At 44.1% G+C, this 144179-nt stretch overlaps 8 protein-coding genes and 1 pseudogene across 13 annotated transcripts in view; all 9 read right to left on the bottom strand.

Moving 5' to 3' along the window:
• The window catches only part of LOC135563945 (ETS domain-containing transcription factor ERF-like), a 62838-nt gene extending 54732 nt beyond the window's left edge, over nt 1–8106 (bottom strand). The window contains 1 exon segment of the mRNA XM_065007935.1: nt 7804–8106. Coding sequence (XP_064864007.1) covers nt 7804–7823 — 20 coding nt within the window. The 5' untranslated portion in view covers nt 7824–8106.
• A 39213-nt stretch (nt 8107–47319) lies between these two features.
• On the bottom strand, nt 47320–51519 carry LOC115140793 (gastrula zinc finger protein XlCGF57.1-like). 2 transcript variants are annotated; one of them, XM_065007932.1, is made up of 4 exons: nt 51287–51519; nt 50143–50502; nt 49995–50064; nt 47320–49588 (listed from the first exon to the last, which is right to left on the bottom strand). In XM_065007932.1, the coding sequence occupies exons 2-4, from the start codon at nt 50446–50448 to the stop codon at nt 48165–48167; spliced, it is 1800 nt and encodes a 599-aa protein (XP_064864004.1). In that variant the 5' UTR covers nt 50449–50502; nt 51287–51519; the 3' UTR covers nt 47320–48164. The 2 variants fall into 2 exon arrangements, with proteins under 2 accessions (XP_064864004.1, XP_029534999.2); XM_029679139.2 differs by having other exon boundaries at nt 49995–50502; nt 51287–51517.
• Nucleotides 51520–54214: 2695 nt separating this feature from the next.
• Nucleotides 54215–68499, bottom strand: LOC115140792 (zinc finger MYM-type protein 1-like). The gene is made up of 3 exons (XM_029679138.2): nt 68235–68499; nt 54913–57575; nt 54215–54774 (listed from the first exon to the last, which is right to left on the bottom strand). The coding sequence occupies exons 2-3, from the start codon at nt 57487–57489 to the stop codon at nt 54772–54774; spliced, it is 2580 nt and encodes an 859-aa protein (XP_029534998.2). The 5' UTR covers nt 57490–57575; nt 68235–68499; the 3' UTR covers nt 54215–54771.
• Nucleotides 68500–69875: 1376 nt separating this feature from the next.
• On the bottom strand, nt 69876–72820 carry LOC115140791 (zinc finger protein 614-like). The gene is made up of 4 exons (XM_029679137.2): nt 72693–72820; nt 71054–71433; nt 70871–70946; nt 69876–70668 (listed from the first exon to the last, which is right to left on the bottom strand). Exons 2-4 carry the CDS (start codon nt 71399–71401, stop codon nt 69965–69967), a joined length of 1128 nt encoding a protein of 375 aa, XP_029534997.2. The 5' UTR covers nt 71402–71433; nt 72693–72820; the 3' UTR covers nt 69876–69964.
• A 6241-nt stretch (nt 72821–79061) lies between these two features.
• Nucleotides 79062–83188, bottom strand: LOC115140790 (gastrula zinc finger protein XlCGF57.1-like). 2 transcript variants are annotated; one of them, XM_029679134.2, is made up of 4 exons: nt 83108–83188; nt 81034–81408; nt 80851–80926; nt 79062–80596 (listed from the first exon to the last, which is right to left on the bottom strand). In XM_029679134.2, exons 1-4 carry the CDS (start codon nt 83135–83137, stop codon nt 79212–79214), a joined length of 1866 nt encoding a protein of 621 aa, XP_029534994.2. In that variant the 5' UTR covers nt 83138–83188; the 3' UTR covers nt 79062–79211. The 2 variants fall into 2 exon arrangements, with proteins under 2 accessions (XP_029534994.2, XP_029534995.2); XM_029679135.2 differs by lacking the exon at nt 83108–83188 and adding an exon at nt 82990–83101.
• Nucleotides 83189–84116: 928 nt separating this feature from the next.
• LOC115142015 (gastrula zinc finger protein XlCGF57.1-like) lies at nt 84117–89039 on the bottom strand. Of its 3 annotated transcripts, none has more exons than XM_029681484.2 (4): nt 88892–89039; nt 88140–88446; nt 87952–88036; nt 84117–86912 (listed from the first exon to the last, which is right to left on the bottom strand). In XM_029681484.2, the coding sequence occupies exons 2-4, from the start codon at nt 88431–88433 to the stop codon at nt 85480–85482; spliced, it is 1812 nt and encodes a 603-aa protein (XP_029537344.1). In that variant the 5' UTR covers nt 88434–88446; nt 88892–89039; the 3' UTR covers nt 84117–85479. The 3 variants fall into 3 exon arrangements, with proteins under 3 accessions (XP_029537344.1, XP_029537343.1, XP_029537345.1); XM_029681483.2 differs by having other exon boundaries at nt 88881–89038; XM_029681485.2 differs by lacking the exon at nt 88892–89039 and adding an exon at nt 88605–88872.
• Nucleotides 89040–91899: 2860 nt separating this feature from the next.
• On the bottom strand, nt 91900–95636 carry LOC115140789 (zinc finger protein 425-like; the record flags this gene model as incomplete). The annotated part of the gene is given in 4 exon segments (XM_065006553.1): nt 91900–94656; nt 94658–95057; nt 95243–95330; nt 95430–95636. Coding segments are annotated over 4 exon segments (1002 nt in total), but the record flags the coding sequence as incomplete, so codon positions are not given.
• A 3038-nt stretch (nt 95637–98674) lies between these two features.
• LOC115140788 (multiple epidermal growth factor-like domains protein 8) lies at nt 98675–130308 on the bottom strand. Of its 2 annotated transcripts, none has more exons than XM_029679132.2 (43): nt 129779–130308; nt 128444–128695; nt 128129–128292; nt 127653–127862; nt 127119–127299; nt 126602–126690; nt 125245–125458; nt 122330–122513; nt 121904–122049; nt 121589–121699; nt 121323–121486; nt 120783–120884; nt 120491–120638; nt 119678–119841; nt 118450–118653; nt 118122–118325; nt 117721–117966; nt 117488–117606; nt 117235–117366; nt 116883–117080; nt 116405–116644; nt 116055–116239; nt 113672–113885; nt 113176–113419; nt 112926–113058; nt 112548–112798; nt 112272–112382; nt 111037–111155; nt 110605–110842; nt 110256–110427; nt 109898–110061; nt 109535–109670; nt 109208–109439; nt 108903–109029; nt 108608–108824; nt 108268–108482; nt 107921–108116; nt 107463–107631; nt 106223–106415; nt 105845–106015; nt 105368–105498; nt 101533–101665; nt 98675–101340 (listed from the first exon to the last, which is right to left on the bottom strand). In XM_029679132.2, the coding sequence occupies exons 2-43, from the start codon at nt 128616–128618 to the stop codon at nt 99844–99846; spliced, it is 8643 nt and encodes a 2880-aa protein (XP_029534992.2). In that variant the 5' UTR covers nt 128619–128695; nt 129779–130308; the 3' UTR covers nt 98675–99843. The 2 variants fall into 2 exon arrangements, with proteins under 2 accessions (XP_029534992.2, XP_029534993.2); XM_029679133.2 differs by having other exon boundaries at nt 121335–121486.
• A 3940-nt stretch (nt 130309–134248) lies between these two features.
• On the bottom strand, nt 134249–141440 carry LOC115142014 (E3 ubiquitin-protein ligase TRIM39-like; annotated as a pseudogene).
• Nucleotides 141441–144179: the final 2739 nt, after the last annotated feature.

Here is a 144179-nt window from a genome sequence, read left to right as displayed (position 1 = left end):
GGGAGAGAAGGGGGGACGGACAGACAGACACGGAAATCCTCATAGACACTGACAGAGTCTGTGTGTGTGTGTGAGGGGGGAAGAGTCAGGTAGGAAAAAGAAAGAAAGAGGGGGATAGATAGCGGGAGGTGACACAAGCAGGACAGACAGGAAGACAGAAAGAAGAAGGTGGGAAATGGAGAGAAAAGGGGGGGAGCAAGCAAGAGCTGCACTGCCTAGTCTTAATCTGAGCTGTTCTAATCAATAGCCCATTTCCCATTGTTGCCAGAGCCCTTCGATCGCTACACCAGGGAATTAACACACCCACTTTAATCTAGAGGGGGGAGACAGGTCTGGGGGAGTGGGGCAGGGGGGGGGTTAAGGGGGTGAGAAGGGAGCAGCTGTGGAGGCATTCTCAAATGAAATCAAATCTAATTGTTATCAGTGTAGGGTCTGACGTTATTACTACCAGTGTTACAATTATCCCCAGCATATAGCTCTTCTTTTCCCCATTAGTCTGTGTGTTAGGGTGCAAACTGGATGAAAATAATCTGAATGAGGGTTTATTTGTTTCATTTTTCTGGTTTTAGATTGAGTTATGGATGGGGTGGGGTGGAGTGGGGGGGGGCTGCTCTTCCTTAGACTGACAAATACTGAGCTGTGTTGTGTTGAGCTAATGACTGCTTCATGATGCCTACAGTCCCCTACTATAGCCCACTTCATGACACAATGCAAAGCAAGACATCATGTAAATCTGTTTGGATCTCCATAGATTCCATAAGTCTACCCATGACTCAAGGTAACTGTCTATAGCTTCACCTGCAGCGGGCTACTGATAGTCTGTGTGTCTGTGGGAGTATCTACCCTACTGCTCAAGTCAGTCTGCCTCGTCTTTAGCCTGCTATTGGTTAGCCTCATTAATGCAGAATCAAACAAGTATCCAGAATAATTTTACTAAATCAAATCAAAGTTTATTGGTTGCGTACACAGATCTGCAGATGTTATCGCAGGTGCAGCAAAATGCTTGTGTTTCTAGATCCAACAGTGCAGTAACACCTAGTGATCAAAAAACTATACAGACATAATCCAGAAAAAATATAAAATGACTTGTAAAAAATGATCCATGACTAGAATACAGTATACTATACTGCGAGGAGCCGACAGAGATGGCCGCCTCACTTCGCGTTCCGAGGAAACTATGCAGTATTTTGTTTTTTTACGTGTTATTTTTTACATTGGTACCCCAGGTAATCTTAGGTTTCATTACATACAGTCAGGAGGCACTACTGGATATAAGAGCAACATCAACTCACCATCATTACAACCAGGAATACGACTTTCCCGAAGCGGATCCTGTGTTTTGCCCACCACCCAGGACAATGGATCGGATCCCAGCCGGCGAACCAAAACAACGTCGCAGTAAAAGGGGCGGTCTTCTGGTCAGGCTCCGGAGATGGGCACATCGTGCACCACTCCCTAGCATACTACTCGCCAATGTCCAGTCTCTTGACAACAAGGTTGATGAAATCCGAGCAAGGGTAGCATTCCAGAGAGACATAAGAGACTAACATTGTTTGCTTCACGGAAACATGGCTCACTCGAGACAAGCTATCGGAGTCGGTAAAGCCAGCTGGTTTCTTCATGCATCGCGCCGACAGAAACAAGCATATTTCTGGTAAGAAGAGGGGCGGGGAGGTATGCCTTATGATTAACGAGACGTGGTGTGATCATAACAACATACAGGAACTCAAGTCCTTCTGTTCACCTGACTTAGAATTCCTCACAATCAAATGTCGACCTCATTATCTACCAAGAGAATTCTCTTCGATTATAATCACAGGCGCATATACTCCACCCCAAGCAGACACAGACGGCCCTGAACTACCTTTATTTGACTCTATGTAAACTGGAAACCACATATCCTGAGGCTGCATTCATTGTAGCTGGGGATTTTAATAAGGCTAATCTGAAAACAAGACTCCCTAAATTCTATCAGCATATCGATTGTGCAACTAGGGCTGGTAAAACCCTGGATCATTGTTATTCTATCTTCCGCAACGAATATAAGGCCCTCCCCCGCCCTCCTTTTGGAAAAGCTGACCCCGACTCCATTTTGTTGCTACCAGCCTATAGGCAGAGACTAAAAGAGGATGGCATGGCAATCAAACAAGCTAAGCGTCAGTATAGAGACAAAGTAGAATCACAATTCAACGGCTCAGACACAAGAGGTGTGTGGCAGGGTCTACAGTCAATCACAGATTACAAGAAGAAAACCAGCCCCGTCGTGGACCAGGATGTCTTGCTCCCAGACAGACTAAACAACTTCTTTGCTCGCTTTGAGGACAATACAGTGCCACTGACACGGCCCGCTACCAAAACCTGTGGACTCTCCTTCACTGCAGCCGACGTGAGTAAAACATTTAAACGTGTTAACCCTCGCAAGGCTGCAGGCCCAGACAGCATCCCCAGCCGCATCCTTAGAGCATGCGCAGACCAGCTGGCTGGTGTATTTATGGACATATTAAATCTATCCTTATCCCAGTCTGCTGTTCCCACATGCTTCAAGAGGGCCACCATTGTTCCTGTTCCCAAGAAAGCTAAGGTACCTGAGCTAAACGACTACCGCCCCGTAGCACTCACTTCCGTCATCATGAAGTGCTTTGAGAGACTAGTCAAGGACCATATCACTTCCACCCTACCTGACACCCTAGACCCACTCCAATTTGCTTACCGCCCCAATAGGTCCACAGATGACGCAATCGCAACCACACTGCCCTAACCCATCTGGACAAGAGGAATACCTATATGAGAATGCTGTTCATCGACTACAGCTCAGCATTTAACACCATAGTACCCTCCAAACTCTGAGACCCTGGGTCTCGACCCCACCCTGTGCAACTGGGTACTGGACTTCCTGACGGGCCTCCTCCAGGTGGTGAGGGTAGGTAACAACATCTCCACCCCGCTGATCCTCAACACTGGGGCCCCACAAGGGTGCGTTCTGAGCCCTCTCCTATACTCCCTGTTCACCCACGACTGCGTGGGCCATGCACGCCTCCAACTCAATCATCAAGTATACAGACGACACTACAGTGGTAGGCTTGATTACCACTCGGAGTGTGGTGTCAGGAAAATAACCTCACACTCAACGTCAACAAAACTAAGGAGATGATCGTGAACTTCAGGAAACAGCAGAGGGAGCATCCCCCTATCCACATCGACGGGACAGTAGTGGAGAGGGTAGTAAGTTTTAAGTTCTTCGGCGTACACATCACGGACAAACTGAATTGGTCCACCCACACAGACAGGAGGCTGAAGAAATTTGGCTTGTCACCAAAAGCACTCAAACTTTTACAGATGCACAATCGAGAGCATCCTGTCGAGCTGTATCACCGCCTGGTACGGAAACTGCTCCGCCCACAACCGTAAGGCTCTCCAGAGAGTAGTGAGGTCTGCACAACGCATCACCGGGGGCAAACTACCTGCCCTCCAGGACACCTACACCACCCGATGTCACAGGAAGGCTATAAAGATCATCAAGGACAACAACCACCCGAGCTACTGCCTGTTCACCAGAAGGCGAGGTCAGTACAGGTGCATCAAAGCAGGGACCGAGAGACAGAAAAACAGCTTCTATCTCAAGGCCATCAGACTGTTAAACAGCCACCACTAACATTGAGTGACTGCTGCCAACATACTGACTCAACTCCAGCCACTTTAATAATGGACAAATTGATGTAAAAATGTATCACTAGCCACTTTATACAATGCCACTTAATATAATGTTTACATACCCAAAAATTACTCATCTCATATGTATATACTGTATTCTACACCATCAACTGCATCTTGCCTATGCTGTTCTGTACCATCACTCAGTCATATATTTTTATGTACATATTCTTCATCCCTTTACACTTGTGTATAAGGTAGTTGTTGTGGAATTGTTAGGTTGGATTACTCGTTGGTTATTATTGCATTGTCGAAACTAGAAGCACAAGCATCTGCTAACCATGTGTGTGACAAATAAAATTTGATTTGATTATACCTACATTCTAGCTTTTCTGTGGGGTCCAGCATCAAAGAAGTCCCCCTACATCAGTCTGCTACTTGCCTGTACTATCCCTAGCCTCACCATCAGTTTTCAGGGGCGGCAGGGTAGCCTAGTGGTTAGAGCGTTGGACTAGTAACCGAAAGGTTGCAAGTTCGAATCCCCGAGCTGACAAGGTACAAATCTGTCGTTCTGCCCCTGAACAGGCAGTTAACCCACTGTTCCTAGGCCGTCATTGAAAATAAGAATTTGTTCTTAACTGACTTGCCTAGTAAAATAAAGGTAAAAAAATTTAAAAATTCATTAGCTAGGGCGGTAGATTGGTTCAATTGAAGAACCTATATTGGACTCAATATAAAATTGTAGAGCAAACCTCAAATGACAGCTTTTTCACAGTATAGTAATTTTGGTCAGAGCCACATACTGCATACTGTACACAGGACTTATACTATCTGGGGAATAGGGTGTCATTTTGGACACACTTTTAGTGTCTACAGCCCCGGGTGTGGCCTATAGGGCTTTGCACATCCAGCCGAAGGAAACATCCTTGGGGGTAAAAGGAAAGACTGCATGACAACTCTCCTCTTCCCTCCCAGTCTCCCCCAAGGCTAGCGCCCAACTTTTCCTTGAATCCATTCCACTTCCTCCAGTCCCCTTTTGAAGTCATTTCATAACAGAGCAATTTTCTCGTTAGCGTTGGTCTTTAATTGTGGGTAATTAAGCGTGGTGGTGTGGTGGAGGGAGCGCTGCTTGGCCGACTACGGGGAAATTAGCCGCAGTTCAGCTGTGAAATATAGGGTTAAGTGAGAGAAGGGGGGGATAACAGTAAGGACAGAGGAAAGGGGAAGGATAACAGTAAGGACAGAGGAAAGGGGAAGGATAACAGTAAGGACAGAGGAAAGGGGAAGGATAACAGTAAGGACAGAGGAAGGATAACAGTAAGGACAGAGGAAGGTAAAACAGTAAGGACAGAGGAAGGATAACAGTAAGGACAGAGAAAAAGGGAAGGATAACAGTAAGGACAGAGGAAAGGGGAAGGATAACAGTAAGGACAGAGGAAAGGGGAAGGATAACAGTAAGGATGGAGGAAGAGGGAAGGATAACAGTAAGGACAGAGGAAGAGGGAAGGATAACAGTAAGGACAGAGAAAAAGAATGAAGGCAATTCACAGGCACTGATAAGAGGGAATATAAAGCAAGACTGCATAAGCAAGGAACAATGTTTTTCCATCTATTTTACTGTCAGTTGGTTGAATAAATAAACAGATAACACATCTAGTATAATGATCTCTTTATGTAGTGCAGTCATCTAATAAGATTACCTATAGACAAACATCCATGCAACAGTCCTCTGCCATGTCTCAGCCAAACTCTGAAGCGGATCTAGCTGACATGGAGTGGATTACTGACTTTACGAACTGGGAGTGACCCTTGATTAAATGTAGTACCCAGCTGAATAAAGCCCCCGTGCCCTTCACATCCGTTAATGCGTTTATGTAAGCCCGCCTAACGGCTATAAACGTCGGAAGAGCCATAAAGCAGATGAGGAATGATTGGAGCCATTGACTGTACTGTCGTCTCAGTGCTGGAGGACTGACTCTGGACCTGCCTTTATGACTGTTTTAGCTCTCATGGAACCATTCAACCTGACAATAATCAACCTGTTAAAGTCAACATAAATATCACCTCAGTCGACCAACGTACAAGACAAATAACTGAACCACTGTGTTTCTGAGAGGTGTGGATGTTAATGTAGGCGACCTAATCATTTGATGAGGCTCAAAGCCACTGATCAACCAGCCAGGTTGTTCAAGATTGACGTTGAAATTGGACGTCTTTCCATGTCCTGAGAACATTTGGAAATGCCTTAAACCGGCCACTAGGGGCAACAGTGAGCGCTATTGCCATCAAGTAGTATTTGGTTTTGATGGGGTGTTGTGGACAGGGTGCTGGCATGTGCATAATCCCAGGACTCTGAGTCAGAAGGTTGTGTGTTCAATACAAGTCGTGGACACCGTTTATTTATTTTTGGTTTTAACCCTATCACAAACCATAACCCTTACCTTAACCATTCAGAACGAGTGACTAAACTTGACCTTTAACTACGACATTTGACCTTCGGGAAAATGGAACAATAGAGAGCAGCAGGAGCATCAAAATGTGATGTTTGGAGAACATGGATGAACGTCTAATTCTGCAGTGAGACAGAGCTTGTTGCTTTTCCAGCCAGGCATACTGAATAACAAAAATATACCTGTGATTGATATCATTGAAAAACAATCCTATCCTTACTTGGCCTTTACCTCTGGCCCAGCCAGTGTTTCATGCCTAATGCTTTAACCTGACTGATCACACTGTGGCCCATCTAGATACAGCACTGACACTGCTACAGAGATACACCTCACAGGGGCTTGACTGAATGGTGTCACACTTTTTCTCCATCCCTAGCAAACACAGCTGATTAATGAAATTGCATTCTAAACTGAAGATCATGATTAGGTGATTGGAGTCAGGTGTGTTTTCTGGGGCAAAATTGTGACACCAATCCGGCCCTCGAGGACTGGAATTGTCCACCCCTGCTCTACAGGTAACTTCCACCCTCAAATATACACCATTTTAAACCTACTTACATGTATAAGTGCTGCAAGCATTAACTAAGGCCAGCCACACACTGTATGAGTTTGAGGCTTACCTTGCACATTCATGCACACAAGCACATGAACACGCGTGCTCACACACACATTCTGTACCTACAACTTCCGTTCAGCTGTGCGAACATAATTGCAAAAGGGTTTTCTAATGATCAATTAGCCTTTTAAAATTATAAACTTGGATTAGCTAACACAATGTGCCATTGGAATACAGGAGTGATGGTTGCTGATAATGGGCCTCTGTACGCCTATGTAGATATTTCATTAAAAATCATCCGTTTTGAGCTTCAATAGTCATTTACAACATTAACAATGTCTACGCTGTATTTCTGACCAATTTGACGTTATTTTAATGGACAATAAAATGTTTTTCTTTCAAAAACAAGGACATTTCTATGTGACCCCATGCTTTTGAATGGCAGTGTACAAAACATTGAGGACACCTTCCTTATATTGAGTTTCACCCCCAGAACAGCCTCAATTAGTCTGGTGCCCGAAAGCGTTCCACAGGGATGCTGGCCCATGTTGACTCCAATGCTTCCTAAAGTTGGCTGGATGTCATTTGGGTGATGGACCCTTCTTGATACACAAGGGAAACTTTTGAGCGTGAAAACCCCAGCAGCATTGCATTTCTTGACACAAACCAGTGCGCCTGGTACCTACTAACATACCCCATTCAAAGGCACTTACATATTTTGTCTTGCACATTCACCCTCTGAATGGCACACATACACAATCCATGTCTCAAAGCTTAAATATCCTTATTTAACCTGTCTCCTGTCATTGAAAGAGCAGGTGTTCTTGATGTTTTGTACACTGAGTGTAGGCCTACATTACAAATGCAACCCAACACGTTCTCATCAAAGAAGCAACTCAATTTCTCGTCAGAGAAGCATCGCAATAGCAAAGGAACCGGCGTAGATCTATTTGTAGACGCATTGAGCGCAGTACAATACTCCCGTGCGCATTCTGTAGATCAATCAATTTCTGAAGGAGCCACGTGTTTTTCCCCCTCAATCTCTTGAGCTCTCTGTTTCCAGAGCACTCCGACGTCTTCTTTTAGTATTCCTCTCACTTAGTCTAATGTGTCTATCCAGAGGCAATGGGAAGAGAGCATGCTTACCTTCTCCGATGCGCTCTCATCGACTTGGCAGTAGGTCCCACTTGAGTTTCCGGGGTCCGGTCGACGTAACTGACATAGACAGAGCTTTCTGACGACTGGGAATCAACTCATGAGCACTTTTCACTGCCCATCCTCCACATGTGCAAAATAGTAGGCTAAAACAACTCAAATAAATATAAATAGGCTAATAAATAGGGTAGGCTATAGCTATAAAAGTTATTGATAAACAGAAAATAATCGGAATATTGAGTATTAGGTTAAAGAAAAACGGACCTAGTATGAGTAGACTAGTGTACACAACCAGGCTGGTAAAGAAAACAAACACAACTCTGTTGAAATGTCCTGCCTGAAAACAAATAGGCTAGTTTGCTAAAAGAAAAGAGGACAAATGCAAAAAAAAGTTGTCCGCTCTAAACGTTTCCTATGTCACTTCCATCTGCGTCCGCGGTGCGTAAGAGATGGGACAGGAAGAAGCTGCGAACCAGATGGAGACATGACGAGAAACAATGCTATATGAGAGGGCGAGGCAGGTTGACAGTGCTTGCTAGGGGGAGAGCAAGCGAGCATGACAGAGAGGTCCAGGACGCGGGGAAAGAGCAGAGCAGAGAGGGGTGGAGAGAAAGAGATTGAGAAGCTCATATGGGTCTAGCCCTCTACACCCAAGCTGGCTGCACTTAAGTTTTTCTATCTGCTCTGTAAAATATGTTCTGCGCGTGTTCCTGTGTGTCCACGAGACAAAAAATTGACCAGCCAACTGAAAGCAAAGTGGAAGACCGCCACTGAAAATATATGTACACGGTGGCCAGATAGAGGATCGATCAGGTTATAATTTTTCCAAAAGTCGGGGAAAATAAAGTTCTTGGAGGAATGAAATTTGAAAACAGATGGCGAATCTCGTCGCCTTAAATAAGATTCGATCTCTTGGAATGGAGTGTAGATAATATTTGGTTGGACGTTTGATGAAAATGACAGATTTTTCATTTTGGACAGGTGGGGGTAGAGAGGGGTGATGGAGGACAGGGGGAAGGGGTCCAGGGGCGGGTGACAGTGGGAGTGAGACTACGTGCAGGTGGTAGAGGGTGTGTCTAGGGACAGAAACTAAACTTGGGAGAAGAAAACGGTGTATTTCTTCCCTTAGAGCTTATCCCATCCTCATCCCTCTATTTCTACCCCCACGGCGTGGTAACTGCCCCTCCCTTCTAACCCCGCACACCCTCGGCGTTCCACAAAGAGAGAGAGGGGGGGAGAGAGAGAGAGAACAAGAATACCAAATAAATGAGAAATTTTCGTACAGGCCCCGCTTCCGTGCGTTTCATGCTAGCAATAACAATTAAATATCGACCGCTTTCCCGGCCGGAGAGAACCTGAGATACCCTGAGACTGCCAAGTACCGAGACCCCCGCGCGCACCCCCTCCCCTCTATTTCTCCATCTTGCTCATATGCACTCACTCTCCTCCTTTTCTAGTCATCCCTCTCTCCTTCTTCTAATCCAACTCCGTCAACTCAATCTCTTCTAATTTTGTGTAACTCATTTGTCTTGATGCTTTCCATCCCTCCTCCCACCATTTGTCATCAGCTGCAGCACTCTTATCATCGTTTTTTTTGTGGTAGCCCTTGGCCCAACCTCTGCTTTTCTCTCAACACAAGAAAATATGCCTGTGACTTTATTCAAATCATATATAATGAATTGATATATGTTGCCAGCAGAGTAGTGGTTATATTTTGTCATATGAATAGTAGAACCTAGGGGACCATCTTCAGCTCAGCATCTCCCTCTCTAAGTTGGCCTAAACTGCTTGTAGTATGTCTACATTTGGATTATTTTGATTTGAGTCATTTAGCAGACGCTCTTATCCAGAGCGACTTACAATAGTGAGTGCATGCATATATTTTCATATTTGTTCATACTGGTCCCCCGTGGGAATCGAACCCATAACCCTGGCGTTGCAAGTGCCATGCTCTATCAACGTAGCCACATGGGACCATATTTACTATATAGTCCCCTTTTAGAAAGGGATCTATGGGTCTAACTAAAACAATGCCTTTTATTTGCAAAAACATTTATGGTTTCACACTGTAGCCTTCTATAGCATGCCTACTGTGTTGTATATATAGGAAGGGAAACAGGTATATCTAGGACATGGGGGGCCAATGCAGGGGCCAGAGGACCTAAAGAGCCAATGCAGGGGCCAGTAAAAGGGCGGCAAAAAAACAGGTAGACTCCATTCCCTTCCAACAGCGTTCTTTAGTTGATTGACGTGTCCCCTAGATTCATGGAACTCGTGACAAGAATGTGAGAGTGGTGGCATTATGTTGGACTGAATTCTTGAGCGCGAGCAATACCAACTTTCCAAACGAATTGCACAGCTATCAAAAGTTTCTCCATCAATGTCGTTGTGTCTTCTCGCTGCTCTTTATATTTTTTTTCCGCCTCAGAACTTCTTTCTCTTCGCACCCAAGTCATTCGATTTCTATTTATTCATCCACCCCTCCACCCCAACCTCCCCTCTCAGCACTCCACCTTTGCTCTCTCCTCATCCGATCTGGACGTTTTCACACCTCTCCGCATCTTCGTCCCCCTATTAAAACCAATTTCTCCCCATTGTCGCCCTATTTCTCTCTTTTGCCATCCCACTCCGTTCTTCCCTCCACCTCGTTATCTCACCGTTAGGATTTAATTAGTTAATGCATTAATTATCTACGCCCCAATACCTGCACCATTAACATACATTCCCCCCAGCCCTCTCACCGCCCAGGCCTCCAGGCTAGCTGTGGGTCCGTGCACAAAAAAATCCCCGTTTTTCCCTTTTACCCCATGCCTCTTTTTCACTCTATTTCTCGGTCTTCCACTCTTTGCCCCCTACCTATTTCCCCCCAGTCATCTCTCTCCGTCTATCTTTCGTCTGCCCCCCCCCCTCCCCCCTTACACTCTCCCCTTTTCTCTCAGAGCCTAGCAGTCGCCTGCGCCGGCTAGTCTCTCTCCCCGGCGTTGGAATTATGAAAAATGCGCCCATCGACAGAGCGCCTCAGCTTCGATTAGCCGAGATGGGACATGACAGGCCGCGATCAATACTTATACCGTCCTATAACGTGTCAACTAATGAATCAATCTCGGCTAAATTTTCCATTTTTCAAAAGCCGACGCGAGAGACTGGAATATCCTCTTTTGTAAAGATATTATTATCGATTTCGTCGGCAATTTGACATCGGGGGTAGTTAATTCCACTCTAGAATAAAATTGAAAACACTTGAGATTGAAGTGAGAGAGGGAGGGAGGCAAGGGCAGGCAGGAGGGGAGGGGGAGATGGTTGTTGACTTGATAAAAGAGGATGGGAAGATGGAAGGAAGGGGAAAACGTGTAGGAAGAAGAGATACCACTATAGTCCTATAGAGAAAATCTATCTTCAAACATAACAATTCAAAAATAAAATACATCGTTTGAGAGGGACAGTAATAAATAAATAGGGTTAATAAATTAATGGTGGTCAGTGAATTTTTAAGCAGTATACTGCCCTACCAAGCAAGAATACAGTATACTGCCCTACCAAGCAAGAATACAGTATACTGCCCTACCAAGCAAGAATACAGTATACTGCCCTACCAAGCAAGAATACAGTATACTGCCCTACCAAGCAAGAATACAGTATACTGCCCTACCAAGCAAGAATACAGTATACTGCCCTACCAAGCAAGAATACAGTATACTGCCCTACCAAGCAAGAATACAGTATACTGCCCTACCAAGCAAGAATACAGTATACTGCCCTACCAAGCAAGAATACAGTATACTGCCCTACCAAGCAAGAATACAGTATACTGCCCTACCAAGCAAGAATACAGTATACTGCCCTACCAAGCAAGAATATAGTATACTGCCCTACCAAGCAAGAATACAGTATACTGCTCATTTGGTCGAAAATGAGCTAATATAATTTTGCTATATTAAAAATGCATTCTTAATTATGCAGTCAAGTATCCTGCCTCTATTGTGTTTTGGAGAACATGGGGGTCATGTTAGCAGTAACTGCATAAAGTTACTGTGAAACCAAGGTAAAGAAAAGCCTTTTTTTCAGTTCCGTGCTATGAGCAGTTACTGCTTTTTTGGTTGGTAGGGCAGTATAGGTCTATAGGGATGACGTATTTAGCCCACTGTCATGTTAGCATTTGCTATACAGTATGTGAGGTTGTGTGTGAGAGTGTATATGTTTCAATGTGTACAGTATGTGAGGTTGTGTGTGAGTGTATATGTATATGTATCAGTGTGTACAGTATGCGAGGTTGTGTGTGAGTGTATATGTATCAGTGTGTACAGTATGTGAGGTTGTGTGTAGTAGAGAGAGGGAGTCAGCATGCGTGTCAGAGTGAAATATAGATGGAGGCCAGCGTGTGTGAGGGTCAGCGAGGTGCAGTGTAACTGTCCACAATCACAGCCTTATTTACCTGTCAAAAACACTATCATCCCACACAGCCCCAGCCAAGCAATTTCTGCTGTCTCTCCCTCCCTCCTCTTTCTCTCTTTCTCTGCCTCCAATTACAATCTAGAGGGCTATTTCTCTCCAGGACAAAAACACTACCCGTAAACCCTCCCTCTCTCTTCCGATCACCCTCTCTCCTGCTCTCCTTTTCTCTATCCCTCTCTCTTTCCTGCTCTCTCTCCCTCACTCTTTTCTCAGCTGAGAGTTGCAGAGTGGAAATGAACAAGCTCTAAACACACACCACTTATCGGGAGTGTGTGCTATTGTGTGTTTGTGGGGGTAGTGTTGGCTATAGGAATAGGTGGACGGTTAGGGTATAGGGAGCCATACACACACAGACAGACAGAGACAGACAGACCACAGGTACACAAACTGACTTTAATATGATTGACAGTTGTGAAGAGCTTGGCCTTCTTTAGGGAAAACCAACATCTTGATGAGGACCCAGTCTACTCTGTAGGTTAACATTGTGACCAGGACCCAGTCTACTCTGTAGGTTAACATCTTGACCAGGACCCAGTCTACTCTGTAGGTTAACATCTTGACCAGGACCCAGTCTACTCTGTAGGTTAACATTGTGACCAGGACCCAGTCTACTCTGTAGGTTAACATTGTGACCAGGACCCAGTCTACTCTGTAGGTTAACATTGTGACCAGGACCCAGTCTACTCTGTAGGTTAACATTGTGACCAGGACCCAGTCTACTCTGTAGGTTAACATCTTGACCAGGACCCAGTCTACTCTGTAGGTTAACATCTTGACCAGGACCCAGTCTACTCTGTAGGTTAACATCTTGACCAGGACCCAGTCTACCCAGTCTAATCTACTCTATCAGCGCTATTTGCTTGTTCGTTTACATTACTATTCATGTGAAACCATGGGGATAACCTAAAAAAAGGTCTGGACAAAGAGTCATATTTTCAACATGGATGTGAGGGTGCAACCCTATCATTTGAACTCTGCTAGCTAGAGACTTCAATGACAGCTTGATGCCTCTTGATGCCAGCTCCAGCCTCTCTGACTGACTGACAGACAGTGAGAGATGGGGCTGCCCGCTGTAATGCCAGACTGAACAAACTTTATTTGACTCTATGTAAACTGGAAACCACACATCCTGAGGCTGCACTCATTGTAGCTGGGGATTTTAACAAGGCTAATCTGAAAAAAAGACTCCCTAAATTCTATCAGCATATCGATTTTGCAACCAGGGCTGGTAAAACCCTGGATCATTGTTATTCTAACTTCTGCGACGCATATAAGGCCCTCCCCCGCTCTCCTTTCGGAAAAGCTGACCACGACTCCATTTTGTTGCTTCCAGCCTGCAGACAGAAACTAAAACAAGAAGCTCCCGAGCTAAGGTCTGTTCAACGCTGGTCCGACCAATCTGATTCCACGCTTTAAGACTGCTCCGATTATGTGGATTGGGATATGTTCCGCATTGCGTCCAACAACAACATTAACGAATACTCTGATTCGGTGAGCAAGTTCATCAGAAAGTGCATTGGAGATGTCGTACCCACAGCAACTATTAAAACATTCCCAAACCATTGATGGCTTGATGGCAGCATTCGCGCGAAACTGAAAGCGTGAACCACTGCTTTTAACCAGGGCAAGGTGACCGGAAACATGACTGAATACAAACAGTGTAGCTATTCCCTCCGCAAGGCAATCAAACAAGCTAAGTATAGAGACAAAGTAGAGTTACAATTCAACGGCTCAGACACAAGAGGCGTGTGGCAGGGTCTACAGTCAAAAAGAAAACCATCCCCGTCACGGACCAGGATGTCTTGCTCCCAGACAGACTAAACAACTTATTTGCTCGCTTTGAGGACAATACAGTGCCACTGACACGGCCCGCTACCAAAACCTGTGGACTCTCCTTCACTGCAGCCGACGTGAGTAAAACATTTAAACGTGTTAACCCTCGCAAGGCTGCAGGCCCAGACAGCATCCCCAGCCGCGTCCTCAGAGCATGCGCAGACCAGCTGGCTGGTGTGTTTACGGACATATTCAATCAATCCTTATCCCAGTCTGCTGTTCCCACATGCTTCAAAAGGGCCACCATTGTTCCTGTTCCCAAGAAAGCTAAGGTAACTGAGCTAAACATATACCGCCCCGTAGCACTCACTTCCGTCATCATGAAGTGCTTTGAGAGTACAGGTGCATCAAAGCAGGGACCGAGAGACTGAAAAACAGCTTCTATCTCAAGGCCATCAGGCTGTTAAACAGCCACCACTAACATTGAGTGGCTGCTGCCAACATACTGACTCAACTCCAGCTCACTTTAATAATGAAAATAGATGGAAATTGATGTAAAAAATGTATCACTAGCCACTTTAAACTATGCCACTTTTATGTTTACATACCCTACATTGCTCATCTCATATGTATATACTGTACTCGATACCATCTACTGCATCTTGCCTATGCCATTCTGTACCATCACTCATTCATTTATCTTTATGTACATATTCTTTATCCCTTTACACTTGTGTGTATAAGGTAGTAGTTGTGGAATTGTTAGATTACTCGTTGGTTATTACTGCATTGTCGGAACTAGAAGCACAAGCATTTCGCTACACTTGCATTAACATCTGCTAACCATGTGTATGTGACCAATAACATTTGATTTGGGAGAGTTTTGGCTGATACATGACTCAGGCGGATACTTGGATGGCCTTTTATTTCCCCCTCTGAGATTGACACTGGTGAATGAGACAAACACACACACACACAGAGAGAGAGAGAGAAAGAGAGAGACTGATAGCATTCTCCTGCCTGTCGTAGTGACTGTCTGTGAAAGAGTGTTTGACAAACCAATTAGGGAGACGGCAGTGTAATACCTTGGTATGTGTGTCTGTAGTGACTGGTACAGGAAGACTTATAGTCGCTGCAATGACTGACTCACCACATCTGACTGACATGTGACTGAGACTGTCTGTGCTGAAAAGAGACACTGAGACACTGACACCAAGAGAGAAGCCCTCAGACACATAGAGATACAGAGACAAGAGGACACACAGTGACTCCACGTGATGGTCTGGGATGGTTCCTCTCCCGATATCTCTGTCTTGTGTCAGTAAGGGGAGCAGTGGCAAATTTGAAATTTGGCTGACTTTCTTCAACATATGTGGTTTCTACTGACAATTGAGATGTACAAACTATGGCATAAGGGGATGACAAGTGGATAAGAGGCAATCTGTAATTTCGATTAAGACATTAATGAGCGAGCTAGGATGGACGTAGTCAATATAACTATTTGTTTAGCACTTTTGAAATGTACAGAGACAGAATTCAGAACATGGGCCATTCTTACAGTGTTCTCCCTGTACACCAAGTCAGAACTGTAGGATAAATAAAGTGGGAATATAAGCAGACAATGAAAGCTCTTACAATATTGTCACTTTCGTCGTATGAATGAGACCAAGGCGCAGCGTGTGTAGAGTTCCACATATTTTAATAAACTGAAACTCACTAAACAAAACAATAAAGAACAACCGAAACGTGAAGCTATACAAAATAGTGCTGACAGGCAACATCACATAGTCAAGATCCCACACCAGAAAGTGGGGAAAAAAGGCCAGCCTAAATATGATCCCCAATCAGAGACAACGATAAACAGCTGTCTCTGATTGTGAACCATATCAGGCCAACATAGATATTCAAAACCCCCTAGACCTACAAAAACCCTAGACATACAACAACCCTAGACATACAAAAACTAGAGTACCCACCCTAGTCACACCCTGACCTAACCAAAATATATAGAAAACAGAGATATCTAAGGTCAGGGCGTGACACATATTCAATGATTACATTTCTCAAAAACAGAATATAGGCTACATGTGCACCACCAAGTCAGAACAGTAGGTGAAATTAAGAGGTGAAAATAGACAATCATTAGGGTGAGGTCCATGGGCTACTAACAGCTTACTACACAACATACACTTAGTATTACTTTCTAGGCTACAGTATACATATCTCCCTGGCATATTACATAATTTATGCAGAAGCATACAAATCATTTTTGGGCTGAACTTGTTGTGCTGTGCTCACTTGAACGAAGATGGAAGATGGCGTAGTGGTCATTTGTGGAATTATGGTGCTTTCAAGACAACTCAGAGAAAAAAAGGTTGAATCGTGATGACGTCAGTGATCTTCAGGTCGTAGCTCTAAAAAGAGGCCCGAGTTCCTGATTTATAATTCAGAGTTGGATGAAAGTTCAAAACATATTTTCCCAGTCGTAGCTCGTTTTTCACGAGTTCCCAGTTGTTTTGAACTCACTAAAGTCAGATTTTGTAGTTCCAAGTTAACAGTTATTTTGAGCGCAGCACAAATCATGCTTCATTGACAGCATAGCCAATGTTGAATGTTTATAATTTTAAACTAGGATAAGAGACCCTTAATCTTAAATTTAGGACCACACAGCCACTCCACCGAATAGCAGGCTAATGATTGCTTTGCAACACTTGCAGTTAGCCACTGATTCCTTCCAAACCACTCATTGTTGAAATTGCAATTTCCAACTTGTTGTGTAATGTTTATGTCCAGCACCGATACATTTAAAATATATATATATATTTTTAAACTTTTTTCTCCACAATTTTGTGATATCCAGTTGGTAGTTCAAGTCTTGTCTCATCGCTGCAACTCCTGTATGGACACGGGAGAGCCGAAGGTCGAGAGCCGTGTGTCCTCCGAAACACAACCCAGCCAAGCCGCACTGCTTCTTGACACAATGCCCACTTAACCCGGAAGCCAGCCGCACCAATGTATCGTCGGAAACACCGTACACCTGGCGACCTTGTCAGCTGGTATTGCGCCCAGACCGCCACAGGAGTCGCTAGAGCGCAATGGGACAAGGACAACCCTGCCAGCCAAACCCTCCCCTAACCTGGACGACATAGGCCAATTGTGCACCGCCCCATGGGTCTCCCGGTCGTGGCCGGCTGCGACAGAGCAGCTAGTTGCACAGCTAGCACTGCGATGCAGCGCCTTAGACCACTGTGCCACTCGGGAGATAACCAATACATTTCATCTATAATTTCTCTCCATTATTTCTCTTCATATAACAAGGATTAAAAATGATTTGCCAGTAGATTGTTGACTTGATTCATGATGATGACTGCTAGCTAAGATTTTGAAAGTAGTCCAATCAAAGCTACTGTATATATATTGTGATTTGACGTCATTTTATCTGTGGACAATGACCATGAGCCTTCTTGGATGGGCACTTCTAATGTAACTCTGGCTCACCCCACCACCACAGAAAGCACTAAACTAGGCTGAAACACCTGCATTTTGGAGCTGACTTACTCAAGAAAACAAAAAAGTTTTGTTTGTATTCAGCTTTATTAACTCAATGATATATATATATTTTTACATTGTTTGCATCGTATTAATGCCAAAATAACATGCAAAACAGGCAAGTCTTTTTTTGTCTCTGCCCAACCTGCCCAGAATGACGGGTCACCACTGAAGGGGAGACACAGATATAGAAATATATGGAAGATACCAGAGGACAGCCACTGGTGTGTCCACATTTACAGAAGAGTGTGACTAAATCTAGGTGTCAGACTTGTTACACAGTGTTGTTGGGGTCAAATGTCTATGATAGATGAGGTAGAACAGAGAAATAGAAGAGAGCCAGAGAGGGAGACAGTGGTAGAACGGGACAGAGCAGGGAGAGTGAGATACAGAGGAGAGAGACAGAGACAAAGTGTGAGACCAAGAGAAAAGAGTGATGGTGAATTGAGGGTGTGTGTGTGGATTAGTGTGTGTGGCGGGCAGCAGGCAGCTGAGCAGAACCAGCCAGCCCTCACAAACCAATCAGGCCTTCATTAGGCCGGGCGGGAGGGATCGATGGGCAGCCTGCATCAATTAAACAGGACCCACACCACACACACCTAGGTTACACAACGCTTAACACACCCACACACCTACACCACACAACTCAAGACACATGCCTTCCTTACACAATGCAACAAACAACTACGCTACGCAACACTACAGACACCTTCAGGCTATACACACACCTTCGCTACACAAACTACACAATTCTACAAACATTAAACAACAGTACAGACACAACATACATGCTACACACAACTACAACACAATATACACACGATACTAAGCATATTATATATACAGTTGAAGTCGGAAGTTAACATACACTTATGTTGCTGTCATTAAAACTCGTTTTTCAACCACTCCACACATTTCTTGTAAACAAACTATAGTTTTGGCAAGTTGGTTAGGACATCTACTTTGTGCATGACACAAGTCATTTTTCAAACAATTGTTTACAGACAGATTATTTCACTTATAATTCACTGTATCATAATTTCAGTGGTTTACATACAATAAGTTGACTGTGCCTTTAAACAGCTTGGAAAATTCCAGAAAATGATGTCATAGCTTTAGAAGCTTCTGATAGGCTAATTGACATAATTTGAGCCAATTGGAGGTGTACCTGTGAATCTATTTCAAGGCCTACCTTCAAGCTCAGTGCCTCTTTGCTTGACATCATGGGAAAATCAAAAGAAATCAGCCAAGACCTCAGAATTTTTTTTGCAGACCTCCACAAGTCTGGTTCATTCTTGGGAGCAATTTACAAATGCCTGAAGGTACCACGTTCATCTGTACAAACAATAGTACGCAAGTATAAACACCATGAGACCATGCAACCATCATACCGCTCAGGAAGGAGACGCATTCTGTCTCCTAGAGATGAACGTACTTTGGTGCAAATCAATCCCAGAACAACAGCAAAGGACCTTGTGAAGATGCTTGAGGAAACAGGTACAAAATTATCTATATCCACAGTAAAACGAGTCCTATATCGACATAACCAGAAAGGCCGCTCAGCAATGAAGAAGCCACTGCTCCAAAACCACCATAAAAAAGCCAGACTATGGTTTGCAACTGCACATGGGGACAAAGATTGTACTTTTTGGAGAAATGTCTTCTGGTCTGATGAAACAAAAATATAACTTTTTGGCCATAATGACCATTGTTATGTTTGGAGAAAAAAGGGGGAGCCTTGCAAGCCGAAGAACACCATCCCAACCGTGAAGCACGGGGGTGGCAGCGCCATGTTGTGGGGGTGCTTTGCTGCAGGAGGGGCTGTGGATATATTGAAGCAACATCTCAAGACATCAGTTAAAGCTTGGTCGCAAATGGGTCTTCCAAATGGACAATGACCCCAAGCATACTTCCAAAGTTGTGGCAAAATGGCTTAAGGACAACAAAGTGAAGGTTTTGGAGTGGCCATCATAAAGCCCTGACATCAATCCTATAGAAATGTGTGGAGAGAACTGAAAAAGAGTGTGCGAGCAAGGAGGCCCACAAACCTGACTCAGTTACACCATCTCTGTCAGGAGGAATGGGCCAAAACTGAGTTTAAATGTATTTGGCTAAGGTGTATGTAAACTTCCGACTTCAACTATGTGTGTATATATATATATATGTGTGTGTGTGTATGCTCACAGACCACAAGCAACTACACTACATACTAGTATTAAACACTAGACACTATAGAACATCTGAATACATACACCACTATAATACACCATACATCCAGAGAAATACAGTACATTAATATAGGACACCACACACATAGGATATAGACCAGCTGCAGTAATATGAAATGGTACATGTTAAATGAGAATGGCAATTCAGTCTTACAGACTGTGGCTTTAAGGTTTTAAAACCCACAATCATCTGTACATGTTTTTTAAAGTATTCTTTATCCTTGTATGATTGACGACAAGAAATAAAAACACTACAAGCACTATAAGGATTTCAGTAAATCCAGGCAATTTACAGACAGCGATACACAAACAAAACGGACCATCTTTTAGGGGGAATGTCTGAATCCTGATAACAAACAAGGAGAACTTTCCAGAGCATTACCTCACAACGAGGCCTCCACTCAACCCGTGATCTGTCCAAACACACTTTGAGACTCACACAAACACTCACAGCATCGATAACACCCAATTACACACACGCTCGCACATGGTGGGTCCTGAACACACAATTACACGCGCTCCGGACAAACCTTTATTAACACTCAATTACACACGCGCATAAATCACCAGCCAAGCGCGCACTCAGCGCGAACACACACACAGGCATGAGCATTTCACTCGCTGTACCTCGCACAAACCATAGACTGAAATAAATTCTACAAACAACAACCCACCCTGAAATAAACGTGTCTGTTTTCGACGATTACCGGGCCACGCTTCCTGAGCCCTATGCGTCACCTGCGCAACGCGGCATTGACACGTCAGTCTCCCGCGGCTAACGCAATGTGACAGTGTTTAGATTATAATATCTGGCCCATATTACTGAGCATTAACGCCATTACTGCTCCCCGCCCTCAACAAAGACGCTCAGGTGGGCCACTCGGGCTGAGAGAGAGAAAGATGAGGAAATTGAGAAAATGCATTGAGGAAAGAGGGAGGAGGAAAAAAAAAAAAAAAAAACGAAAACAGAAATTGTCAAATCAGTTTAGTTCCCTATTAGAATAGTATTTTGGTGATTCTGGAAGAGAATGTCAACATTTGACAATTAACTGGGAAAGAGTTTTGGTTGATTTTATGGTTTTCAGAGGGGTTACTGTTTGAAGGGGCCTGGACTGTAGGCCCTTGTACTGTAGGCCCTAGTACTGTAGGCCCTTGTACTGTAGGCCCTAGTGCTGTAGACCCCTAGTACTGTAGGTCCTTGTACTGTAGGCCCTAGTACTGTAGGCCCTAGTACTGTAGGCCCTTGTACTGTAGGCCCTAGTGCTGTAGGCCCTAGTGCTGTAGGCCCTTGTACTGTAGGCCCTTGTACTGTAGGCCCTAGTACTGTAGGCCCTTGTACTGTAGGCCCTAGTGCTGTAGGCCCTAGTACTGTAGGCCCTAGTACTGTGGGCCCTAGTACTGTAGGCCCTAGTACTGTAGGCCCTTGTACTGTAGGCCCTAGTACTGTAGGCCCTAGTACTGTAGGCCCTAGTATTGTAGGCCCTAGTGCTGTAGGCCCTAGTACTGTAGGCCCTAGTATTGTAGGCCCTAGTATTGTAGGCCCTAGTACTGTAGGCCCTTGTACTGTAGTACCTAGTACTGTAGGCCCTATTATTGTAGGCCCTAGTACTGTAGGCCCTAGTGCTGTAGGCCCTAGTACTGTAGGCCCTAGTATTGTAGGCCCAAAGTGCTGTAGGCCCTAGTACTGTAGGCCCTAGTATTGTCGGTCCTAGTGCTGTAGGCCCTAGTATTGTAGGCCCTAGTATTGTAGGCCCTATTATTGTAGGCCCTAGTATTGTAGGCCCTAGTATTGAAGGCCCTAGTACTGTGGGCCCTTGTACTGTAGGCCCTTGTACTGTAGGCCCTAGTATTGTAGGCTCTATTACTGTAGGCCCTAGTACTGTAGGCCCTTGTACTGTAGGCCCTAGTACTGTAGGCCCTATTATTGTAGGCCCTAGTACTGTAGGCCCTAGTGCTGTAGGCCCTAGTACTGTAGGCCCTAGTATTGTAGGCCCTAGTGCTGTAGGCCCTAGTACTGTAGGCCCTAGTATTGTTGGCCCTAGTGCTGTAGGCCCTAGTACTGTATGCCCTAGTACTGTAGGCCCGATTATTGTAGGCCCTAGTATTGTAGGCCCTAGTGCTGTAGGCCCTAGTATTGTAGGCCCTAGTACTGTGGGCCCTAGTACTGTAGGCCCTAGTACTGTGGGCCCTTTACTGTAGGCCCTAGTACTGTAGGCCCTAGTATTGTAGGCCCTAGTGCTGTAGGCCCTAGTACTGTAGGCCCTAGTACTGTAGGCCCTATTACTGTAGGCCCTAGTACTGTGGGCCCTTGTACTGTGGGCCCTTGTACTGTAGGCCCTAGTACTGTAGGCCCTAGTGTTGTAGGCCCTAGTGCTGTAGGCCCTATTACTGTAGGCCCTAGTACTGTAGGCCCTAGTACTGTGGGCCCTTGTACTGTAGGCCCTAGTACTGTAGGCCCTAGTATTGTAGGCCCTAGTGCTGTAGGCCCTATTACTGTAGGCCCTAGTACTGTAGGCCCTAGTACTGTGGGCCCTTGTACTGTAGGCCCTAGTACTGTAGGCCCTAGTATTGTAGGCCCTAGTGCTGCAGGCCCTAGTACTGTAGGCCCTAGTACTGTAGGCCCTATTACTGTAGGCCCTAGTACTGTAGGCCCTAGTATTGTAGGCCCTATTACTGTAGGCCCTAGTATTGTAGGCCCTAGTACTGTAGGCCCTGTTTTCTTTACTTTAGTGTGGCGGGGGTGGTTTTAAATGGGGAGGGGGGACCCAACCCAACCCAATGGATATAAAGCCATTTTAATAATGAACAGCTGAACAAGAACCATCACTTTGTATGATTTAGTGTTTACACTGAGCCACGTTCTGCTTCATATTGCTTTTCTCAGCCTTCATTTGTTTCTCACAAAGAAAACACTTATTATCTCAGCCTTGTTGTTTTAATTAGGGAAATTAATACATACGAAAAAATGAATATGGCCTGCACCCTCCAGACAGTAGCACCCACCCAGGCCTAGCTACGCCCATGCCTCCCTGCCTGGGATGTATTTGCGCACTGTAATTAACAGTTAATAAGTAAGTGATTCATTATGATTAGTGTGTGGATTCGCTGTAATGGCCTCTCTCTGTGCTTAGCAATCAACCTCACCCTGTTTACCCGTTCGTGGATCTCTCTATCTGTCTCTGTCTTCACACACGCTCATCTCCTCCCCAATCTGCATATCCGCCACTGTTCTTCGTGCCCCTCCATCCCTCTGTTGGTGACGGAGAGCCATTGGCTGTGTCTCGCTCCATCCATCTGAGCGTCATTAGCCAAGCAGAGACGGATGCAGGCTGGGGAGGAACCAGAGCCGTCATCACACTGAGGGATCACTCACTAGGTGGTCCAGGTATGACATGACATGGCACAAGTGTGTATAGAATAAAGCCTTAAATGCTGAAGAAATCACTTATTGTCACTCATCAAGTGGGGGATGTGTTATGGGGTTGCACACAGGCGCCATGCGAGGAGAGGATCATACAGGTTTGGGGCACTAATAGGAGACACCATCTTGTGATGAGGGGATCATTTTGGGACTCCTTACTGGCAGAGAGAGGGATGGATGGAATCATCAATCGTCAAGGAACTGGGGGAAGAGGGGTTTGTTGGTGATGTCAATAATCAAAGGCCTATGCCAAAGGGCTTTGGTAGTGCTGACATTAAGAAGAACAAGAGAGAACATACAACTATGCACACTTCAGGGAGGTGAGAGAGAGGTGCATGGACCATCTACAACTCTATGTTCTAAACCCAAACAATCCGGTTGAAGATCCATGAGCTATTCTTGACAGCAGTTTGCCTGGGTCATTATGTACAGTCAAAGAAAGTGTTGTTTTTTTTCTCCCGTTCCATGCTCCTTCCCTCCCAATAGAATGTTCCTCGCCGCAAAAAAATGATTTATTGGTCATTTTAGCCCCTTTGGGAGCATGCGGCAATCAATTCTCTCTTCTCTTCATGATGGTCTTAGAGCTTGGCCACAGGAGTTTGATCTTCGCTAAAAGATCTATCCATTTATCTGTCCATCCTGCTACCTACCTATCCATTTATCTGTCCATCCTGCTACCTACCTATCCATTTATCTGTCCATACTGCTACCTACCTATGCATGTATCTGTCCATCCTGCTACCTACCTATCCATTTATCTGTCCATCCTGCTACTTACCTATACATTTATGTGTCCATCCTGCTACCTACCTATCCATTTATCTGTCCATCCTGCTACCGACCTATCCATTTATCTGTCCATCCTGCTACCTACCTATCCATTTATCTGTCCATCCTGCTACCTACCTATCCATTTATCTGTCCATCCTGCTACCTACCTATCCATTTATCTGTCCATCCTGCTACCTACCTATCCATTTATCTGTCCATCCTGCTACCTACCTATCCATTTATCTGTCCATCCTGCTACCTACCTATCCATTTATCTGTCCATCCTGCTACCTACCTATCCATTTATCTGTCCATCCTGTCCATCCTGCTACCTACCTATCCATTTATTTATCTACCTACCTATCCATTTATCTGTCCATCCTGCTACCTACCTATCCATTTATCTGTCCATCCTGCTACCTACCTATCCATTTATCTGTCCATCCTGCTACCTACCTATCCATTTATCTGTCCATCCTGCTCCCTACCTATCCATTTATCTGTCCATCCTCCATCCATTTATCTGTCCATCCTGCTCCCTACCTATCCATTTATCTGTCCATCCTGCTCCCTACCTATCCATTTATCTGTCCATCCTGCTACCTACCTATCCATTTATCTGTCCATCCTGCTACCTACCTATCCATTTATCTGTCCATCCTGCTACCGACCTATACATTTATCTGTCCATCCTGCTACTTACCTATCCATTTATCTGTCCATCCTACTACCTACCTATCCATTTATGTGTCCATCCTGCTCCCTACCTATCCATTTATCTGTCCATCCTGCTACCTACCTATCCATTTATCTGTCCATCCTGCTGCTCCCTACCTACCTACCTATCCATTTATCTGTCCATCCTGCTACCTACCTATACATTTATCTGTCCATCCCTGCATTTATCTGTCCACTGCTATCCATTTATCTGTCCATCCTACTACCTACCTATCCATTTATGTGTCCATCCTGCTCCCTACCTATACATTTATCTGTCCATCCTGCTACCTACCTATACATGTTTTCATATTGCTTCTGGGTTTCTGGCGCCTGTTGACGATAAAGACTTGTGTTCATCAAGCCATTATCTCTGTCTGTTTGTGCAATTATATGCCCTGGTCCTAAAGGGGGGGGGGGGCAAAATCAGCCGGGGAAGAAAATGACAGGTCATTGTTGAGAATATGCACTTGAGACAGAGGGAAATATATTGTGAGGGTTGTGATGGTGGGATAAAGGAAAGAGCAAGGTCAGGCTGAGGGTAAATTACATATCACATTACCTAGAGAGGGTCACCCAATTCCTCCCAATCGTTCACCATCCTCACCACAGTAACAGCTCTTTCTGTCTTGTTCCGTCCATCTGTCAGTCCGTCTATGCATCTGTCTGTTAACAGTATTGTAAACATTAAAGCTAATGTCCGGGACTCCTAGCAGCAGCAAATATTTCAGGACCTTGGACAGCAACCCCGGCAGACACTGTCAGACTATAGCCACGTTTAAGCACTTGACAGCAACCACTCATTAGTAAAATGACTGTTTTCTAGTATGAGAGGACCATTTATTGGCAGGCATTACAATTGTTACTCTCAGTATTCATATTCAATCTCAACAAATTTATATTAATAACAAGTTTGAAGATCTTGCCTTTCTGATTTTGCTATCATACCTAGAATCACCTTTATAGACATGTCATATGGTCAGACATGCTCAAGTGTAAACAACAGTACAAATAGATAGACAGACAGACTCTGTCGTCTCCATGTTGGTTTCACAGAGAATGGCTGACTGGGGTTGGGCTTCTTTCTGAGAGAGGTCACAACATGAGGAAGTATAACCTAGTTAGGCTATAATAAAAACTAAGAAGTCAGACATGGTAGTGAACATAATAACACGTTGAGAAGCATGGTAGGACAAGCCTACTGGAGGATGGAGGGGTAATCTGAACTAATGTTAGAACATAGAGATCATATTCAATGTTCTCATTCTTAATTCTGTGTTAAAAGACATCATTATGGAAAGGAGGGTCCTTTTAATGACATGAGGAGAGGGGACTTCAAATCCAGGCCCTGCGGTCCAGAATACTGCTGGTTTTCTTTACTCCCTGGTAGTTAATTGATTGATTAATGTCATCGATTACCCTCCTTTTCCCTATCACTGTAATGGTAAGTTTGTTCTTATTTACACTTACATGGATAACCGTACAAAACCTTCACCTCAATACCTCCCGTTAGGCCCATTCTCTCTCTCTCTCTCTCTCTCTCTCTCTCTCTCTCTCTCTCTCTCTCTCTCTCTCTCTCTCTCTCTCCCTCCCTCTTCCCCCTCTTCCCCCCTCTCTCTCTCTCTCTCCCATCCCTCTCTTTTTGTCTTCATAACTTTGACTCTCTCTAACCCTTTCATTCTCCCCCCTCCACCCACCCAAGGCCTTTCCATTCTCATCCATCCCTCCCTCTCCCACCCCCGTCCTCTCTTTCCTCTCGTTCACAGCCCCTTTCTGTCCCTTCCAATCTCCCTCTTCTTCTCTCTCTCCCTCTTCTCTGGCTCACAGGGCAGTATTATATATTCCAGTCCCATGCTTTGCATGATTTGGGCAATAGATGAAGCCATATCCCTCTCTCCTCCTCCGTCTCTCCCCTCCCTCTCTCTCGCCTTGTTGTTTAATGTTTCAATTTGAAGGAAGCAAACATTCAATCAGACAGATTAACTGTTTAATGCATGTCATCAGTCAAACTGTCTAGGAGAGGGGGCCCCTCGGCCTAACGCTTTCTCCTCTCTCCCCCCTCCACCCGCGCTACGTCCTTCTCACTCCCCTACTCTCCACGCACCCACTGTCTACTCTCATTCAGGCTGGCCCATCCAGCACCAAGCCTAGACACAGCAGTGTACACACACACACACACACACACACGGTTCACGCTGATATACATATAAATATATAGCTTAGGCAAAGTGTCAAATGTGCTCAGACACACCCATACAGATGGAATAGAGATCAACACATACTGTGTGTGTGTGTGTGTGTGTGTGTGTGTGTGTGTGTGTGTGTGTGTGTGTGTGTGTGTGTGTGTGTGTGTGTGTGTGTGTGTGTGTGTGTGTGTGTGTGTGTGTGTGTGTGTGTGTGTGTGTGTGTGTTTCAGCAGTACATTCAAACATTCAGTGGGATTCCGATGCCACATATCTTGATGTGCTAAAGGACACGTGGTGATTCACTTAGGATGGCAAAACTGCTTTGCACAATTAAGTCACACTCTCTTAACAGACGATAGTCACACACACATACCGCGGGCCAGTGGACAGGGAAATCAAAGTGACACGGATGTAGAGCAAGAGAGTGAAAGATTAGAGGAAATGAAAAGAGTAAACAGGAAAGAGGGAGAGAAGGAAAGGGTTGCAGAGCGTGGTGGAGGTGGAGTAGACTGGAAAATAGGGCCAATAGAGACGTGCACTTTAGGAATAACATGAAACACACTCTAGATGGAACATCCAGTTCTACTGTAGATGCAGCCAGAGTTATGAAGTGTATTGTAATAAAAACATTTTCAACTTTTAATTTCTGTTAATTGTATGTTTTTTATGAATGAGTATGAATGTCTGCTTACAGATGTCATTGCAACAGCTATATCATTTTCACTCCTTTTATAAACATGTCGATCTTCATCACTTTTACTGCCCCATCTCTCTTTTTCTCCCTCCCCCTCTCTCGCTCCTCCTTCGTCCTCTTCATCTCCTGATGCTCCAGTGCGTCTGGTCCCCCCCCCACACACACACTCTCTGACCACAGCGCTGAGGGAGGGTGTCTAAACCAGGTAAGTATTGACAGGGAGCTCCAGAGACACGAGGAGAGACAGTCAATTCCCAGGCACACAGGTCAGGGGTCAATGACAAAAGGTACAGTTGAAGTTGGACGTTTACATACAGTTAGGTTGGCAACCACTCCACACATTTCTTGTTAAAAAACTATGGTTTTGGCAAGTCGGTTAGGACATCTACTTTGTGCATGATAAAGTAATTTTTCCAACAATTGTTGATAGACAGATTATTTAACTTATAATTCACTGTATCATAATTCCAGTGGGTCAGAAGTTTACATACACTATTACTACTGTGCCTTTAAACAGCTTGGAAAATTCCAGAAAAGGATGTCATGGCTTTAGAAGCTTCTGATAGGCTAATTGACACCATTTGAGTCAATTGGAGGTGTACCTGTGGATGAATTTCAAGGCCTACCTTCAAACTCAATGCCTCTTTGCTTGACATCATGGGAAAATCAAAAGAAATCAGCCAAGACCTCAGAAAAAAACATTGTAGACCTCCACAAGTCTGGTTCATTCTTGGGAACAATTGTCAAACAACACAAGGTACCACGTTCATCTGTACAAACAATAGTACGCAAGTATAAATACCATGGGACCACGCAGCCGTCATACTGCTCAGGAAGGAGATGCGTTCTGTCTCCTAGAGATGAACGTACTTTGGTGAGCAAATGGAAAGGAATGAAGAGAGAGAAAGAGAGAGAGAGAGTGTGTGTATGGTTGAAAAGCAATGGACAACAAAATACACAGAACAAGTACTGACATGTCAATATGAGCCTCAGAGGAATAAGACAATCCGTTTCTGACACCTATACAAATCAGTGGATTAGAGGTCCTCATTATATATAGAACTTTCACACTATCAAATAATATGAATTGTAATCTCAAATTGAGAGGAAGCATTGAGAAAGATGGACTGAGACAAAGCGAATGAGAGAGATTGACTGAAATGTAGCGAGGAGTGGACAAGTGTGGGTATGCCACTGGACTAGGATGCACACACACACACACACAATCACAGACACACACACACACACACACACACACACAATCACACACACACACACAGTATGTGTTGACACAGAGGGAGAGTGTCAGTGTGTATTGAACGGCAACGGTAAGCAAGCCCTCCCCTCCCTCCATCTCTCCCTCTCTATCGGATATCAGTCCCTCCTTCTCTAATCATTTCCTTCCTTCTGGCCCTCTCTTCTTTCTAATGCAATTATCCATCATTCATCTCTTCCTCTTTCCTTCTCTTTACCTCTTGTTTTATGGTTACTTCATCCCTCTATCATTTGTACTCTTTGCTTGGATGGCAATGGCCTTTTGCTGCATCTTTAGTTTCCGTCTCAAATAACTGACTCCTCTTCTTCCTTTATCTAAAGCTTCTCTTGTTGTTTCTTCTTTTGTTGGTTCTCACCTTCTGCTCTTTTGTTCTGATCAATTTACACCCTCAAAGAGTGAAACAAAATATCACTCATCCATGTATGTCAATCTCCAAATCCTAAAGGAACTTTGCTATGGTAAATATAAATGTCTATGACGTTTAACCTTTATGAACAGAATTCAATTATCATTTTCAAGCAAATGCACAGTGGAGCATCCACCTGCTCTATAGCCTCTCTGGATCTGGCCCAAATCTTTGGACGCTGTTGGAGTCAACAACAGATCAGATCTAAGATCAGCTCTCCCTCCCTTAGCTTTGATCTTAACCTTTATGAGCAGAACAAGATGACAGGCCTGGGACCAGCTATTTAGCTGACCATAAGATGTAGTTAGACATACAATAACAACCACCAGTCAGAAACAGAAAACCCTCTAATATGTGGTCCTCAACCTGTGGGCTGAAATGTAGCAAACCAATTTTGGGACCTATACTGTAAACAAAACCAACGCCACAGGCTAGTACAGTCTTAAGATACACCCCAGAAGGAATCAGCTGTGTGCGTCCCTCCAGTGCCCACAGTTGGGAAGCACTCCACTCCTCTAATCTATGCACTGTATATAATCACATGTACTGTATAAGCCATTGACTGCCTTGGGCACTTCCCCTCGAAGAGGTGCTTTGTCTCTCTGCCAGTTCACCTTGATAACACACACGCACAACTTGTTCTGCGCCAGACGTTCTCTTAATGAACAGAATGGGAACAGTGTTCATTTGTTGACAACCTTCAACCCACCTGTACTTTCCCTGGTCTCTCCTCCTTCCATCTTGCTCAATCTTCCTCTATCCATCTCTCTGTTTCTCTCGCTCTCTCTGTCTCTCTCACTCTCTGTCGCTCTCTCTCTCTCTCTCTGTCTCTCTAATGTGCAAGTTTTTTGATCTCTTCTGAAATGAAAGAATACACATAGCTCAGATTCTGTTTATGAGAAGTACGCTTACAGTATATACATTTAATGCAATGTAACTCGATAAAATTAAGTAATGTAAGATAGGTAATAGGTTAGTGATATAGGAATAAGCCTGTGACGCAAGTGTTTGGTCACATTCATATGAACCCTATATGAACTCAGTATGTTGAGGATATCCTTTGAATTACGATTTTCAGCCTAAAAGAAGACCGTTAATCTGATGGGAGGATGTGGGTGTTTATAGACTGGGCTAGTGTGTGGCGGTAGGAAGGAGGTTTGTTTATTTCTGGTTCTGCCAAGGAAAAAAAGGAAAAGGAAGATAGCATGTATTTTCTTACCTCCTGTTAGGTCTTTAGAAAAGTTGAGTGGAGAGAGAAGATAAATCAAACGGAGCATTTTCACAGTAACAGGCGTATTGGCAGACAACCACCTTTCCCCGTAAATTTGCGAACTCCGCTTCCTACCCTGCGCTCAGAGATCTTCCGGAAACAGATGGTTGCCGGAATGTCCTCGAGCAAAGTTCTACACAACTTGCTAGCCAAGAGGCGCGTGACAAGGGGTGCGCGCATCTCTGACAACTTCTGCTATTTTCTATCGTCGTCCTCTTGGCATGAAAAACTGATAACAGTCGTTAAAATATATCTTGAAGTGTAAGTGCAAAACAGACAAATGAGACGGAAGAAAAAGTAGGCCTATTCGGTGCTAAAGGCTATTTATCTCTACGATGGAATATACGTGGCCCACATATGTCATAGGAAAATGTTAGAATGACAAGAACTGCCTACAAAGTTCAAAAAGTGATGCAGAGTCTTGAGTATTTTAGGAATCTGCAACGTGAACTCGATCTGGCGCTGACCAAAAGCAAGGACCTGACCTGACGCTGTCCATGGTGCTGAAATAGCTAACGCCTGGCACGGTCATTCCGCGTTCAATGAAACTCATATATAGCAACATTGGCTATAGGCCCAATATGAATAGGATATTGTAGGCTGCACATTTTGAATCCTATAGGCCTACGCTATGACTATATGAGAACCGTATCCAACAGTTTCGATTTGGCCTATGAGGGAGTAGTGGGACGACAGAGGCCTAAACGAGAAGCAGAATGTTGGAACCACCTCTTTTAATGGACTTACAGACTCATTTCCAATTAGCCCGTTGTAATCCACAGCTCATCCCTGTTTTACGCCCCGCTTGTCCCAACACCCGATACTTTGATCTGGACTTAGCGGGCCTGACGCTCCGGCCCTTTGTTAAAGACTTCGCCGGGACTAATCTCAGTGACCCGGTGGAACCTTGACCACCCACTCCCCGGCCTTGGGTTTGGTTCGTCACCGCCCCGGACACACAACGTTTCCCGGTGAAAGCCCTTGATCGTTTCATCAAACAGTGTGCGCGGTCGACTTCTCTCTCATTCTAACATGGAGGAGGGGGCACCACCATCAAGCAAATTATCTATAAACAGCGCAGGCCAATAGTCAAATGGGTAATGAGATACTTTATTTAAACTTCAGAAGCATGCGCTGAAAACTAAAATAGACTAAATAAGTGGGAGAGGATTTTGCATATGGCTATTGTTGATTTATGGATGGATGTATGGAAAGTTTTTTCTCTCCCTCTGAAGACAGATGTGATAAGGGAATGGGGTAGGCTATAATGTCTCAGCAGCTAACAATGATCTTAATGGGAGTCTACGTTTGTCATCATTGTATCATTAATAACGGCACGCCAATTTAACAACACTTCAACCAAAGAGAATGGGGAGAGTTAATACGGAGGCGTATACATCAATCGTTTTGCATATATTTAGTCGGAAGGGTACAGAAAATGATACGCACAGACGAGTAAACTCAATCGGATGAAGATAAAACGGTGTCACTGGCTCTTATTGCAAAGCAATATACAACACAAGACACTCTCACAAGCACTCAAACTCAAACAGAGAGAAGGATAAGGAGAGAGAAGGGGGAGAGAGAGTGAGAGACCCACACAGTGGCACCTCTCACCCCCACCCCTCCATCCTTCCTCTATCTCTCGCTCTCTCTCTCCTCTCTTTCCCTGTAAAAAAACGGCAAGCAGCCGCGACTCGCAGGGCCGCACATAGCTGATCAATATTCGATTTAGTTGCTAATTTAGGGCCTTTCTATACCTGTCATCCCGTGATGTATGAGTCCTAACCCGAGGTCGCCGCGGAAAAGAAGAAGGAAAAATAAGAAGAAGAAAAAATCAAACACCAGTCAACTTTTCACTTAACAATAGAGCGACTTGAATATTATTTATGGGCGAAAGGCTCACTTTCTGGGTGAATTGCTCCTATAGCTGGCGGAATGATGAAGCGCCTTGTAAGTACATGCCACACAGGCATTGACACAGGCGTAAACAGACACACAAGGGACAAAACATGTAAACATGTGAAAACATGCTGTTTTGTATAACGCGTGCAAAGAGGGGAAGCATTGGCATCAGCACACATCAATTGAGTATCGATACACGCGATAACTAACTACATATGAGGTCACAGCTTTTGTTTTTTTATGTAAAGGGGATTTAGCGAGTACAACATCAGTGATGACATTTGGCCATTGTAAGTAAGTACATTATAACGTACTATAACATATGGATTGAAAACAAGCCTCATGGACTTTTACTGTTAGAGAGTTACATCCAGAGATAGATGATGTGCTTTCCTGAGAAGACACACACACACACACACACACACACACACACACACACACACACACACACACACACACACACACACACACACACATCACAATCCCTGCTTTATTTTGATCAGTTAATGTCTTACCGATCGATCACTGTTCTAAGGATGTTATCAATAATTTCAAAGCTTGATTAACTTCAACGTTTCCACAACAATTCTCTACGTTTATACTCTCTCGAATGTTTAATTAACGCTTGCTTAATTAGTTCGAGATCGTTTAGGAGTAAGACGCTTTATTTTAGGGGGAGGGGTGAAAATGAACATAGAAATCTCGGCTGATAAATTGATATATTATCAGGAAATGTTGTAGGAATTTCTTGGCGGAACGAATCATAAACAGACATCCATCAAAATAAGGCAGCTAGAGATAAAAGATTATTCTTTAGCAATATTATTTAATTATTTCATGCCTTTACAACCGTTTAAATGTTTTAGACTGGAATAATGAGGATACAGTCATAATGTAGTTTAGTACCGCCTCTTCACAAATGCCAATTAAATTGCCTATTGCTAAATATTCTATCAAAAGGGCACAATAAACAAAGACAGGCCAACAGAACACTATTTATCTCCCGAAGCCAAACAAATCATTTCAAACATCAGTAGGTCTGTTATTGGGCAAGTATAGAGCACCTTTGATATGAAAGTACTGACTTTGTCTGTGGTGCAGTAGAGTCCCATTCCTCCCGCTCATTGGATCTGTAAAGATAATCAAACATGATGCATCGACAATTTTAGATACAATTGCCACTTCCGTTGTTTTAGGGTCAGTGGAATGAGTCAAAGGTCACAGGGGTCAAGGTCTGGGCGATGTGCTGAAGGTAACCTATATTCCAGACAAAGAGGAAAGCTCTAACTCTGTATTAGTTTGGCATCAGACCTAAGATCTAATGGTGAATAAATTAATGCATGTTCTAATGCAATGCTAGTTCATAGAAGGCATCTCATTAGTATAATCACTTGAAGGATCAATGAGCTGGCATTAGCAACACTACTGTTGGCCAACCATCTCCTAAGAGATCTGTGGTGACTTTGTCACCTGCAGAATACCTCATGTTAACATTTCAGAACCATGGACAGCTATTATAGCTGTGTTCAGTTTCCAACCTTCAGCACTACAGGGCAATGGACTGGGACCATCAGCCATATTAGAATTTTTTCCCTTTAGAATTGTAAATAGTCGACACCACCTAAGGGCTCTCTGAGACTTCTGGACAGACCACTGGAGAAATAACACACTATGATTAAACATGAGGTGAATAAAGTATACTAATTTATGTCAGTTGTTGTAGGTCCCTTATTAGAAGCCTAGGAAGCATTGACCGTGAGTCACTGGCTTTAGACTGCGATTTCAAATTATTCACACACATTCAATCATACAACACAAATGTGATTCTCTTTTACAGTATAGAAACAAACCATGATAGTGGATGGAGAATGGATCAACTTGACCTGTTTATAGCTCCCTCAGATCAGTCCTATAGGATCCAGTTGTTTGGTGGAAGTGCAAGTGTGATTTCCCCAGACCCTGCTCTCCAGAGACGCCCCGCTCCCCTGCCATCTCTCTGAGCCCGGCTGGTTAAATGGACAGGTCATTCATTCCCTGCTGCCTTTCAATCTCCCCTCCCTAGATGGGCCCTCACTGCCTTAAAGGCCACATTTCCCTGCCCATTATCTACAAGTCACAGGGAATATCTCAGCGCACTGCAGAATGATAACCCAATCAACACCATTGTAATCATCATAACCCAATCAACACAGTCGGAATCATCATAACCCAATCAGCATCTCTATACCAACACCAGTGAGCTACAGATGTAGGATCTTAATTTGAGCCAGTTTGCTACTGCAGGAAAATAATCCTGCACCAACAGGAAATGTGAATTATTATGTGGATTAGAATTAATGGACATTTGACATAATTTTCATGAGGGGAAATCAAGTATGAAATTTCTAAGTGAAATTTACAAACTTCAGAAGCCTTTTTGAACCTCAAATAAATTACAAGTTTTAAATGTCCTGCAACAGGGTGATCAAATTAAGATCCTACATCTGTAGAGGCATCATCTAAGTGAGTCAAATGAAATGGGTGCCACCTCCAAGAGCCTACATGACAGGCCATAGAGCTGTGTGCTGGGAATGAGAGATGATCAGAGTGTGCATTAAGACTTGTCTGTGTTGATGACGGTGGTCCTGACTGGGCCGGTTAACAGTGTTATTAATAATCCTATGATCTATGAGCTTGTCTGATGTCAGTCAGCCATTAGAGACTTGCCTCTATGTTCTCCACACCTCGTTTCCTTTACGTCGGTGTCGGCAACGGCCAAGAGGCCCGTTCACATAATTGTGCGTTAATAGGCAAAGAGTGGTGGGGGTGAGGAGAGGGGGAGGAGGGGGAGAGAGGGAAAGAAGGGTTTAAAAGGCAGGGTCATTATTTACAGGGATGATTAGGTGCCTTGACTGACCCATGCCATGCAGCTCACTCACCGGAGTCAAATGATGGACAGATAGACGGACCAGAGATAAAGAGATAGAGCGAGAGCTGGAGGAATTAGAGACTTAGTAAGAGAACAAGCTTGTGAAACAGGGAGACTGCAGACAGATAGGGAGGCCAAAAGAGAACAGAAGAAAATATGAAGAGAGTAGACAGAAACAAAAAGAGTGAGAGGAAAATAGAACAAGGTAGGGGTGCTCTGACAGGATGTCTAGTGGGCAGAGCAGTAGCCTACAGGGTAGGGGTGCTATGTCTAGGAGGATGTCTAGGAGGCAGAGCGGTAGCCTACAGACAGAGTCAAGTGAAGAGGACATTTTAAAGGGCCTAATCGGAGCGGAATGAGCCATGAGAGGAGGGAGGAACTAACGAACACTGACTAGCAGGTCTCCCCTGACCTCTCTCTAACTCCCTCTCTCCCACCTCTACTTTCCCCCCTTCATTTCCTCACTTCCTTCCTCCCCGTCCGTCCTCCACTCTTTCCCTTCCATCTACAAACAAAGTTGCCCAGTGTTGACTGGACTCTGGAGGCTTCAACAGGACGGTGGGGGAGAGGGAAAGAAGGGGAGAGAGAGAAAGAGAATGAGAGAAAGAGGGGGAGGAGATTGAAGCAATTCTAATTTAAATAAACCCTTCGGCAGACTGAAACTGGCAGCAAGCTTCCCCTCCACGCGCCAGTGAAAGAAAGAGGAAAATGGAAAAGAGGGAGGGCAAAAGGAAAGGAGAGATAGATAGACGGATATAGAGATGTCTCCATGTTGGTTTGGTTATCCGCATGGGAGAGCTAGGGGCGGGGGACGGGGGTCGAAGGGAATAGGCTAAAGTGGAAAAAGATAGGAAGGTATATAGAGGGGAAAGAGGTGGGACAGGTAGAAATAATGGGTCCCAAAGAGAAAGGAAAATGGAGAAGATACAGGAAGTAAAGAGGTGGGGGGAAGAGAAGAGGAGAGAGCTGGGAAAAGTTAGGCGTTAAGGAAAGAACTCACTGTGTGTGCATGTGTGCGTGAGAGAGATTGGGAAATAAGGGACAACGACATGAGGTCATCCATTGGGAGACCTCCAATCCTGCTCCCTGTTTCAACCACACACACATTCAAACAGGGTCTCTCAGTGGTGGGCCGATCAGTCTAATTTCATCAAAAGTGGGCTTCAGTTTTTTGGCTTGTTGCCAGGACATAATGCTAGTCAGTCAGATTGTCTCCCCCTGCCCCAGCACAGCAGTGGCCCTACCTCTCTATCTCTCACTGGGCCACAGATCAACCACCTGGAAGGATGGTTCAGTACAGCAACTAGGCTGAACTATCATTAAAGTCTCACTTTTGAATGCCTGAGAGTAAGGACTGTTGGACAGTGATATCCTAAGGATTTATTTGTTCATGAAAAGTTTGTGGTTCGGGAAAAAACAGTCTGTTCAGTCATAAACAGTAATAAAAGAAAAACAGATGGAAAGAAGGCAAATGCCTTACAGCCTCACAGACATACAGTATATATTAAAACTATGAATGTAGTCTGTAGAAACCCAGAACCAAAGCATCCTGTTACCCTGTATTACATGAAGTATAGACTATCACCTAGCTCCATAAGAGGCACCAATCGAAGAAACAGGTCCTACGACATGCATGTAGACAAAAATGACAAGATACGATTACACAGTCCCGGAATAAAGGAGCATGTGCACATAGCGAGACACGCGAGTCTGTTAGTGTATATGCAAGGTATGTGGAGAGAGAGATCACCCCCTCCTTTCTTCAAACACACACACACCGAGAACTGGCTCTGGCTTCGGCGGCGCTGGAGTGGAGCGGAGACGAGGGGAGAACCATAAATCTTCATATAGCGGCTGTTTTGATTAATGCAGCCGAGTCGAGCTAGGGGGCTGGACCTATCCCATTACGGCCTAATGGAAGATGGAGCGGCGCTGTCTCCACCACTAGGCCCCTGTCATTTGTTCCACTTTGCAGTCCATTTGGCCGAGAGACTACAAGCCACTCCATCAAAAATATTTTCAGAGTTAATTTCCGCCCGCTTAATTCGCCTTGATTCGGATTGCGTATCGAATGGCAGGATCGATTTTCGCCTCGCGTCTAAATTAAATAAAAGAGGGGGGTATACTTTAAGTCTGCGTTTTCTTGCTTTTCTCTTTTCCATTTCATTCTTCCACCCATTTTTCCAACCATCCTTTACTGTTGGTTCCCCTCATTCTTTCCCCCTCATGCATCTCATTTCCCACCTCTCTCTTAGATTTTGATATGTTTGGGGAGGAGGAGGAGAAGGAGGGAGAGTGGGCACAGATCCTTGGGTGTAGTTACAGATGAAGGCAGACCTATTGAAAGACAAGTAGTTTAGGTTGATAGATTTATGGATTTGTCATAAATTATAAACGGACACAAATAAAGACACTCGTTTTGGGTAGCCAATGGGGTTAGTAGCATGATCCCACACTGAGAGTAGCATCATGAAATGGGTTGATCTTCGGTTAAATGTAGGCAGGTAGCTTATTATTAATAATACATAATAGCCTAATGCAAAAAATAAAAATACAAACAGATGCAATTTTAGGCAAATGATAGGCGAATAGTAGCCTAACCAAGACAAAAACAAAGTGGGAAATGTGTAAAGAGAATGGATGGAACAGGATGGTGGGGTATATTAGGGGCATCGGGGTGTTGAAGCGGCGAAAATAATAGGGGGAAAAGTACAAAAAAATAAATGAAAAAAGGTAAAGAGCGCAGTGACAAATTGGTCGAGTGTGTCGCGAATTCCCTTTCAGATTTAAAGCTGCGTGTAGCCTATCGTCATATCTTTCCAGAGTAATTTATTTTCTCATTTCTCCTTCAGTCTCTCTCCCTCAGTCTCTCTCTCAGCCCCCACACAGGCTCCAGTCACGTGCGATTGAGGAGGGGGAAAAGTCAATACAAGTCTCCAGCGACAACTGTTTCCCCCCCATCGGCCTCTAGCGTATCTAGCACTCTCTTCCCGGCTTCGCCTTTTATTTGTTTATTCGTAAAAGTTTATCTTTGTTTCTCCTTGTTTCCTTCCCGTCCTCTTTCTCTCTTCTGTCTCTCAACCTTTCCCTTTCCATCACATTGCTTGATTTATTCTCCTCAGCAGTCAACATTTAGATATTGATTTGATTCTTCCTCCTTCTCAACTGTTCACACTGAAATGAATGATTAGCCTAAATCCCTCTCGAGTCCAGAGGGGAAGTTCTTTAGAAATATGAACACAGGCATAGACATACATGGGGGTCACAGTTGATAAGGCCTCTGCTTAGCCCACCCTGAGGGGGTAAGACATGTCCGGATAGGAGGACTGATGACCAATGTCTCTACTAGTGATATGACCAGTGCACTCAACCCATCCTGATATCTGTGTCTCTATTTCAGACCCCACATCTGTTATTGTATGATCTTTAAGAAAAACTGCCTGAGCACAGAATAATGAAATCAAAACACAACACACACAGTCAACAACCCTCTGGTAAGAAACACACCGTGTCAATATTAATCATACTGACAGAAAGTCGAAATATGGCATCTGCCACACGCCATCTTCCCTCTCTCCTGTCTTTCTTTGTGGAGGAAGGAGAGATGGAGGGAAAGGCAGAGAGGGGGAGGTTTGGGGTGAGAGAGGAACGGGAAGGTGCTTTCAATGGAGGAGTTGGAGGGTCAGTGGAGAAGAGGGGAATTTGAAAGTGAAGGTATATGAGGTATAGGCCTAATGATGTATAAATGGTCTAGTTGCCTTGGTAATGTTTAATGTGCTAGTTTGAGTTACAGTGGGGAGAACAAGTATTTGATACACTGCTGATTTTGCAGGCTTTCCTACTTACAAAGCATGTAGAGGTCTGTAATTTTTATCATAGGTACACTTCAACTGTGAGAGACGGAATCTAAAACAAAAATCCAGTTTATCACATTGTATGATTTTTAAGTAATTAATTTGCATTTTATTGCATGACATAAGTATTTGATCACCTACCAACCAGTAAGAATTCCAGCTCTCACAGACCTGTTAGTTTTTCTTTAAGAAGCCCTCCTGTTCTCCACTCATTACCTGTATTAACTGCACCTGTTTGAACTCGTTACTTGTATAAAAGACACCTGTCCACACACTCAATCAAACAGACTCCAACCTCTCCACAATGGCCAGGACCAGAGAGGTGTGTAAGGACATCAGGGATAAAATTGTAGACCTGCACAAGGCTGGGATGGGCTACAGGACAATAGGCAAGCAGCTTGGTGAGAAGGCAACAACTGTTGATGCAATTATTAGAAAATGGAAGAAGTTCAAGATGACGGTCAATCACCCCTGGTCTGGGGCTCCATGCAAGATCTCACCTCGTGGGGCATCAATGATCATGAGGTAGGTAAGGGATCAGCCCAGAACTACATGGCAGGACCTGGTCAATGACCTGAAGAGAGCTGGGACCACAGTCTCAAAGAAAACCATTAGTAACCCACTACGCCGTCATGAATTAAAATCCTGCAGCGCACGCAAGGTCCCCCTGCTCAAGCCAGCGCATGTCCAGGCCCGTCTGAAGTTTGCCAATGACCATCTGGATGATCCAGAGGAGGAATGGGAGAAGGTCATGTGGTCTGATGAGACAAAAATTGAGCCTTTTGGTCTAAACTCCAGTCGCCGTGTTTGGAGGAAGAAGAACCCCAAGAACACCATCCCAACCGTGAAGCATGGAGGTGGAAACATCATTATTTGGGGATGCTTTTCTGCAAAGGGGACAGGACGACTGCACTATATTAAGGGGAGGATGGATGGGGCCATGTATCGCGAGATCTTGGCCAACAACCTCCTTCCCTCAGTAAGAGAATTGAAGATGGGTCGTGACTGGGTCTTCCAGCATGACTACGACCCGAAACACACAGCCAGGGCAACTAAGGAGTGGCTCTGTAAGAAGCATCTCAAGGTGCTGGAGTGGCCTAGCCAGTCTCCAGACCTGAACCCAATAGAAAATCTTTGGAGGGAGCTGTAAGTCGGTATTGCCCAGCGACAGCCCCGAAACCTGAAGGATCTGGAGAAGGTTTGTATGGAGGAGTGGGTCAAAATCCCTGCTGCAGTGTGTGCAAACCTGGTCAAGAACTACAGGAAACGTATGATCTCTGTAATTGCAAACAAAGGTTTCTGTACCAAATATTAAGTTCTGCTTTTCTGATGTATCAAATACTTATGTCATGCAATAAAGTGCTAATTTAATGACTTAAAAATCATACAATGTGATTTTCTGAATTTTTGAAAACCTGCAAAATCGGCAGTGTATCAAATACTTGTTCTCCCCACTGTAATTCAGTAGGAAAGGCCTCAACATAATGCTAATGGCATCCAAACTAGGGTTAATAGTGTAAAAAGCATAGAAGGAAAATAACCACAACGCAGTAAATACATGTTTTGTTTGGTTGATGTGGAAATCCCTTACAAGACACTTCCCTTTAAGAAATGAAGTGATTGAAGGCCAAGGTCTGAGGTTCAACAAGTCTCTAAAATTGAGATCCGAAGCCTGTCTGTCTTCAGAGTTAGAATGACATCAGGATCTACACATTGTCAGGAATTACACTTGTCAGAGCTCAAACAATATAGAACACATTCTCTGTCCCTCTACATTTCATCAGTCTTCCTGTTTCCCATGCTGCCCCAAATACATCCACTATCCTCTATTTATCCCTCAATCCTCTCGTCCTCTCCCATCTGCCTCCTCCAACTTCCCCTCTCCCTCTTTCTCCCTTCTTCTTTGGCTATACGGTGGCCACTTCTGTTGCCGCTCCTCCTTGCTCCTTTCCTCTACCCTCCTTTCTGCCCCTCTCTGTCCCCCTCCTCCCTCTCTCCCTTTCCCCTGTGATGAATGAGTCTGTCTGCTGGGTGCAGTTCATATTTACTGAGCAGGGGAGCGCACACTGTCAGTCTCTCTCACCATCCACATTTCTATCCCTCCCTACACAGACAGAGGGAGCAAAAGGTTACATGGGGATGGAAGAGGAGGGAGGCCACGGTCAGAGAGCCCGACAGCAGCGGCCGCGACAGATGCTAGCTGGATGGTACAGCTGGACAAGCCCATAATCAAGCAAAGATAAAGTGGTTAGCAGTTCCTGTTAGCGATAGCCCTGGAAGTCCTCACTACATACAATACATGTCCTGACTAGGAAAACCTCTGGAACCATATAGGCTATATAACTAAGGCCCTGAGTTTTTCTAGGTCAGATCTTCAAAACACAGGCCCTATCTATAGGCCTACATGCCAGTGTGTGAAACAAATAATTGGCAGAAATTGTCTAGGACAGAGGTTGTTATACTTTTTCAGCCTGCCCAGCAAACCAAAACTGTTTCTGTGAAAGTTCCCAGAACATTTGTTAGGTCGTGGCAAATGTTCTTATAACATAGAAACTGTCCAGTCGTGCTGATGACTATAGAATGTTTGTATAAAACATTCACCTGATGTTGCAAAAATATTCCTAGAACACATTTAATCTGTTCTTTAAAAGGTTCCCAGAATGTTTCATTAGGTCTATAGAAACAGTCTGGTGAGAACATTATGGGGATATCACAAAATATATGTTCTCAAAATACAGTTGTGTGGTTGATTCTACCAGTTGTGTGGTTGATTCTACCAGTTGTGTGGGTGATTCTACCAGTTGTGTGGGTGATTCTACCAGTTGTGTGGGTGATTCTACCAGTTGTGTGGTTGATTCTACCAGTTGTGTGGGTGATTCTACCAGTTGTGTGGTTGATTCTACCAGTTGTGTGGGTGATTCTACCAGTTGTGTGGTTGATTCTATCAGTTGTGTGGGTGATTCTACCAGTTGTGTGGGTGATTCTACCAGTTGTGTGGGTGATTCTACCAGTTGTGTGGTTGATTCTATCAGTTGTGTGTTTGAATCTTTTATGGTGCAAAAAACATTCACCTGATGTTACCAGAATATTCCCAGAACACATTACATCTGTTCTTTAAAAGTTCCCATAATAATGTTTTGGGTAATTAAAAAAAAACAAAAAACATTTTGTTATCATCTTAACATTAGATAAAACCATAACTTGAACTTGATGGGAATGTTCTGGGACCTAAATGAGAAATTCAGTGTTTTCCATGGGCCCAAGCTCATAAAAACATGCCCCCTTAAAAACCCCCTTTATGGGAACTTTTATGCAATTTTATAACAATTTTCAGCAATTCTACTAATTTTGCCATGGGATGGAGTGAAATCTTTTCAGTTTTAAAGGTAGACTCAGAGATATGACGTAGATGCAGAAGGTAAACAGCATTGTGGGTCTGTGTGCCCTCCATGCCCAGATGGTATTCAGCCTTGATTACTTCAACTTTAGATAAACTGGCTAGATTAATTTACCATGTAAAAATTGTTCGATGACATGACTAATTGAGTGACTGTCAGTGATTGACATAACAAGACGAAAACTGCTGAGGCACAACCAAATTTCAAAATTAAACCTTGTGTACTATTCTAACTCTCAACAGTAAGTTGAGAGCCCAGAGGGAGTTCCTAATAAATGTAAAAATATATAGGCTATATATATATATATTTTTTACTCTGACATGTCGCGATCCACCATTAACATATCAGTGGCCCACTTTGGGTCGCGACCCCACTTACATACCCACGTTGTTCACCAGCCTCCTCATAGCACTCTTTACCAAACAATTGAGTTGTTTTTTTCCTTCTTCTTTTGTGTAAACCAATAGTTTTAGGCGTCTTTGGACTTGTGAGAGAGTGAAGCGAAATAACTATTACCAGCTGCAGCCTATACCAAAGCCCCCCCAAAATACCCAGTTTCATCTACGCCTACACACCAGCGCGTCTCTCCAGAGTCTAACGGGATGTTTTGACCCGTATTCTGACCCCTTCATGAATGAGAGGAGTGGATGCGGGCCTGGTGGTGCCCAAAGGGACGGGCCGAGAGCGGCTCCAAAGCCCCCATAGAGCCACCCTCTCTTCCCACACACTGACCTCCAGGGCCAATGAGAGCCAAAACCACCGTACCACGACGACACCGGTGACATCGAAGCACCAACACGTACAATGTGTTCCTCTGCCAAATTGACAAAAATATAGACAGTAAATACGAGGAAAATTGGATACCTCAAATTACATCACCGAAAGAAAATCCCCCCAACTGGACTTTTATAGGATCCAATATGAGGTAATTCAATTTTCAGACTGCAACCTAAAAGACTACCAACTGTCTGTCAGGGGGACAGATTTAAAATGCTTTTGCCGTTTGTCTTTGGGATGTCGAAGGCTAAATAAATGTTTGGTTTCATGTTTCGATTTGTTGATGATTTGCAGTAGTATCCGCAATACTACCATCTATATTGTACTGATGAAATATAATGTCATTGCAGAGTCAGACATTCATAGAGTATACTGGAGCACCATAAATACAATGTATTTGAGGCTGGGGAAAGATAATGGATGGAAAATAAGAGCCATAGAGAGAAAAAATATATTATTGAAGGGAGGGAAGAGATGCATCATGCCATAATTATGTGAATATTATAGAAAATAGGACAGAATGTAGGAGAGAGAGGTTTGTCATTGGACACAATGACTGGTTCCAAAATAGGAAACACAAAAGCATTGGCTGTGTTGTCTCTCTCTACAGGTTCTAAAAGTAGTTTTAGACGAAAAAAACTGTGCTAAATAAAAGGGATGTATTCCACTTGTGGCATGTAACACTGATCAACATTATAGATACAAGAATACATGTAACACTGATCAACACTATAGATACAAGAATACATGTAACACTGATCAACATTATAGATACAAGAATAATAACATGATCAACATTATAATACAAGAACTGATCAACATTATAGATACAATAATACATGTAACACTGATCAACACTATAGATACAAGAATACATGTAACACTGATCAACATTATAGATACAAGAATACATGTAACACTGATCAACATTATAGATACAAGAATACATGTAACACTGATCAACATAGATACAAGAATACATGTAACACTGATCAACATTATAGACACAAGAATACATGTAACACTGATCAACATTATAGATACAAGAATACATGTAACACTGATCAACATTATAGATACAAGAATACATGTAACACTGATCAACATTATAGATACAAGAATACATGTAACACTGATCAACATTATAGATACAAGAATACATGTAACACTGATCAACATAGACACAAGAATACATGTAACACTGATCAACATTATAGATACAAGAATACATGTAACACTGATCAACATTATAGATACAAGAATACATGTAACACTGATCAACATTATAGATACAAGAATACATGTAACACTGATCAACATTATAGATACAAGAATACATGTAACACTGATCAACATTATAGATACAAGAATACATGTAACACTGATCAACATTATAGATACAAGAATACATGTAACACTGATCAACATTATAGATACAAGAATACATGTAACACTGATCAACATTATAGATACAAGAATACATGTAACACTGATCAACATAGATACAAGAAAACATGTAACACTGATCAACATTATAGACACAAGAATACATGTAACACTGATCAACATTATAGATACAAGAATACATGTAACACTGATCAACATTATAGATACAAGAATACATGTAACACTGATCAACATAGATACAAGAATACATGTAACACTGATCAACATTATAGATACAAGAATACATGTAACACTGATCAACATTATAGATACAAGAATACATGTAACACTGATCAACACTATAGATACAAGAATACATGTAACACTGATCAACATTATAGATACAAGAATACATGTAACACTGATCAACATAGATACAAGAATACATGTAACACTGATCAACATTATAGATACAAGAATACATGTAACACTGATCAACATAGATACAAGAATACATGTAACACTGATCAACATTATAGATACAAGAATACATGTAACACTGATCAACATAGATACAAGAATACATGTAACACTGATCAACACTATAGATACAAGAATACATGTAACACTGATCAACATTATAGATAAAATAATACATTATCAAATGGAATAGAGACCTTCTGATTCGGACATTCTGTGCTTATCTCTAGCTTGTGCCATTTAACAGCACTCAAGCTCTTCCTCCTGCCTGCCCCTAACTCAGAGACGGAAAGATTTCCTCCTGTATTCCCTGGCTGAAGCATCCATCGACAGCTAGCGGTTTCCCCCTGCTGCCCCGAGAAAGGAACTGCTTGTCAATTAGGACCCTTCAGTAACAATTCACGGGTGAACTCATCTGCATTAAGGCAGTTCTGGATTTCAAACTATGACACATCCGGCCATTACAGTACTAACCATAACAGAGACACACACTCACTCAACATATCTTCACACTAACACCTTTATCTGTGAGGCAGGATGCATTCTCTGCTGCTGCCCTGTGTGTGTACTCTGTTTTATTCCCCCACCACAACCCCTGATCATATTTGTCCATCTTCCTGCCAAACCAATGGAACATTCTAAATGTGTCTGCTGCACAATCCATCTCAATTTTCTAAATCTATTAACTTTCTTTGTGTGGCCTGCCTCCCCTAACGCCCGATCTTTAAAAACCGTGGTTGTTCAACAATTATGATAACTGCAACAGGGGAATTAGAAGATCCAGCCCATTTATCTCCCGGCTCCTCCTCTGCACAGACATGACGCGGCTAAATGAAAAATGGACACGGTTTAAAACATATTGATTCCAGCTTTAAACAAAGGTACACTCAATATTATTTAGCTCTAAATACATCTATGCCCGAGTGGTAGTTACAGCTACGTCCTCGTAATCACAGACGTAAAAATAATAGAGCAATTCCCTTTGAATTGACCCAGACAAGCTTGTTTGGGACCCTAGTCCAAGTGATGCATATTCAGGCTGTAAATTAATGTGTGAGTAAGGTTCCCAGGTGATGACGGTCTGGCTTACTTTAGGATACTATTAGGGACAAAAGTGTTTGTGGTCCTCAATGACCTGAGGAGTGGATTTAACACAAGTTCAAACGATGCAAGTGATTTCAAGAATGCACAGCAGCAAATAGCTTAGTGCCTTTGAACGGGGTATGGTAGTAGGTGCCAGGCGCACAGATTTGTGTCAACAACTACAACGCTGCTGTGATTTTCTCACTCAACAGTTTCCTGTATGTATCAATAATGGTCCACCACCCAAAGGACATCCAGCCTACAACAGTGGGAAGCATTGGAATCAACATGGGCCAGCATCTCTGTGGAACGCTTTCGACACCTTGTAGAGTCCATGCCCTGACGAGTTGAGGCTGTTCTGAGGGCAAAAGGGGGTGCAACTCAATATTAGTGTATATCAGCAGAAAGGAAGAGGTGAAGCGAGAGGGTTCACTCTCACAAAAATCTGTCCAAAATAAGCCAATGCATTTCTATGGGCTTAAGCTACCGTCCCGTGGGCTACCTTCCCGCCTTTGGGAAACTACTCCGGGCTGAGACATGAGCATCTCATCATTATATACAGATCTTTCACTTAAATCTATGGTTGTCTAGCAATGACCAACAACCAATTTGACAGAGCTGAGGCAAATGTTGCACAATCACAGGCGTGGAAAGCTCTTAGAGACTTACCCAGAAAGGGTGTGAATACTTATGTAAATGAGATATTCCTGTATTTAATTTTCAATACGTTTGCAAAAAGTTCTAAAATCATATTTCACTTTGTCACTATGGGGTATTGTGTGTACATGAGTGAGATTTTTAAAATATTTTTTAAATCAATGTTGAATTCAGGCAACAAAATGTGGAATAAGTCAAGGGGTATGAATACTTTCTGAAGGCTATATTCATTCCTAGCATCTATTAGGCTTACATTGTACAGAAATGTTAAGCTTCAAAACAAAACACATCTACATAATAAAATAATATATCAATATACCATTTTTTGAAATAATTTATTGCATTGTGCAAGGTTTGGTTAAACAGCCTTAACATTGTTCATATGTATTAGTCAATGTAATGACTTAGTAGATATCAAGTCATTGACACTTTCTTATAATAACAGTTTCCTAATCATTTAGAATAAATACAATGTAATTAATCAGTTATAACACTATTTATCAGACAGCAAGATAACACTACTATTTATCACACACACCAAGACAACACTATCAGTTAAAGTAGGTTATAGGTTCAGTACATAGGCTGTATAAAGAGTATTTGTTTCATGTATGTACTGCAGAGACCCAATCTGCTCACCTTCATAAGAAAAAAATTGTCATCATACATTCAGTAAAATAGTGTCAAGACTTTAGATATAGTACAGAACAGAGATAATTCACTCAAAATAGTAACTGACGTCTACCTTACTTTATTGCGCTATAATCACATCTTGACGTTTTGATGAATCATCTACATCTAACGCCATGGTAATTGGGAAAGTATATACATTTGTATTTTGTCGTGAACTATCCCTTAAATGTCCAGAAAACAAATCTGAAACTGCATGCAAACTAAACTCTGCCCAACATCTAGCTGTATCTAGTGGAGTGTCAATGTCTGGAGCTCTTGGACCTTTGAATTGATGCTTCCTACAGCTTGTTTGTCCGCTGCATTAGTCAGCCAAATACCCCCCTCCCCCCACCACCTCAGTGTTCTGGTGAAATATGGCTGATCCCCCAGGTAAGGGCTACACATTGGGAGTAGTGGAAAGGGTGAGTTACCCCCATAAAGCAATGAGTTTGAGAAATGCACGACAGTCAGGCAAATCATTATCATCAATCAGCGACACTGAGCCAGGTGAACAGAGAGGTGGTGGGTGCGAGCGAAGGTCCGGAGGCAGCGGGGGCAGGAGTACGGTCTCTCCCCAGTGTGGGTCCTCATGTGAGTTTTAAGGTGGCCGACCAAGCGGAAACTCTTGTCACACTGCTGGCAGGGAAAGGGACGTGAGCCATTGTGGATCCTCATGTGTTTGCCCAGATCCCCTGAAGAGGTATAACAGCCGTGGCAGACAGAACATTCATACGGCTTCTCTCCAGTGTGGGTGCGTATGTGTTTTGTGAGATCTCCAGACTGAGCAAAGCTTTTGCTGCACTCCGAACAGACGTATGGTCTCTCACCTGTGTGAGTGCGCTGGTGGTTCTTCAGATGTTCCAGTCGAATGAACTGCTTGCTGCACACTGTGCAGTGGTAAGGCCTCTCGCCGGTGTGTGAGCGCATGTGTGTCTTCAACGCCCCAATGTCTATCACCTTCAGGCCACACTCCCCACACTGGTGGCCTTTCTCATTGTTGTGGATCTTTAGGTGAAGCCTCAGGTTTCTCTTGATGGAGAAGTCTTTACCACACTCTGTGCAGTGAAAGGGTTTCTCCCCTGTGTGAGAGCGTAGGTGAATGGTCAGACTAGACTTGTATCCAAACTGCCGGTCACAGTGGGAGCAGGAGTACTGCTTTTTGCCAGAATGAGTGGTCATGTGACTCCTGAGACCCTTCATACGGGCAAAATCCTTCCCGCATTCCTGGCATTTGAATGCCTTAACTCCAGAGTGTATCAGCAGGTGTTTGCGTAAACTGCCGCTCTCAGAAAATCTTTTGCCACACTCCTTGCAGGCATAAGGCTTCTCTCCGGTGTGAATGCGCATGTGAATGTTCAGGCTCTGAGGACTACAGAGGATCTTGCCACACTCTGAGCAATGGAAGCCGACATCCAGACAAACCACAGGCTTAATGTCCTGAGGTTCAGTGCCCTCTGGTTCGTGACACTGGTGAGGTCCCAGTCCCCAACAATTCTTGAAGCTCTTCCCACAATCGGCACAACTGAGGTGTCCATTGGTGCTGACAACAGCCATTTTGTGTGAAAGCTCACAGTGGTTTTGCAGACTGCCCAGGTACCTGAATCTGCGGGCACACTGTGGGCAGGTGTAGAGTTTCACCGAAACCCTGTGGGGACGGGCAGGTTTCCGGGGAGTGGCAGAAGGGTGGATCTGGAGGGTGTGGATGCTAAGCAGCCGTGGGGTTTGGAACATGAGGCTACAGTGGAGGCAGCTGTGTGTTGGGACCGTCTCTGTTCCACTGCTCTTTGAAAAACTGTTTCTCAACATGGCCAGATACTCCTTCTGGTGGTTCCACTTGATGTGCTTCTCCAGGAAGGAATGGTCGGTGAAGGAGATGGTGCAGTATGTGCAAGGAAAGAACTGAGGAGAAGAGACTGAGGGAGAGTGGTAGAAGCAAGGGTTGAAAAAGACAAAGGGAGAATACTAGATGGTTATAATAAGAGTATTTTTGACCTGACTCGTTTTATTGTTATTATTGCTATTGACTGATGCACTGCATAGTTGAGGGCGCTAGCGCATTTCACTGCACCTTTTATACCTGCTGTAAACTGTGTATGTGACGAATAAAATGTGATTTGATTTACAGAAGAGAGACATGAAAACTAAAATAAGAAAGAATATAATTTCAAAAGTAAAAGAGAGTAGTCCTATATTTTCATGATGAATCTTAAATTCAAAGTCGATATCAAATAGCCATTTAGCCTAGTCAGTCAATATCAAATATTCAAGCAAATTTTAAGATTGCACAGATTTTAAAGATGGGTGTGTGTGTATGCGTACCTCTGTTGCTGTCAGTATCCCTCCTGTCTTCGGTGTCCTCATCTGTGTTTTCTTCACCCACATTCTCCTCCTTCATGAAACACACTTGAGTTTCTCTCTTAACCACCACCTTATGTATTTCAGAATCAGAATCATACTCCGCTTTTACCTCTACTGTTCCTTGGCTAATGTAAACGGAATCTGTTTCAGTCTTGGTTATGACGGTTCCAGAATCCTTGTGGAGTGCTCTAGAATCGAGGGAATGACTCTGTACTTCAAAGTCTGCTGGTTCCTCTTTAATTTGGATGGAGTTGGAAGTTACCCCTTTAGTGTTGGGAGAGGGAGCTTGGCTAATGTCTGGTTCTTCTCTTTTGCAGTTAACATCATCTGACTGTGTTTCACACTCCGTTTTGATGGGGTCTCGATGGTGTTTAGACCTGATTTTGTGTTGTTTTTTCGCAGATTTGTTCTTCATCTTGTTGACTAGTGTGTCTCTGCTAAGGTCAACACCTTCCCATTACCTTACATTCTGTGGAGAAAAGACCAGGTTTGATTGAACATCACCCTTATTATTATTATTTGCCTACCTCCTCATGCCTTTTGCACACAATGTATATAGACTCACTTTTTTTTCATTTTTCTACTGTGTTATTGACTTGTTAATTGTTTACTCCATGTGTAACTCTGTGTTGTTGTCTGTTCACACTGCTATGCTTTATCTTGGCCAGGTCGCAGTTGCAAATGAGAACTTGTTCTCAACTAGCCTACCTGGTTAAATAAAGGTGAAATAAAATAAAATTACAGAGAGCTACCAGGTATCATAATAACCCATCCAACATGTAAAAAGTAAGAAACCCAAATTCTGCATTAGCTATGCTGAAGTCTGGTTTAGTAACACTCTCAATAGCCTACTACTTCATAGCCCTTCATTGGGGCGGCAGGGTAGCCTAGTGGTTAGAACGTTGGACTAGTAACCGGAAGGTTGCAAGTTTAAACCCCCGAGCTGACAAGGTACAAAGCTGTCGTTCTGCCCCTGAACAGACAGTTAACCCACTGTTCATAGGCCGTCATTGAAAATAAGAATTTGTTCTTAACTGACTTGCCTGGTTAAATAAAAAATTACACCGCATTATCATCATTACCACGGTCAAATTGATAGCATGCAGTGTAACTTTTGGTTACAACCGAACTAGCTATATTTTTACGCCGTCGTTGGGTAACCTTTATACGCTTGCATAGTTGTAGCAAGATAGCCTAGCGTGTCTTTTAGCTAACGTTACCAGGAAATGCTACTTTGTAAGATTGTCACCCACCAAATGTAGTTATCTTGATTATGAAGACAACCACGAGAGGAAAAAGTTGTGTTTCTCGTATAAATGCTCACGGGAAAAAAAAGCAAGCTAGCAAAGTTTTGAAAATAGCTTTGCTAGCTACCTTATTTCTGATTGTTGTCATCTGAAACAGAGACGGAAGAGGAAGCGAGACATCCCACTCCCTAATTGTTCTGGTTCATCTACAGTCAATGAACCAAGCAGACCAGACCAAACTGCTAATGCATTGGAGAGCCACCACGTTAAGCAGACCGGAACTGAACATTTTATTTCAATGATCACCGGCCTGAGTGGGACATCTTTATTTATCCACCATCTTTGACCGGAAAGACGCTGCATTTCCTGGATTGTTAATGTCACGAAACCTGACCAATCAGGCAAAGGTCCCTGGGTCATGTGCAAAGATGAAGCGACTGATTCATTCTCGCCAAAAAGTATCTGCCATAGAGAACGATAGAAGCCTCTAGTGGCCAACAGGATGAATTAGCATGGCCAGCACAATTGAGGGATTCCACCATTTTAATGTAGCCAACTGGGTGGGATTTACAACTTCATTGGCTGATCACTCCTAGAGACCCTGTTGCAGTCATGTCCAACCAGGCCATCAGGAGGGATCAGCCAATTGTGAAGAAGAAAATTGACCACCTCAAAATGGAGATTACCGCAATGTCGCTGCCCATGCTGTCACAGACACTATAATCACAGATAGAGCAATGAGACAGATATTTTACTGGATGTGAAGCATCCGGTTGGCGTTTCTACGCACTACAAAATATGGTGAAGAGATGAAGACCAGTGGCCAGCAGTAGGAGAAGATGGAGCGAGATGGATATTGTCCAACATTCTGCAAATGTTCTAATCAATGAAACATTTTATCTCCATACAGTTTTCTGTTTCCAAAACTAGAATCCGTAACAGTGGACTGCATTTTGTAGACTTGACCCTTTGCCAAAGTTTTACAAAAATTGTGTTGTTTAGGAGTGCAAGGGCAAATTGAGTTATTACACACGCACACTTCACAAGGTAGGCGTTCCCTAATGGAAATATGCAAATAAATGCTAGAACGTGCCAATAGAATCTCACTAGCTCGCGCTTAGCTCTGCCCACCTCCTTGCTTGTTCTGCCCACTACGATGAATTTGCTCCCATTGGAAACGACAGGCTCTGGTCTATCTTGGATTAGTTATAAAAAAACATTTGCTGTAATAGCACATATACAAAGATGAGTCTTCTATCTATCTCTATGTTATCAGCACAGAAATGAAACAGTTAAAAGTACACTACATGACCAAAAGTATGTGGACATCTGCTCATCAAACATCTCATTCCAAAATCATGGGCATTAATATGGAGTTGGTTCCCCTTTTGCTGCTATAAGAGCAACATCTAGTGGAATGCCTTCCCACTCTTCTGGTGCCTTCCCACTCACTAGATGTTGAAACATTGCTGCAGGGACTTGCTTCCATTCAGCCACAAGAGCATTAGTGAGGTCGGCACTGATGTTGGGCGATTAGGCCTGGCTCACAGTTGGCGTTCCAATTCATCCCAAAGGTCTTCAATGGGGTTGAGGTCAGGACTCTGTGCAGGCAAGTCAAGTTCTTCCACACCGATCTCAACAAATAATTTCTGTTTGGACCTCGCTTTGTGCACGGGGGCATTTTCATGCTAAAAAAGGAAAGGGCCTTCCCCAAACTGTTGCCACGAAGTTGGAAGCACACAATCGTCTAGAATGTCATTGTATGCAGTAGCATTAAGCTTTCCCTTCACTGGAACTAGAGGGCCTAGCACAAACAATGAAAAACAGCCCTAGGCCATTATTCCTCCTCCACCAAACCTTAAAGTTGGCACTATGCATTCGGGCAGGTAGCGTTCTCTTGGCATCCACCAAAACCAGATTCGTTGATCGGACTGCCAGCGTGATTCATCACTCCAGTGAACGCATATCCACTGCTTCAGAGTCCAATGGCGGCGAGCTTTACACCACTCCAGGCTGTTAGGCTATGGAAACCCATTTCATGAAGCTCCCGACAGTTATTGTGCAGAGGTTGCTTCCAGAGGCAGTTTGTAACTCTGTAATGAGTGTTGCAACAGAGGATAGGCGATTTTTACGCACTACGTGCTTCAGCACTCATGTTCTGTGAGCTTGTGTGGCCTACCACTTTGCGGTTGCTCCTAGACATTTCCACTTCACAATAACAGCACTTAGTTGACTGGGGCAACTCTAGCAGGAGAGAAATTTGACGAACTGACTTTTTGGAAAGGTGACATTCTATGATGGTGCCACATTGAAAGTCACTGAGCTCTTCAGTTTGGGCCATTGTACTACCAATGTTTCCCTATGGAGATTACATGGCTGTGTGCTCGATATTTATACACCTGTCAGCAACGGGTGTGGCTGAAATAGTCAAATCCACTAATTTGAAGGGGTGACCACATACTTTTGGTGTATCTTTTGGTATCAGTTGCACCCTTCTCATTTTATAGCTTTATCAAAGCAGTACTTACTGTAATAGTGTTGTCAAATATTAAATGTGTCCATTGAATTAGCAAGATGACGGTTATTGTAACCAATATCTAAACTACAACGGAGGCTGGTGGGAGGAGCTATTGGAGGACGTGCTCATTGTAATGGCTGGACTGGAGAAAATAGCATAGGAACCCTAATCTAATTGGTAGAGACCATCACTGTCAAGATGTGGGAATGACAATGTGGCCTTCATGCTTGGCCCAATCATCTTCAATAGAATGAATGTGTTTGATTATTAGCAACTGAGACATGGTGCAATATCAAAACCAGTGCAGGCCATTGATGGCATATGGATTGACACAAATCAGTTATGACAGGCTGTTTAAGTGATTACTGTATAATTGATTTTAAAGTCATGTCTAATGTGCAATTACCAAACGTGTCCTCTTTCACATACTTTATTCACAGCAATCATTGTCACTTTTGTCATCCCCTGGCAGTAAGTCAGGCATATACAACCATCATCTGTGCATCACTTTTCCCTTGTTAATCAACTACAAAAATGTTATAACTGCCTTAATTTTGCTGGACTCCAGGAAGAGTAGCTAATGGTGATCCATAATAACTATAAAATACAACACAAAATCAAGAACCATGCTCAACTCAACAGTTCAAATAAGTCTTTGGGTGCAGGGTCCAAAAGGCATATAAACTAGAAAAGGAAAATAGGCATTCAGCAAAATAGTTTACGTTTGAATGTTCTTTAGTAGCAGCAGCAGCGGTCAGTTTGTTTGATATCTTTCGATGACACTGACAGCTTTAGTCAACGCTGACTGCAGTGCATGAGAAGGGTTGAGGTCTCCAGAGGAAGAATGAGAGGATGTGGACATGTGCACATGCTTACAAACAGGAGCTACACACTGCTTTTAATACATTACTGGCATCATGGGACCTTTTACTCCCTCTCAGTAGTTCAGGGAGTTTCCACCATCCGGTCTCAATCACTGTTGGAAGCAAACCAATTCAAAACACAGTTGGGCCGAAAAAAAACCCAAACTATTTACAGAAATATACAATCTATTACACATATGGATGCAATAAAAAAAGAGCACAATTTAAAAACATGTTTAAATTAATGTTACCTTGAATATAAAGTCCATTCTTCTCATAGTCTGGTTGGCAAACTGGTCAATGACCCTCTCATACCAGTGAGGATTCTTCTGCAATGATTTAAGAATTCTCCTTTCTATGGATAGGATTGCCAGGTTCTTGAGTCGCTCTTGTCCCATAGTGTTCTTTGTGTAGCTTTTCAGCCTCTTCAGACGAGAGAATCTGCTCTCCACGCCCGCTGACGTTGCCCCTATAGTTGCAACTAGGCACATGAGCCGGTACACCTCAGGCATCACTTCATTCAATCCACACCCCTTGAAATGCAAGATTCTGTCACACAGTTTCCGACTGTTCCCTTGAAGCTCCTCACCACAGTAGAACACTTGAAGCTCATTTTTCAGTTTTTCCATGTTAAAAAAACATCCATAGCTCTGGGACAGGCTTTCCATTGCATTTGCAGGGAATTCACTCCGGAATGACTCAAATTTCTCATCATCTAACAACTCCATGTATCTCCTGCTGTCCAGGCTTTGGAACCTCTGTGCTATTTGTGTCTTGATGTTGTCATGGATTGAATCATACAGTGATTTGTACGTCCGCAGTACATCCTGAGTGCCCTGCCTCCGCTTCCTTCTGTGCATCAACTCTGGATCATCTGTCATGTTCGAAGCCTTCTGATATATAGCACTAAATTCTTCTTCAGATTTGTGCTCCTCTATCTTGAGTAAAAGATTCTCAATCCTCCTCTTACAAAATTCTACATCCATGGCATTCTGTTGCACACTGTCAAAAACCACATCTGTGCAAGCAAATATATATTCAAAGGTGAGAAGTAAAAAAATAAAATGAAAATCTTCCAGCTGTGTCTTGAACCCATTTGCATCGAAAATCGTGTCATCATCCATGTTAGGATGCTCTGTGATACTTGTGAATGTGTCCAACAGATGCTCAAAGTTTTTTGCCACCGTGTTAACGGCTCTGGATGTGAAATTCCAATGTGTTGGTGCATTTTTTGGCAAACTTGCACAAGCGGCCTTTTCTAGCAGCATTCTATTGGTGGACTTACAAAAAAAAGTTGCGAAGCCACCCAGTGTGGCAAAGAAAACCTTAGTCTTGGGCATAGACTTCACGCTCTGGCTTAATACGGAGTTGAGGGGATGTGCATAGCAATGCACAAAGGTGGCGCTCGGCGCTACAGCTCTTACTTTTGCTTGCAGACCATTTAAATCAGAAGCCATTACAGCAGCGCCATCATATGTTTGAGCGACTAGTTTCTCCACAAAGTTAAACTCTGACATCTCCGAATTCACTAGATCAAACACAGACTGTGCATCTCGCCCAGCTGACACATCAAAGTAGCCCAAGAAACGCTCCTGGACACACCCCCGATCATCCACATACCTGACAATGACAGACAACTGCGAATGGTCTGTAGTTTCATCCATCTGCCATGAGAAAAATGGAGCAGCGTCAACCTCGCTTTTAATCTCACTTCTAATTGATGATGCGATAGCAGTTATCAAGTCATTCTGAATAGTTCTTGACATTCCAGTGAACACAGTTGAAGATTCCATATGCTGAGCAAGTAAAGCATCATACCGCGCGATTACCTCTGCCAATTCCCTGAAGTTGCCTTTGTTAGCGGAACTTTCCGTCTCATCGTGCCCCCTAAAAGCCAACTCTTGCATGCCTAAGAATGCAATGCTATCAATGAGGCGTTTGAGAACATCCCTGTTTCTTCGGACCTTTTCGTTGTGTTGCGCAGCTTGAATACGCAGGCCTTCATTGAGTGAGTGATTGGTACAATGACTCGGCTGTCCCAAAAGCTTGAGTTTCGCGTAGGAGTTGAGATGCTCCCGGCTTTCGTCATGCCGTTTAGCTGAACGGTCAATGTTCTTCAGGTCACTGAACCCCCCTTTAGCCCAAGGCTCAAACGTTCCAAAGAGCAGACAAGGCCAGCAATACAAGCGGCTTGATGAAAGACTACCTGTTAGCCATTGATACTTTTTATACCAGTTGGTATTGAACGCCCTCCTCACTTTGTCATCCTTCCTTATGTACTTGATTTCAGGCAGAGGTCGACCCTCTGTTTTAATTCGCACCTTTTCTGTGGACTCCAAAGAATGAAACGGGGTCTTCAACAAAAAATCCACAATGTTGTCAGAATTCGCAACCTGGCAGGTGTGGACAAGTAGCTGCTGTGGTGTGTGGAACATGCAACTGCAGTGGGGGCAGCTGTGTGAGGGAGAGTACACTAGAGTTTCTGTCTTAACCACTCTGATTTCAGAATCATGCTCAGTCTTCATTTCTGTCGTTCCCTGGCTAATGTAAACAGAATCTGTTTCAGTCTTGGTTTTGATGGTTCCAGAATCCTGGTGGAGTGCTCTAGAATCCAAGTGGCAATTTGATCTGATTCCGTTATGTTCCTCACTTGTTTCATGCACGTCAAAGTCTGTTTCCTCCTCTTTGATTTGGATGATGTTGAAAGTAAACCCATTACTGCTGAGAGAGTGGGCTTGGCCAATGTCTGAATCTTCTCTACTGGACTCAACATCATCTGACTGTGTTTCACAATCCGTTTTGATGTGGTCACGATGACTTCTAGTCATCTTGGTTTTATTGCGTTGCTTTTTCCCAGGTTTGATCTTAATCTTGTCGATTGGTTATTGTCTACACCTTCCTCTTCATTTGCATTCTGTGGAAAAAAAGACTTGATTTGAATAAACATCACCCTTGCAGAGACACCAGGTCAGGAATCAGCATGACAATCATCTTATCCAACACCACAAAGTAAAACAAACAGGCTGGTACATACTAAGGAGAGCATTTGGTTACAACATGCATTTTTACATAGCTAATCCATGGGTGAATAAATAGCAACGTTACTCTTTAGTCGATGGACCTTGTTTAAAGGGTGAATTGGCTCTGGAATTCAAAACAGTCAAATACTCATAAATGTGAATTGATTCTTAAATTGCAGTACGGTTCTAGAAACATAAATCCCTCTACTTTCATCTCACATCAAAATAATTTCACAAATGCAAAATATACACTTACTGTAAGCTAATTAGCACAGGTAGTCGACTGTCTTTCGTAAACAAGCGCTGTAACATGGAAATAAGGCCGTGTGGGGAACCCTAACCCTATAAAAAGGTGTGTATCAATTTAACCTGTTTTTTAAAAAATTATTTATGAAAGATATGAAAGATAAGGTCCTTATGCTTCCAAAACCGTACCGCAAGTGATGCGTGTCAAAATGTTCAGGCCGAGCGTCACTGCTCTTAACAAAAACTACCCACTACAGAAGACACTTTAGTCAAATGACTATTTTTGTGTAATGCAGAGTCATACACAGTGCATTCAGAAAGTACTCACACTCCTTTACCGATGCCACATTTTGTTGTGTTACAGACTACATTTTTTATTGATTCAATTGAGATGTGTCAATCTACACACACTACCCCATAATGTCAAAGTGGATTTTGTTTTGTATATTTAAATTATTAATTAAAAAAAAAGCTGAAATGTCTTGAGTCAATAAATATTCAACCCCTTTTGTTATTGCAAGCCTAAATAAGTTTAAGAGTGAAAATATGCTTAACAAATCACATAAGTTGCATGGACTCATTCCGTGTTCAATAATAGTAGTTAACATGATTTTTGAATAACTACTCCATCTCTGTACCCCACACATACAGTTGCCTGTAAGGTCCCTCAATCGAGTAATGAATTTCAAGCACAGATTCAACCACAACGACCAGCAAGGTTTTCCAATGCCTCGCAAAGAAGGGCACCAATTGGTAGGTGTAAAAAATGAAATAAATAAAAAAGCAGATGCTGAATATCCCTTTGAGCATGGTGAAGTTATTCATTAGGCTTTGGAAGGTGTATCAATACAAAGATTCAGGCGTCCTTTCAAACTCAGTTGCCAGAGAGGAAGGAAGCTGCTCAGGGATTTCACCATGAGGCCAATGACTTTAAAACAGCTGCTGAGTTTAATGGATGGATCAACAACATTGTGGTTACTCCACAATACTAACCTAAATGACAGAGTGAAAGGAATGAAGCCTGTACAGATTAAAAATATTCCAAAACATGCACCCTGTTTGCAAGTAATACTTAAGTAATACTGCAAAAAATATGACAAAGAAATATACTTTTTGTCCTGAATAGAAAGCATTATAAACTCAGCAAAAAAAGAAACATCCCCTTTTCAGGACCCTGTCTTTCAAAGATAATTCGTAAAAATCCAAATAAATTCACAGATCTTCATTGTAAAGGGTTCAAACACTGATTCCCATGCTTTTTCAATTAACCATAAACAATTAATGAACATGCACCTGTGGAACGGTCGTTAAGACACTAACAGCTTACAGACCGTAGGCAATTAAGGTCACAGTTATGAAAACTTGGGACACTAGAGGCCTTTCTACTCACTCTGATAAACACCAAAAAAAAGATGCGCAGGGTCCCTGCTCATCTGCGTGAACGTGCCTTAGGCATTCTGCAAGGAGGCATGAGGACTGCAGATGTTGCCAGGGCAATAAAATTGCCATGTCCGTACTGTGAGACGCCCAAGACAGCGCAACAGGACGGGCAGCTGAACGTCCTCGCAGTGGCAGACCACGTATAACAACACCTGCACAGGATCCGTACATCCGAACAGCACACCTGGGGGACAGATACAGGATGGCAACAACAACTGCCCGAGTTACACCAGGAACACACAATCCCTCCATCAGTGCTCAGATTGTCCGCAATAGCCTGAGAGAGGCTGGACTGAGGGCTTGTAGGCCTGTTGTAAGGCAGGTCCTCACCAGACATCACCGGCAACAATGTTGACGATGGGCACAAACCCACCGTCACTGGACCAGACAGGACTGGAAAAATGTGCTCTTCACTGACGAGTCACGGTTTTGTCTCACCAGGGGTGATGGTCAGATTTGCATTTATCGTCAAAGGAATGAGCGTTACACTGAGGCCTGTACTCTGGAGCGGGATCGATTTGGAGGTGGAGGGTCCGTCATGGTGTGTCACAGCATGAGCTTGTTGTCATTGCAGGCAATCTCAATGCTGTGCGTTACAGGGAAGAAATCCTCCTCCCTCATGTGGTACCCTTCCCGCAGGCTCATCCTAATTTGACCCTCCAGCATGACAATGCCACCAGCCACACTGCTCGTTCTGTGTGTGATTTCCTGCAAGACATGAATGTCAGCGTTCTGCCATGGCCAGCGAAGAGCCCGGATCTCAATCCCATTGAGCACTTCTGGGACCTGTTGGATTGGAGAGTGAGGCCTAGGGCCATTCCCCCCAGAAATGTCAGGGAACTTGCAGGTGCCTTGGTGGAAGAGTGGGGTAACATCTCACAGCAAGAACTGGCAAATTTGGTGCAGTCCATGAGGAGATGCACTGCAGTACTTAATGCAGTTGGTGTCCACACCAGATACTGACTTACTTTTGATTTTGACCCGCCACTTTGTTCAGGGACACATTATTCCATTTCTGTTAGTCACATGTCTGTGGCACATGTTCAGTTTATGTCTCAGTTGTTGAATCTTATGTTCATACAAATATTTACACATGTTAAGTTCGCTGAAATAAACACAGTTGACAGTGAGAGGACTTTTTTTTCTCCTGAGTTAATGTTTGGGACATATCCAACATCGCTGAGTACCACTCCTCATATTTTCAAGCATGGTGGTGGCTGCTCATTTTATGGGCATGCGTGTCATCTGCAAGGAGTAGGGAGTTTTTGGGGGATTATAAACATAATACAGCTATAAGCACAGGCAAAATCCTAGAGGAGAACCTGGTTCAGACTGCTTTCTAACAGACATTAGGAGCCAAATGTATCTTTCAGCGGGACAATAACCTAAAACACAAGGCCTAATCTACACTGGAGTTTCCTACCAAGACGACATTGAATGTTCCGGAGTGGCCTAGTTAGTTTTGAAAATCTATGGCAAGGCTTGAAAATGGCTGTCTAACAATGATAACCAATCAACATGACAGAGTTTGAAAACCTTTAAGAATAATGGCAAAATATTGTACAATCCAGGTATGCAAAGCTCTCAGAGACTTACCAAAAATGACTCTGTAATCACAGCCAAAGGTGCTTCTACAAACTATTTACTCAGGGAAGTGAATATTTATGTAAATTATATTTCTGTTGTTAATTTCCAAAACATTTAGAAAAACACTTTCACTTTGTCATTCTAAGGTATTGTGTGTAGACGGGTTAGGGAAAAAACATATTTAATCCATTTTGAATTCAGGCTGTAACACAATAAATGTGGAATAAGTTAAGGGGTATGAATACTTTCTGAAGGCACTCTGTGTGTGTGTGTGTGATATATATATATATATATATATATATATATATATAGCTCAGATGGAATGGAACTGAACTGAGAGTCATGGTCAAGGGCTAGCAAGATACAGTTGAAGTCGGAAGTTTACATACACTTAGGTTGGAGTCATTAAATCTTGTTTTTCAACCACTCCACAAATTTCTTGTGGCAAACTATAGTTTTGGCAAGTCGGTAAGGACATCTACTTTGTGCATGACTCAAGTAATTTTTCAAACAATTGTTTAGACAGATTATTTCACTTATAATTCACTGTATCACAATTCCAGTGGGTCAGAAGTTTACATACACTGAGTTGACTGTGCCTTTAAACAACTTGGAAAATTCCAGAAAATTATGTCATGGCTTTAGAAGCTCCTGAAAGGTTCATTGACATCATTTGAGTATTTCATTTGATGTATTTCAAGGCCTACCTTCAAACTCAGTGCCTCTTTGCTTGACATCATGGGAAAATCAAAAGAAATCAGCCAAGACCTCAGAAAAAAATGGTGGACCTCCACAAGTCTGGTTCATCCTTGGGAGCAATTTCCAAACGCCTGAAGGCACTACGTTCATCTGAACAAACAATAGTACGCAAGTATAAACACCATGGGACCACGCAGTTGTCACACCGCTCAGGAAGGAGACGCGTTCTGTCAAAAACTGTAATATCCTATGTTTGTAAATAACAGCTGGTGCACAAAATCTAAGGAAGTATCTAGATTTTTCTCACCTGAAGTAGAGTATATTGTGATAAATTGCAGGCCACACTAGTTGCCTAGAGAGTTTTCAGCTCTACTCTTCGTGGCTGTTTATTTACCACCACAGACGGATGCTGGCACTAAGACCGCACTCAGTCAGCTGTATAAGGAAATAAGCAAACATGAAACTGCTCACCCAGAGGCGGTGCTCCTGGTGGCTGGGGACTTTAATGCAGGGAAACAAATCAGTTCTACCAAATTTCTATCATATTAAAGGTGCATCCAGAGGGGAAATAATTCTAGATCACCTGTACGCCACACACAGAGAAGCGTACAAAGCTCTCCCTCGCCCTCCATTTGGTAAATCCGACCACAACTCTATCCTCCTAATTCCTGTTTACAAGCAGAAATTAAAGCAGGAAGCACCAGTGACTTGGTCTATTAAAAAATGGTCAGATGAAGCAGATGCTAAACTACAGGACTGTTTTGCTATCACAGAATGGAACATGTTCCGGGATTCTTCCAATGGCATTGAGGAGTACACCACATCAGTCACTGGCTTTATCAATAAGTGCATCGAGGACGTCGTCCCCACAGTGACTGTACGTACAGTGAAGGAAAAAAGTATTTGATCCCCTGCTGATTTTGTACGTTTGCCCACTGACAAAGAAATGATCAGTCTATAATTTTAATGGTAGGTTTATTTGAACAGTGAGAGACAGAATAACAAAAAAATCCAGAAAAACGCATGTCAAAAATTGATTTGCATTTTAATGAGGGAAATAAGTACAGTGTGGCAAAAAAGTATTTAGTCAGTCACCAATTGTGCAAGTTCTCCCACTTAAAGATGAGAGAGGCCTGTAATTTTCATCATAGGTACACTTCAACTATGACAGACAAAATGAGAGCCAGAAATCTTGCTTGTTTGTAGATGACCATATACTTATTTTCCACCATAATTTGCAAATAAATTCATTAAAAATCATACAATGTGATTTTCTGGATTTTTTCTCATTTTGTCTGTCATGAAGTGTACCTATGATGAAAATTGCAGGCCTCTCATCTTTTTAAGTGGGAGAACTTGCACAATTGGTGGCTGACTAAATACTTTTTTGCCCCACTGTATTTGACCCCTCTGCAGAACATGACTTAGTACTTGGAGGCAAAACCCTTGTTGGCAATCGCAGAAGTCAGACGTTTCTTTTAGTTGGCCACCAGGTTTGCACACATCTCAGGAGGGATCTTCTCCAAGTCATTAAGGTTTTGAGGCTGACGTTTGGCAACTCGAACCTTCAGCTCCCTCCACAGATTTTCTATGGGATTAAGGTCTGGACCTTAATGTGCTTCTTCTTGAGCCACTCCTTTGTTGCCATGGCCATGTGTTTTGGGTCATTGTCATGCTGGAATACCCATCCACGACCCATTTTCAATGCTCTGGCTGAGGGAAGGAGGTTCTCACCCAAGATTTGACAGTACATGGCCCCGTCCATCATCCCTTTGATGCGGTGAAGTTGTCCTGTTCCTTTAGCAGAAAAACACCCCCAAATCATAATGTTTCCACCTCCATGTTTGACGGTGGGGATGGTGTTCTTGGGGTCATAGGCAGCATTCCACCTCCTCCAAACACAGAGAGTTGAGGCCAAAGAGCTCCATTTTGGTCTCATCTGACCACAACACTTTCACCCAGTTGTCTTCTGAATCATGCAGATGTTAATTGGCAAACTTCAGACAGGCCTGTATATGTGCTTTCTTGAGCAGGGTGACCTTGGGGGCTTTGCAGGATTTCAGTCCTTCACGGCGTAGTGTGTTACCAATTGTTTTCTTGGTGACTATGGTCCCAGCTGCCTCCCGTGTAGTTCTGGGCTGATTCCTTACCATTCTCATGATCATTGCAACTCCACGGGGTGAGATCTTGCATATGGAGCCCCAGGCCGAGTGAGATTGACAGTTCTTTTGTTTCTTCCATTTGCGAACAATCGCACCAACTGTTGTCACCTTCTCACCAAGCTGCTTGGCGATGGTCTTGTAGCCCATTCCAGCCTTGTGTAGGTCTACAATCTTGTCCCTGACATCATTGGAGAGCGCTTTGGTCTTGACCATGGTGGAGAGTTTGGAATCTGATTGATTGATTGCTTCTGTGGACAGGTGTCAGTGGGCAAACGTACAAAATCAGCAGGGGATCAAATACTTTCGCCCCCCTCACTGTACATACCCCAACCAGAAGCCATGGATAACAGGCAACATTCGCACTGAGCTAAAGGGTAGAGCTGCCGCTTTCAAGGTGTGGGACTCTAACCTGGAAGCTTACAAGAAATCCTACTATGCCCTGCGACAAACCATCAAACAGGCAAAGCATCAATACAGGGCTAAGATTGAATCAAACTACACCGGCTCCGACGCTCATCTTGTGTGGCAGGGCTTGCAAACTATTACATACTACAAAAGGGAAGTACAAACGCGAGCTGCCCAGTGACACGAGCCTACCAGACGAGCTAAATCACTTCTATGCTTGTTTCAAGGCAAGCAACACTGAGGCATGCATGAGAGCATCAGCTGTTCCTGACGACTGTGTGACCACGCTCTCCGTAGCCGACGACAGTAAGACCTTTAAACAGGTCAACATACACAAGGCTGCGGGGCCAGACGGATTACCAGGACGTGTGCTCCGTGCATGTGCTGACCAACTGGCAGGTGTCTTCACTTACATTTTCAACATGTTCCTGATTGAGTCTGTAATACCAACATGTTTCAAGCAGACCACCATAGTCCATGTGCCCAAGAACACAAAGGCAACCTGCCTAAATGACTACAAACCTGTAGCACTCACATCCGTAGCCATGGAGTGCTTTGAAAGGTTGGTAATGGCTCACATGAACACCATTATCCCAGAAACCCTAGACCCACTCCAATTTGCATACCGCCCAAACAGATCCACAGATGATGCTCTCTATTGCACTCCACACTGCCCTTTCCCACCAGGACAAAAGGAACACTTATGTGAGAATGCTATTCATTGACTACAGCTCAGCATTCAACACCATAGTACCCTCAAAGCTCATCACTAAGCTAAGGATCCTGGGACTAAACACATCCCTCTGCAGCTGGATCCTGGACTTCCTGACGGGCCACCCCCAGGTGGTGAGGGTAGGTAGCAACACATCTGCCATGCTGATCCTCAAAACTGGAGCTCCCCAGGGGTGCGTGCTCAGTCCCCTCCGGTACTCCCTGTTCACCCACGACTGCGTGGCCAGGCATGACTCCAACACCATCATAAAGTTTGCAGATGACACAACAGTAGTAGGCCTGATCACAGACAACGACGAGACAGCCTATAGGGAGGAGGTCAGAGACCTGGCTGGGTGGTGCCAGAATAACAACCTATCCCTCAACGTAACCAAGACTAAGGAGACGATTGTGGACTACAGGAAGAGGAGGACCGAGCACGCCCCCATTCTCATCGACGGGGCTGTAGTGGAGCAGGTTGAGAGCTTCAAGTTCCTTGGTGTCCACATCAACAACAAACTAGAATGGTCCAAACACACCAAGACAGTCGTGAAGTCGTGCAACTCTCAATGTTGCAGCTGTAGAACCTTTTGAGGATCTCAGGACCCATGCCAAATATTTGTAGTTTCCTGAGGGGGAATAGACAGGAAACTACAAATATTTGGCATGGGTCCTGAGATCCTCAAAAGGTTCTACAGCTGCAACATTGAGAGTTGATTCACTGCCTGGTACGGCAATTGCTCGGTCTCTGACAGCAAGGCACTACAGAGGGTAGTGCGTACGGCCCAGTACATCACTGGGGCTAAGCTGCCTGCCATCTAGGACCTCTACACCAGGGGGTGTCAGAGGAAGGCCCTAGAAATTGTCAAAGACCCCAGTCATATACAGTCTGTTCTCTCTACTACTACATGGCAAGCGGTACTGGAGTACCAAGTCTAGGACAAAAGGAATTCTCAAATGTTTTTACCCCCAAGCCATAAGACTCCTGAACAGTTAATCAAATGGCTACCCGGACTACTTGCATTGTGTGCCCCCCAACCCCTCTTTTACACTGCTGCTACTCTCTGTTTATCATATATGCAGTCACTTTAACTATACATTCATGTACATACTACCTCAATTGGGCTGACCAACCAGTGCTCCCGCACATTGGCTAACCGGGCTATCTGCATTGTTTCCCACCCTCCAACCCCTATTTTACGCTACTGCTACTCTGTTCATCATATATGCATAGTCACTTTAACCATATCTATATACTACCTCAATCAGCCTGACTAACCAGTGTCTGTATATACCCTCGCTACTGTATATAGCCTGTATTTTTACTGTTGTTTTCTTTCTTTACTTACCCATTGTTCACCTAATACCTTTTTTGCACTGTTGGTTAGAGCCTGTAAGTAAGCATTTCACTGTAAGGTCTAACACCTGTTGTATTCGGTGCACATGACAAATAAACTTTGATTTGAAGATGCTGGAGGAAACAGGTACAAAAGTATCTATATCCACAGTAAAATGAGTCCAATATCGACATAACCTGAAAGGCCGCTCAGCAAGGAAGAAGCCAATGCTCCAAAACCGCCATAAAAAAAAGACAGACTACGGATTGCAACTGCACATGGGGACAAAGATTTCTCCAGAAAGTACAATGTCCTCTGGTCTGATGTAACAAAAATAGAACTGTTTGGCAATAATGGGGGTGCTTTGCTGCAGTAGGAACTAGTGCACTTCACAAAAGAGATGGCATCATGAGGGAGGAAAATTGTGTGGATATATTGAAGCAACATCTCAAGACATCAGTCAGGAAGTTAAAGCTTGGTCGCAAATGGGTCTTCCAAATGGACAATGACCCCAAGCATACTTCCAAAGTTGTGGCAAAATGGCTTAAGGACAACAAAGTCAAGGTATTGGAGTGGCCATCACAAAGCCCTGACCTCAATCCTATAGAAAATGTGTGGGCAGAAGTGAAAAAGTGTGTGCGAGCAAAGAGGCCTACAAACCTGACTCAGTTACACCAGCTCTGTCAGGAGGAATGGGCCAAAATTCACCCAACTTATTGTGGGAAGCTTGTGGAAGGCTACCCAAAAAGTTTGACCAAAGTTAAACAATGTAAAGGCAATGCTACCAAATAGTAACTGAGTGTATATAAACTTCTGACCCACTGGGAATGTGATGAAAGAAAAGAAAGCTGAAAGAAATAATTGACTCTACTATTATTCTGACATTTCACATTCTTAAAATAAAGTGGTGATCCTAACTGACCTATGACAGGGAATTTTTACTAGGATTAAATGTCAGGAATTGTGAAAAACTGAGTTTAAATGTATTTGGCTTACAAGGTGTATGTAAACTTCTGACTTCAACTGTAGATACTACAGAGTAAACAAAATACTAGGCTGGTGGAAACACAATTCTGCCTTAGTAAACAGACTTATGGTTTTGTTTTCGACATACCTTAAATTGCACAACATTATCATCACAGTGCGAGTCATAATACCCATAAAACCTAGCAGTCAAACAAGGAAATGGTTCCAATTGTTTTTCCACCATACATTTTTCCCCATTGGGGATTTTAGAAAATTCATTATATAGGCTTTGTTTCGTGTAGGTTAACCCTGGCGTGACGTTTTGATAACCATGTGAATCTCTCTTGGACAAGGTGACTTTTACCAATATATTCACCTATATTTACCCCCTCCAAAATTAAATGTGTAGTCTTGCATATCTACTTGGACACTAATTAGCCATTTTTGGATCTGATAGTAAATAGAGCTGAATATATTGATAAAGGTCACCTTGTCCAAAAGAGATTTACATGGTTATCAAAACGTCATGCCAGGGTAAGCTTCCACGAAACACAGCCCTTATTTTAAGTGTTTCTTCAATTCCCTATGGGAAAAAATGTATGGTGGAAAAACGATTTGAACCATTTCCCAGTTTGACCGCTAGGTTCTATTGGTGTTAGGACACCTTGACATACTACTATCAAAGACAGTAGCACCGAGTTTCTGTACCGTCGCAAATCATAGGTTTAACATGCAGAGGAGAGCATTTGAAAACATCATACATTTTTACCATATAATTGGGAGGTTAGTTAAGTTAGCTAGGTTGCATATCTTTCTGGGTCAGACATGGACTCTCTTCGCCTGGCTAACGTTAGCTAACGTTAGCTAGCAAGATTAGCTCGATTGTAGATAATGTAAGCGACTTTACTACTCTTGACGACTAAATATCACCCACCAAATACTGATTGTAAAGATATTAACCATGAGAGGAACAAGTTTGTTTCTCGTAAAAAATACTCACGAATAGAAAATAAAGTTTCGCTACTCCGGAAGAAGTATGCGTTTCCTTACAGAGAAAGAGGCGAAGCGAGAGGCTTTACTCTCATTAAAATCTATCCGCGAGATAAATGTTTTGTTGTATGGAGTTCTATGAGTGTCGAATTCCGTGATGCCTTTTTTAATCAAATATAAGTTTCGTTATGTTTAGGTTGTTACAAATGTACGGATGTAAGTGGTTGCACGTGGCATTGCGGCAGCTAGGAGAAAAACGACTTAGTACTGCCTGTTGTGACCAAGTTTATCTGCCCCCTGATTGGCTAGAATGGTCCCGCCTGTCTTCCTTCATTGAGGGAGGACATGTATTTCCATTGCTTGAGCGGTCACTTGACTATCTTGTCAACATAATAGACAAGCTTTGCTTTTCTGCAGTTAAAACGTCACGGTACCTGACCAATCAAACAATGGCCCCTCGATTATATGCAAAAACAAAGAGGCTGTTGATTGGTGTGTATTCTTAAATAAATATTCATTTTCGCCAAAAGTATCAGTTTTGTATCAGCAATTTTTTGTCGCTATGCCAGTTCTGGACTCTAATCTTATTAATCAAGGACGAATTGTGGTCATTGTAATAACAAGAAGATAGTTATTGTAAGGCTAAAGCACCTGTTGTAAAGAAGATGGAGCGTACCCTTTTATTTACTGTCCTGATTCTCCATAGGCAGACAGGTTGACTCCCACACTAACAATGTTGCCCTAGGTCTGGGATTTCAGAAACAAATAGACTAAATTGGTGAATCAATCCTCTTCAAAAGCTTTCAAATTGTAATATGAAATGTACAACTTACTGTAATATCAAAACCGGCCACTGCAGGCCAATGATGGTTTACCAATAGAAAACTGGGAGACTGAAATGTATGTGATATGACTCTTATTTCAGCTCAAAGAAAACATACAAGAAAACCAGAACCACACAACAGGCATGGCATCTTTCACAGATTATAGCGGCCTTTATTGACATTACCATTTATTGTTATTAACACAACAAAGTCGGGCACAAAACCATCTTCTGTACATCACTGTTCTTTATTAAATAACTACAAGAGTAAAAGAGTTGACTGTATATAAATAATCTAATCATTCAGCAACATCTAAGCAGGTGACCAGAGAGGTGGTGGGCGCGAGCAAAAGTACGATGGCAGTGGGGGCAGGAGTATGGTCTCTCACCAGTGTGGGTCCTCATGTGAGTTTTAAGGTGACCGACCATGCGGAAGTTTTTGTCACACTCCTGGCAGTGATATGGCCGTGAGTTATTGTGGATCCTCATGTGTTTGCCCAGATCCCCTGAAGAGGTATAGCAGCCTTGGCAGACAGAACATTCATACGGCTTCTCTCCAGTGTGGGTGCGTATGTGTTTTGTGAGATCTCCAGACTGAGTGAAGCTTTTGCTGCACTCAGTACAGGTGTATGGTTTCTCACCTGTGTGAGTGCGCTGGTGGTTCTTCAGGTGTGCGTGTCGGAAAAATGTCTTGTCACACACTGTGTAATGGAAAGGCCTCTCCCCAGTGTGCGTGCGCTGGTGGGTTTTCAACGCAGCACTGTTTATGAACTTCAACCCACAAACCCCACAATGGTAGTTCCTTTCAGTGTTGTGGATCTTCAGATGCGTCTTCAGATAACCGTTGTCCGCAAAGTCTTTACCACACACAGTACATTTGAAAGGTCTCTCCCCTGAGTGTGTGCGCAGGTGAAGCTTCAAAGAATAACTGTATGCAAACCGCCTGTCACATTTGGGGCAGGATAAAGGCTTCTCGCATCCGGGCAAAATCCTTTCCGCAGTCTTGGCATTTGTTTGCAATGACTGCTGGCTTCTGAGAAGCTCTTGCCACACTCCTTGCAGACGTAGGGCTTCTCGCCGGTGTGTGTGCGCATGTGAATGCGCAGATTCTGAGGACTAGAGCAGCTTTTGCCACATTCTGAGCATGGCATGCCGATGTTCAGACAGACAGGGCCATCCTTAGGCTTAGAGTCCTCAGGTTTGTGACACTGATGAGGCCCAAGTCCCCAGCAATTCCTGAAGCTCTTTCCACAGTCAGCGCAACTGAGGTATCCATCGATGAAAGTAACAGACATTTTGTGCCAAACCTTGCAGTGAGTATGCAATCTGGCTATGTACTGGAAGCTGCGTTCACAATAGGGGCAGGGGTGGAGTTTCCTTAGCGGGGCAGAGGGGTGGGCCTGACAGATGTGGACGTGTAGCTGTCGTGGGGTATGGAACATGCAGCTACAGTGGGGACAGCTGTGTGTTGGGGCATACACAGTTTTACTTGTTGAGACATAGCTTTTGAACAAAGCCAGGTACTGCTTCTGGTGTTTGGTCTTTATGTGGTTCTCCAGGAAGTAACAGTCAGTGAAGGAGATGGTGCAGTGTGGACAAGGAAAAAATTGAGGAGAAGAGACTGAGGGAGAGGGACAGAGCAGTGGAAAGAAGGTAGAAAGAGAAAGATGAGAGGGAACAGAACATAGTTATGATTTCCTACATTTCCTCATTCAACAAAAAAATGCTTGAGTAAATGAATGTTCAAATGATGTTCAAGTAATCCCATCATCCATTTCAAATGCAGCGTTGAGGATGGACTGGATGTATGAACTATGCCCTACCTCCAACTGTCTCGTCTGGGTTTTCCTCCTTCACCAAACACACTTTAGTGTCTCGCAGAAGAGTCTTAACCACCACCTTGTGGATTAGAAAGACGAAGAAACCACAGTATGCATGAAGCAAAAGTCTAAATACTATTGTCTAGTTACTGTCACATGTTGGGAAAGACCACTAACTCTTCTTACATTAGACAATCTTGTTAGCGTCACCACAGGACTCCATGATATCTTGTTACATCCGGTCATTGGATTGGATGTATTTTGATGTTTGATGTGCTTCTTCTGGAAGGAAGGAACAGAACGGTTTGGTTCCTCTCCCATTCCCTGCTGCTCAAAGTCTGTTGGTTCCTCTTTGATTAGGATGGAGCTGTTACAAACCCCTTTAGTAATGTAGGGTGATTGGCTAATGTCTGGTTCTTCTCTATTGCAGTCAACATCATCTGACTGTGTTCCACACTCTGTTTTGATGGGGTCTGGATGGTGTTTAGTCCGTTTGGTTTTATTGTGTTGCTTTTCCCCAGGTGTGCTCTTCATCTTGTTGACTAGAGTGCTTCTTCGTTTGAATTCTGTGGGGAAAAGAGCAGGTTTTATTGAGCATCACCCTTAGAGCTATACCAAGCAGTGATCATATTAATAAACCATGCAACATTATAAGCCACAGGAAGGCCAAAAAGATCATCAAGGACAAGAACCACCCGAGCCACTGCCTGTTCACCCCGCTATCATCCAGAAGGCGAGGTCAGTACAGGTGTATCAAAGCTGGGATCGAGACTGAAAAACAGCTTCCATCTCAAGGCCATCAGACTGTTAAACAGCCATCACTAGCACAGAGAGGCTGCTGCCTATATACAGACTTGAAATCATTGGCCACTTTAATAAATGGAACACTAGTCACTTTAATAATGCCACTTTAACAATGTTTACATATCTTGCATTACTCATCTCACATCTATTGCATCTTAGCCTATGCCGATCTGACATTGCTCATCCATATTTGTATACATTCTTATTCCATTCCTTTAGTTAGATGTGTGGGTATTAGGCTTTTGTTTTGTAATTGTTAGATATTACTTGTTAGATTTCGCTGCACTCGCAATAACATATGCTAATCATGTGTATATGACCAATCCAATTTGATTTGACCAATCATCGGGTAATTGAAGAAACCACAGGTCTGCATGAACAATAAATGTAACTGCATACGTTTCTAACAGTCAACCTACCAGTAATAATTGGCCTATAGACGGGTTGGTTGTTTAGCAACAAAACCGACGCGCACACAACTAGGGCAAAACAAACCGGGGTGTCTTAAATTGTTGATAAAATGTAAACTATATTTCGTCTCCAATGTCTATTGAATACATAAATACATTTGCTGCAAAATGAGAACCTGTCTCTCAAATACATCGTTACAGTTGTTGGTTAGCTAGCTAGCTGAATTTAGCCATTATAGCATAGATGACGTGGCAACAGTTAAAACACCTCAAAAAACGACATTCTATCAAGAAACGAATAAAACGATATGAAACTATTCCCCACACGGCAGCTTCTAGTCATTGTTAGCTAGTTGGACATCCAGAATCAAAACAAGCGGAATTCTGCCCCATTGAAGCATCGTTTTCGTGGCGTTGTCAGCTAACCCTTCAATATGACATTAGCATTCATGTTGCTCCCAACCCGCTCAAGACATAAGCATAGCTCGTTATGGGATTATATTACAGGCAGCAAACTCTACTTATTGTTGCAACCAACTAGCTAGCTACTGTTTTGAGCTGCTAGTAGCCTAGTCTTTGTAAATGAGAACAACATAGCAAAGGCCAATTACTTTGTATCTTGAAATTCTCAATGATAGAATGGCACACAGCTTCGCTTCCTTTGCTGACGTCATAAAACGCTGCACTTTCTGGTCTATGTCCGCAACGTTCCACCACAGATAGAACAAGGTCGTCACTAGTTACAACAGCCACAAAGTCATAAACCCGCCTCTTTTGTACATTCTACCTCATTTAGCAGACACTCATATACCGTAGTGAATGCATTCATTTTTGTACCGTTCCCCCGTGGGAATCGAATGCACGTTACAAGCGCCATGCTCTACCAACTGAGCCACACGGAACCTATTTCTACAATTTCTCAAAAATGTGGGTTTAAACCTTAACCACACTGCTAACCTTATGTCGAAACCAATTTTGATTTTGTGGCTTTGGTAACTAGTGGAAATCATTTGAACAAGGTACCAGATGTTTTACCGGATGTATAAATCTGAAGCATCCGGTAGGAATTCCCACTTCACAACGTATATGATGAGAAGAAGCCCAGTGGTCTAGCCTGGCCACTGAAGTATAATAAGAATGAGCCTGATGACTTGCACTAAATTCTTCCGCTGCTCTGTCGTTTGCTACATACTTTAGTCCGAGACTCCCATAATTGAGGGGGTTTGTTGTGAAGAGGGGCACGAGTATCAAAGACAACAACATATTTTCAAACCACCGCTTTACCCAGGGAGAAAGCCTGCCACCTCTCATTGAAGCATAGACAGCGTTAAAATCACTAGATGGCGATAGCGCTGACGTCATCCACCTATTCCTATGGAAAACTCCCAATGTCGAATTTGAAGATGTAGTGAGATGGATTTTGGAACATTATGCTAATGTTCTCATTGACGAAACGTTTGATCTCAATACAGTTTTCTGTTCCCAAAACTAAAATCTGTTACCAACAGAGTGGACAAATTTTAGTTGATTTGACCCTTTCCCAAAGTAAAAAAAAAAAAAAGAAGTCGTTTAGAAGGAGTGGAAGGGCGAATTGGGTTGCTGGAGTGTTTACAGACATGTTCAATCTCTCCCTATCGTAGCCTGCTGTCCCCACTTGCTTCAATATGTTCACCATTGTTCCTGCACCCAAGAAAGCAAAGGTAACTGAACTAAATGACTATCACCCGTAGAACTCACTTCTGTCATCATGAAGTGCTTTGAGAGGCTAGTTAAGGATCATATCACCTCTACCTTACCTGACATCCTAGACCGACTTCAATTTGCTTACTGCCTCAATAGAGCCACAGAGGATGCAATTGCCATCGCACTGAATACTGCCCTATCCCATTTGGACAAGATGAATACCTACGGCAGAATGCTGTTCATTGTCTATAGCTCAGCCTTCAACACAATGGTACCGTCCAAGCTCATCATTAACGCTTGGGGCCCTGGGTCTGAACACCGCCCTGTGCAAATGAGTTTTGGAACTTCCTGACAGGCCAGGTGGTGAATGTAGGAAACAACACCTCCACTTCGCTGATCACCAACACAGGGGTCCCACAAGGGTGCGTGCTCAGCCCCCTCCTGTACTCCCTGTTCACCTATGACTGCGTGGCTACGCACGCCTCCAACTCAATCATCAAGTTTGCATACGACACAAACGTAGTAGGCCTGATTACGAACAATGACGAGACAGCCTACAGGGAGGAGGCGAGGGTCCTGGTGGAGTGGTTCCAGGAAAATAACCTCTCCCTCAAAGGAGAGGAAACAGCAGAGGGAGTGTAACAGTATAACTTTAGACCGTCCCCTCGCCCATACCCGGGAGCGAACCAGGGACCCTCTGCACACATTAACAACAGTCACCCACGAAGCATCGTTACCCATCGCTCCACAAAAGCCACGGCCCTTGCAGAGCAAGGGGAACCACTACTTCAAGGTCTCAGAGCAAGTGACATCACCGATTGAAACGCTATTTAGTGAGCACCACCACTAACCGTTTCACTCACCCCCCTTTTGACCTCCTCCTTTTCCGCAGCAACCAGTGATCCGGGTCAACAGCATCAATGTAGGAGTATAACTTTAAACCGTACCCTCACCCATACCCGGGCGCGAACCAGGGACCCTCTGCACACATCAACAAGTCACCCTCGAAGCATCGTTACCCATCGCTCCACAAAAGCCATGGCCCTTGCAGAGCAAGGGGAACCACTACTTCAAGGTCTCAGAGCAAGTGACGTCACCGATTGAAACGCTATTTAGCGAGCACAACCGCTAACTAAGCTAGCCGTTTCACATCCGTTACAGGAGCACACCCCTATCCACATCGACTAGACTGCAGTGGAGGTGGAAAGCTTCAAGTTCCTCGGTGTAGACATCACTGACAATCTGAAATGGTCCACCAATGCAGACAGTGTGATGAAGAAGGTGCAACAGTGCCTCTTCAAACTCAGGAGGCTAAAGAAATTTGGCTTGGCCCCTAAGACCCTTAGAAACTTTTACAGATGTACAATTGAGAGCATCCTGTCAGGCTGTATCACCGCCTGGTGCGGCACCTGCACCGCCCAAATCCGCAGGGCTATCCAGAGGGTGGTGCAGTCTGCCCTCCAGGACACCTACAACACCCGATGTCACAGGAAGGCCAAAAAGATCAAATGACATCAACCACCTGAGCCACGGCCTGTTCACCCCACTATCATCCAGAAGGAGAAGTTAGTACAGGTGTACCAAAGCTAGGGCAGAGAGGCTGAAAAACAGCTTCTATCTCAAGGCCATCCGACTGTTAAAAAGCCATCACTAGCCAGCTACCACCCAGCTACTCAACCCTGCACCTTCGAGGCTGCAGCCCTATATACATAGACATGGAATCACTGGCCACTTTAATAATAGAACACTAATTTAAATCAAATTTTATTAGTCGCATGCACCGAATATAACATGTGTAGGTAGACCTGTAGACCTTACAGTGAAATGCTTAATAGTCACTTTAATAATGTTTACTCATCTCATCTGTTTACTCATGTACATACTGTATTCTATTCTACTATATTTTGTATTTTTGCCACTCCGACATTGCTTGTGTTAAATATTTATATATTTTTGAATTCCATTCTTTTACTTTTAGATTTGTGTATTGTTGTGAATTGTTAGATGTTACTGCACTGTTGGAGCTAGGAACACAAGTATTTCGCTACAATAACATCTGTTAAATATATGTTTGTATGCACACCCGCACACAGTAGGCGGTCCCTAACGGAAAAAATGCAAATACTTACTAGAACGGCCAATAGGATCTCACTAGCTTGTGCTTGGCTATGCCCACGTCCTTGCTTGTTCTGCCCACTATGACTTATTTGTTCCCATTGAAAATGACAGGCTGTGGTCTATCTTGGGTAAGTTATAAAAATCTTCGATATTGCTAAAGATCCATACTATCCGGGTTCATTGGGACATCCCAACTCTGACTTTACCCCATTGAAGTTGAAATGTAAAATGGTTAATTAAGGAAAGGGTTAGGTAAGGGTTATGGTTAAGGTAGGGGAAGGGTAGGGTAGGGGTTAAGGTTACAGTTAGCGTTAGCGTTAGCGTTAGGGCAGGGACGTCCCAAGGATCACAAGTAGAACTACCCATTTCTGAACGGGGCAGAATCAAGATCGCCACGGAGATGCACCGTTTCGACTGCTCCTAGAGATTAGTTTCGGTACTACAGTTTAACTGACGCTCGGCCCAGAAATAACATTTCGAAACATGACCACATCGAGTCAGATTTGAAAATTCCTAATAAGACACTTTAGTCATAGCCTTTGTGCACAAAACATACATTTAATTATTCAAATAATTGTTGAGGCCGATTATTTTTTAATCACTCACAGACGAAATATTTACATTTTATATTCATCCAATGTCTGCCATGTTTAGGGATGACGTGTGATGTCGTCACTGCTCCCTGTGCACACTGAATGCTAGTGCGCTATGTGATGTTGGTCCATATAAACCAGATATAGACGGTCCATGAATCAGCGTATGCGAATGTGAGTAGATTACCTTGAAAACATCAGGCGGAAATCTTGGACACAGTCTCCAGTTATTATTATACCCAAAGATTATAGATATACTGACAAGATACATATCTCTTCGCCCGAACAATGGGAGTCGATGTCCACAAATCAGCACAGCGGGCTGTCTAGCTCCCGCCTATACTTTCTTTTGAATGGTGAATGCGTCTCATAATTGTAATCCTTTTTGAATATTCGACGAGGGTTTTGTTTAGTCAACCACCCGTATTTAACTGAGAGATGCTACGCTACAAGCCTCATAACAAGAATATGCATAGCCATCTTTTTACCATGATGTCAGGTGTCCTACTTATATCAGTACACTTCTAAACACTTCAGCATTACACGACTTCTATTCGATCAAATAAATATCACGTAGCAAATAAGCCATTAATTTTTATGTTGACCAATTTCTACACTCTCATTGACCTCCATACAAAAACTCAGTTTTACGAGGGTATGTTTGGCGGGGTGAGTGAAGGAGGCTTTGTTGCGAAATAGGAAGCCGATTCTAGATTTAATTTTGGATTGGAGATGTTTAATGTGAGTCTGGAAGGAGATTTTACAGTCTAGCCAGACACCTAGGTATTTGTGGTTGCCCACATATTCTAAGTCAGAACCCTCCAGAGTAGTGATGCTAGTCGGGCGGGCGGGTGTGGGCAGCGAACGGTTGCAAAGCATGCATTTGGTTTTACTAGCATTTAAGAGCAGTTGGAGGTCATGGAAGGAGTGTTCTATGGCATTGCAGCTCGTTTGGAGGTTAGTTAACACAGTGTCCAAAGAAGGGCCAGATACATACAGAATGGTGTCATCTGCGTAGAGGTGGATCAGGGAATCACCCGCAGCAAGACGGACATCGTGGATATATACAGAGAAAATAGTCGGCCCGAGAATTGAACCCTGTGGTACCCCATAGAGACTGCCAGAGGTCCAGACAACAGGCCCTCCAATTTGACACGCTGAACTCTGTCTGAGAAGTAGTTGGTGAACCAGGCGAGGCAGTCATTTGAGAAACCAGGGCTGTTGAGACTGCTGATAAGAATACGGTGATTGACAGAGCTGAAAGCCTTGGCCAGGTCAATGAGACGGCTGCACAGTACTGTCATTTATCGATGGCGCATTATGATATCGTTTAGTACCTTGAGCATGGCTGAGGTGCACCTGTGACCAGCTCGAAAACCGGATTGCACAGCAGAGAAGGTGGAATTCAAAATGGTCAGTGATTTGTTTATTAACTTGGCTTTCGAAAACTTTAGAAGGGCAGGATGGATATAGGTCTATAACAGTTTGGGTCTAGAGTGTCACCCCCTTTGAAGAGGGGGATGACTGTGGCAGCTTTCCAATCTTTAGGGATCTCGGGAGATACGAGAGGTTGAACTGACTGGTAATAGGGGTTGCAACAATGGCGGTGGATAATTTTAGAAAGAGAGGGTCCAGATTGTCTAGCCCAGCTGATTTGTACGGGTCCAGGATTTGCAGCTCTTTCAGAACATCTGCTATCTGGATTTGGGTGAAGGAGAAGCTGGGAAGGCTTGGGAAAGTAGCTGGGGGGGTGTAGAGCTGTTGGCTTAGCCAGGAGGAAAGTGTGGCCAACCGTAGAGAAATGCTTATTGAAATTCTCGATTATCGTGGATTTATCGGAGGTGACCGTGTTACCTAGCCTCTGTGCAATGGGCAGCTGGGAGGAGGGGCTCTTATTCTCCATGGACTTTAGTGTCCCAAAACTTTTTGGAGTTAGAGCTACAGGATGCAAATTTCCTTGATCACCTTTGACCTTTTTCAAAAGGAGGCAAGGAGAGGATGGAAGAGTTAGCTAACCAATTGAGAATGCCCCTATGTCCTCATTTGACTATCAAAATATGGGAATGATAGTGTAGCTAAAAACCAATTTATGCTTGATCTGCATATGTGGTCGGAGGCTTTGTATGGCGGGTGTGAGCCTCCAGAGGCATGCAGGGGCCAAATCAAGCTCCGTACCACATCGCTGTGCTCCTCTCACATTTTGTAACAATGTGGAGGGCTCTTTATAGCTCAGCATTGACATGATTGGTTGACGGTAGGTGGGGGCAGAAGGTCCTGTATAAACACAAACCTACTTACTTAAAGTTTGTTTCCTCTGACTACTGCGGCGGCTGCATCTCAGTAAATGCTATACTGCCACTGCAGATGGCGGATTGACCATGCAGACTTTAAGAGCTTGAATCAATCCTCTTCAATAGCTTGCATATTGTAATATGCAGAGTCAGACATGCTGCAATATCAAAACCAGCCAGTGCAGTCCAATGAATACTGGGAGACTGAAATGTATGTTGTATGACTCTCTTATTGGCTACGCACGCCTCCAACTCAATCAAGTTGGCATACACAAAAACACCAGAAACTACACAACAGAATATAGAGGCCTTTATTGTCATTAACATTTATTAGCATTACCAGGTCAGAGTCGGGCACAAAATCATCTTCTGTACCCCACTGTTCCCTTATTAAATAACCACAATAAGAGTAAAAAAGTTGATTTATATAGTCTAATTTCATCATTCAGCGACATCTAGGCAGGTGACCGGTGAGGTGGTGGGTGCGAGAAAAGGTGCGATGGCAGCGGGGGCAGGAGTATGGTCTCTCCCCAGTGTGGGTCCTCATGTGAATTTTAAGGTGGTTGGCCAAGCGGAATCTCTTGTCACACTCTTGGCAGGGATATGGCCGTGAGTTATTGTGGATCCTCATGTGTCTGGTCAGATCAGCAGAACAGATAAACCGTCGGTGGCATTCAGAACATTCAAATGGCCTCTCCCCAGTGTGGATGCGCTTGTGTTTAGCCAGATCTCCTGACTGAGTGAAGCTTTTACCGCACTCGGTACAGGTGTATGGTTTCTCACCTGTGTGAGTGCGCTGGTGGTTCTTCAGGTGTTCATGTCGAAAAAATGTCTTGTCACACACTGTGCAATGGAAAGGCCTCTCCCCAGTGTGTGTGCGCTGGTGGGTTTTCAATGCTGCACTGTTTATGAACTTCAGCCCACAAACCCCACAATGGTAGTTCCTTTCATTGTTGTGGATCTTCAGATGCAACTTCAGATAATTTCTGTAAGCAAAGTCTTTACCACACACAGTACATTTGAAAGGTCTCTCCCCTGAGTGTGTGCGCAGGTGAAGATTCAGACAGTCCTTGTATGCAAACCGCTTGTCACATTTGGAGCAGGAGAAAGACTTCTCGCCAGAGTGAATAGTCATGTGAACTCGGAGTCGCCCCATCCGGGCAAAACCCTTTCCACAATCCTGGCATTTGAATGGCTTGACCCCCGAGTGTATCATCATGTGTTTGCGGTAACTGCTGTCTTCTGAGAAGCTCTTGCCACACTCCTTACAGATGTAAGGCTTCTCGCCGGTGTGTGTGCGCATGTGAATGCGCAGATTCCGAGGACTAGAGCAGTTTTTGCCACACTCTGAGCATGGCATGCCAATGTTCATATAGACAGGGCCATCCTCAGGCTTAGTGTCCTCAGGTTTGTGACACTGGTGAGGCCCCAGTCCCCAGGAATTCTTGAAGCTCTTTCCACAGTCAGCGCAACTGAGGTACCCATCGATGAAAGCGACAGCCATTTTATGCCAAACCTTGCAGTGAGTATGCAGTCTGGCTATGTACTGGAAGCTCCGGGCACAATAAGGGCAGGGGTGGAGTTTCCTTAGCGGGGCAGAGGGGTGGGCCTGACGGGTGTGGACGTGTAGCTGCCGTGGGGTATGGAACATGCAGCTACAGTGGGGACAGCTGTGTGTGGGGGCATACACGGTTTTACTCTTTGAGACGTGGCTTTTCAGCATGGCCAGGTACTGCTTCTGGTGTTTGGTCTTTATGTGATTCTCCAGGAAGTAACAGTCAGTGAAGGAGATGGTGCAGTGTGGACAAGGAAAGAACTGAGAAGTAGAGACTGAGGGAGAGGGACAGAGCAGTGGAAGGATGGTAGAAAGAGTGAGAAGAGAGCGATGGGAGGAGAGAGGAAACAGAACATAGTTGTGATTTCCTACATTTCCTCAATCAACAATAAAATGCTTGAGTAAATATCTTTGCTGAAAATTAATTTCAAAGTTTGGTAAATTAATGTTCAAATGATGTTCAAGTAATCCCATCATCCATTTCAAATGCAGCGTTGAGGATGGACTGGATGTATGAACTATGCCCTACCTCCATCTGTCTCGTCTGGGTTTTCCTCCTTCACCAAACACACTTTAGTGTCTCGCAGAAGAGTCTTAACCACCACCTTATGGATTAGAAAGACGAAGAAACCACAGTATGCATGAAGCAAAAGTCTAAATAGTATTGTCTAGTTACTGTCACATGTTGGGAAAGACCACTAACTCTTCTTACATTAGACAATCTTGTTAGCGTCACCACAGGACTCCTTGATATCTGGCTACACCCGGTCATTGGATTGGATGTATTTTGATGTTTGATGTGCTTCTTCTGGAAGGAAGGAACAGAACGGTTTGGTTCCTCTCCAATTCCCTGCTGCTCAAAGTCTGTTGGTTCCTCTTTGATTAGGATGGAGCTGTTACAAACCCCTTTAGTAATGTAGGGTGATTGGCTAATGTCTATTTCTTCTCTATTGCAGTCAACATCATCTGACTGTGTTCCACACTCTGTTTTGATGGGGTCTTGATGGTGTTTAGACATCTTAGTTTTGTTGTGTTGTTTTACCCAGGTTTGCTCTTCATCTTGCTGGAGTGCTTCTTCATTTGAATTCTGTGGGGAAAAGACCAGGTTTTATTGAGCATCATCCCTTAGACAGCAATATCAGGCAGGGATCATACTAATATATCGAACCAGGGTCTGTAGTAACGCCTCTAGCTCTGAGATGCAGTACCTTAGTTTAGGGATCTCAAATGGTGCAGCAGTCTAACTAGCTAATGTCTTGAGCTGCTAGTATTAGTATTTTATTAGGATCCCCATTAGCTACTGCTAAAGCAGCAGCTACTCCTACATAACATTAATAGATAGGTACAGAACAACATACATTTTAAATTAGAATACACACTTTTATACAATTATGCCTTGGCATTCCATGCATAATGTAGTCACTACAACGGCAATACTGCGGCAATTAATTTCCCATATAGTGCCATCCTTTGCTCTACCGTTAAAAAAAAAGAAGCCGATTAATGCATGATCCGAAAATGTGGTCAGAGGCTCTATATGGATGGTGTAAAGCAATCCCGGAGCCTCTGGTGGCATGCAGAGGCCAAAGTGAGCTCCATACAGCACCGCCGTGCGCCTCCCAAATGTTGTAACAATGTGGAGGGCTCCATATAGCTCCTTCGCATTGACAGGGTTGGGTGACGGTAGGTGGGGATGGGAGGTCCTGTATAAACACAAACTCATTCCTTGACAACTTCCTTTACAACAGATCTGCGCTGCTCCGCAAAGCGCAATAAGTATACATGCCCTGACTTCTGCAGAGGCTTATCGTCGTAAATGCTGAACGGCCAATGCAAACATCAGATTGACCACGTAACGCCTTTAAACAGGTCCTGATATGCTAATCTAGCAGCATCCTCATGATATAATAATCTCACAGTAGAAGTGGTTTTGTAAACACCAGAGAGAATCTCAGAACATCATGGGTGTAATCATGTCCAACCACGAGTTTCTATTGGACAAATTCAGATAAGTCCCTCCCCGTTTCGTTCCTTTTGCTTCCGTTAAAGAAACGTTTTGCAACAGCATCAGAGTAATAAATAGCCCCTGGAACCGTCCTGTCCTTGATTCTCCCGTTTACGTCTATTCTATGTAATCCATAGATGCTACTGAATGCAAGTGCAACCAGATAGGGAGAGGCAAAACGAGAGCGTGTCTCTGCCCAAAATCTCTCCACGTTAAGCAGATAATTATTTATGTGAGGAGTTTTTGTATGGGGTCGGGGCAATGAGTGTCGAATTTAGTCAAGATAAAAAGGAAATTATATTTTTATACGTGTGGCTTATTTGATATAATATAAGTTCGGTAATGCTTAGGTTGTTACGAGTATACTGATATAAGTGTGATGCACTGACATCCAGGCAGGTTTAAGAAAAAACACTTTATACAAGAGTTGTCCCTGTTGAAATTCGAGACTGTTTTACAGGCGGCGGACGTCAACACCCCTCATAGAATATTCAAAAAACGAGACGTAATCCACCTATCTAAAGAAAGGAATAGGGGGGAGCCCGCCGTTATGCTCTGTAGACAACGAATCCCCATTGTTAGGGTAGAGACAAGCATCTCGTATATCCAGTATCTTTGGTGCAACACACGAACACGAAAATGAATAATCATATGGAGTTTCACCTTAGTCGTTAACGTGTAGTCTCGTTTTTGTTGATAAGAATAATACAGCAAAGGCTAACGTATTATTGTATATCTCGTAAATGCTCAATGATAGAAGGGCCAACACAGCCTCGCCTACCTTTGTCGACGCCATAAAAACGCTGCACATCCTAGTTTATGTCCTTAAAGTGCCTACTACACGTGGCCTTGACCAATCAGGTAATGGCTCCTCGATATGCAACGATTTGGAGGCGGTTTATTGGTGTGGATTCTTAAAGAAATATTCCTCAAAATAAATTATATTGGAAATGTGTTATGTTTATGATAATAAAAAGTTATTTTATTGCAATAATAACAGGCCTCTTCTGTCAAAATGTGGGAACGATACTGTACCACCAACTAAATGTTGCTTTGCCTGGAGTACCCTTGAAGTATACCATAATGTACATTTTACCAGTAGGCCTATAGTCTCATGAGTCTTCTCAAGTACCCCCAGAGGTCCTAGGCTTGTACCCTTAGTTGGGAACCAATACTGTACAGGACAAAGGAATATCAACACCACTACAAGCCAATGATGGTTCTTAGCTTATGGACTGGTCCAAATCAATTAATGACAGGATGGGTGGTTCTCTGTTCAAGTGGTAACCCTGTTAACCCAACTTAACTGAATTGACATTACTCTGGGAGTGATGTGGATTTACGTTAAAGGTAGACTCAACGATATGACGTACATGCACAAAGTAAACAACATAGCAGGTCAATTTCCACAAGAACTAAGTGCATTGAAGTGCGAGGCTAAATCTCTCTGCGGTTTTGGTCCTGGTGCTATCACGCTGTAATAGTATGAAGTGACCCATGCACATAGAGTAGATCAGAGGAGGCTGGTGGGAGGAGCCATTGGAGGCCAGAATCATTGTAATGGCTGGAATGGAACAGTATAAAACAAAAACATGGAAACCACATTTGACTCTGTTCCATTCCAGACATTCCAACGAGCCTATCCTCCTATAGCTCCTCCCACCAGCCTCCACTGGCACAGATACCACGTGAGAGCAGTCTTGCATCTCCCTCATCGCATTATCTGTGGTGCTGCTCGTGGCAGCTTCATTTTACTGAGTCTACCTTTAAGCACAAAACAGACGTGACAGTTTGTGAAATATGGCATCTTTATTGTCAGTCATCACCAGGAGTCGGCATACAAATCTCGTGTATATCATTTAAAAAGCGAAGAAATGAAGAAAAAAATACAGAAAAAGTACAAAACATAGTTCATTAAACAATGTAACTATAACCTAATGACGATCCATTATAACGTTAGAATTTCACAGTGGCAGAGTCATCTCCAAGTGATACCTATTTTTTATATTACCTTTATTTAACTAGGCAAGTTAGTTAAGAACAAATTCTTATTTTCAATGACAGCCTAGGAACAGTGGGTTAACTGCCTGTTGAGGGGCAGAACGACAGATTTGTACCTTGTCAGCTCAGCTCGGGGGTTACTAGTCCAACACTCTAACCACTAGGCTACCCTGCCACCCCTATGAATACAATGCGTTTCATTATATATGGTGTTAAATCAAAAAGGCAAATCATGATCATTTACAACATTAGGCAGGTGTTTCAAGAGATTTGGTTTGTGAGTGAAGCTGGAGAAGCAAGGGGGAAGGGGTATGATCTCTCACCCATGTGTCCTCATGTGGCATCTAAAGTGTTTCAGGTCATAGAAGCTTTTCCCACATTCTTGGCAGAAGTATGGCCTCAAGTTTAGGACTGCAATATTACAACCAGTGCAGGCCAATGATGGCTTATGGACTGAAACAAATCATGTGTTCAAACTGTTCAAGTGGTCTTTATGTAATTACATTTCATTTTTATTTTATTTAACTAGGCAAGTCAGTTAAGAACAAGTTTTTTATTTACACTGATGGCCTACACCGGCCTATCCCAGACAACGCTGGGCCAATTGTGCGCCGCCCTATGGGACTCCCGATCACAGCCGGTTGTGATACAGCCTAGATTCGAACCAGGTGTCTATAGTGACGCCTCCAGCACTGAGATGCAGTGCCTTAGACCGCTGCGTCACTCGGGAGCCCCATGAATCTAATATCATGTTTATAACAATACTAGGGGTGTGACCGTTACATAAATGCTCCTCTTCTTCCAAATCTAGGTATACACCACAAACACAAAGGAAAATAAACATCCCATCATCTTTTCAAAACATCATCAAATACTAATCACTAGGACAATCAGTCAAACAATCTTCTGTACATCACTGTCCCTTCAGTACATATTTAAAAAATATAAAATACAGGTTAAAAACAGACAAAAACGTAACTAACAATTTAATGTATATGAACATATTGGAGTATTGCTAAAGACATTGTGGTATCATAGGTCGATTCTGTGATATGGAGTTACCATACACAGTAGGGGTACAGTTCGGATCTGTTGTCCAGCATCGATCACTGAAGGGAACGAACCCCCCCCCCCCATATTCATAGGTTTAACTCATTTAAGTTGAGGACATCTAGACAGGTGATTGGAAAGGTTGCTCTTGCGAGCAAAGCAAACAAAGCAGTGGGGGCAGGAATACGGTTTCCCATTGTGGATTTTCATGTGGACTTTTACATGACTCTGTTCATAAAAGCTCTTCCCACACTCTTGGCAGGAGAATGGCTTTACATCACGGTGAGTGTGGGTCCTCATGTGCAGGGTCAGAGAACCTGAACAGATAAAACGGCTGTGGCATTCAGAACATTCAAATGGCCTCTCCCCAGTGTGGTGGCGCTTGTGTTTAGCCAGATCTCCAGACTGAGTGAAGCTTTTACCGCACTCTGTACAGGTATATGGTTTCTCACCTGTGTGAGTGAGATGATGGTTCTTCAGGTGTGAGAGTCTAAAAAACTTCTTGTCGCACACTGTGCAGTGGTAGGGCCTCTCCCCGGTGTGTGAGCGCATGTGTAACTTCAACAACCCAAGCCTTATGAACTTCCGCCCACAAACCCCACAATGGTAGTTTTTCTGGTTGTTGTGGATATTCAGGTGTGTTTTCAGATAACATTTGTCAGCAAAGTCTTTACCACACACAGTACATTTGAAAGGTCTCTCCCCTGAGTGTGTGCGCAGGTGAAGCTCCAGACTACCCCTGTATGCATACCGCTTGTCGCAATGGGAGCAGGAGAACTTTCTCTCACCAGAGTGAACAGTCATGTGATTCCTGAGAAGATTTGCCTGGGCGAAAGCCTTCCCACAATCCTGGCATTTGAATTCTTTGAACCCCTTGTGTATCAGCAGGTGTTTGCCTAAACTGCTGCTATTCGAGAATCTTTTGCCGCACTCCTTGCATTCATAAGGCTTCTCTCCAGTGTGGATGCGCATGTGAGTGTTCAGGCTTGTAGGAGTAGTGAGGATCTTGCCACACTCGGAACAATGGAAGCCGACTTCCAGACATATCACAGGCTTAGTGTCCTTAGGTTTAGTGCCCTCTGGTTCGTGACACCGGTGAGGCCCCAGTCCCCAACAATTCTCAAAGCTCTTCCCACACTCCGCGCAACTGAGGTGTCCATCGATGCGAACAACGGCCATTTTGTGCAAATTCTTGCAGTGCTTCAGCAGGGTGCCCAGGTAAGGGAATCTGCGGGCACACTGCGGGCAGGGGTGGAGTTTCCCCGGAACCCTGCGGGGATGGGCAGGTTTCTGGGGACGGGCAGAGGGGTGGGCCTGGCGGGTATGAATGTCTAGCTGTCGTGGTGTATGGAACATGCAGCTACAGTGGGGACAGCTGTGTGTGGGGCCATACACTCTTTTACTCTTTGAGACTTGGCTTTTCAACATGGCCAGGTACTGCTTCTGGTGTTTGTTCTTGATGTGGTTCTCCAGGAAGTAACAGTCAGTAAAGGAGATGGTGCAGTGTGGACAAGGAAAGAACTGAGGAGACAAGACTGAGGGAGTACAGAGATGGGTGGAAGGAAGGAAGGTAAAGAAGAAGGGTATGATAAGAGGAGAGAAAGGGGACAGAAATGTTATTTTCTGAAATCCTTGCTGACATTTAATTCACCCATTTAATCCTGTGAGACCCAATGATTTTTGCAACACTTGTTTTCTACAATAATCACTACATATTAGAGACTATAGAACACAACAAATGCTTCATCCAGATACATCTGGGTAGTGCTGAGCGATTAACTGAAATGTTGGTTATTTAATAAATAAAAAAACTAAATTACCGACGTCGGTTCAATTATTAAAATTCAATTTATTTTTATGCGAGCTCAATGCACAGTTTCTCTAGAGATTAATCAGATCAAGCCCGAACTCTGCAATGTAGTATGGAGTTGTAGTTTCCAAATAGTTTTGCAAAGAAAACATAGTAATTCACTACAATGACCATAATCAATTGCGTGCCTACTTGTCCGGTCCTTTTACGCCTGCTATGTAAAAGAGACATTCGAATGCACGATCGAGAGCAGTTGCTTCAAGAGGTATCTTTCCCTGAAAATACATGATCTAAGTGATTGATAGTTGGTAATCATTCAGTCATAAAAGTATGCCTTATTTACATTGAACTACTAAAACAGTGATTTTGTCAGAAAATAGACAGCAGCTCTATAGAGAGGAAATGATGACTTGGAATGTAATAATAAAGTCATAAGTGTAATACACAAATATTTTAAGTAAAGTAATGGGAATAAACTATGGTTAATAAGTGATAAGCAGTAATGGGCATCAAATTAACTTCATTAATTGTTATATTCCATGTTACAGCATTCAACCCACATAATGCATGGTGCATTTAAGGTTTTAAAACTGATCCAAACTGAAAACCATGAACCTCTTATTATTTTTAATTGAAACCGAACAAACCTCAAAAAGCACTAATCACTCAGCACTATATCTGGGTCACAGGAGATGAACTATGTAGTATTTGAGGGTTAAACTGCAGTATTGGGAGTAGACTGATGTATGAACACTATATCCTACCTCCCTTGTCTTCATCCCTCCTGGCATCTGTCTCTTCCTTCACCAAACACACTTTAGTATCTCTCCGAAGAGTCTTAACCACCACCTTATGGATTATATTGATGAGAAAACAGCACGCATTAACCAACAATCTAAATACTCGACTAGTTATTAACTGTCACATGTTTGGAAAGACTAACTCTTCTGACCTTAGACAATCTTGTTAACAGCACTAGAGGACTCCATGATATCTGACTACCAATGGTCGTTTGGTTGGATGTAGTTTGTTGTTGCTTGACATGCTTCTTCAGCAAGGAAAGTTTGGAACGGTCACCGTCCCCAATTTCCTTCTGCTCAAAGTTTCTTGGTTCCCGTTTTACTTGTATGGAGTTCAAAGTAACCCCATTCGTTTTGGAATGTTTAGTCCTCTTGGTTATGTTAACTTTCTCCAGGTTTGTTCTCCATCTAGTTGATTTGAGTACCTCAGCCTGGTTAACATTCATCTTTCTTTGAATTCTGTGGGCAAAAGACCAAGCTGATTTAACTCGAGAGCTAGACCAGGCCATCACACATCCAACACAAAAATGTAACATTAGGCTACATTATCAAATGTTCGGAACTAGCTAACAGGACTACTTATAAACAAACCAACAGCGGCGATCTATTGACATTACCATAATGTTGCGGGTTGCTACCATGTCAGAACGTGCATTTTATGGTATTTTATGGCACTAGCCTCTTTGCTAATGATATAGCAAGTTAGCTACTAGTCTGCACCGTAGACCTGTGTCTGCACTAAATTGACTTGTGCTAGCGCTAGGTAGCTAGCTAATAATGATCTTTGTTGATGAGAACAGAGCGAGCTAAAATAGCAAACCACCACCTGCAATTCAACGCTATCAACTGGCAAGCAAGAACGCTAACGTTAGATAACTTTTAACCCGTCTCACCCAAAAATTACCAAATTCACCAGGAACAGTTTTTATTTCTCGTTAATCTTCACGGATAAAACAGCATGGGTTTCGTACTGGCCGAGATTAAAACCAGAAAACAATTTACTTTAGCGGGGACAACTGGCCAATCAGGTAATAGCCAAAGATTAAGAGGCTGATGATTGGGTGTGTATCCTTAAAGGAATATTCCCGTGGAATCATGTACATAATAAATGGTAGTCAAAATGTAGGAATGATACTACCATAGATATACAATATAGATAGATATAGAGTTTATATACATACTCACTGGACAGTTATCTCCATCTATTCATTCAAAGACTTAATCATGGACACCTTACTGACAGTTGTGGCTGATTCGCGTGATGTATTACCTTCTTTTTTTATATATATATATATTTATTTCACCTTTATTTAACCAGGTAGGCCAGTTGAGAACAAGTTCTCATTTACAACTGTGACCTGGCCAAGATAAAGCAAAGCAGGGCGACATAAACAACACAGAGTTACACATTGGTTGAACAAAGAGACAGTCAATAACACATTTACATTTAAGTCATTTAGCAGACGCTCTTATCCAGAAAAATCTATATACAGTGTGTTCTTTCCCTTTGTGCTGTTGTCTGTGCCCAATAATATTTATATCATGTTTTGTGCTGCTACCATGTTGTTGTCATGTTGCTACCATGCTATGTTGTTGTTTTAGGCCACTCATTATGTGGTGTTGTCTCTCTTGTCCCGATATGTGTTTTGTCCTATATTTGAATCCCAGCCCCCATCCCAGCAGGAGGCCTTTTGGTAGGCCATCATTATAAATAGACGAGCTAGCTATTTACAAACAAACCACCAGTAATATCAGTGATTTATTCCCAACATGATCATAATGTTGCGGGTTGCTACCATGTCAGAAAGCGCCTTTTATGGCACTGGCCTCTTTGTTAATGCTGTAACAAACTATCTACTAGTCTGCACCGTAGACCTATGTCTGCACTATATTGCTCCTGAGTGGCGCAGCGGTCTAAGGCACTGCACCTCAGTGCTAGATGTGTCACTACAGACATCCTGGTTTGAATCCAGGCTGTATCACAACCGGCCGTGATGGGGAGTTTCATAGGGCGGCGCACAATTGGCACAGCGTGGTCTGGGTTTGGCTTGTGTAGGCCTTCATTGTAAATAATAATTTGTTCTTAACTTGCCAAGTTAAATAAAAAAAACACAATATATACAGTGCATTCGTAAACTATTCAGGCCGGTTTCCACATTTTATGTTTACAGTCCTATTCTAAAATGTATTGAATCGTTTCCCCCCCTCAATCTACACACAATACCCCATAATGACAAAGCGTAAACAGGTTTTTAGACATTTTTGTAAATGTATTACAAATAAAAAACTGAAATATCACATTTACACTAGTATTAGTATTCAGACCCTTTGCTACGAGACTCAAAATTGAGCTTAGGTGCATTGATCGTCCTTGAGATGTTTCTGCAACTTAATTGGAGTTCACCTGTGGCAAACTCAACTGATTGAACATGATTTGGAAAGGTCAGTACAGGTGCGTCAAAGCTGGGACTGAAAGACTGAAAAATAGCTTATACCTTAAGGCCATCAGACTGTTAAACAGCCATCACTAACACAGAGACGCTGCTGCCTACATACAGACTTGAAATCATTGGCCAATCGAACAAATGGACCACTAGTCACTATAATAATGCCACTTTAATAATGTTTACATATCTTTCACTACTCATCCCAGATGTATATACTGTATTTTATACTATCTATTGCATCTCGTCTATGCCGGTCGGTCATGGCCCATCCATATATTTATATGTACATATTCTTATTCCATCCCTTTACTTAGATGTGTGTGTATTAGGTAGTTGTTGTGGAATTGTTAGATCACTTGTTAAATATTTTTGTCAGAGCAAAATCCAAGCCATGATGTTAAAGGAATTGTCCGTAGAGCTCTAAAACAGGATTTGGTCAAGGCACAGATCTGGGGAAGGGTACCAAAAAAATGTCTGCAGCAACCCTAAGCACGCAGCCAAGCTAACACAGGAGTGACTTCAGGAAAAGTCTCTGAATGTCCTTGAGTGACCCAGCAGAAGCCTGGACTGATCCGATCGAACATCTCTGGAGACCTAAAAATAGCTGTGCAATGATGCTTCCCAAACAATCTGACACAGCTTGAGAGGATCTGCAGAGAAGAATGGGAGAAACTCCCCCGATACAGGTGTACCAAGCTTGTAGCATCATACCCAAGAAGACTCAAGGCTGTAATCGCTGCCAAAGGTGCTTCAACAAACTACTGAGTAAAGGGTCTGAATACTAACGTAAATATAATTTCATATTTTCAACTCTAAAAACCTTTTTTTGCTTTGTCGTTAAGGGGTATTGTGTTTAAATTGAGGAAAAAGTATTTAATCCATTTTAGAATAAGGCTGTAACATAATGTGGAAAAGTGAAGGAGTCTGAATACTTTCCCGAATGCACAGTATATACACACACAAACATACAGAGAGAGAGAAATAATACTATATGCTTGTCAGCCATGTTCAAATGTTTGGTAATGGAATAAATCACAACCAGTGCAGGGTTCCCGAGTGGCACAGCATCTCAGTGCTACAGGCGTCACTACAGACCCTGGTTCGATCCCGGGCTGTATCACAACCAGCCGTGAGCAGGAATCCCATAGGGTGGCACACAATTGGCCAGCGTCGTCCGGATTAGGCCGTCAATGTAAATAAAAACTTGTTCTGAACTGACGTCCCTAGTTAAATAAAGGTTTAATAAACAAAGAAAACGGCCAATGACGGCGTATGGACTGAAACAAATCATGTGGTCTCTAACTAATTCACTTAGATAAATATGTTTATAACAATACTAGACCATTACATAAATTATTTTTTCCAAATCAAGGAATACACTAAAAACACAAAGCAAAAAAACTGAAGATCTTTCAGAATGTATTATCACCTACGGATCACCAGGACAATCAGTCATGAAACCATCTTCTGTACATCAGTATATTTTATTTGTTGTTTAAAGAGCAAATAAAAAAATACAAAAACAACTAGTGTTTAAAACCTCTTAGACTTAAGGTCCCGTTCGGGAGACCTCTGTTGTTCTGGGACAGGTTCAGACCCTCTAACGTAGGATATGAAATCTTAGACCACTTGAAGCTGGGATGTCCCTTCTACCATTTCAATCACTCTTCCAACTCTCCAGCTCCTGGTTGAACCCAACATCACAGCCACTGACACGCCTGAAATGCTTTGCATCATAGCGCATCAGGAGTGCTTTCATCACAGTTAACCATTCAGAGATTGATTTAGAGCCAATAATCTAAAATAATTCAGATTTTAAAACAAAAAAGATGAATATGAAATGAAAGGAGAGTTCCTAAAGCCAATCTAGAGCTCTGTGAGACGTTCACAGCAATGGGGGCAATTATAAGTTATAAGGAACATGAAATCTTAGTAATTTTATAATTTATTTATGCTATATTCAGAAAGCAAGTAATTTCAAGCCTTATTCATACAATTTTGTTGAATAGGAAATACAATGAAACTTTATGCATCATATTTGTACTGTGTACTTGAGCTTGTGTCCTCAAAGTGACCATCTCAGTAATTTAACTTTTTTTTTTTTTAACCAGAAAAGTTAGATAAAACTCCTTTGAGTATACAGCATTACTAGTTATTGTTCATGGCCCTCATGATAACAACCTAATATACACTGAGCTCAAAGTATTGGGACAGTGAATTTTTGTTTTGTTCCTTTGGCTCTGTACCTCCAGCACTTTGGATTTGAAATGATACAATGACTATGAGGTTAAAGTGCAGATTGTCAGCTTTAATATTTGAGTATTTTTATCCATATGAACTGTTTAGAAATTACACCACTTTTTGAACATAATCCCTCAATTTTAGGGGACCAAAAGTATTGGGACAAAATCACTTGTGTAGTGAAGTAGTCAAAAGTTTAGTATTTGGTCCCATATTCCTAGGGACCAAATGATTACATCAAGATTGTTACTCTACTAACTTGTTGGATGCTACCATGATAACTAATAGTCCTGAATACATTGTGAATATCGAGTGAGAAAGAGTACAGACGCACACATATTATACCCCATGCTAACCTCTTACCATTACAATAACATGGGAGGTTAAGATATTGTCGGGGGGTATGATATTTATGCCTCCAACTTTCTCACTCATTAATCACGATTCATTCAGGATAATCCGTAATCATGGTAGCCACTAATATAGAAGAAAACATTCTAGTCTTATTTTTAATAAAAGTGACAATACATGATTTACCATTCATTTCTATTGGGCACAAAATACTCTGAAACACACCCAAACAAACAGCAAATGCATCCAGTCACAAGCTTGATTGTAAGCATTGCGTGCTAGGAATATGGGACCAAATCATTTAACGTTTCCCTTAAAACGGGCAGGGAATATGTTCAAAAAGTGTTGTTCTTAATAAACAGTTCACCCGCTATGGATGAAAATACCCCCAAATTAAAGCTGACAGTCTGCACTATAACCTCAGTCATTGTATCACTTCAAATCCAAAGTGCTGAAGTACAGAGCCAAAACATGTCACTGTCCCAATACATGGAGCTCACTGTGTGACCCACCTGGAGGACTGCTAAACCATTGTGGCGTTATCATAAACAGGGGAGCAACATTTCGTTAGCATTTGTGGTCACACATCCATCCCTGACAAGAGATCGGACTCCACTCCTATTAATTCATAAGAGTAACAGCTTCATAAAATGTGTTATGTTAAAAACATAGATCATTATCATTTAGGTTTATGACATCTAAGCAAGTATTTGGAGAGGTTGGACTTGCGAGCAAAGCTGATAAAGCAGAGGGGACAGGAATAACGTTTCCCATTGTGGATTTTCGGTGAGTGTGGGTCCTCATGTGCAGGGTCAGAGAACCTGAGCAGATAAACCGTTTGTGGCATTCAGAACATTCAAATGGCCTCTCCCCAGTGTGGTGGCGCTTGTGTTAAGCCAGATCTCCAGACTGAGTGAAGCTTTTACCGCACTCGGTACAGGTGTATGGTTTCTCACCTGTGTGAGTGCGCTGGTGGTTCTTCAGGTCGAGTCCGGCAAATTGCTTGTCACACACTGTGCAACCGGTGTGTGAGCGCAGGTGTATGTTCAGCACCCCAATCCTTATGAACTTCTGCCCACAAACCCCACAATGGTAGTTTTTCTGGTTGTTGTGGATCTTCAGATGCGTCTTCAGATAACATTTGTCAGCAAAGTCTTTACCACAGACAGTACATTTGAAAGGTCTCTCCCCTGAGTGTGTGCACAGGTGAAGATTCAGACTTCAGGAAAACTGCCTGTCGCATTGGAAGCAGGAGTACTTCCTCTCACCAGAGTGAACAGTCATGTGCTTCCTGAGGAGCGACTTCTGTTTGAAATCCTTCCCTCAGTCCTGGCATTTGAATGGCTTGACCCCATTGTGTATTAACAAGTGATAACGGCAAGCGCTGGTATCTGAGAAGCATTTGCCGCACTCCTTGCAGACATAAGGTTTCTCACCAGTGTGGATGCGCATGTGAGTGTTCAGGCTTGTAAGAGTAGTGAGGATCTTGCCACAATCTAAGCATTGGAAGCCAACTTCCAGACAGATCACCTGTTTAGTGTCCTTAGGTCTAGAACCCTCTGGTTCGTGACACCGGTGAGGCCCCAGGCTCCAGAAATTCTCAAAGCTCTTCTCACAGTCCGCGCAACTGGTGTCCATCGGTGCGAACAATGGACATGTTGTGCAAACTCTTGTAGTGCTTCAGCAGGCTGCCCAGGTACTTGAATCTGCGGGAACACTGTGGGCAGGTGTGGAATTTCTCCTGAACCCTGTGGGGACGGCCAGTTCTCCGTGGAGGGGCAGGTTTCTGGGGACGGGCAGAGGGGTGGGCCTGGCGGGTATGAATGTCTAGCTGTCGTGGTGTATGGAACATGTAGCTACAGTGGGGACAGCTGTGTGTGGGGCCATACACTCTTTTACTCTTTGAGACTTGGCTTTTCAACATGGCCAGGTACTGCTTCTGGTGTTTGTTCTTGATGTGGTTCTCCAGGAAGTAACAGTCAGTAAAGGAGATGGTGCAGTGTGGACAAGGAAAGAACTGAGGAGAATTACCTGAGAGTGAGGGATAGAAGAGATGGGTACGATAAGAGGAGGGAAAAGGGGAGACCATAATGATAAATGTAATTTTCCTCAATCAATAGTCCTTGCCGATATTAATATGAATGTTCCAGTAACCATCACCCATTTAAACTGCACTGTTGGGAGTAGACTGGAGTATGTTAAACAGTATGTCCTGCCTCCATGGTTGTCTTCATCCCTCCTGACATTCGTCTCCTCTTTCACCAAACACACTTTAATGTCTCTCAGAAGTGTCTTAACCACCACCTTATGGATTAGAAGATACAGAAACTACAAGTATGTATTAACAATCTTAATGATCTTACCACAATACTAGGCACATTAGAAAACGCTAATCCTACTTACCTCAGCCAACCTGGTTAGCACTACCACAGGATCCTTGTGGAGTGGACTAGAATCTGAATGATGAGTTGAACTGGTGCTCTTTGAGAGTGCTTGGGTACAATCTGATTCATCTCTGCTGGTGGAGTCATCACCTGACTGTGGGTCATGTTCAGTTTGTGTTATACCCAGTTTTCCATGGTGTTTAGTCCCCTTGATTTTTTGTGCAGTTTAGTTTTTGCACGTTGTTTCATCTTCATCTTGTTGACTAAAGTGCCTCTGATATCCTCCTTACTGGCATTCTGAGTGAAAAGAGCAGCAGTGTCAGTGAGCATCAGCCTTACCAAGACGAGCTAGACTAGGTCAGGGACCATAAGGAAAACTCTTCTCAAGGCACTTCAATATTTTAGTGACTTTTTCGTAGCAGTTTAGGAGACTGGTTAAGGTTGGGAAAATGCTCTCCTTACCGGCTACGAAAATCACTTTCTTTTTATGGCACTTTGATACAGTGTATCCCAGGACCATTACAGCCTATACACCCAACACTGCAGACTTAGGCTGCTAGGCAATGATGATAACACACAATTATGGATAATTAGCCAAAACTGTAATCATTCAACTAACAAGGCCAGTAGTCTTAAAATTACCATAAATTAATGTCCCAGGCATTTATTTGATTAAATCACTCTATATAATAGGCCATTATTAGAGACAGGCTTCTATTTGAGCAAGTAATCTACAATGAACAAAAATAAACACAAAAGTGTTGGTCCTATGTTTCATGAGCTAAAATAATAGATCCAATTTTCCATATGTACAAAAAGATTCTCAAAAAAAGGTTGCACAAATTTGTTTTACATCCCTGTTAGTGAGCATTTCTCAGTTGCCAAGATAACCCATCCACCTGACAGGTGTAGCACATCAGGAAGCTGATTAAACAGCATGAATATATTTACATTTTAGTCATTTAGCAGACACTCTTATCCCATAGTTTATTTCTCCGTGGGAATTGAGCCCACAACCCTGGTGTTGAAAGCACCCTGCTCAACCAACTGAGACACACGGACCATACACATCATTACACAGTTGCACCTTGAGCTGGGGACAATAAAAGCCCACTAAAAGGTGTGTCATACAACAATGCCACAGGTGTCTCAAGTTGAGGGAGCCTGCAATTGGCATGCTGACTGCAGCAATGTTAATGTAATCTGCCTCAAACATCCAACCAGTCTCACAACCGCAGACCGTGTGTAACCACACCAGCCCAGGACATCCACATCCAGCTGCAGGATTGTCTGAGGCAAGCTACTGGACAGCTGATGAAACTATGGGTTTGCACAACCAAAGAAATTCTGCAGAAACTGTCAGAAACCGTCTCAGGGAAGTGCATCTGCTTGCTTGTTGTCCTCATCGGGGTCTCGACCTGACCGCAGTTGGGCATCGTAACCGACTTCTGTGGGCAAATGATCACCTTCGATGGCTACTGGCACGCTGGAGAAGTGTGCTTGTGTCAACATGCCCCATGGTGGCGGTGGGGTTATGGTATGGACAGGCATAAACTACAGACAACAAACAGAATTGCATTTTATCAATGGCAATTTGAATGCACAAGGATACCGTGACGAAATCCTGAGGCCCATTGTCGTGCCATTCATCCGCCACCTTCACCTCATGTTTCCAAACAGCCCTACGACGTAAGGATCGGTACACAATTCCTTGAAGCTGAAAATGTCCCAGTTCTTCCATAGCCTGCATATGCACTAGATATGTCACCAATTGAGCATGTTTGGAATGCTCTGGATCGTTGTGCACGACAGGGTGTTCCAGTTCCCGCCAAGATCCAGCAACTGCGCACAGACATTGAAGAGGAGTGGGACAACATTCCACAATCAACAGCCTGATCACCTCTATATGATGTCACACTGCATGATGCAAATGGTGGTCACACCAAATACAGACTGTTTTCTGATCTACGCCCTTACCTTTTCTTTTGTATGTATATGTGAACAGACAATTCTGTATTCCCAGTCATGTGAAATTCATAGATTAGGGCCCAATTAATTTATTTCAAATGACTGATTTCCTTAACTCAGTAAAATCTTTGAAAATGTGGTATTTTCTTAATGCACACAGCTTTGCATAGTTGTTTAATTGCAGAATTGTTATAAATGTCTTCATTTCCTGAACTAGTGTTATCACTTACACACTAACGTTTTAGTCTTAATATGCCTCTTACATTTTTTACAATTCTTCGACAAATAATTATTTGAAAATACATTTTCGGCGATTATTACTTTCGCAGCTAGCAGTTTCTTACTGGCGATAAAAACAAGTCAATACTGAATCATTTAAACGTACCAAATCAAACATTAAACTAAGTAAAACAATTCATTTTAACCACTTAAACTAATTTAGACCTGACATGTGGACGCTCTGGCCGAGGAGTAGGGTTGATCCGAAACCACTTAAACTAATTTAGACCTGACATGTGGACGCTCTGGCCGAGGAGTAGGGTTGATCCGAGCCTTCTGAACTCACAACGGCAGTAAAACACCCAAGCTAACTGCCTAAAGTTAGCTAGCTTGCTAGTTACTTCCAGACATAAATGAGAGAACACCTCACTCTGACCATTTTACTTGACCTAGCAGAGCTGGTTAGGCGGTTTTCAGGTTATCCAGAGCGTTGGCGACTGTAACTGTGCTGCTGGAAACAATTAAATTAAATGTTTTGGCCGATGTTTACTGTTATGTTCTGTTAATTACTGATGTCCCCTTTAAGGATGGAGCACCCTTGGTCATGCGCAGTATTGTTCTATGTTATTCTGGTACTAACTAGTTTGAGTAAATGTGAAGCTCCAGTTCAATTGCTTGTATTCCGAGTCTTTCTTATTACATAAATAAGTACTAAGTGTTAAGACACTACATTTACCGACACCGGCCATATTCAACCGGTGTTGAGCGTTCGTAAATGCATCAGTTATTCTGCACTCTGGCACACACCCCGCTCGCCTCGCAAAATACATGTACACATACATGTTATTCAATCATTGCACCCGATAGCCAGAGCGAATTTACGAACGCCTATAGTCTTGTTGATAGATCGAATTCCCGATCTGAACAAGGCACTGTTCGTTCCTAGGCCGTCATTGCAAATACGAATTTGTTCTTAACTGACTTGCCTAGTTAAATAATAAAAGAGAATATAACAACTAGTCTCTCAACTGTCGCCTCCCTTCCACTAAAAATAAAACATGCACAAGAAGAGGTGTGTCATCTTTCTTGCACTTTTAATATTGGCACCTACTCCTCACCAGGGCAGTGTTCCCTTTAAAAAAAACAAGAGCAAATTAAAAATGTTTAAAAAAAAAGTGTTGAACACGTAAACAAATACAAGACAAGCACAATGTAACCAGTCTAATAATGCTTGTGACCGGACTCAAGCGTAGCTGAAGATAGTGTTACAATTTGCCTTAATTAGGTGCAATGCTACTAAAACAAGAAAGCTGTTATTTGTTATAACAACTAAGTTAAATCCTTCATTTGAAACAAAAATCCATTTAAACAGATATGAAATGGTGTCAAAAGTGTTGCTTTTCTTAATATGTTCTCCATAAGCCTCACAATAGGAAACAATACACAACAGGATTGTTAGTTGTAGGCCTGGAAGTTCAAAGGCAGAAGAACCGGAGGCAGATGAGCAGAGAAACAAATACAACAACCGATAAAGAACTATGTAACAGGTCCTGTGAATGAACATGCACAAATATATACTTAGGGTTATGAGTTAATATCAGACATGTAGCTTAAAAGCCTGCCATATATTAAGTTACAATTAATATTACTCATCATTACTACCATGATATAAAAAACATTGACAACAAGCATCACTTTTGAATTTTTCCTATCATGTCAATTCAATGTTGCACATCCTAGTAGACTGCGCCTTCTGTCTCTTGTTTTTAATGGTAATGGTTTTTAATGGTGTTTGATTGTCACCTTTTGGGGTATAAAGCACATGTTGGTTCCAACGCCAGTAGTTCATCCCTACTTTTATTGGTCATTCCAAAAAACGACAGTGCAGCAAAAGTCTCTTGTTGTCGACTGCACTCATACCTCGATAGCGGACGCAGTCAGGATGCAACTGAATGGTTGAGCTGATATAACGTGTAGTTGTAGTGCATTTTAGAGATAGCTGGCTTGGTCACGTGAAGCGTTTGAAATATAGCGATACATAACGGAATAAAAGACAATCAATATTGAAACAGTGTAAATACAGGTATGATCCTATCAACTTCAACAGGCTCTTATATAACTTTCTCCCGTATGGCCTTTTTCACATTACTCCCCATCTCTCTTCTAACCTCTTAACATGTTACTACCACCCCAACACATACCCCTCTCTCTTACCCACTTTCTTTTTTCCTTTCTCCCCCTCTTCTCTACATAGCCATGGTGGTGAGGTGCTGATGCCCTAACAGGCCTTTGCGCCCCCCTCCCACCCCGGGGTGTCCCCCTCCATTGCCGTGACCACAGTACTCCTGGAGATTCTGCCGTAGTGTGACCAGTGCGGACCCTAGGCAGGCGCGGTTAGGGGCCAGGATGCCCCCCGGCAGCTGGATGAGGACGGTGGCCACCCCGGCCATGCCGTCGTCCGTGGGCTCCAGGGTGATGGGCCCCACCTTGAAGGTGGAGTAGGAGAAGCCCATGAGCTGGGACAAGAAGGGGTCGGAGCGGCAGAAGTGCTGGTAGCCACTGTGGGAGGACGGGTGGTGGTGGTGCGAGGCCGTGGTGTTGGCGGTGGTGGGGACATAGTGGTGGGTGTTGAGGTAATGCAGGGGCAGGTGTTGCCCACTGTTGCCCCCTCCACCCAGGGTAAGGTGGTGGTGGACGGTGGGGCCGGAGCCTGGCTCGTGTTTGTAGGAGATGGCTCCAGCTCGCCCCCTCTGGCCAACTACAATGCCCCCCAGCTTGCCTGTACGTGCATGGGCCAGGGACACGGCATTGCCCCCCACCCCTCCGCCCCCTGTGGAGGGCAGGTAGATGAGCTGGGGCTCCTCTGGCTCCAAATAGACAGTGAGCTTGGCAAAGGGCCTGGACGCCATCTTGGTCATTTCCTGGATATGACGCCTCTGCTCTCGGCGGAAGTCCATGAACTGCTTGATCTTCCAGAGGAGGACGCAGACAGAGAGGAAGAGGAAGAAGCAGGAGAAGAAAACAGAGAAGAAGACGAACAGGTCGATGTGAGCCTGGTCTTGGCGGAGGAAGAGCAGGCCCTGGGACTCGCCCCGTCTCTCCTCGGTGCCTACACCGCGCAGGGCGATGTAGAAGCGGCTGGACTTCAGGGAGTGGACCTCATGGGGGAAGGTGATGACCACACGGTCACGGACACCTCGAACAATCAGTACCGTCTGGGGCTTCCACACCGTGATGTAGGAGATGAGCCCCTCCGTCTTGGCCTCCCGTACCTCCCTGTCCGCCCCCTGGGGCTTGGCGTGGAGCTGCAGGGGGGTGTTGGGGAGCATGGGCCCAGCCAGGCTGGATGAGGAGTTGGCATAGACCTTCAAAGGTGATGGAGGAGTCTCCTTATCCCCCCCGCCCGCCCCACCTCGGGCCGCCGACTCGTCCTCGATCTTGATGGCGTGGATGCCTGTGTGGCGGTCCACTTCTACGATGAAGGTGTCGTGGGAGTTGGACACGTACACCTCCACCTCCCCGAAGGTCACGTCGATGGTGACACGGATGTCAACGTTGGTGAACTTTGGCTGGGCAGCGAAGAAGACGGTGCGTCCCTTGGGCAGATTGCGGATGGTGGGGTCGTGGAAGCAATTTGTCTGAGAGGTGGGGTCGAAGCAGCACTCATTGTCCACATTGAACTGCCGGTAGCACTGGCGCCCGTTTACAGGTGTGCCGTTGAAGGAGTCTTTGCACTTGGCGCACTGCGTGGAGGATTCCAGAGAGGGAGAAGAAACAAGAAATACAAGTGCATGTAAGTACTGTGCTTATTGTCTGTATATGGATGTGATCTTTACAACCAGGAATATCAAGGTATCCTTCTTCAGAACTCCCCCTGCTGTATCAGTATACCTGCTTGTAAACTGTGTCTAGTGCCTGCACCATCCTATCCATACCTGTGTTCTGTAGCAGTCCTTCCTGTCGCTCTGCGGGCTGCTGAGGCAGGAAGAGGTCTCTGTGTTGTTCTGACATGGGCAGCCTGTGCCGTCATGTTCATTACACGTGTCCGCATGGCCATTACACTGACACCTGCAGGTGGGAGGAACAAAGAGCATTTCAGTTTTCTGTGAGATTCAGCCCTCCAAAGTGCTTTTTACAGAATCACACCTTCATCAAGAACACTCTTCTGAAGTGCACAGTTTGGAAATGGGCGCCAGAAGGAAAATGGCGGCGGAAGAAATGGCAGCAGTTTTACCGGCGCCCAACCAATTGTGCAATTATGTGTTTCTTTGTGTGTTATGTGTAATTAATTTTGTACATAATGTTTCTGCCACAGTATCTTACGGCAAAAAAAATGCTTCTGGATATCAGGACAGCGATCACTCACATTGGATTAGACAAAGACAGGACATACTCCGAACACCTGACAAGGCCAACATCCCAGTTATTGGCAAGAGGAAGAGACGCAGGTACAGAGGACACAGAGCGGGGTGCCTCGTAAGGATCTGCAGAAAGCGAGTGGGAAAGCTGCCCTTACCATCAATATTACTCGCCAACGTGCAATCATTGGACAAAAAATTATACGAGGTACGATCACGAATATCCTACCAACGGGACATCAAAAACTATAATATCTTATGTTTCACGGAATCGTGGCTGAATGATGACATGGACATTCAGCTAGCGGGATATATGCAGCACAGGCAAGATAGAACAGCACACGGGGGGGGGGGTCTGTGCATATTTGTGAACAACAGCTGCTGCACAAAATCTAAGGAAGTCTTTAGATTTTGCTCCACTGAAGTAGAGTATCTTATGATAAATTGCAGACCACACTATTTGCCAAGAGAGTTTTCAGCTCTACTTTTCGTGGCTGTTTATTTACCACCACAGACAGATGCTGGCACTAAGACCGCACTCAATGAGCTGTATAAGGAAATAAGCAAACAGGAAACCACTCACCCAGAGGAGGCGCTCCTAGTGGCCGGCGACTTTAATGCAGGGAAACTTAAATCAGTTCCACCTAATTTCTATCAACATGTTAAATGTGCAACCAGAGAAAAAAATTCTAGATCACCTGTACTCCACACACAGAGAAGCGTTCAAAGCTCTCCATCGCCCTCCATTTAGTAAATCCGACCACAACTCTATCCTCCTGATTCCTGCTTACAAGCAAAAATTAAAGCAGGAAGCACCACTGACTCGGCCTATAAAAAAGTGGTCAGATGAAGCAGATGCTAAACTACAGGACTGTTTTGCTATCACAGACTGGAACATTTTCCGGAATTCTTCCGATGGCATTGAGGAGTACACCACATCAGTCACTGGCTTTATCAATAAGTGCATCGAGGACGTCGTCCCCACAGTGACTGTACGTACATACCCCAACCAGAAGCCATGGATAACAGGCAACATTCGCACTGAGCTAAAGGGTAGAGCTGCCGCTTTCAAGGAGCGGGACTCTAACCCAGAAGCTTATAAGAAATCCTGCTATGTCCTCCGACGAACCATCAAACAGGCAAAGCGTCAATACAGGGCTAAGATTGAATCGTACTACACCGGCTCCGACGCTTGTCTTGTGTGGCAGGGCTGGCAAACTATTACAGACTACAAAGGGAAGCACAGCCACGAGCTGCCCAGTGACAGGAGCCTACCAGATGAGCTAAATCACTTCTATGTTTGCATTGAGGCAAGCAACACTGAGGCATGCATGACAGCATCAGCTGTTCCGGACGACTGTGTGATCACGCTCTCCGTAGCCGACGTGAGTAAGACCTTTAAACAGGTCAACATACACAAGGCTGCGGGGCCAGACGGATTACCAGGACATGTGCTCCGTGTATGTGCTGACCAACTGGCAGGTGTCTTCACTGACATTTTCAACATGTCCCTGATTGAATCTCTAATACCAACATGTTTCAAGCAGACCACCATAGTCCTTGTGCCGAAGAGCACTAAGGTAACATGCCTAAATGACTACAGACCCGTTGCACTCAAGTCCATAGCATGAAGTGCTTTGAAAGGCTGGAAATGGCTCACATCAACACCATTATCCCAGAAACCCTAGACCCACTCCAATTTCCATACTGCCCAAACAGATCCACAGATGATGCAATCTTTATTTCACTCCACACTGCCTTTTCCAACCTGGACAAAAGGAACAACTATGTGAGAATGCTATTCATTGACTATAGCTCATCACTCAACACCATAGTCCCCTCAAAGCTCATCACTAAGCTAAGGATCCTGGGACTAAATACCTCCCTCTGCAACTGGATCCTGGACTTCCTGACGGGCCGCCCCCAGTTGGTGAGGGTAGGTAGCAACACATCTGCCATGCTGATCCTCAACACTGGAGCCCCCCAGGGGTGCGTGCTCAGTCCCCTCCTGTACTCCCTGTTCACCCACGACTGTGTGGCCAGGCACGACTCCAACACCATCATTACGTTTGCAGACAACACAACAGCGGTAGGCCTGATCACCGACAAGAGACAGCCTATGAGATCCCTATGAGACAGCCTATAGGGAGGTCAGAGACCTGGCCGGGTGGTGCCAGAATAACAACCTATCCTTCCATGTAACCAAGACTAAGGAGATGATTGTGGACAACAGGATAAGGAAGACCGAAAAATACTTATTTTCCACCATAATTTGCAAATGAATTCATTAAAAATCCTACAATGTGATTTTCTGGATTTTCTTCTTCTCATTTTGTCTGTCATAGTTGAAGTGTACCTATGATGAAAATTTCAGGCCTCTCTCATCTTTTTAAGTGGGAGAACTTGCACAATTGGTGGCTGACTAAATACTTTTTTGCCCCACTGTACATACTACCTCAATCAGCCCGACTAACCGGTGCCTGTATATAGCCTTGCTGCTATTATAGCTTTGCTACTGTTATTTTTCACTTTTCACTTTTTTTTACTGTTGTTTTTATTTCTTCACTTATCTATTGTTCACCTAACACCTTTTTTTACTTAGAAATTGCATTGTTGTTTAGAGCCTGTAAGTAAGCATTTCACTGTAATACCTGTTGTATTCGGTGCATGTGACAAATAAACAGATTTGATTCGGATGGTGTGAACACCAAAATATGGCTCCATGTCCCTTTCATCCATTAAGCAGTGGTGTAAAGTACTGAAGTACTACTTAAGTATTTTTTTGTGGTATCTGTATTTTTCTTTACTATTTATATTTTTGACAACTTTTACATTCCTAAAGAAAATGTACTTTTACACCTTACATTTTCCCCGACACTCAAAAGTACTCATTACATTTTAAATGCTTAGCAGTACACAAAAATTGTCAAATTTCACACACTAAACAGAGAACATCTCTGGTCATCCCTACTGCCTCTGATCAGCCAGACTCACTAAACAGAAAACATCTCTGGTCATCCCTACTACCTCTGATCGGACAGACTCACTAAACACAAATGCTTTTTTAAATGATGTCAGTGTTGGAGTGTGAACCTGGCTATCCGTAAATCAAAGAAAAAAAGAAAATTGTGCCACCTGGTTTGCTTAATATAAGAAATGTTAACTTATTCATACTTTTGATAATCAAGTATATTTTAGCAACTACATTTACTGTTGATACTTAAGTATATTTAAAACCAAATACTTTTACTCAAGTAGTATTTTACTGGGCGACTTTCACTTTTACGTGAGTCATTTTCTATTAAGATATCTATACTTTTACTCAAGTATGAGATTTTAGTACTTTTTCCACCACTGATTGCAAGTGAATTAGATGTGGCTAGAGGTTCATTTGAAAGGAATCACTACTCACTTGTCACAGTTCCCCTGCAATAGGAAGTAGCCGCTGAGGCAGCTCTCACACTTGTCCCCCACGCTGTTGTTCTGGCAGCTCACACAAACCGCTGCGTCCTCTGTAGGACCCTCCGACACCCACTGAACAATCTGATAAAGGAGAGGGAGTTCAACAAGAGAATTGCAGTTAAATGACATCCAAGGTGGTATACCTGTTCCTACACAGTGAGTTTCTAGCTTGCACATAAATCTCTTTAATTACTTCTTATTTTTATTTCTTATCCGTATTTTTTTTAAACTGCATTGTTGGTTAGGGGCTCGTAAGTCAGCATTTCACTGTAAGGTCCAGACCTGTTTTATTCGGCACATGTGACTAATAAAATTTGATATGACCACAAAAGATGTTGTTGATCAGATCCAAAGTAATCCATTAATAAACTCAAAGCAAGTTGGAAAGAACATATAAATTACATAAAACAGACAGTGAGTCACTTACTCTGTCTGGGTCCAGAGGGTGGTCTTGGGGGTGGTCTAACGCCCTCTTGTGTTCGTCCCGGGACAGACACACTGCGCTGTTACCCCTGCAGAACTCCCGACAGGGGCGGCACGTCCCCCCGCCCACCGCCAACCCCACATACAGGGGCTTACACTTCTCACAGTGATCACCCTGGAACAGGAGAGAGAGAGCCACAAACATCCGTATATGATACACTGAATGAACTGAGAATCTGATCTGTGATCAGCACCAGTGTGTCACTAGTGTTTTGGCACTCAAGATACACACTGGGCTGTGACATGCATAATCTTACAGTTGATGTGCTGAAATACTGGGTGTGTGTGTATATATGTGCGTGTGTGTGTCTGCCCCACTCACCATAGTGTTGTTTTTACACTCCAGACACTTGTCAGGCTCAGACACTCCTTTACAGTTGCTGTGTTTGTTACAGCGACACTGAGACGAGCAGTTGTCCCCCACAAAGCCAAAGTGACACTGACACACTCCCGGGGACACACAGGTCCCGTTGACACAGCCCTGAGCACAGACTGGCTCACACTGGCCTGACACACTGCAGAGAGGGAGTAGAGAGAAAGAGGAGAAACTTAAACAGATACTATATATGCATGTGTGTGTGAGTGTATGTCTACTGAATTTGTAGCTCTGTTTGTTTCCAAGTTTTAATGTCACATGCACAAGTACAGTGAAATGCCTTTCTTGCAAAACCCAACAATGCAATAATCAATGTATTACTAGAAAAAAAACACAAAGTAAGCAATAAGGATACTATATACAATAAATATTTAGAAAGTCTGTTCCAATACCATATTTACATGTGCAGGGATACTGGAGTGATGGAGGTAGATATGTATAGGGATAAGGTGACTGACTAGGCAAAAGGATATAAGATAAACAGAGTAGCAGCAGCTTGTATGTGAGTGAGTGGGAGGGTGTGTAGAGTCAGTATAAATGTATGTGCATTTTATGTGTGAGTTAGCAGATGATGGTGTGTGTGTGTGTGTTGGAGTGAGTGTGTAGGGCCCTGTGAGTGTGCTTAGAGACGGTGCAAATATTGAAATAGAAGGTCAATAAAGATACAAGACAAACTCAGTCTGTGTAGCTATTCTGTTAGCTAATTATCAGGCTTATTGTTTGGGGATAGAAGCTGTTAAAGAGCCTGTTGGTGTCAGACTTGATGCATCGGTACCACTTGCTGTGCGGAAGCAGAGAGAATAGTCTATGGTTGGAGTCTAACAATTTTTCGTGCCTTCCTTCCACACCTCCTGATAAAGATGTCCTGGATGGCAGGGAGCTCGGTCCCAGTGATGTACTGGGCTGTCCGCACAACCCTTTGTAGCGCCATACGATCGAGGTCGGTGCTATTGCCATAACAAATCAGTGATGCAGCCAGTCAAGATGCTCTCAATGATACAGCTGTAGAACCTTCTCAGGATACTATGTATGTATACCAACTGAATATGTAGCTTTGTTTGCAGGACAGGTGGAGTGATAGTATTGATGATTGTGATGATGATGAGGTTGTGTGTGTATAGCTGTGGAGGTATCCAAGTGCTGCTACTTCTGCCGTTAATGATGATTGTGACGTGTGGCTTCCTACCGGCTGAGAACGTAGCCCTGCTTGCAGGTGCAGTGGTATCCCTGGGTCAGGTCATGGCAGTCCTGGGTGATGTTACAGTGGTGGTGGCCGTTGGCACACTCATCCTCCTCTGGGCAGTGGAGGAAGGACCAGCTGCGGTTTCCCTGGGGACACACTCCCTCACTCACACCTGACACACACACGGGGAAAGTGAGGAGAAGAGGTAACTTGAAATAGTTGGTTATCGGGAGTAGAGAATATAACACTAAATGTCGGACAATAAAGTTGTATTCTATAAAGCTCATATTTTATTCTCTCTCGCTGTATATATATATATATATATATATATATATATATATATATATATATATATATATATATATATATATATATATATATACACACACACAGGATGAGGATCTATTATTCTATCCTATAAAAGGATATTCTCAAGATCTACTTCATTCTGTTCCCCTCACCGTTGAGGCCTCCCTGCTGGCAGAGTCCAGCCCCGTTGCCCCCCTGGGCAGCACACCAGCCACACTGGGGCCAGGCGATGCATTGAGAGCACTGGGTGAGCTGAGCGCACTGGGGGGAGCAAGAGTCCCCATCAGACAGCAGACGACCACACTGACCCGCCTCACAGCGCAGAGGCACGAAGGACGGACTCACACACTGGAGGAGAGGAGAGGGGGAAGGGAAGAGAGGGCAGAAATATAGTCTTGTTCATTTTTTAAAGCTACAATGCAGAAATATATTCTTTGCAAAACATTGACACAGATATGGCCCTACCCCGCCACCCACACACAGTCTGTCTCCGTCTTACCTGCTGCAGTGCCATGCTCCACACACAGTGCTGCCAGCCCCCGTCTGAGCCCCGGGAGCCCAGGCAGAGGTTGCAGGTGCTGAGGTGGTGGCAGGGGGGCGGGCAGGGCAGAGGAGGGGAGGACTCCACCTGCATGGGGGACACGTTGAGCAAGGCGTAGCTGAAGCACGTCCAGTCGTAGGTGGGGTTCACACTCAGGATGCGCCTGGTCTCGCCTGGGGGAACCGCAACACAACTTGTAAGAGAGTAGTTCTCAGTTATTCTAGCCACAACTTAGTCTAGTGGTCTACCCATAGACTCCTGTCCCTAGCAATAGAAGGTGAATGGAGGTGTCTCTCACCGGTGCGTTTGAACTGGCGTGTCCACATGCACTTCCCTGAGGCGGTGCACTTGGGGCAGTCGGAGGCCTCACAGCTGGTCTCAGTACAGTTGCTGGACAGGAAGATCTCTCTCTGGTTGATCCTGCAGTCGTGTTCTGAGGTGCAGCTGACTGTACTGCTGATGCATGCTCCCTCTGGACAGTTGGTGCACCACTTACACTGCAGAGCAGACTGGGACTGACAGAGAGGGGAGGTTAGTGTGTGTGTGTGTACTGTCTGAGCTGATGTTTGTGTGCATTTGCGTGTGTGTATTACCTGTGAGGGGCTAGAGAAGGTCCTGGGGTGGCGTGCCAGACACTCGCTGCAGGTCTTCAGTCTGCGACACTGGTCTGGTAGACGAGGGGTGGGGGAGCAGGGAGACTGACCAATGGAACAGCCCAGTCTGAGAGACAGGGACAACACACCATAAAGAGGGAGAGAAGGGATAGTTTGTCACTAATTCTGAGATAGGGAAAGAATAAACATGATTACACAAAGTGACAACACCAAGAAACACCTCCAAAATAAAAGACAGTCACAACTTGGAAACAACATAATTCCCATGATAACCATAGCTTTACCTCTCAGCAGTATCAGAGGCGGCGCAGGTACCCCTGCACCAGACACAGCTGCCTGTGGTGGTGTTGCAGGCCTCGGGCGTGGGCAGCAAGGCACAGGGGTCAGAGGGAAGGGTCAGGGTGAGAAGACGCCCCAGGGTGACCCCGTTGAACCCCCCAGAGAGGAACAGCCGCCCACCCCAGCCCACCATGGCCAGAGACACTGAACGGTTAACCGGCTCGCCCACCGCCGAGTCTGAACGAGAGGAAGGATAATCTCCACATCATCATCAAACTGAGCATATACGCAGTGGTTTGGCTAGCCACATGTAGTGTCAGTCACACAGTTACCTGGCTGTATCCAGGTGTTACAGTTGATCTGGTACAGAGACACTGTGTTGCTGTAGTCCTCCACTCCTGTCCTCCCTCCCACGATCACCATGGTGTCTTTTATCAGGGCTGCAGCGTGGAAAAAACGGGACAGGGGCTGGGGAGAGAGAGGGAGAAAGTGAGAGAGGGAGAAAGAGAAAGAGGGAGAAAGTGAGAGAGGGAGAAAGAAAAAAGAACGTGTTAATATAAGAAAAATTGTTAAGATACAATGACGATGTCATCAATTAAGGCCAGCCTGGGAACATGTAAAAGCTGTTTAAATACCGGTTAGCTAGTTGTGAAAGAAGCATGTTCTCGTGGTAAAGCTGCCGTGGTAGTACCTACCTTATTCCCCTGTGAGGGGACCAGTAGGGACCAGGTGAGGTTGGCATAATAGAGACTGTAGAGCTCTCCTGAGGGCTCCACTGTCTCCACATGGAAGCGGTAGCCTCCGAACACATACACGGCGTCTGTCTGCTTGTGGTACACAGCCGAGTGGCCATACAGACCTGGAGAGGACAGGACACACAGGAGTCAGTCAAGAGACAACACGGGAGGGTTAAGGGTTAATCAACAGACTGGTAAATTATGCAACATCATAAGGGACTACATAGTGGGAGAGGTTCCACGAAAGCTGAGTAGGGACTTTCCAGATTGGCAGGTACTAAGTGAGTTAATGAGTGCAGGTGGAGGTCCTTCTGACCTGTAGGAGGTGTGCCGGTGTGGGGGGAGACGGTCCAGTTGCCAGAGTGGATGTTGAACTCCAGCAGGTGATGGTTGAAGCCGTTCTCTGGAGAGTAACCTCCGATGAGCAGCATAGAGGAGTCCCGACGCACCGTTAGAGTATGACCTGCCACCGGTGGCAGCACTGAGCTCTGTGGGGGAAGAGGACACAGACTAATTGGTTACATAGAAGTCAATAGTAAATTGAATCGTGCGGTGTAGGCTGACAGTTAACTACCAATATTTTATGTTTAGTGTTTTTTTGTTCCTATATTTTCCCAAGTAAGGCAAGATGGTGGATAACTAAAACTAAACAAACCAACTCTGACCTTGTGCTGTCTCCACACCAGACTGCTGAGGTTGAGGCTCCACGTGTCCATGGCGACGCCCTTCTGCGTGACACCGCCCACCACCAGCATGAGGTTGTGAGTGGCTCCCTGGGCGTCAGAGAGAGGCTCATGACTGGCCAGGAGGGCAGAGGCGTGGTGGTAGCGGGGGCTGGGGGTGGAGCCTTCCTCCACTGAACTGGTCAGCATCTGAGTCCAGCGCCGCTCCAACACAGAGTACCTGAACCCACCAATCAACACAGAGAAATGACATGAACCCACCAATCAACACAGAGAGGGAAGAAAGACAGAGAAACTAACTGATATGAGTTACTTGTCATTTCAAACAATTACAACAACAAAATTGCTGTTTCATAAAAGGCATTTTTAAATTAACGATAATAAAAACACAGCCATTAAAGTCATCCCCCCCACCTGTAGACATTTCCCAGGATGCCCTCTGAGAGAGAGAGGCCTCCATACATCCAGAGGTTCCCCTGGGGCCCAGACACTAGAGAATGGCCCATCCGGTGGAGAAACCTGTGGGCCTGGTTCTGTGGAGGGAGGGGGAAGTTTAACCTCTTGAGTGTAGGGGGCAGTATTTTGATGTTTGGATGAAAAACATACTCAAATGAAACTGCCTATTTCTCAGGCCCAGAATCTAGAATATGCAAATAATTGTCAGATTAGGATAGAAAACACTCTAAAGTTTCCAAAACGGTCAAAAATATTGTCTGTGAGTATAACAGAACTGATATTGCAGGCGAAAACCTGAGGAAACTCCACCCAGGAAGTGCTGTTTTTCCTAAAACATCTCTGATCCATTGCATGCCTTCCCTCCATTTAAATGGAAGTCAGCCAGATTCATTTTCCTATGGCTTCCACATGGTGTGAACAGTCTTTAGACATAGTTTCAGGCTTTTATTCAGAAAAATTAGCTAAGAAGATCACATCGCGTCACTGGATGGCTGGGTGCCAGCAGAGTTTTGCATGCGTGAGCAGCTTGGAGCAGACATTTTCTCTCTCACTCCTATAGAAAAAGCTACGGTCCGGTTGAAATATGATCGACTATTTATTGTAAAAACAACCTGAGGATTGATTATAAAAAACGTTAGAATGTTTCTACGAACTTTACGGATACTATTTGGAATTTTCGTCTGCCCCGTCGTGACCGCTCGAGCCTGTGGATTTCTGAACATAACACGCCAACCAAATGGAGGTATTTCGGATTTTAAAATAATCTTTATGGAACAAAAATAAAATTTGTGTAACTGGAAGTCTCGTGAGTGCAAACACCCGAAGATCAAAGGTAAGCGATTCATTTTATTGCTTTTCTGACTTTCGTGAACAATCTACTTTGGTGCTAGCTGTTTGTAATGTTTTGTCTGCTGAGAGAGATGTCCTAACATAAACGCTTGGATAGCTTTCGCCGAAAAGCTTTTTTGAAATCTGACACGCCAGGTGGATTAACAACAAGCTAAGCTGCGTTTTGCTATATTGCACTTGTGATTTCATGAAAATTTTATATTTTTAGTCATTTAATTTGACGCCATGCAATTCAGAGGATGTTGACGAAAATGATCCCTCTAACAGGATGGGTGCGCCAAGAAGTTAACACTGTGACACTCTGTGATGGGAGTGTTTTTATATATGTGTGTCCTGGTTCTTACCGCTGTGAGCTGTGTGTCCAGTAGGGTTTCCCAAACTAGGCTGCTGGAGTCCAGAGGGGTGGAGCAGTCAGAGCCGCCCCAACCTTCTGCACATACACACACTCCCAGAGACTAAAACGTACACATAGAGAGAGAGGGTTAACATTAGAGACACACAAGAGACTGCAATATATAGGAACAGGATAAACAAAGAGGAAAACATCAAAACACTAACAAAACAACAATGAGCATTCAAACTGTCTTGCAGTAACAGTGCTAGTGTTTAGTCCCTCTCACCAAGTTACAGGAGCCTCGGCCCTCTGCTAGCCCACAGCCCTCGGGACAGAGGGGCCTGTCGCAGTACGGTCCCCCATACCCCTGAGTACACTGGCACAGCCCCTCGCTGCACTGCGCCCCTCCCTGGCATACGGGTGACCCATCCTCCCCCGCCTCAGAAACCTGGCGACAACGCCGCACCCAGAAGGAGGCGTTGAAACCCTGAGGGCGGTCGGACGAGACGTTGGCCTCAAAGTACACAGAAATCACACCTGGGAGAGAAAAACAGAGGGATCAGAGAGGGAATCTTTCAATACTACTCATGATATTTACAGTCAGAAAATAAGTAGGAGAAAAACTTTATTTTAAAACTTTTTAAAAATGACTAGAAGTTTTAACCTGAAGTGGCCTCCACTGTAATTGGCTGAGTCCGGGTTGTCCCACAGAACGCGCCAATCAGGTTGTGGTCCGAGTGCACCACCCCGTTGCTCAAGAAACGAGGCAGGCCATCAAACACGTAAACGTAGGAGCTCTGTGTGTGAGAGACAGAAAATACATCTCAGGCCATGGGAATGCTGGTGGCTCTGTTCACTACAGCACAATAAACATCAGTCTGTGTTGTAGGAGTTAGTGTGTAGTTAGTACTCACAGTGCACTGTGTGTAGGAGTCTGGGTGCAGGGTGAGAGCCACAGGAGGGCACAGCTTGCCCGGCACACAGGGGACCAGGTTCTCAGAGACAGACAGGACCCACAGACAGTGGGAGAGTCCCCCCTTCCCCCCGACGCCCCCTCGCCACCCCAGGGAGGACGAGATGGGGAGTTCAGAGAGGGGTGACTGGTGGGACAGGATCACAGAGCGCCCCTGACACTGACGGAAACAGGTGCCATTATTCCTGAGGAAGAGAGAGTTGTATAAGTGATATGCATTAAGTGAGAGAAATTCAAACATTCAAATGTATAGTGAAGCAGGTTCTTAATTACAGAGCACATAGCAACTGGTTGCTGATGCACAGTACACATACTGTTCTATAAAACAGATCAATTACAAAATGCCTATTATTTTCCCCTTGTAATTCTGCAAAACTAATTTCCTCACTGGGGATAATAAATCCATCCATCCAGAGTCCATTGTCTGTCCCCCTCACCTGGGGTCTCCGTAATATCCAGGCAAGCAGGATTCACAGTGTGGTCCCTGGGTGTGGTGTGTGCAGTAGCATTGGCCTGTCTGATTGTGGCAGAAGCCCAGGAGGGGGCCTCCATGGCCGTTACACTGGCAGGGCACACAGCCCCCGCCCCCGGCCAGCGCAGAACCAAAACTCCCTGGTCGACAGTGCTCACACTGGAGACCCATTGTCCAATCTGAGGAGAAGGGAGAACGGAGAGCACATTAACTAATTAGAGAAAGTTATAACTTTTGAAATTAATAAACTACAGTCGTGGCCAAAAGTTTTGAGAATGTGAAAATTTAAATGTGTCAAAGTATGCTGCCTCAGTTTGTATGATGGCAATTTGCATATACCTCAGAATGTTATGAAGAGTGATCAGAGGAATTGCAATTAACTGCAAAGTCCCTCTTTGCCATGCAAATGAACTGAATCCCCCAAAAACATTTCCACTGCATTTCAGCCCTGCCACAAAAGGACCAGCTGACATCATGTCAGTGATTCTCTCGTTAACACAGGTGTGAGTGTTGACGAGGACAAGGCTGGAGATCACTCTGTCATGCTGATTGAGTTCGAATAACAGACTGGAAGCTTCAAAAGGAGGGTGGTACTTGGAATCATTGTTCTTCCTCTGCCAATCATGGTTACCTGCAAGGAAACACGTGCTGTCATCATTGCTTTGCACAAAAAGGGCTTCACAGGCAAGGATATTGCTGCCAGTAAGATTGCACCTAAATCAAACATTTATCAGATCATCAAGAACTTCAAGGAGAGCGGTTCAATTGTTGTGACGAAGGCTTCAGGGCGCCCAAGAAAGTCCAGCAAGCGCCAGGACCTTCTCCTAAAGTTGATTCAGCTGGGCACCACCAGTACAGAGCTTGCTCAGGAACGGCAGCAGGCAGAAGACTTTTGGAGCCACTTCTCTTCAGGAAAAACATCAGGGACAGACTGATATTCTGCAAAGGTATAGGGATTGGACTGCTGAGGGCTGGGGTGAAGTCATTTTCTCTGATGAATCCCCTTTCTTATCGTTTGGGGCATCCGGAAAAAAAGCTTGTCCGGAGAAGACAAGGTGAGCGCTACCATCAGTCCTGTGTCATGCCAACAGTAAAGCATCCTGAGACAATTCATGTGTGGGGTTGCTTCTCAGCCAAGGGAGTGGGCTCACTCCCAATTTTGCCTAAAAACACAGCCATTAATAAAGAATGGTACCAAAACATCCTCCGAGAGCAACTTCTCCCAACCATCCAAGAACAGTGTGGAGACGAACAATGCCTTTTCCAGCATGATGGAGCACCTTGCCATAGGGCAAAATGATAACCAAGTGGCTCGGGGAACAAAACATCGATATTTTGGGTCCATGGCCACGAAACTCCCCAGACCTTAATCCCATTGAGAACTTGTGGTCAATCCTCAAGGGGCGGATGGACAAACAAAAACCCACAAATTCTGACAAACTCCAAGCATTGATTATGCAAGAATGGGCTGCCATCAGTCGGGATGAGGCCCAGAAGTTAATTGACAGCATGCCAGGGTGGATTGCAGGGGTCTTGAAAAAGAAGGGTCAACACTGCAAATATTGAGTCTTTGCATCAACTTCATGTAATTGTCAAAAAAAGCCTTTGACACTTATGAAATGCTTGTAATTATACTTCAGTATTTCATAGTAACATCTGATCAAAATATCTAAAGACACTGAAGCAGCAAACTTTGTGGAAATTAATATTTGTGTCATTCTCTGTTATGAATTTGATGTATACATTTAAAGTAATGATAGGACTATATCTAAAAGAATTCTACCCTGTCTCTGTATAATGATGAAGAATGTTTGTTCATAAGAAAAGAGGGACTGTTAGCAGGCAAGGAACTGTGGCAGACAACTTGTGACCACTGTGAAACTGATAACAGGGAAGGAAGTCTCCCCACCTAGGGAGGGGAGAAACCTTGGGCTTGCAGTAGATTGTGTAACATGATTCCAAGCAGGATGTGATAAGCGATGTATGCGTAGGAGAAGACTTGTAAACTATATTGTCATTGTCTGAGAGGAGGAGGGACATTTATGACGAAATGGGAGATATATAAACCAATGTACATGATGATTGGTAGAGCTCTCGTAAATAAACGTAAATAAACGTTGCTGACTATTGTAGACTGGCCTCTGTCTGTTTCATTTCAACAAGAATCTTACAAATTCTTGGTAGCAGACCGAGTAGTTTAATTGAAATTCAGTTTATGAATATTGAGAACATAATTCTCTTAACATTCTCAAAACGTTTGGCCACGACTGTATATTTTGTTTTTCTGGTCATCTTGGGGTGTTGCTGTAATTTTTCCTTTTTTGGGCTGATATTTATGTTTGTCTCACCCTGGCAGTGGTCACAGATGCCTGGGGCAGTGATACAGGTGCTGTGGAAGTTACAGCCACAGTCCACGTCACACTCCACCCCGCTCAGCACCAGTGTGGCTGGGTCAGATGTCCAGCCCAGGGAACACTCACACTCGAACCGCGGGCTGCCGCTGCACTGGCCCTCACGACACTCATTATAACAACTGGAGCAGAAAGAGAGAGGTCGGCTTTAGGAGAATAGAGTTATCCAGAGAACGAGACATAAAAGCTAGTGGAAGGGAAAAGGGCTTGTCATGATAGGGAGGATGAGAGGGAGAGAAAAAGAAAGAGCGACAGGGAGTGAAATGGGGAGAGAGAGAGAGGCTCACGTCTGGTTGCAGTGCAGGGTGCCGTCCCCGGTGTAGCCCCTCTCACAGTGGCACTCAAAGGAGGTGGGGGTGTTGACACAGGTGGCGAAGGGGTGGCAGCTGTGGAGGCCCAGCCTGCATTCCTCCACATCGGGACAGCTGGGGTAGGACCAGACTGGGTCCCTCTCCCCCTCCTCCATGTGCTCCAGCTCCATCTCCATCTCCATGGGCCGTGGAGGGGCCAAGGTCTGGGGCTCAGGACTAGAGGGGGAGGAGGAATAACAAGGTTCAGCATTACATCCTAATGCAGAGAGGTGGTCTGGTATTGACATGGTAACTTCACAGGCAGGTCCAGTGTACGTAGGCATTAGTTACACTGGACCTGCTCAGATAATGATTTTTTCCATCACCACAGCCCGTTTTGTGGGCTTGTCCTCAGTTGAAGTCAAACCTGGGTAAGTAAGCATTTTGAAGTGTGGTAGTTTGCTGGTCATCATACCTGGAAGCCCGTACTTCATCGACAGCCACACTGCAGTTATACACAGAGGCGTCGTCCATCCCTCCCCAGTCTCCTCGTAGACACCTGCCGATGGTGGGGTTGTTGTAGTCTCCACACCAGCCGCACTGAAACGTCTGGAGACAGTCTGTACAGGTGACCAGAGCTGAGCATTGCTTACACTGGGGCACAGAGTGAACACTGGAGTGGGGGAGAGAGGATTGGGGGAAGGAGGGAGAGGGAGAGAGAAAAGGTTATTGAACGTTGTTGGTACATAATATATTCTAAATAGGAAAGAGAAATAAGATTAAACTGCTGACTACAGGAGTTCAGCTCATTGGTTCTAATGGTTTACCTGTCATACCAGTCCCTGCACTCTCCGTAGGGATACTTGGTGAGGTAGGCAGCGAAGTAGAAGCAGGCCTGGGCCGACTCACACCACGCACACTGACTGGAGTTAGACAGACACTCTCCACACGTCCTCCTCCTGTTTACAGAGGTGGGGAAGGGGGGGAGAGAGAGAGAGAGAGGTGGAGAGAGTTACATAACCTAGAAGTAATTGCCCCAAGCAACATTATATTACGATGAGCCTCACAGTGGGTACTCACTGGTTGCAGACTTTAGGGCACCCCTCTGGGTCGCGAATGGATCCATCCAGTCTTCCCCGTCGGCTGCATTGGTAGTCACCCTTCTTGCTGGAGTTGATCTGCCACTCACAGTAGTGGTCCTGTCGGCCAAAGATCATAAGAGTCAAAGGTCTATAAGATCTATAAGGGGAGTATAAAACATATCAAATGTTTTATGAAGCTAATGGCAGTGAGGTGTTCTGTATGTTAAATACCTGAGTGCAGGCGGAGCAGTCCCTGTACTCCTCACAGAGGGTGCATTGTGGCGGGGCCAGCAGCAGGTGGCGTTCCCCTCCCCCCTGGTCCTCCGGGCAGGGCTCCAGGTCAGGCAGTGCACGGAACAGACAGCGGCCCAGAGATGGGCACCAGCCACAGGACTGGTCTGACAGACATGCCAAGCAAGACTGGTACCCCGAGCAAGAGCCAGAACGGTACGGCTCCAAGAACAGGAAGGAAATCTCCTACAGAGAGAAAGAAAGGAGATCAACAAAAAAAAGAGATCGAGAGACAGTGGGAGAAACAAACATCTTCAATATTGATGTTAAGGGTATTGAGCCTCAGTATTACTGTGAAAACCTTTTGTTTATAAAATGTGTAATTGTCAGCTGGTACTCACACTTCCGCCGGGCAGAGCGGTTCTGTTCCAGGTCAGGGCCATCTCACTGGTCTGTCCAGAGCCTGAGTTGTTGAGGTATCCCTCGGCCTGGACCAGGTAGCGGTTTCCCCGGGTCAGGTTGGGAAACAGACGACCAATGTCAGGACGGGACAGCAGCTTCGTCTCCTTCTCCTGGTGAGCTGCCCAGCGACCTACCACCTCCTTCTGAGGGGAGGAGGAAGAGGGAGTGAGAGAGTTCAGTAAAACAAATTACAGGCTGGATCTACTCGTATCTCTCAAAAAATGTGTAATGTAAGCGACCATCTCCCGCTTTTTCTCCCTCGCTCACCAGTTGCAGGGAGTTGGGTCCAGCAGCCATGCGGGCCTCAAAGTGTAGCCTCTGTATCCGGGCCCACATGGAAACTGTCTCGGTGGGAGGGGGTGCAGGTGGAGGGGCACCCCACAGAGGGTGGATGAAACCCCGGAACTGCAGGGTGACATCCATCTCTGTGGTGGGGCTGAGGATGATGGAGGTGCTGCGGAGGATGGACACCTGAAGGAGTGGAGGTTCAAGAGGGATTGGATGGAGGTGTTACAACAGACAGCAAGGTACAACATGTCAGAAGTCAGAAGCATTACATTCAGTCAGACTGTGGGCTTCCCAAACTATCTTAAGCAGGCTGGGAGGAGGGTAAGTATTTAGAGGGGCTTTAGAGACACAGTATAGCTAGAAGTAGAGGTAAGGTGCTACAGTGTCCTTGCAAAAGAAAGTGGGGGTACGCCATACCGGTAAAACACGGGCCTATCATAATAATTCAAACAAAATGTCAAGAAAACTGTAGGCTACTACTCCATTATTTTTCATTACCGCATGTCAGAGGCATGAAACATTTGCGAATGGACTTGAAAATAAATTGGTGGTATTAGCCTACACTCCAAAATGTGATGTGGTTCGATGAGAACACTGACATTTTGACAAGCCAGAGTTAAGTGGCCGACACCAGGACGCGAGGACAGCAGGGGACGCATAAATTATTGCCTAATGATAATCGCCAAATGTCATTACACTTTTTGGTGTTTTGTGTAAAAGATGTCGCTTTCCATTCACCACTGCTTGGAGGCTGGAACTATGTTGAGAGTGGATGAATGTGCCTGGATAACCTAGTAAAAGGAGCCCTTTGAAGTAATTGTTTGACAAATCAGATGAAAACATCATGACTGGTTGTGTTTGTGAGGGAATCGAACCCACGAGCCACACAGGACCACAATACTTGGCGGTAGGGTTGTCACGAGTAGTACCAGTATACTGATACTCAGAGGTATTGTGGCATGACACAAAACATGGAGCGGAGTAAATGTTCTGAGGAAACAGTCCTAATGTTGGAAACAAGCAGTTTGATGTCACCCAGAATTCAGTTTATTTTCCAAGCTATAACATACAATCTACATACAGTAGGTTTTTTAAAAGACCAAAGAGTTATGTCTGCTTTGTGTTTTCCTTTTTGCCATGGAAAATCAGTTATAGTAGTATTGCGATGTTGGCAACGTGACAACCCTACTAGGCGGGGCCTCTGTACCTTGTCAGGCTGGGAGTCATTGCGGGGGTGCTGGAAGGTGAGCAGGTGCAGTCCCGGGACATAGTTCTCAGTGCGACAGGAAAGGAGTGAGGTGAGGAAACGGGTACGCTCCCCCCACCAGCCATAGGCCCCTGAGATCTGGTCCACACGGCAAGCACTTTGATCTGCAATACCGAGAGGGAGGGGGAGCTCATCAAACAACACACACAGTACCAGACCTCAATCTTACAATACTTTTCATTTTTATTTAACTAGGCAAGTCAGTTAAGAACAAATTCTTATTTACAATGACGGCCTACCAGAAGGCAAATTGCCTCCTGCGGGGACAGGGGCTAGGATTAAAAATAAATAACAAATATAGGACAAAAGACACCACAACACTACATAAAGAGAGACCTAAAACGACAACATAGCATGGCAGCAACACATAAAAACACAGCATGGTAGCAACACAACATGACAATATGGCAGCAGCACAAAACATGGTACAAACATTATTGGGCAAGAAGGTAGAGGCAGCAATACATCACACGAAGCAGCCACAACTGTAAGTAAGAACGTCCAAGATTGATTCTTTGAATGGCGAGATGGAGATTAAACGCAGCGAACTGAAAAGAGGAGCGACCCAGGGATGTGTGTGCTTTGGGGACCTTTAACAGAATGTGACTGGCAGATGGGTGTTGTATGTGGAGGATGAGGGCTGCAGTAGATATCTAGCGGGGAGCCCCAATTCATGGTCCCTCATGTCTTTTTTCTCCTATGCATTTTAGCTTTTGATATTTGTATTTCCCCTCTTCCCTCTGTGCATCTCACCTGACACAGGTAGGCAGGACTCGTTCTGGACACACCAGCCGAAGTCACCGGGGGCACGGGGCAGGGAACCTGGAGCCCCACTGAACACCAGGCAGGACTGGCAGTCAGACAGAAAGCGGGCCAGGCCCAGGCACCCTGTGCTGCCACACTGGAGAGAGACAGTTGAACATTGTTTTTATACATGGTCAAGTTAGATTGTTAGAAGGTGGATGGGGAGGACAGATTGAGGAGGTTTGGGTTGAAGATGGAGAAAAAGGGATGGAAAAAGCAGAGTGTTGGATAGGTGTGTTACCGGGTTGGTGGGTTGGTACTCCCGACAGCGGCCCTCACACCAGCTGCATTCTGGGTTCTTCAGACACATGCTCTCGTCTGGTGCCTCGGCACACACAGCGTCCTGACACACACAGAAACGGACAGTCAAACAAAGATACACACACCACAGCAGAGCTCTCCAACCATGTTCCTGGAGAGCTATTGTCCTGTAGGTTTTCGCTCCAACCCTAATACTAATAATTTGCTGGTTGATAAGATGAATCAGGTTAGTTACAACTGGGGTTGGTGTGAAAACCTACAGGAGGGTATCTCTCCAGGAACAGGGTTGGAGAGCCCTGCACCACACTATACTGTGAACTACCACAAAATTGAGCACAAGAAATACAATGTTAACAAGTCCTGCGTTCAATCCCCAAAAAACATTATCACTGACAAAATTATGCTTCAGGAGATGAGAGAATTGCAGTTTCAACCATCCTCCTTTCCCCCATTCCATATTCCCCTGTCCACCATGTAATAATATTCCTTAATAAACTCTCCATCCCTCCCCCTTCCTTACTTCTTGACTCACCCGGTCTCCTGGGTCGCTGCTCACGAACAGTGGAACTTTGTACGCCACCAGGTCTCCACGGGCAATACCACTGTAACCCCCGGCAACCAGCAGCACCCTGCCCTCCATCACAGCAGCTACATGGGAGTACCGCCCTCTCACAGCCTCTCCTCCTGTACGAAAAGAGAGAGAGATGATTCAACATAAAGCAACATGAATATGTCTGTGTATGAGCGAGTGAGAATGTGTGTGTGTGTGTGTGTGTAGGGACTCACTGTGTTGGAGGCTCGACCCAGCTGACACCCACTGGTGACACCCCAGGTGGTAGAAGAAGATTTCCTCATCATAACACTTCTCCTCCTGGTAGTGGATGTGCACATTTCCCCCTGCGAGTGAGTGAGTGAGTGAGTGAGTGAGTGAGTGAGTGAGTGAGTGAGAGAGAGAAAAAGAGAATAGGGAGAATAAGAGCAATATTAGAGGGAAAAGGGGCTGGACAGCAAACAATTGTATGAATCCATTCAAGACGTCTCCATCCCTATCCTATATTCTCTGTGATCACCATCTCCATCTCTACCATACGTCCCCCTCACCATAGACCACCATGTAGTTTCCGATGACGGTGGCTGAGTGGAAGGCTCTCTCCCTGGGGCCTGTGGCTGGGAAACGGGAACGGAAAGAGGTCCAGAACCTCCGATCCACGTGGAATACATCTGTGGAGTTCACACGTACACTGAACCTGAGGGGGAGAGAGAGGCAGGAAGGAGGCAGATTATTTGATACAATAGAAACAGTCCAACGTTAACACAGACACCTGCTGAGACACAAATAGATACCAACACTACTGGGAATCCCACGGACACTGACACTTGGAGAAGCCAAGAACCTAGCGAGAACCTGTTCTTGCATTACCAAATAGCATCAAACACACACGACACAGTGTACCCCCAGTGTGTACTTCAACTTTGATAATAAACACACATCACCATCAGCCCCACAATCCCCTCCTCCAACTGTACCTGGCAGTGGTAGGCCTGTGGCCCCCGTAGACCAGCAGGGCCCGCGACGGGGGGTGGAACACCATGGAGTGGCCTGCTGTGGCAGGGGGCTTCCCCCCAGTGGGCTGCACCGCTTCCCACACCCCAGACCCCCACAGACCAAACCGATACAGAGATGACGAGAACATATCCTCTTCCGTACGACCTTCAGGGGGGAGAGGAGGAGAGAAAGATTACAAGAGCACGTATTCACAACGGATAGGCACAATCTTAGGATAGAGTGAAGTATTGAGACAGTGACACATTTGTTGTTGTTTGGGAGCGGTACTCCAGCACTTTGGATTTCAAATGATACAATGGGCTACGAGGTTAAAGTACAGACTGCCAGCTTTAATGAGGGTATTTTAATCCATATTGGGTGAACTGTTTAGATAGAACAGCACTTTTTGTACATAATTCCATTATGTGTGTATTAAAGACGTCAAAAGTTTAGTATATGGTCCAATATTCCTAGTACACATTGATTACATCGAGCTTGTGGCTTTATAAACTTGTTGGATGCATTTGCTGTTTGTTTCGGTTTTGTTTCAGATTGTGCGTCCAAATGAAATTAATGGTAAATAATGTAGTGTCATTTTGGAGTTACCTTTATTGTAAATAAGAATATATTGTTTCTTAAAAAAACTTCTACATGAACGTGGATGCTACCATGATAACTCATAGTCCTGAATGAATCGCAAATAATGTGTTGTTTTATTTGGATCCCCATTAGCTGTTGCAAAAGCAGGATCTACTCTTCCGGGCGTCAACACAAAACACGACATACAGTGCATTCGGAAAGTATTCAGACCCCTTGACTTTTTCCTAATTTTTTTCCGTTACAACCTTATTCTAAAACTGATTAAATAGTTTCCACCCCCCCTCATCAATCTACACACAATACCCCATAATGAAAAAGCCAAAACAGGTTTTTATAAAGGTTTGCAAATGTATAAAAAAAAAAAAATGGAAATATTACATTTACATAAGTATTCAGACCCTTTCCTCAGTACTTTGTTGAAACACCTTTGGCAGCGATTACAGTCTTTGAGTCTTCTTGGGTATGACGCTACAAGCTTGCCACACCTGTATTTGGGGAGTTTCTCCCATTCTTCTCTGCAGATCCTCTCACGCTCTGTCAGGCTGAATGGGGAGCGTCACTGCACAGCTATTTTCAGGTCTGTCCAGAGATTTTTGATTGGGTTCAAGTCCAGGCTCTGGCTGGACCACTCAAGGACATTCAGAGACTTGTTCCGAAGCCATTCCTGTGTTACCTTGGCTGTGTGCTTAGGGTCGTTGTCCTGCTGGAAGGTGAACCTTTGCCCCAGTCTGAGGTCCTGAGGGCTCTGGAGCAGGTTTTCATCAAGGATCTCTTTGTACTTTGCTCTGTTCATCTTTCCCTCGATCCTGACTATTCTCCCAGTCACATGCTTCCAGATGTGACACTTGGCATTCAGGCCAGAGAATCTTGTTTCTCATGGTCTGAGAGTCTTTAGGTGCCTAGGCAAACTCCAAGTGGGCTGTCATGTGCCTTTTACTGAGGAATGCATTTTCTCCACAGAGGAACTCGGGAGCTCTGTCAGAGTGACCATCGGGTTCTTGGTCACTTCCCTGACCAAGGCCCTTCCCCCCCAATTGCTCAGGTTGGCCAGCTCTAGGAAGAGTCTTGGTGATGCCCAACTTCTTCCATTTAAGAATGATGGAGGCCACTGTGTTCTTGGGTATCTTCAATGCTGTTTACATTTTTTGGTACCCTTCCCCAGATCTGTGCCTCGGCACAATCCTGTCTTGGAGCTCTACGGACAATTCCTTCGACCTCGTGGCTTGGTTTTTGCTCTGACATGGACTGTCAAATGTGGGACCTTATATAGACAGAAAATACATGTTTTTTAGTTTAACTAGGCAAGACATTTTAAAACAAACTCTTATTTACAATGACAGCCTACACCAGCCAAACCTGGACAGCGCTGGGCGTTGTGCGCCGCCCTATGGGACTCCCAAACACGGCCGGTTGTGTTACAGCCTGGATTCGAACCAGTGTGTCTGTAGTGACGCCTCTAGCACTGAGATGCAGTGCCTTAGACCGCTGCGCCACTCGGGAGCCCAAATCATGTCCAATCAATTGAATTTACCACAGGTGGACTCCAATCAAGTTGTAGAAACATCTCAAGGATGATCAATGAAAACATGATGCAGCTGAGCTCAATTTAGAGTCTAATAGCAAAAGGTCTGAATACTTATGTAAAGAAGGTATTTCTGTTTTTAATAGATTAGCAAAAAATTCTCAAAACCTGTTTTCACTTTGTCATTACGGGGTGTGTAGATTGATGAGGAACATTATTTATTGAATCAATTTTACAATAAGGCTGTAACATAACAAAATGTGGAAAAAGTAAAGGGGTCTGAATACTTTCCGAATGCACTGTATATTATCTCTCTGATTACAATGAAGAGCAAGACGTGGCACTCTGTTCTGGGCCAGCTGCAGTTTAACTAGGTCTTTCTTTGCAGCACTTGACCACATGACTGGACAATAATCAAGAGAAGACAAAACTAGAGCCTGCACGACTTGCTTTTTGGAATCTGAAATCTAACAGTACAGCGTAAAAGAGAAAGTTAGACGCAAATATCATACCCCCAAGACATGCTAACATCTTACCATTACAATAACAGGGGAGGTTAGCATTTACTCTAACTTTCTCACTCATCATTATTCACGATTAATTCAGGATTTTCCATAATCATGGTAGCATCCACATTAATAGAGAAGTTTTAAGAAACATATTCTGCAAGAAGTTTTCACTGCATATACACACACGCACCTGTAAGGTAACATTTGCAGTGAAAACTATTCTACAAATTCAGTTAACAACATTGTATTTCAAGAAGTTATTTACCTCCAAATATGTAGAGATAGTTGTCCACTACAGCTGCTGCATGGTTGGCCACCCTCGGTGCCCCGGGCGAATGGGATTGGCCGAGCTGCTGCCAGTCATCCTGGATTGGGCGGTACATCCAGACGTCACTGGCTAAAGCACCGCTCGCGAGCTCTCCTCCGAAGATAACCATGTTCCCCTTCCACTCTACTGCCGTGTGGGAGTGACGAGCCGCCTGACAGAGGGAGGGGGGAAAGAAAGAAGGGAGAGAGGAAGAGGGGGGTGATGAGAAGAGAGATGGCAGTTGGGATAGGGTGAGCAGGAGGAAGGGAAGGATGAGCGGAAGTGGGAACAAGAAAAAAGGGAGGGGTGAAAGTGAAGCAGTAAGATAGGGAGTGTTGTAGAAATGAGTTAACAGGAGAGGGAGGGAAAGAGAGATTTTTAGGAGCATTGGTTTAGTCCAATGAGTCCCATTGCATCGCCGATGCATTTTGAACTAACCCCTTTTAGTCTGTGTGATTAATGGGGGCGAAGCTAGAGTGGTATTTGTGAGACAAGGTGTAACCCGAAAGGGCCTGGGGTCGGGTCTTTTATACAAAAAACCCTGTAGAGTCCGAATGGTTTGGGCTACAAATTATTAAAAGGTGAGTCACATGAACAAGCACATGTAACATGTTTTGCTCTATTACGCTCACAAGCTACAAGAGAGTTGTTAAAACAGAAGGGGTTATTCAACATAGAAGATCATAGTGAATCCCAGGACATAGTGGGTGGTTAGAGCGTTGGACTAGTAACCGAAAGGTTGCAAGTTCGAATCCCCGAGCTGACAAGGTACAAATCTGTCGTTCTGCCCCTGAACAGGCAGTTAACCCACTGTTCCTGGGCCGTCATTGAAAATAAGAATTTGTTCTTAATTAACTGACTAAAATAAAGGTAAAAAAAAAAAAAAAAAATAGTGTCTATAATACTGTAATAAGTTCACATACTGTAGTTGCTGTCACAAACTCCAAACAGTTGTCACTGACAATTTCTGTACAGCATTCATATAAATTCATTTATCAGGTTTTTGCTTTGGCTGACCTTATTTGTTTATGGACATTTGTCAATAAAACACATGAAAGTAACTGTTTATGTCAAATTGTTTTGTGTTCAACTTGTAGCCCTGGTTGTCTTGAAAAGAAAATGGTAAAACACTTTATTGTGAGGCTAAATAAAAGGGCTGGACATGTAGTTTCATGAAAGTCAGATAAATGAAAAGCCGATTTTTGCTGGGATCTTGAATAAAATATCAAAGCATAAGATAAACACAGGAAAGAATAACTAAAGAGAACAGTCTTTGACATATTTTATTAAGATGACATTTCTGGCATGCACTTACTGGGGAGTGTCCATAAGATCTGTTCTCCCATTGGTTCAAGCTGAAGTTGTATTTAACCAGGTCCCCCAAAGCTCGGTTCAAGTCAAACCCTGAAATATCAAACAGCCCCAACCATACAGAACCAGTTAACCAATTACATCATGACATACATTGAATGCCACAATGATTACTATGCAGAGCCAGTTGTCCAACAGCAATAATGTCAAGGTCTTCTGTGAAGCCATGTGCTCGACTCATCTAAACTGGGATAATGTTAACCAAGCCCACCAATATTCCTGACTGGGTCGATATCGGGTCTAGTTAGACAATGAATCAGCACATAAAGTGAAAACAAAACAATCCTAACATTCTGACTTGCAACACCCTGCTAACTAACATCCCTAACTAACAACACCTGAATTAGAATGGTATACATTATTGGTATACCATGGGCATATATAATACTTGTTTTATTTTAAATGGGATCCACCACTATATAAAAAAAATAAACAAACAGTTGTTCAGTGTTCCATCTCACCTCCAAACAGGTACATGGCTCCAGTGGAGGACAGGTAGACCCCAGCAGAACCGGTCCGGGGGGGCATGTAGGGGTCGGCCCCACTCACCTGCCACCACTGCCCTGCCCCACTGTCATCACGGAGACCCAGCTGACAGCTCTGGCCCAGGAAGTCTGAGCTGCAGAGACAACGCTCTCCTCTCTGAGAGGAAGAGAAAGGAGAAAGTTTGAGAGAAATCAGCAATCAACGATATTACAACATGTGAAGGAAAGGAGGGTCATTCAACCCTTATTTATGTTGCTGCACTGGTTTCCCCTTATGTGATTGAACTCAAACGTATACCCTGCTTAATAATTAACTTCTTAGGCAGTCTTGTACATAGGTTCCCTCAACTAGCTGTCTCCAGCATCTCAGTTGGCTGTCCACTTTCAATCCACGACTAACTCATCCAACCTTTGTTTTATTGCACTGTAATAAACCAATACATTGTCTGTATGTTGTCTAAAGACTGCAGTTTCCAATGTGGATAATAAAGTCTCCCTTCCCCTTCTTACCTTGTCACAGGTGCCATGCAGGATGCAGGCCTGGGGACATAGAGGGGTGCTGCAGTCGGCTCCTCCCCAGCCGAGATGGCACTGGCACAGGGACGAGGCCGTGTCACAGCGCCCGTGACCTCCGCAGGCCCCAGGGCACACAGAGAACGAGTAGGTGGCATTGAAGCCCAGGAGGTTGTAGTTGGCATCACTGAAGAGGTGGAGCAGCATCTGGAGGGAGGAGAGAAAGGATGTGAAGGGGGCAATGGACAACTGGATTACATTTTTTCCATGATATTGTAATCCATTCAGCCCATCAAGTCAGAAAAGTCAAATTTGTGCTGAAATCAAATTGAGGCCATGGAAACCCGTCAATAAATCCATCCATTTAATGCTGGTATGAAGTTTCCCCACCCAAATGCCCAGCAGTCTGAGGTTGATATCTGACATCTCAGAACATGTCTAGTTCCGCCTTCCATAGATAATGATGCGGTTACCTTGCCAGACTTGGCTTCTATGGGCTGCGGCAGGGTGTTGCCACTCAGACTGGCCAGTAGAGGGTTCTGGTAGGAGTCTCCGTCGTAGACGAACAGGTAATCATACGTGCATTCGGTCTCCATGAAGGTAAAGTTCAGGACGATACGGTAATTGCTGCTGGGGGCTTGGAGAGAATACAGGTAAGAAACATCAGTCTGATATAATAATCTTGAGACCCATGTATTCACATCAAACTGACAATCAACTAAGACAACTAATCTATCAACACACACTGTCCTCACAGCACTCAGTTTTCCTACCACTGTCTCACTCACCTTTGACGAGCCACTCGCAGTTCCCGTTTACAGAGTAGTTCCCTGGCCCGTCTGTGACGTACCCTGGGGGGCCCCTGAGCACCTGTCTGTGGCCCTTACAGTCTCCTGCCCAACACCCAGGGGCTACAGCCACCAGCAGCAACCCCAGCAGGGGGACATGGAGGAGGGAGGCCATCCTCTCCCCCACCTGGAATAGGTGGAGGAGGTGAAGAAGATGGGGTTGTCCGATTACCTCGCTCACAAGCCGGGAACCTAGAAACGGTTCAAACAAGCAATGCAACTTCAGTGAGATGGACTACATATGCAAAAAAAATATTTTACAAAGAAGTTGCATTTCAATATAGGCAAAACTAGAGCATATTTCATCCTATATGTCACATCAGTGCTGCATTCTGGTTACAGCACCATATTTACAGAGTCAAAAATCTAAAACTCCACAAGATAGGCATTAGGCAATAACTTCCAATCAAACTAAATACATACATATTACAGTAACATTCATAAGTAACCAAACAGGGTAAAAAAAAATATGTGCTGGCAGGCAGAGAACATATTATTTCATTTATGTCAATGGCAGAGTGACAACTTAAGGAATGTGCTTTTCATATGAGCCTTGTGTTATTACTGTTCCAATTATTTCTGTCTCCAAGGTAAATTAATGATTCACATTTTGTAAAGTCACAACAGTCAGAGGTGATGTTGTAAACTGACAACGTGCCCCCCACATTGTAGAAGATTCTGTCAATATGATAGAATCTCATTCATTTGAATTTCAGACATGTACAAATAGTTTCTAGTTACACTTCTCAAAACATTAAGACGTTTTCAATATAGATATTCATAGCTAATCATCATCGCAGTTGTTCTGTCTATGGGTGCTGCTCGGTTTCTGGTTTACTGATTAGCAAACATCTCAATTGAACCACGTTTAGCAAATAATTTTAAAGAAAAATAAACGTATAACTATTAGCTAAATGCCAGGAAACCGTGAGCGAGTAGTTAGCTAACGTTACTAGTAGCTAGCCAGTATCAAAACAATGCTAACTTTCCGCAGACAAATCATAACTAGCTAGCTAACGTTAACGGTTATTGCTAAGGCTAGCTAACGTAATATCATTAGTTGGCTAACGTAAATAGAATAGCTAAATACAAAAGTTGTATGTTGCTAGTATCTAGTTAATTATAACCAGCAAGCAAGCGAGTATTGAACGTTAACAGCAAATTCCGCTACGCTAACGGTAGCTATCTTGAAAGAGATAACATTACCTAGTTAAATAAATACCACACTAGTAGAGGACCGTTAGCTTAGCCTTCCCATGCATTCGTAATACTCACCAGATCCCGTGTCTCCGTCCCTATGATATTCTACATTGTCAGTGAGTTATGAACGACACAACGCAAAACTGATTGTAAGATAGCTAACGTTAGCCAGCAGTGGCTACCAAAGAGGGTCGTCGGACTCGAGCACTGGACTCCAGTCCCCGCTGTCCTGAATCCCAGACCACCCTCCGCAGGGGCTCGCGCTTAGTGGACTGCTGCTAGCCAGTTAGCGAGCAAGCTATTTCCAGATGCAAAAGCGCAGCCATCTATTCAATGATGTTTAGCTAAATCATAATACTAATGAAATATATCTGTCGCAGCTTCAGACACATCTTCATAAATTTGCCTTAGCACACTAGCCAGCGTGAAATGTTACTTAATGTTTGTTGTTTTTGTACAAGGCAGCCTCCCACACAAAATGCTCCTCTTCTTTCTCTAAAGGTTTATGGCAGACTTCCTCTGTACAGGGTATTGAAACAAAAAATATTCCATTGTATTCACTGCTTCTTATTTTTTAAGGTTTTATTGCAGACCACACCTATTAGTGTATTGCCGCCACCTAGTGTATAGGGTGTTGAAACAAAACACATTCCATTGCGGGAAAAGGGGAGTGGGGACCGATATCATGCAAAATACCAAATAAAACATCCCAGTCACAGATTTCCTCTATGTTTGCGCTGTGCAGTCGATAACCAAGGCAATAAACGCTACAAAGTCCACCTTCTTAAAAAAACTCTACCTTCTACGGGATCAGTGTCCCCCCCAGCGGGACGGTTGAGCTAACTAGGCTAATGTGATTGGCATGAGGTTGTAAGAAACAAAAACAATTCCCAGGACATAGACATATCTGATATGGACAGAACGTTTAAAATCTTCTTTTTTTGTTGTTGAATTTTACCCCTTTTTTCTCCCCAATTTCGTGGTATCCAATTGTTGTAGTAGCTACTATCTTGTCTCATCGCTACAACTCCCGTACGGGCTCGGGAGAGACGAAGGTTGAAAGTCATGCGTCCTCCGATACACAGCGCTCATCCAACCCAGAAGCACCAATGTGTCGGAGGGTACACCGTGCACCTTGGTTAGCGCGCACTGCGCCCGGCCCGCCACAGGAGTCGCTGGTGCACGATGAGACAAGGACTTTGCACATACACTGCTGCCATCTAGTGGCCACAATCTAAATTGTGCCTGGGCTGGAATAATACATTATGGCCTTTCTCTTGCGTTTCAAAGATGATGGCACGCAAAAAAAACGTTATTTCTTTGTATTATCTTTTACCAGATCTAATGGGTTATATTCTCCTACATAAATTTCACATTTCCACAAACTTCAAAGTGTTTCCTTTCAAATGGTATCAAGAATATGCATATCCTTACTTCAGGTCCTGAGCTACAGGCAGTTAGATTTGGGTAAGTCATTTTAGGAGAAAATTGGAAAAAAAGGGTCGGATCCTTAAGAGATTTTTAACATGCCACATGTCAGGATTGTTGACAAGGAATATTATCTGGTGTCTCTACTCCTACTACCATTTCTTCATCAACTTCACTCCTTTCTTCACTCTTCTCACCACCTCCAGATAGGAGACATGCTGGACAGCCCTTATTCTTGCCACCTCTGTCTCCTTCACCCTAACAGGACACTTCAGAAATGCAGGTGCATGTTCACAATTGCCACATTTAGGCTCAGCTGGCATATGATACCCCTCACATCTACATACACTTGACACATGACCAATTCATTTGCATTTATTACACTGCATGGGTTTGGGCACGAAGGCTCTCACAGGGAATCTCATAACACCCAAATGCATGTGAGAAGGGAGAGACTCTTCATCAGAAAACAGTAGAATGGATGGAGTGGGCTTCCTCACTCCATCCACCATGCTGGTCAGTCAGTGCACACCAACCACTTGATCCAATTCTTCCCATATACTCTTGGCTTTTACTTCTAGCGCCACCCCACAGATAACACCCTTGATTGGCGACATAATTCAAGGACCAATCAATCTGCTTTGATCTTGAGTCGCAGAGCATGCTCCTTCTGTTCCATAGGTATCAGTGGAGGCTGCTGAGGAGAGGATGGCTCAAGATAATGGCTGGAATGGAGTCAATAGAATGGCTTCCACCACATGGAAACCATGTGTTTGATGTGCTTAATACCATTCCATTGACTCCATTCCAGCCATTAATATACGCCGTTCTTCACTGCCTCAACACCTTCTGCACTATTCTGACCCTGGCCACCGAAAACCTCAAAAGGCTCCTCGTCATCACTCCATCACTAAAATTGTAAACCTCAGCATTGCCATTAATTGTATCCTCAGAGAAACTCACCTGAGAAAGTAAGAGTATTGACGACTAGAAACGGTGTAAGGCAAAGTGTGGTAGTTCGGATTTCTAATCAGATGTAGTGTCTACCAGTTAAACCTTTATTACCATGGCTATAGCTGCTGTGCATCACCTGACAAGTGCATTGGTGGTGAATCTGGGCTATGTAGACTTCAAAAAACTCAATCCATTTATTCATCATTATTTTACAAAATCAGTATCAGCACAAACAACTTATTCCAACATAGATTACTGGTTAAACAAACATTGAATAGTGTCTGAACATATCCCAGAGAAAAAGCTTTGCCCACTTCAGTGGCGCCTTTAGAACGGCGACCCTCGCCATCGACCTCGGACTGGGGACCCTTGCAGCGGGTCCCGAATAGATGGGAGACTCCGGCAGCGCCGTGAAACTCGGGCAGAGCTGTGAAAGACAGCTCTGGCAGCTCCTGGCTGACGGGCGGCTCTGGCAGCTCAGGACAGGAGGAAGACTCTGGCAGCGCTGGACAGGAGGAAGACTCTGGCAGCGCTGGACAGGAGGAAGACTCTGGCAGCGCTGGACAGGAGGAAGACTCTGGCAGCGCTGGACAGGAGGAAGACTCTGGCAGCGCTGGACAGGAGGAAGACTCTGGCAGCGCTGGACAGGCGGGAGCACCTGGAGGGAGGAGACGGAGAGACAGCCTGGTGCGTGGGGCTGCCACCGGAGGCCTGGTGCGTGGAGGAGGAACCGGATGGACCGGACCGTGGAGGCACACTGGAGGTCTCGAGCACAGAGCCTGCACAACCTGTCCTGGCTGGATACTCCCCGTAGCCCGGCCAGTGCGGCTGGGTGGAACAGACCGCACTGGGCTGTGCTGGCGAACCGGGGATACTGTGTGTAGGGCTGGTGCTATATACCCCGGACCAAGGAGACGCACTGGAGACCAGATGCTCTGAGCCGGCTTCATAGCACCTGGCTCGATGCCCACTCTAGCCCGGCCGATACGAGGCGCTGCGATGTAGCTCACCGGGCTATGCCTGCGCACTGGGGACACCGTGCAAGCTCCTCATAATGCTGCCTCTCGGCTTTGGCTGCCTCCAGCTCTTCCCGGGGGCGGCGATATTCCCTAGCCTGTGCCCAGGGTCCCTTTCCGTCCAAAATCTCCTCCCATGTCCAGGAGTCCAGAACCCTCTGCTCCTGGTTACCACGCTGCTTTGTTCGGTTGTGGTGGGTGATCCCTATAACGAAATTTGTCTTTCTCTGACGAGGAGTATGACAGATCGGACCAATGTGCAGCGTGGTAAGTGTTCGTCATTTTTTATGAAAAGACACTGAACACGAAAATACAAAATAACAAAGTGAAAGACAGAAACGAAAACAAAACAGTTCTGTAAGGTGAAGACACAGAAATCAATCACCCACAACTAAAATGGGGAAAACAGGCTACCTAAGTATGATTCTCAATCAGAGAAAACGATCGACAGCTGCCTCTGATTGAGAACCATACCAGGCCAAACACAGAAATACAAGATAGACTACCTACCCCAACTCACGCCCTGACCAAACTAACACAAAGACAAAATAAAGGAACTAAGGTCAGAACGTGACACATACATACACACAGTACATTCGGAATGTATTCAGACCCCACATTTTGTTTCGTTATAGCCTTATTCTATAATAGATTAGTTTTTTTAAATGTCCTCATAAATCTACACATGATACCGCATCAGCACAAAGCAAAACGTTTATTTTTTATTTTAGCAAATTTATTTAACAAATAAAACAGAAATACCTGATTTACATCAGTCTTCAGACCCTTTGCTATGAGACTCAAAATTGAGTGCAGGTGCATCCTGTTTCCATTGATCATCCTTGAGATGTTTCTACAAATTGATTGGAGTCCACCTGTGGTACATTCAATTGATTGGACATCATTTGTAAAGGCACACACCTGTCTATATAATGTCCCACAGTTGACAGTGCATGTCAGAGCAAAATCCAAGCCATGAGGTCGAAGTAACTGCCCGTAGAGCTCCAAGAAAGGACTGTATCGAGGCACAGATCTGAGGAAGGGTCCCAAAATATTTCTGCAGCATTGAAGGTCCCCAAGAACACATTGGCCTCTATCATTCTGTTAGGTTCTTATTTTTCAGAGTAAATAATCCACAGACACTAGAGAAGCTTTAACCAAGTTTAATTCTTCCCAAAGGTTTTGTACAGCTGTAATCAGACTGCAAAACATTTCTCTCCATTGGTTATATACATCCTACTTAAGACACTCCCTCTCTCCAATCCTTAGTTTATGCCCAAGAGAAAGAAGGTAACCAGATACTAACTCTGATTACTCCCTTAAGGGGAACTGACCTCACCCCTCACCTCCTGACCTGAACCCCTCCTTCACCTAATCTACAGATATCCATCCGTCTTCCCTATATCAACACATCGCTCTCCTCTCCTCCATCAAACACATTCCAAAGCCTTCTGGCTTTTTTACAGAGAACCCTTAACTTCTGACACAAAACCCATTCTCTTTCACTCTTCCTACTCAAGGCATCTTCTTCTTTATCATTTATTTAATATCTCAATGTTTAAAGTTTAGCCGGTTCCAACTATTCTTAAATGGAAGAATTTTGGAACCAGCAAGACTCATCCTAGAGCTGGCCACCCGGCCAAACTGAGCAATCGGGGGAGAAGGGCCTTGGTCAGAGAGGTGACCAAGAACCCGATGGTCAGTCTGACAGAGCTCCAGAGTTGGGAGAACCTTACAGAAGGACAAACATCTGCGCAGCACTCCACCAATCAGGCCTTTATGGTAGAGTGGCCAGACGGAAGCCACTCCTCAGTAAAAGGCACATGATAGCCTGCTTGGAGTTGGCCAAAAGGCACCTAAAGGACTCTTAAACCATGAGAAACAACATTCTCTGGTCTGATGAAACTAAGATTGAAGTCTTTGGCCTGAATGCCAAGCATCCCATCTGGAGAAAACCTGGCACCATCCCTACGGTGAAGCATGGTGGTGGCAGCATCATTCTAAGGGGATGTTTTTCAGCAGAAGGGACTGGGCGACTACTCAGGTACTACTCAGATCCTTCATGAAAACCTGCTCCAGAGCGCTCAGGACCTCAGACTGGGGTTGAAGGTTCACTTTCCAACAGCACACAACCAAGACAACGCAGGAGTGGCTTCGGGACAAGTCTCAATGTCCTTGAGTGGCCCAGCCAGAGCCCGGACTTGAACCCAATCGAACATCTCTGGAGAGACCTGAACATAGCTGTGCAGCGACGGCTCCCCATCCAACCTGCCAGAGCTTGGGAGGATCTGCAGAGAATGGGAGAAACTCCCCAAATACAAGCTTGTAGCGTCATACGAAAGGAGACTCGAGTTTGAAATCGCTGCCAAAGGTGCTTCAACAAAGTACTGACTAAAGGGTCTGAATACTTATGTAAATGTCATAGTTTTTTATTTTTAATACATTTTTCAAAAATTTCCACAGACGTTTTTTCTTTGTCATTATGGGCTATTGTGTGTAGATTGGGGGGGGGGGGGGTGATTTCATCAAGTTTGGAATAAGGCTGTAACGTAACTAATTGTGGAAAAAGGGGTCTGGATACTTTCCGAATGCACTGTATATTATTATACACTGCTCAAAAAAATAAAGGGAACACTAAAATAACACATCCTAGATCTGAATGAATGAAATATTCTTATTAAATACTTTTTTCTTTACATAGTTGAATGTTCTGACAACAAAATCACACAAAAATGATCAATGGAAATCAAATTTATCAACCCATGGAGGTCTGGATTTGGAGTCACACTCAAAATTAAAGTGGAAAACCACACTACAGGCTGATCCATCTTTGATGTAATGTCCTTAAAACAAGTCAAAATGAGGCTCAGTAGTGCGTGTGGCCTCCACGTGCCTGTATGACCTCCCTACAACGCCTGGGCATACTCCTGATGAGGTGGCGGATGGTCTCCTGAGGGATCTCCTCCCAGACCTGGACTAAAGCATCCGCCAACTCCTGGACAGTCTGTGGTGCAATGTGGCGTTGGTGGATGGAGCGAGACATGATGTCCCAGATGTGCTCAATTGGATTCAGGTCTGGGGAACGGGCGGGCCAGTCCATAGCATCAATGCCTTCCTCTTGCAGGAACTGCTGACACACTCCAGCCACATGAGGTCTAGCATTGTCTTGCATTAGGAGGAACCCAGGGCCAACCGCACCAGCATATGGTCTCACAAGGGGTCTGAGGATCTCATCTTGGTACCTAATGGCAGTCAGGCTACCTCTGGCGAGCACATGGAGAGCTGTGCGGCCCCCCAAAGAAATGCCACCCCACACCATGACTGACCCACCGCCAAACCGGTCATGCTGGAGAATGGTGCAGGCAGCAGAACGTTCTCCACCGCGTCTCCAGACTCTGTCACATGTGCTCAGTGTGAACCTGCTTTCATCTGTGAAGAGCACAGGGCGCCAGTGGCGAATTTGCCAATCTTGGTGTTCTCTGGCAAATGCCAAACGTCCTGCACGGTGTTGGGTTGTAAGCACAACCCCCACCTGTGGACGTCGGGCCCTCATACCACCCTCATGGAGTCTGTTTCTGACCGTTTGAGCAGACACATGCACATTTGTGGCCTGCTGGAGGTCATTTTGTAGGGCTCTGGCAGTGCTCCTCCTGCTCCTCCTTGCACAAAGGCGGAGGTAGCGGTCCTGCTGCTGGGTTGTTGCCCTCCCATGGCCTCCTCCACGTCTCCTGATGTACTGGCCTGTCTCCTGGTAGCGCCTCCATGCTCTGGACACTACGCTGACAGACACAGCAAATCTTCTTGCCACAGCTCGCATTGATGTCCCATCCTGGATGAGCTGCACTACCTGAGCCACTTGTGTGGGTTGTAGACTCTGTCTCATGCTACCACTCGAGTGAAAGCACCGCCAGCATTCAAAAGTGACCAAAACATCAGCCAGGAAGAAAAGGAACTGAGAAGTGGCCTGTGGTCACCACCTGCAGAACCACTCCTTTATTGGGGGTGTCTTGCTAATTGCCTATTATTTCCACCTGGTGTCTAATCCATTTGCACAACAGCATGTGACATTTATTGTCAATCAGTGTTGCTTCCTAAGTGGACAATTTGATTTCACAGAAGTGTGATTGACTTGGAGTTACATTGTGTTGTTTAAGTGTTCCCTTTATTTTTTTGAGTAGTGTATATATTTTTCACACAAACACACTACATTGACACTCCCACACATTCACTACATATGCACACACACAGACCGACAGCACACACACTTTTATACGTATTTACTGTTGCTGCTCTGTTCTTTATTTTACTCTTATTATCTATCCTGATGCCCAGTCACTTTACCCTGCCTTCATGTACATATTGACCTCAAATACTTCGTACCCGTGCACATTGATCTGGTACTCTGTATATATGTATTCCTTGTTTAACCATTTTATTTCGATTTTTAAACTCTGCATTGTTGGGTAGGGCTGGTAAGCAAGCATTTCACGGTAAAGTATACACCAGTTGTATTCGGTGCATGTGACATAACATTTGATTCGTTTTTTTCACATAATTCCATACCGATACATAATTAAATCAGCAAAAATATCAATAAATCTCAGAACGCAGCAAAATTTGACAGAAAATACGTTCTTACCCCCGGATCACCTCTAGTCCTAGAAAATATTTATGTATAATCGCTCAGCAATGTAAACATACCAGTTAAAGAAAATCAGTGTAAAAAAAATCCCTCATGTAATAAATGCCTGCATACTGTACATCCTATGGAAAGCGTATGAATACTGCTATGGCACATTTTCAAAGATGATTGTGACCATACAAAAAGCCTTGATCCAAACCTCAACGCAAACCTATAGCCAAAGTAAAACTACTAGAAAACAACCACACCAGCCTGACAGCTGAAACAGTGGAACGCCCCATCTATTCAAGTGCACATATTAGGCTACCTTCTGACCATAACATGTGACTTCTATCCAAGCGAGTACTACTACTGCCCATCGGCTATTGAACCAGACACTTAGCAAGCTGTAGTGACTGTCACACTGCCCTGTCACGTAGTATGAATGGTCACCTTGGCCGGCTTAACCTCCATCGGGGTGGTGTGGAGCCCAGGACCAAATATGGGGAACACTCTCTCTGTAAACTTGTGTGTGAAGGTGCACAGGTTCTTCCCACCGTTGTCTGTGTCCCAAAATGACACCTCCCCCTTATCCATGTTTAGCTTTACCCGGATCCTCTCTGGCCGACTCTCCACGACCAGCACTGTGCGTTCGCCAGTCAGGGCATTGTACACCCCTTTGCTCAGACCGATGGTCCACACGCCCCTGTCTGTGGACACGGTGAACTTCCTCTTGCGAGCCACAGACTCCTTACAGATTCCCAGGATCCACTTCGGGTTGTCTCCCACATGGACCTCCCAGCGGTGCTTGCCGGAGCGGAAGCCCTCAGCTCCAAGGACAAAGACACAGGGGTCGAAGCGCTCAGGGTTGTCCGGGAGAGACTGGCGCTCTGGGCTGTCCTGTACGCTGGCCAGGTCTGGGGACATGGAAAGCCAGGGAGAGGCCGTGTTAGGGTCCATCACCACTGGGACTGGAGAGAGAGAAGGAGACGTGTTACGACACATTATGATTGAAGCGTAACTGTTGCTCAAAGTGTTTCCTCCTTCATTCAATACATTGACCCCTTACATGTTATATAGCCATCCACACCCATTTTATTGTGTGTCATAACTTATGTAGCAAGTTAGAACCCTAACCCTTCAGTACATGTACTCACTGCATGTGACGTGAGCCTGCATGCTCTTCCAAATGCTGTAGCCCAGAGAGCCCACGTGTTTGGCCATGTTCAGGAGAGCATCTGAGGGATTCTGGGGGTCTTCACGAGGCCACTGGGCTCTGTGAAAACATGACATCATAGAAGATGACCATGACATTAGAGGGAGGGTACCCAAACTGTTGGGCAACTGATAGGATGTTACTGTACTTACCTTTTCTTTAAGGCTTGGAAGTTCTGAAAAACAACACAATTGAACCCATTAGTTCATTGTGAATAAGATCGACAAATGCATGCATTCAAAAAGGTCTCACTGTCATGCATAGTGACAATGTACAGTTAAGATGAGAGAGGGTGACCCCCCCCCAATGGTGGAACCAGAAGCAATGCTTGATTCTGTTGGTGCGAGTGAAGATAGATATTTCAGTATTCCAATCATTTCATCTAAAAACGGAGCTAAAAAGGACAAAAGTTTTAAAATCAAGATAAGCCTCGGTATGATACTGCCTCACTTGCTGTTGGACTGCGATTCATGAGCAAGGATGTTTTTTGGGGGAAACCGTTTGTGGTCACAAAGATGGCAAAGGATGCATTGGAAGAAGTGGAGTCAGTCAGAGTGACCAGGAGTGGTATGATGTTGATTTCATGTGTGTCAAAAGAACAAAAGGATAATGCACAAATTATCTACACATTTAGTGGAATGCTATGATTATCGGAGTAAGTCACCAATAAAAGGTGTCATATCTGGCGTCTCTATGGATATTGAGGCGTCATGGTTTAAGATTAACATGCCAGGAACAGTTGATTCACGTCGCTTAACCCGCACAGTGAATGGAAAGGAGTAAAGCATTTGGGTTATTGATGTTCAATGAAGAATTTCTCCCAACCAATGTAAAGCTGGGATATATGAGATATGTGGTGCGAGTTTATGTACAAAAGCAACTTCAATGTCATAAATGTAAAAAGTTTGGCCATGTGTCAAGTGTTTGCAAACGGAATATCATTGTTGAAGAGTCTGAGGATGCACAATGTTGCCATTGTGATGGGAATCACATTCCAGAGTTCCCCGAGTGCCCTGTTAGGATGGAGGAGGTTGAAGTAGAAAGGATCAGGGTTGTTGAGAAGGTCTCTTATGCAGTCAGTGAAAATTGTTGACGCAGCGAGTAGAGACGATGAAGCTATGGCAGTGTATGCCCAACAGTCTGGATGTCAGTCGGTTGAAAGATCCTGAAACACTAATCGTGGAGAATGTTGATTTTTGTTGCATTCATTGCGCAGGTGATTAATTGTACAGGACAAACAAAACAAATTTTTAAAAAAGAAACTGGAAATCATTATGAAAGCAGCTAAGGTTCTTAGAACTCCAGGATTTCACATCTGAAACATTCCAGGGAATGTCTGAAATTCTTCCCACTCTCAGGCCCCAGAACCGGTGTAGGGATCTGAGTACATTTGACTAAGTGAAGGAGTATATTGACTTTTTTTTTGTTGTTGAATAATATGAGTGTTTAATTTTGTATTATTATTAACGTTCTTTTATTTCAGTTCTACCCCACCCAGTAGGTGGTGACAATACACCTTTTGGATGTAGTCCGCCAAAAACATATTGAAGAAAAAGGCCTGCCATGGACGTTTAGTTGCTTTGAATGTTCAAAATCAGTGTAAGAACACTTAAAGCCTCAAAGTATAACATGATCCAACTTTTTGGCTAGCCACAGCAGTTCAGACAAGTCGCAAGGCCAGAAATCAGATTTGTATATCTGACTTCAAACCACCTATAAAGTGCAAAAGCGGTGAGGGAGGAGTGCTCAACTGAACAGTAATCTGCAGCGCTTGGTCATGTCAACAAGGCAGCATGGTGCATTGTTCAGAAACATACAGTTTTAATTGGGAAGGCAGAATTTTTTTATTAAAAGCAATCACTTTGCATGTCAAAACACTGCATTATATTAATACTCCACATGCTTAACCTGCCACTTTTGTTTTGAGCCGATTTAGCCGTCGGCAAAAGCGGGGAATCTGGCTCAAGCCAGGGAGTCAAACCGGTTCCAGAACAAATGCAACCACTTTTCACCAGAACTAACTCCTCTCACCTGGGAAACCCGGCCCATATAATCTAATCTCCTCAATCTCACCTGACACAACCGCGTCCCCTCGTTGAGCGGCAGCAGCTCGTGAGCCCGATGTAGAGGGACACAGTCGACGCACACGGGCTCCTCGTCCTTTACGCAGTAAAGTTGAAACGCCAAACGATGCAGGTTACAAAGAGACACGTTATTGATTGCGTTCGCTCCCCGCCAACGCTTCTCCTTCTGAAACGACTCTGTCGCATCCATCAGCGCCCGGTTGGATATTGGTTGCTCGCCGTCACAGCTCTTCCTGCACACGGGACAGTTCTGCCCCGGCCCCTTCCAGCATTTCTCCAAACAGTCCTTGCAGAAGCTGTGGCTGCAAGAAAGAAGAACGGGCCCCCGGTAGAGATCTTTACAGACCGGACAGGTCAGGTCCTCCTAAAGGAGGGATGGAACCTCTGACATCTCCTCATCCCAACCACATTCAGCCATGGTGTCGCTGTCTAATCTGCAGGCCCCTTCAGAAAACGCGTCGCTGTCGAATCTGCAGGCCCCTTCAGAAAACGCGTCAAGTTTTTACTTTCGCTTTCTTCAAAATTCTCCTTTTTATACGCTGACAGTTGTCCAGAGACACTCTTCCTTTCTGGTTGACGGTTTACCTGTATTCTTTCTAGATTTGTTGACCCCAACACAAAACTTTAGTTTATAAACAGGTCAAACATGCTTTTGTAGAGCCGTTGACTGCAGTTTCGATTGTAACCTGCCTTCCTTCCTCAATTAAGTGGGTGTGTGTGTGTATGGCGCGCAACCTTCTTCTGAGGTTAACGGCGGTTGGTATCCAATTTGTTGCATTACCGCAACCTACCAGACTGGAGTACAATTCCCTTATACTTTGCTTGAAAAATGTAATAAATAAATATCCTACCACACGACACTCACTAATATGGTACACAACCAATGATGTTCTACTAAAATAGACCACACACGTTTCCAATGGGAGGCAAGTGAGCCGAGTAGGTGGGCTCAAGTGTCGAGATGGGTTTTTCAAAGTCGCGTTTATTGGTCTGTCAGATGGCTTAGTAATGTCAATAAAATAGATCGTCATCATATTTAAATTAGGTTTAAAATGAGATGCAGACGTTGGACTGGAGGTGATTTGGAGACTTCAACGCTTGTTTTAATGTAGCGAACGTTAAGTAAAGATTCGTTGTTGAGACTTTTATAACGCTACCGAGATAGAAAAGTAAGTTATAAATATATAGTTTAATGTTATACATATAAAATAGATATTAAAACGTTTTGTAGTGGGCATTAACTGTTTGGCTAGCTATTTTCCGTTAAAACATGCTGAGGAACAGTAACGGTAAGTTATCTAAATCAATAACGTTAAATTAGCTGGGCTCCGCACATGCAAGAAACTGACGACTAGTTAACAGTTGTCATTTTGCGAATCAATACCGGAGACTATTGGTAAAATATAATTGAGTGAGGTTATTAATAGCTAACCGGTTACTCTTCTCTTAAAACATTTTATAATTTCACATGGGCAAGAAGAGAGAAATAACATTACTAGCTAGCGCGATATATACACTATTATATATTTCTCAGCTCACACTGTAGCGCCAGCAGATGCTTTGTCCTTGTGTTTGTATGTGACCATATTGAGCACATGGTGTGACTTGTTGTATCTTACAAAGTTGTGGTTAATTAGGTATAGGGAGGGGTGGTCATCACGAGGTTTACTGAGATGGAAAAATACTGAACAACACAATAGCAGGAACTGAGCAACTGTTATAACTAGGGGGTGATACCAGAACAGTGAGAATCTATACATCGACAGAGGGTGGACTCCAAGAAGCGCCAAGAGGCGGGGACCAGCCTGAGCGCCTGCGATAGGCTGAGCAAGTCTAAACTACGCTCAGCCTCTACTGTGATAGGTCAACAGACGGGTTGGAACTATGTCTATCACAGTATATGAACAGCTGTTTTCTTACGTCCTGTCAGTTCCCTGTTCTGCCAGGCGTGGTATTAAAGTGAGCCTGTATATAGGAAAGTTGCATTTGCCATTTATTGCTTAGCTAATAAAAGTACATAGAGTACAATCAGTGACTCAGTGTTTTAACTTGTTCTGATACCAGATTCGAATTGACGCAACCCTAACAGTAACTAGCTAGTTTAGATAGCTAATCGTTTCAGGACCGCACATCAGAGAGAACAGGACGTTATTTGTTTACTCCAGGTAGGCTGGACACATTACATTTTTAACGCTTTTTTTCTGATAAGTAGTTCATTGCATCCACCGTAGAGCCCAGTTTCATAATATTACCATCTGTCTCAACTACTTGCGGTAGTTTTGTAGTAATTTTTTTGCCAGCTCCTATTAGTTCTATTGAGCACCAACTCGCCTTCCGAAAGTTTTATTCCCTGTCTATTGTTACACGTCACAATGCCTGCTTCACTATTGTTGGCAATCAGACATGACCACATTAAATACATAGGCTTACCTCAAGTAATGTATTATAATTATTTAATTTATTTATTATTATTATTATTATTATTTATTATTATAATTGATTTATTATTATAATTATAATGTATTATGAGAGAGTTCCGGAGTTCCAAATTGAGCAGCTGCTGAAAAATGAGCTCCTGTATATATTGAGATTTAAATGTTTTTTTAGAGTGAAGTACATCGAAAAAATCAAGAGAAAACTGCAAGACTCAATAGAAGACAAAACAAGGAACAAACCAAAAAGACAGGCTTTTGAAAAAGTAACTATTTTTCATAAAATTGTACAGTTATCTTAGCTAGCTGAATTGCTAGCTGAATTGTTTACTTGTTGCTAAGCAGTTGCTAGGGACTCTCCTGGAAGAAGCTAGCTAGCTTACAAAGAATAACAACAAAAAATATCTAGTTAACAGAAGAAAGGAAGACAAAATAAGGACAGAAGAAAAAGGAAAAGAAAAAGGACAACAAAGTGAAACCTCTAAAGAAACAAGAGACCATAATACAAGAAACAGCACTATAGAGAGATAGAAGAAATACACAACATTGCTTTATAAGGACTGAATTCTAACATAATTCTGCCAAGCTTGATACAGCTTCAACTAGCACCGACGTGTCAAGTGAGAGGTGTCAAAGCCCATTAGCCCAACAATGGCAGGAGAGTCACACAGTCTACCCCAACCAAATGGAGAGGCCTTAGAAGCTCCCTCCTGCTGTTCAGAGGT

The sequence above is a fragment of the Oncorhynchus nerka genome, linkage group LG3, assembly GCF_034236695.1.
Source record: "Oncorhynchus nerka isolate Pitt River linkage group LG3, Oner_Uvic_2.0, whole genome shotgun sequence".
Classification (NCBI taxonomy): domain Eukaryota; kingdom Metazoa; phylum Chordata; class Actinopteri; order Salmoniformes; family Salmonidae; genus Oncorhynchus; species Oncorhynchus nerka.
The sequence above is the reverse complement of the archived record's forward strand: the minus strand, read 5'-3'. Positions and strand labels throughout refer to the sequence as shown.

Bases quoted from the DNA above. Each gene is read 5' to 3' on its own strand.
- LOC115142015 (XM_029681484.2), bottom strand. From the start codon at position 88,433: ATGAATGTTAACCAGGCTGAGGTACTCAAATCAACTAGATGGAGAACA. The intron at 88,037-88,139 runs GTCAGAAGAGTT...ATAATCCATAAG, and splicing joins TGTTAACAAGATTGTCTAAG to GTGGTGGTTAAGACTCTTCG. The intron at 86,913-87,951 runs GTAGGATATAGT...GTACTCCCTCAG, and splicing joins GAGGGATGAAGACAAGGGAG to TCTTGTCTCCTCAGTTCTTT.
- LOC115140790 (XM_029679134.2), bottom strand. From the start codon at position 83,137: ATGTGCAGCGTTTTTATGGCGTCGACAAAG. The intron at 81,409-83,107 runs GTAGGCGAGGCT...TTTTCCCCACAG, and splicing joins TTTTTATGGCGTCGACAAAG to AATTCAAATGAAGAAGCACT. The intron at 80,927-81,033 runs GTAAGAAGAGTT...CTAATCCATAAG, and splicing joins CGCTAACAAGATTGTCTAAT to GTGGTGGTTAAGACTCTTCT.
- LOC115140793 (XM_029679139.2), bottom strand. From the start codon at position 50,448: ATGAAGAACAAATCTGCGAAAAAACAACACAAAATCAGGTCTAAACAC. The intron at 49,589-49,994 runs GTACGCATACAC...ACTCTCCCTCAG, and splicing joins GGATACTGACAGCAACAGAG to TCTCTTCTCCTCAGTTCTTT.
- LOC115140788 (XM_029679132.2), bottom strand. From the start codon at position 128,618: ATGGCCTCCCTCCTCCATGTCCCCCTGCTGGGGTTGCTGCTGGTGGCT. The intron at 117,967-118,121 runs GTGAGTACCAGC...TTCTCTCTGTAG, and splicing joins CCGCTCTGCCCGGCGGAAGT to GAGATTTCCTTCCTGTTCTT. The intron at 111,156-112,271 runs GTAAGAACCAGG...CTCCCTCCACAG, and splicing joins TGGACACACAGCTCACAGCG to AACCAGGCCCACAGGTTTCT.
- LOC115140791 (XM_029679137.2), bottom strand. From the start codon at position 71,401: ATGAAGAGCACACCTGGGGAAAAGCAACACAATAAAACCAAACGGACT. The intron at 70,947-71,053 runs GTAAGAAGAGTT...CTAATCCACAAG, and splicing joins CGCTAACAAGATTGTCTAAT to GTGGTGGTTAAGACTCTTCT. The intron at 70,669-70,870 runs GTAGGGCATAGT...CCTCTCCCTCAG, and splicing joins CCCAGACGAGACAGTTGGAG to TCTCTTCTCCTCAATTTTTT.
- LOC115140792 (XM_029679138.2), bottom strand. From the start codon at position 57,489: ATGACTAGAAGTCATCGTGACCACATCAAAACGGATTGTGAAACACAG.